The 144,179-nt window shown below is 37.9% G+C and overlaps 3 long non-coding RNA genes across 10 annotated transcripts; all 3 read left to right on the plus strand.

The window, feature by feature from the left end:
* The first annotated feature begins 1,272 nt into the window (after positions 1-1,272).
* LOC142059657 (uncharacterized) lies at positions 1,273-19,421 on the plus strand. Its single transcript, XR_012661475.1, has 3 exons — positions 1,273-1,724; positions 6,043-6,169; positions 18,046-19,421. It is a non-coding gene; the product is annotated as an uncharacterized LOC142059657 (long non-coding RNA).
* A 3-nt stretch (positions 19,422-19,424) lies between these two features.
* LOC142059656 (uncharacterized) lies at positions 19,425-87,043 on the plus strand. Of its 7 annotated transcripts, XR_012661469.1 has the most exons (14): positions 19,425-19,809; positions 21,435-21,537; positions 23,022-23,110; positions 29,036-29,121; positions 47,239-47,390; positions 47,791-47,963; positions 60,241-60,351; positions 68,213-68,295; positions 69,025-69,308; positions 79,350-79,426; positions 79,663-79,744; positions 80,873-81,013; positions 83,221-83,315; positions 85,374-87,043. It is a non-coding gene; the product is annotated as an uncharacterized LOC142059656 (long non-coding RNA). The 7 variants fall into 7 exon arrangements; XR_012661471.1 differs by lacking the exon at positions 29,036-29,121 and having other exon boundaries at positions 23,019-23,110; XR_012661468.1 differs by lacking the exon at positions 29,036-29,121.
* Positions 87,044-87,918: 875 nt separating this feature from the next.
* Positions 87,919-94,264, plus strand: LOC142059658 (uncharacterized). Of its 2 annotated transcripts, XR_012661477.1 has the most exons (4): positions 87,919-89,006; positions 90,295-90,380; positions 91,359-91,471; positions 94,094-94,264. It is a non-coding gene; the product is annotated as an uncharacterized LOC142059658 (long non-coding RNA). The 2 variants fall into 2 exon arrangements; XR_012661476.1 differs by having other exon boundaries at positions 87,919-90,380.
* The last annotated feature ends 49,915 nt before the right edge of the window (positions 94,265-144,179 follow it).

Here is a 144,179-nt window from a genome sequence, read left to right on the forward strand (position 1 = left end):
GTAACAAGATGGGTTTAAGACAACAAACGTGACTATAAATGAACTGTGACTGAACTTAAAAATTGTTGAGATCAAGGACACTAAGTCTAATTATTATATATAGGGTTTCGTGAAATTTAGGTCTGGGTTCATATATGTTCATATCTTCCTCTCCACTTTTAAACTATTTTAAAATTACATATTTGCAAATGGCCACATTGTAGAAAGTAACTGTTATGTCTAAAATTAACTTCCTTAACTTGAATCTGTAATCTTCTTTTAAATCCACCTCTAGCCATATTCTTATGCTAATATGACAACTGTAATTTGAGTATTTTATGCAGACTCTGTGTGGGATGCTTAACTAGAGTGGAAATAGTAGATGAAGCTTTATTTTTCGTGAGAAACACTGCAGTCTTCTACATTCTCCTTATCAACTTCAGCTCTACTTGGCCTTAACTTTGCAGCCGAGGCATGTGCTTATCTGGGTTGGAAAACATGACCATAACTGACTTTAACTTGACTACTTTAACTTAAATGTTTTGCCTTTTCATGGATGAATATTCATCTCTAACCTTAATGGAACAGAATAATATTTTGAGAAGCAACCATCTCAGCATGCTGTAGCCCTGGTCCGGGTAACAGGTAGGCTTCAAAGCGGCACAGGTCCAAAGGAGATCCCTGGTATTACTCATGAGCTCTCGCAGGCACCCATACTTTACAGACACTTCCATACACTACTCTAATGATCTCTTTTGCCATTTTCTGCTTCTTTTCCCTCCTGCTTTTGGTCCTAATAGAATTACTGCTTCAGAAGCACAAGTTTTGCTTGTTCTGGTAAGGGTGAAGACTTAGCATTTCAACCACAGGAGAGCACAGCTACAGATGAAATGTTTGCACAGGGAGGAAGAGAAGGGCAGGAGTTTAGGTCAAGGGGTATCCGTGTTTAATCAGGGAGTAAGCTTTCTTATCCATTATTTCATTTTTAGCTCTCCAGGCCTTCACGTCACTCGTAACATCTGGTTGGCTCCAGCAAGGAAAGACACAAGGCCAGCAGGAAATAACAAACGTCTGTTTTTATTGCTGAAAGTTAGCCTGAACTGTTGAAAACCTCTTTCCCACAGATAATCCCAGCGAGGGTACAGATAGGGAAGTATTTTATCATTGAACATTAGTGCTTAGGGAGCATTTGTCACGTAGGTCTCAAAGGAATTTCCTTTGCCCCCAGATCAGTCTTTTGGTATTGTAGGCAAACATGTCATTAAACGTGATTCAAAATTTAAGCTCCTTTAGGCCAGAGAAGGAGGAAACTTTGTTAGATTTAGTGACTAAAAACTTCCAGACAATACTTAACTTGGCAAGGTTTAGCAGAAGCACAAGTGGGCTTGTTTTAATAGTAGCGATGTGGTAGCTGTGCTTCTCTGAGCACATGAGCCGGGTGAAGCGTGATGAGATCCATGGCTAGCCAGAGCTTTGAGATGCAGGTGCACAGATGCATCTGTGGGTCTGCACATCTGCTCACACAGTGAGCTTCCCAAAGATGGCCCAAAGAGTCTTCAGCTCAAAATGAGATTTTATTAGCATTGGAACTATAAATCTTACTTGTTAAATAGAAACTCACAATTTAGAGAATGTTTTTTCACAGTATTCGAGGAGGAAGGTTCCTCTGAAGGCTTGTATCCTGCACCTGACAATCTTCAGTGCAAGACTGCTCAACACCACAGTTATAAGAATTTATCTTCAAGGTATGTTATGTCTGTGAGATACGTAGCCACAAAACCAAGTGCAATCTCAGGAGAGATTCCAATAGCAGATCTTTACCTGACTTTGTTTTTTATTAACCTTTGTCTTCTACCAGATCTTTCATTCAAACTCAAAATAAATCCAGAAGCACCTGAGGTTTTTTGACAAGTATACAGAGAATTATTGGTGGCCTAGAAATTCTAGAGTGTGTTGTTTTGTATATTCTTGGTTGGTTAAAAATGAGGGGAAGAAAAGTTTATACTTGTTTATTTGTGGCAATGTTGCTTACTACACAGCATGAATAGCTGCACCCGTTGAAAGGTAAGATTTAGCAAGTGTATTTCTGTAATTCCTTAGAATTATTTCGCAGGCAACAGAATGCACAAGTAACCTGTTATGAAAGAAAAAACAATTGATTAATTAGGTACACTTTGTGCATGCCATTTTAAAACCATAATTTGCCTCATAAGTCACCTTTAAAAGACCAGGTTAGAGGTATATTACTTTGGAAATAAAGCTGATCTTTTCAGACTTGAACGCCATAAAATCAGGTGCCTAAAGGGATCTTTAACATAGATACCTATGTTTAGGGTGGTTAGTACTCATGGATTGCATTGACATTTGAAGGATCTGAACTCTGATCAATTAAAGCACAGTTAGCACAGAAATAAAGGTAGTTTTGTCTAAATTAAAATGTCAGTTTAAGTGTTGATGTTGAAAAAGCTGCTAGTGAGGTGTCCACCTCTTTAGAAAGATGTCTTTGCAGTGGCTGGACTCAAATGTAAAGAAATACCGTGGCTGATATTGGATGGCAATTGCAAAGTGAGGAACTATGACACCTATTGGCTTTAACATGCATGAATGTATACTGTTAAGCTTATTTTACTAACGTATTTACTAGAAAAGACAATTCTTTTCATGATGTTTGCATAATAATGTCCATGGCAAGCCTGAGCCTAGTACAGCTCCTAAAATGCAGGAAAGAAAAGGATCGCTTTGACCTCTATCTGAAATCTCATTCACCTAAAAAATACCCTTATTGTGCTCTTTCATGGTGCTGTACAAATCTGGTTTTCATTGCAAGCGAAACAGCAGCCATGCATCTGGCATAAAAAAGGAAATAAAAGTATTAAGGTTGTGTCCATATGTGCAAAATATTAATGAATAGAGCAATTAGTTAACCAGTGGCTTGTCATTATTTATTAATTATTTATGACAATTACATACTGCTTGGAGTGATTTATTTCTCTTTATTTGTAAATCGTTCTGCGTGCCTGAGTGCCCAGGGAGGATGTGTGAGTATCTTGGATATATAGAGCTCTGCGCTGCGAGCTGCAGCTGCCATTTTCTCTTGCAGTTACCTGTGGCCTGAGGGACTACGGTTTTTCATCATGAGCCATTCCTCCTTGATTCGGTTGGGGAACTGGAATCGGGACAGACCTTATATTATGGGAAACGCAATTTCTACAGATACTACCCCTAAATCAAACAGTGAAGAAGCCATTCCTTTATACAAGGACTGAGCAAAGCCTTTAGCTATGTATAGTCCTAGTTGAGGTAAATACTGATGGTATGTAGTAATGGTGAAAAAAACAACCCAATAAATTCTCACACTGCTCTGAGTGAAAAGTGAGTTGAAATAACTGTTAAATCACTTCTTTTGAACACTTTGAGTCAAATCTGTAATGTTTCTCCTCTGGTATTAGCAGAATTATATGAAGGATATATTTTTTTCAAAATGTTATCCTTTTATTAAACAATACATTCTGTTCTCTTTCAGTTCTGCCTCATTCGGGGTCTACAGAGACTAGACTGGTCAGTAAGGTCTTTTTATACTTCTGATAGTAGCCACTTCCAGTAATGGAGGAAATGTTGGTGCAATCTGTTCTGCTGAGGGGCAGATGAAAGATATTGATCTCAGATAAAAGTGTAGACTCTGTTGAACTGGGAGAAGCGATGCCCACAGGCCACGCAATTGCTCCTGTCTGATTTATGTGAAAATATATGCTAGATATTCATATGCCTGGGGAGAAAAGACTTTACAGCTCATTTACACATACTCCTCTTAAATATCTCACTTCATTGCTGGAGGAGCTGTCCCAAGAAATTCTAATTGTCACCACACTACAGTGCCTTTTTTTTTAAAAAAATAAAAATTGTCCTTCATATCGAGAGGTGTGAATTTGGGGTGTCCTGTGCAGGGACAGGAGTTGGACTCGGTGGTCCCTGTGGGACCCTTCCAGCTCAGGGCACTCTGGGATTCTAAAAGGCATGGTGTATACACTGAAACGGCCTGCTGATAGTTGCAGGAATCTCCTTTCTTTCCTTCATTTTCTAATTATCAGTCCAGATCCATTGACTGAAGGGCAGAAGTTGGGGTTTTAAAACCACAGTGTACTTTGTCAGGGGCTTATTGAAGTTGTCACACGATCATTTGTGCCATGATTTGCACTTGCACTAATGCTCATAAAAACTTTTAGGGCTTGCAACTGATACCACCTGATGAGTACGACAAAATAATATATTTTTATGTATTTATTTTGTACAAATGAAACTGAAAGCACACACACATATATACACATGTATAAAATGTAAAACCAATAAATAATATACTCTTGTTTTAAAGATGAAGATAAAGCAGAGAAACCATATCCTAAGGAACATTTACTTTCTTCTGATTTGACACTGAATTAATCCTAACATCTGTGGTTTTCATTTGAAATAGAAATTACAAAAATGTCTCTTGAATCAAGAAAAAGAAAATAAGTTTATTGGTAAAGTTTAGTATAATATTTGACACTTAGACATTGGTCCTGACCTTTCTCACACAGACTGCATTTTATTTCGTGATGCACAGTGCGCTTGAAACAATAGATCTATTAATAGTAAACATATACTTTTGGACATTCATACAGGCTCAGCAAATTTTATTATTATAACTAAAGGATTAAATTGTTGTTTATCAACCCTTTACAGATTATTTCCTGGGTTTTTTTAATGTTAGGTTCGAGTTATATTTTACATTGTCTTCTTTGCTTCCCAAACCTAAGGTTGTATGAACATCAAAAAGTCAGAACCCAGACACATAGGCTTTGAAAGTAATTTTCTAACTTTCCCTCACATCTTCTATTTAAATTTCCATTTAGATACAGTTAAATCCATACAATAAAAAATTGCTTCTAAAACACTTAAAATTGGTGGTAGCTGGTATTAAAATTCTCACAAAATCCCCAAACTGTAACAAATTCCTCATTTACCTCTAGCCTGGCCAGAATAAAGAAACATGTTTTCTACTGGAGGAAAACGGGGTTTTGTTTTCATTTTTTTTCTGGAATATTTTGATTGAGATACTGTTTGGAGGCCAAATACAAATTTAATTATGCAGTTTTACTACTGAAAAACAATTAGGGCAGATTCGTGAAGCAATTACATGAATTGCCCTATGGCTTCTTTTAGATTTAGTAAATGCTTTCATTTTTTATCTACCGCTTGAGCCATAAGAAAGCAGGAGGATTTCAGTTGATCTGAAGCAGTGGTTAATTTTCAGAGTTTTTTTCTTTTAGCCTCAGTAAACTAAGCAGGGAGGGATATTAGCTACCTGTATGAACTGCTAACGCGTATTTCAAATGAAATGGATACGCAGTCATTACAAATGCCCTCGTACAAATTTCCAGGCTCTGTATGAGCCGCTTCAAATTAGGTGAATATTGGTAACATCAGTTGGTATTCTTCAGTGTTTAATATAATTTTTGTATTTGTAGCCGTTTGATGCATATTAAATTAATTTGGTCAAATGATTTGCTCAGTTTGAGGTGGTAGACAACAGCAGTAACACGAGAAAAATAAGTCTAGGTATGTTTGGCATCCTCTAATGCTGTTTCTGAAGATAGTAGCAATACTCAGGTACCAGAGAACAGGGGTGTTCCATGTCTATAGGTATGATGCCAATCTTCCTTCATCATTTTTAAGCAACAAACTGAATTATAAGAATGACAGCTGTTTTTTTTCTCTTGCACAGTGATTTCTGTTCTTCCAGAGAAAAGAAACCAACATTTCTGCAGTGAAATTATTTCAAGATATGTTACTTATATTTCATAAATGTAAAGAACAACTTGCAAAACCCACATTAAGGTTGAGAAATAAGGAAAACATTTAACATTTAATTGACGTGCGGCTCCTTTTAGATTTAGTTAAATGGTGGCCCTGTTTGTGTAAGGGGATTGGACTAGACGAGATCCAGAGGTGCCTTCCAGCCTCAACCATTCTGTGATTCTGTGACATAGTGGCTTATGAACGACTTTTGTGTTCTTCCTTCCTTAGAAATGAAAATGATCTGTGATTCCTGTTTTTGGAGCTTGTACAATGTACCAGTTCTACCCATGACGTTTAAACTGCTGGCAATCAAAATCATGAAAAAGCCAAACCTGCATGATCTTAGACTTGCAAGGTAAGATTTATTTAAGAGGGGTCATGCATGGTTTCTCTTGCTTTCCATTTGGCTGATGAGTGCTTTTGAAATGAGTATAATCTGAGTTACAGCAAAGACCACTCCAAATGATAAACAGTACTCTTTGTATCCCACTCTCCTCGGTCATACCAACAGTGGCCTTTGTGTGTAGGTAGTATATGTTTTGTCTCCTCACTTTCAGTTGAACCGTTAACAACAAACAAGGGCTTTGATGGCTCCTGGTAAAGTTCCTACAGAATAATTACGTACTGAGTTTGAAGAGAAAATGCAGCTAGCTATAATGTCCCTCGTGATATCTGAAAAGTGATGAAATAACAGATTTTACTCCAGGTTCTACCTTCTGTAAATGCAACAAAATATGGTGAGAAGTGAAATAAAAAAATAAAAGAACACTTTTTGTTTGAGATGCATGTGGAGAAAGACTGCATCTTTGATATGCGTTTACTATACACAGAGTCATTATAGGATTGTCACTGGTGGAGCAGTTATTTTCAAAACTGTGCTTGTTTAGTTAAAATTAAAAAAAATAAATTGTGGTTCAAAAATGTTTTAATTCCAGAATACCTGTTAAGTATGAGTATGGTAGCATGTCCTTTATTACACACTGAATTCTCCTTAATTGCTTTTAGTCTGTATGCAAACACAACTGAAAGACAATAAAGGGACTAACCTTTTCCGGTAAGCCTGACACACAATGATATGCAATTTCCATTTCCCACTGCACTGTTAGAATGATCAAGCTCTGTTTGTCTGAATTTAGTATTTATGATTACAAATTATCTCGTCGTAATCAAAGTCATTTGCATAAGAAAATTATCTTCCATCAAGTATGATTTTACTGCATGTGCTTTAATACTGCAACAGCCTGTTAGTATTATTTGGATAATTAAAGGGATACTGTAAACTCTAATTTCTCCTAGAATTTACCCTAAAAAACCCAAACAATAACAAAAAAAAAGTTATGAAACTTACCATAACAGCTAGATATTCTCATAAACTGAAGGGGGGAAAATCTAAGTGAATTTAAAACTAAAATAAAACTAAAAGCAGCTACTGCAGCACCAACAACATGAAAATGGTCATGAACATAAGCCAAAGTTGCTGAAGTCAATCTCAAAACTGAATCTGGTGTCTCTGGCATTTTATTGTTCAAGCTGAGAGAAAAGCAATGAATAAATACATTATACAACACTAAACTTACAGACGAAGGTTCTCCCTGAACTAAGAGGAACCCTGAAGCTAAGGTGAAGCCCGGAAGAGTGATTCTGATACTGGTAGTATCCTACAAGTGCTAGCCTGCATGCACAGCAAATGGCTTGTTTGCCCCCCGGGAAAATGGTGTGAGTATGCTTCAGCCAGCCAATATTTCTGTCCTGTAAGAGGATAAAGACTTAAGTATTTGTGGGCTGAGACGCTGACACAATGAATGATATTGGGTTCTCCTGCTGCGGCCTTTTGAACAACAGGAGAACTGGGAGGGCTGGCAGCTGGACTAACTGAGATGGGCAGATCTCTGAAATCATACTCTTGTTTGTATTGATATTCCCCCTGCACGTGCACCACATGGGGGAATGGGATTAACTAAATTCTGTGGCCCTTACACATGATTGTTTGTAAAGATGCACCAGAGTATTTTCCTGAATCAAGTCCTAATCCCTACATATTTTTTCCACTCGGTGCTCAGCTGAGAGTGGAAACTTCAGTTTATAAAGTTGGAAAATGTTTACTTTTTAGCTCAATATATTTTTAAAACCTTTAAAAAAAACTCCTGAAGAGCTAATAAAGCTTACTAGCTGGGGGGAAAAAAAAAATCATTTTATTGCTTTTTCTCCTTGGTTGTTTATTTTTGTCTTGCAGGAAGGGAGGATATCTTAATCTTATTGCTATGGTATCTGTCTGGAAATAAATTAGTCTTTGAGCTTTGCCCCTCCACCCCTGTCTTGGAAAAATCTTTAATCCTTATACAAGACCTAGTGCTATGATATATGTCAAAGAGACTTCCTATCAGGTTACTCAGACTCTTCCGGCATCAGTCATCTAAAGGAAATATAGTACAGAAAAGCTAGTGATTAACTCTTTATTACCAAGAGTGAAATTATTCCATAAAAGCATTGCTAATGTAAATGCTTATTCATATATTATTAATCATTATACCAGAATAGCATTACTCTATGAACATCTATCAAAAGTTTATTTCTGGAGTTAACATTCTTGTAACTGCTTTCGGGAGGTCTCCTGCCCAGGAGCTGGGTGAACAAGATAGCAGCAACTGCATAAACCCTGCAACTACTTTAGTCTGCTTGTGTGCTGCATGTGATGTCTGTGCTGGGGCCATGCAGAATTTGCACTGAGGTTTAGAGTCTGCAAAGCAGTTTTTAACCATAAAACAAACAACTGCTTCTAACCTGTGTTTATATGTTCCTGACTGAGATGTGCAAAAGATCGTATGTATTACCTAACTCTTTCCCAGTGTGGCGAATGGAGGAGACAGTAAACGAGAAGATGCTCAGGCTGTGTGAGTGCAGTGATTTTTGGCTCTTGAAATAAGACCTGTAACTTTATAAACTTAATTGTATTTTCTTTTCTGTATTCACAAGCTTCTTTTGACTGTTTTTTATCAAAATATCACCATGATAATGCATAGTAGGTAAATACTACTGGTGCTTTATTTTCTCAGATTAATAATGCTATATTCCATAAAGTGCTTTCTGTTGTCCGTAGTAAGAATATGGACTGCAATGTATGCAGTGATCACTGCAAGCAAATGCTTTCTGCCTGATATAAAGGGAGCTGAAAGAAACAAACGGGATAACATATGGTGGGATTTTAGACAGGTTAGTTGTGTGGTAATTGAACAGGAATTCATACAGAAACAGCCATATTTTGTGATCAATACACTTGCTTATAAAGAGCAAGTATACAAGTGTTGTCTTATTTTATTAATTGGGTAAAAGGAGAGCTGTCTCTTTCTGCGCATGTTGATGAGGTGAATTGTTAGGAACAGGGAAGAAAAGTGGTGTAATATATGACAAAGTGAGTAGCTGGTATGAAAGGGAGATGGAATATTCTATGCAAGATGTTACAATCTTCTCCTCTCATTTTATTCCTACTGTGAAAAATGCATCAGAGGTGCATACTAATACTACAGTGAATATAAATTCATGTGCTAGCTGTGTGTGATCATCTGAGCAGTGTTTTTAAGCAATTGTAAATTCTTGTCCTAAGATTTGCATCCCAGTCAGCTATGTGTATTGTAAGGAAAACCTAGCTTAATATTTCCATTTAGGTCTTCAGATTTTCTTAAAGTACAAGTAACTTACCTTAAAAAAACCTGTCAAAATCAGGTAATGACTTTGCCGAAGGTTGCGCAGATGCTTACTGGTCAAGGTGGAAGCATGGCACTGTTCAGTCATTCACACCTCAGGTATTTGTTCTTTTAAACTTCAGCTTAGGCTAAGCTTTCTAGATATGTCACTCGGTATAGAGGGAAAACCACAGAAGTGTATTTTCCTGTTTTTTTTTTGTTTTGTTTTCTTTTTTTTTTTTGTTGTTCTTTTCTCAGGTTTTTGGTGGAATGTCTATTTCTAACTTAATTAGTCAAAGTCTTGCTGGTGAATGAAGGTGTTCTAAGTTTTACCTTAGCTCTATATTTAGGATATTTAAAAATTCTAATAGTACTACCTACTTTCTAAGCTCTATGTTTTACAACACTGGGATTAAAAACTCAGGTTGCTTTAAGAGTTGCTCAGAGGCGGTTAAAGATCTGTAAGGAATCCCTGAAAGTGCATTCAGGAATGACAGAATTGTCTGAGAGTGCTCTGGGATGATGTAATTTACTCTAGTGTAATCTGGAAAGCAACATTAGACCACCCTTTGAGAAATTCCTGCTGAACTTTAGAGTACAAATTTCCCTGTTCACAGCAAAATGCGTTTCATACAGGTTTTGGTTTTACTAATGTAGGTACCTGGGAGCAGAACTTAGCCCTGAAAAGTTTTCACAGTGTTATTTGGAAGGAAATCCCCCCATGATGTGGTTGGACCAGATGACCTCCAGAGGTCCGTTCCAACATCAACTGTTCTGTGATTCTGTGTAAAGGACAAGAAGAGCAAATGTGGGATCGCAGGGGATAACAGTGGTTTTTTATTGTTCAACTGTGACTTCGATACCGTAAAGATGCACTAGCAACCATTAAGGTGTTAGCATTCACTGGCTTTGCAAAGGCTCTTCATTAAATGCAAAATGAAAAAATGACCAAAAAGAAAAAGAAACCTTTTGAAGTGCCACAAAAATGCACTTTATTGAGTGTTTAATCTGAACAATCATTCCTACATGTTTGTCATAATCTCCCTACTTCTGACTTCATTGATGATCTAATGATTCTTCAGTGGTGATTCCTCCTTATTCACGCATGCCAAATAAGTTTCTTTCAACAGTTCAGGTTTGTAGGCTTTTAAAATTTTAACTTTAATTTTCCTTTTCACTAACACTTTAATTCTCCACTGAAGTAGATTCTTTAAAAGTTTTATCTTCATTATAAAACCCAGTCATAATAAATAAAAGTATGACACTACTCTCCACTTTTGCATTCATCTACTCTCATCAGAGGTCACTACTTTGACCTTGTCATCATTTTATGATGTATGTATTTTCTAGGTTTCTTTCTGTCATTTGGTCATCGATCACTTTTTCCCCCTCTTTACAATAGATGTGCCAATACCAATTAGTCTTGAACTACTTGTTATTTTGTGACCTTTAAAAAGGCCATGTTGCATGATTTATTTGCTTCTGCTCTGTGTGTTCAGATATTGTTTTGCTCTGGTAGAATCATGGGCCTTCTCTGATTTGGTAATTCATTTCCTTTTTTCTAAACGAAAACCCATCAAGAAATATTGACATTCTCACTCCAGTGGAGACTAGTAAATGTTATCTGGAGAATTGTTCTGTTTGATTTCCTAGTTTTAATTGCTTGAGGCAATTCCTCTAGCACTCAGATTAATTATAGCAAAAGAGACTTCTAGGCACTGTAGAGTGAATGTGGTTCTGCCGTAGAGAGCAGCAGGATCTGGGAGAGAAGTGGATGGAGTGGGAGGAGGCAGGTGTCACACGATGGCAATGAGTAGGGCAACACTGTGAAGAATTTAGGGGAGGTGGAAGAGAACGAACAGAAAAGGAGGAGCTGGTGGATATCTTCATGTGGAGAAGCAGAATACTTTTTTTTTTAAAGGCAAGAGGTTTGGGGTTTTTTCCCTCTTTTTTTTTTTTCTATCTGGTTTCATGGATTTATTTTACATCTTCTGTCTATTATTTTAAAATTCCTTATTTAATAGTTTAAAGAAAGTTTTCTCTTCATTTTTTAAACAGATGAAGTAAGTCTAATATTTCAAAATTAAATTGCACTTCTTAGTTCATTTTTTTTAACAAAAGGCCAATACCTCCTCTATTGGGTAAGTACAGATATTCATGGTTTTATGTTAATCTATTTCTCCAGATTGTAATAGTCATGTTCTTTCTCTGTATAATTCAAGTAGACTTCACAGGAGAGATATTTGCCTGGAGGGGCTGGAAAAATATTAATCTAGTTTTTGCTATTGGCAACTACTGCTATTTGACCCACTGGTAAGTTCTGGCCTCTCCTTTATGCAGGATCTGGAGTCCATATTTCTGACTGACTTGCAGAAAATGAAAACTATGTACCAGCCCACCAAACAGAGTATGGCTCATAAACTCAGAGTTTTAATTTGTTTCAGACCTCATATCTTAGAATATGGTACTTTGTTTTAAGGATCACTTTCACAATTTATTTATTAAAATATTGGAATAAAATAAAATATTACATAGTAAGCAAAGTGACACAGGCCAAAGTTTGAAGCCCTGTCTCAAAGGAGAATTTAGCAATGAAAGGAAAATAATTTATTTGGGAATATAATGTTGATCAAATCCACAACAGATATTGTATATCTGTTGTATTCAACAAATGTGGAACTTGACATTGACTTTTTCAATACCAAAACACAAGACTATGATATTCATTCTAAAGAAAAAATTCTTCTGTTAAGGCTGTTTTACTTTCTGGGATTTAGACCAGCCCAAAAATATTCCAGGTTCAGTCAACTGCCTCACTGACTAACAGGCAAGTGTCGCCTAAGTAAAATGAAATGCATCCAGGCTAATTAAATCCGTGCCTTCCTGTTATGCCTATGGAGACCTGTACTTGTGGCATTACAGAGATCAAGCTATTTTGAACTGAACTAAGATCACCAGTAATTTAACATAGCCTAGCAGGCTTCTACCCAAAAAGGTGAGGATGAATAATCATAGAATCATAGACTCATAGAATCGTTTAGGTTAGAAAAGACCTTTAGGACCATCAAATCCAACTGTTAACCTAACACTGCCAAGTCCACCACTAAACCATGTCGCTAAGCACCACACCCAAATGTCTTTTAAATAACTCCAGGGATGGTGACTCAACCACTTCCCTGGGCAGCCAGGTCTAATGCTTGACAACCCTTCTGGTGAAGTAATTTTTACTAATATCCAATCTAAACTTCCTCTGCTGTGACTTGAGGCTATTTCCTCTTGTCCTATCACTTGTTACTTGGGAGAAGAGGTGAACCCCCACCTCACCACAACCTCCTTTCAGGTAGTTGTAGAGAGCAATAAGGTCTCCCCTCAGCCTCCTCTTCTCCAGACTAAACAACCTCAGTTCCCTCAGCTGCTCCTCATCAGACCTGCTCTCCACACCCTTCTCTGGACACGCTCCAGGAATTCAATTTCTTTCTTGTAGTGAGGGGCCCACAACTCAACTCATTATTTGAGGTGTGGCCTTTCCCTCCACAGCCTTTCCCTCTCCCACTAAGCAGATCACCTTATCAAAGGAGATCAGGCTGGTCAAGCAGGACCTGCCTTTCATGAACCCATGCTGGCTGAGCCTGATCCCCTCATTGTCCTGTACGTGCCACATGATGGCACTCAAGATGTTCTGCTCCATAACCTTCCCCGGCACTGGGGTCAGGCTGACAGGCCTGTAGTTTCCCAGATCCTCCTTTCTGCTCTTCTTTTAGATGGGCATCACATTTACTAACCTCCAGTCAACTGGGATCTCTCTGGTTAGCCAGGACTGCTGATAAAGGATTGAAAGTGGCTTGGTTCCTATTTCATTCCCCTGAATCCAAAACGTGAAAACCTTAAGCCAATGTTCACAAGTTAAAAAAGTATATATTAAGCCCAATCTATAAATAGTCATACCCTTCTCTTGCCTAATATCCAAATGGGAAAACTGTAGCTGCTAACTGTTGCTACCTGGCCAGGCAAGGGCGAAAGTACCCATCTCCTTCTCTTGTTCATCACTCTTAATGACCAGGCAAAATTTGCCGAGAGGAGTGAATGAGGCATTGTATAAAACCTTGGCCCAAAATAACAGAGGAAGACAGGTAAAACTATGACTCTATTACTTACATTCTGCAAAAGTTAGCGGCGTTATCATCATGTGTAGACAGGCGTTAAAAGACACTGTGGCCTTTTAACATACAGCAGGTTGCTTCAACTCAGCTGTTATATACAAGCTACTCTGCAATAATTGCTCACGTGCATATTCTTAACTTCAGACAAATATGAGGTAATGCAATGTGACCTAAAGTCACTGGCTTTAAATTAAACTGAATTACTTCACATTTGTTGTGAACTATGAGCACACACATGGACAAAATGAACTAATCGAAGAGTATAATTTAGTGAGACAGATAACTGGTCTGTGGGGCTGGCCCTTATATCTTTTTGTAAAGAAGAGAAAAGGAAAGAATGAAGCAAAACATGTGACGAATGTTTGTCACATCTAATGAACGGGAAAGTGTTAGACAAGAAAGTAATATAGGAAACTTACTGTCTCTCTGAGAAAAGAGGCTTGCACCTTGCTTTCAGATAATCTCTGACTCTGTGAGACAGTTTAGACCTCTAAGTCTGCAGTCCAGATTTCCAAGAAAGAAGAATTACAATGACAGAGTCCTAGAAAGTGTTCTGCAGAAAAAAAATACAAAGTGAGTGTAGATTAATTTTAGTTATGATAAGTACTACTTTTAATATTGGTGTTCCGTAACACTCAGAAGTACTAGTCAGAATCAAGAGCACAGTGTTGAACGTGCAGAGCACAGGATAAGTCTTTGTATCACGATGCATATGCAAGAATTTCTTGAAGGAAAATGTTGTATCATCTAAGCTATCCAGATCTAAAGAACTGCCATTTATCTCAGGAGTAACTGTCATTAAGTGTTGGTATCCAGCTTGGAAAGAAATAACTTAGACCTCTATAACAGGCATAACAGGCATTTGTAGCATGCAACAGAGTATTTTTTTTCTGTGGTAGAAATTACTTACACATGCTTACTCATTCGCAGTCTGCCAGTCCATGATATCCTGACAAGGATAACTTTGGTTTTTGCTAATAACTGGAATGAAGTTTGCAAAAGAAAATGTATTGCAGCTAAAAGAGCCTTTTCAAAATTCCTCACAGACTTTGGTTGGTTGGACCTATAAGTACATATTCATGAGAATCCACAGAAAGCTGGATGCTGCTGATGAAGAGGGATTTTTCTTCCAGCTAATAAGTTCAGTGTGAGTTATGAGCATTGTAGCTATAATGCATTTCACATTCACACAAATGATGATAAAAAGTCCTGTTCTACAGCCTTCTCCTGTGAGTGAAAGGTTTAATCCAGGGGACTACCAGAATGTTTCCTTGCATTAACAACCTTTGGTAGATGAAATAACACCTTAGCATATTTTGCCAATTAAATTACCTTTAAAAGTTTCTGGGAATCAAATTCACATTGATGCCACCTTTGGCTCCCTTGGTTGTGCCGAGCTTTTGCAAGTCATGCCACAGCAGCTGTGTCTTTGTAATTTTTCTTTAATTTACAGATTGAACAATTCCAGGAGGAAGACAAAATGAGTTAAACCACTTGCCTTTGTCTATAAGACTTTTGGGGAAGAAAATCAGAGTACCCACCTTCCCAGAGAAGACCTCTGGAGAATCAGTTTTGCAAAACATGCATGTCTTGGTAAAAGAGACTGTAAGCATTGAGTTTTTAATTGGTTATTTGGCAATGGGTAAAGAACTTAAAACTGCTAAAGGAAGGTTCTAATACAGATGTACGAAGGACGAAAATACTCTAGTAAATAGAGATTTTAAATAGTAACATTTATTGCCAGTGCCAATGCAAAAGGTTTCCATCTAAAAATAAAAGTGAAAATATGGAATATGTAGTAACCATAAGGGCTTATTTAGTATTAATTCCTTCTGTTCTTATTTCTCATGTTCACCTTCCACAGTTGTAAACCGGGTATTTTACTCTTTGCTGAACCTTCACCAGAGCTCAGTCCATGCCCGGAGCCCTCACGGCTGGACCTTTACTCGAGTTACACTTGCTGCTGGAGTCAGAGAGTCCCTATGGCTTAAGGGGGAGCTTCCTGAAAAGGAGGGGATATTGGTGCAGGGCAGGAAGATCTCCTCTTTTCTTCCTATCCATTGAAACTGGAGGCAGTTTTTTTCCACTAGAGTGCATGCCAAGATTCCCCATGATGCTCATGTCATCCAAGTCACACTTGGATCATGCTCAGGATGTCACAAATTTCTCCTAAAGTGGGCTGTGGACTGCAAAATCCTAGATATATATGCTCCTTCTTAAGACGACATAGACATCAAACAGAACGCAATTATGCTCCTGGCTTAGGAGAGTCAGCAATGTTAAACTGCCCATCCAGTCTGCAAGCTAATCTATGTCATCACCTCTTTGTCATCTCAGAAAATAATGAATGTAAGGCCTTGATACAAGGACAGGAGCCTATTTCAGCTGTGGAATTTTTTTTGTTCCAAGTTAACATTCCTCTCCCTCTCTCATTTATCTCTGACAAGTACAATGTTTAGGAGTCAAAGACTTATGCACCTTTTTCAAGAAGGTCTGATTTCTAGATCAATAGCGTCCTTCTAATATACCAATATACTCCATCCTCCACCATTAGGTTATCATGAATCAGGAGCAGGAGAATACAGTCTAAGCCCTTTGTTACCTTTGGTAATTCATCCTGCATTTTCAGGTCATTTCTTGTTTCAGTGGTTCAGTCTTTTTCATATAATTCTACAGTAAACCCTTACATTTTTGGCAATGTGCTCAGGGTCTAAAAAAAGATAGGGAGGAGAAAAAAAAATCTTACGTTTCCCAGCCCTTCAACATGAATAAACTGTTAAAACTTCCAAACTATTACTGTCACTTTAAAACTGGAAGAGTTTCCACCTTTCTAAAAACAGTGATGCAAGAAACACAGCTTTGTACTTCTACAGTGCTTGACATTTTATTGCCACAAATATTGACTCCAACATTCCCTGGACACAGCACAAAAATTCATTTTGTGAATTGTATTGACAGCCTAAGCAGGTTCTTTCTTTTTCACTTGAATAGGCTGCTCTAACTTATTAACTCAGTCTTGAGGGTTTTGAATATTTACCTCTAAGATCTAGATATATTTACAGCACAGCATATGTTTTGATATGCAAGACACATACCACGAAGGTTACCATGCAATCAAATTATTGTAAAACTTCATGGAACACCCAGAAGATAAGTAGCTACCCTCATACAACCACCCCTAGGTCATACGATGGATAGATCACCTTCAGGCAGACCCTAAAGTGACATATTTCCAAGGTGGTGGCTTTCATTTGATATGACTTTCAATCCCCAGTATGCAAGTCTGCCTCGTGACATTGAGGTAAATAGAGAGAATTTTAGAAATTTATTTCAGTTAATTTTATTTGATAAAATTGGAACTTTGGTGTAATAAAAACCATTTTGTATCACCAGACAATCCTGCGAATACACACAGCAGCGTGCCTGATTTTGATGACAAACAGAAAAGGACAAGGCAAACCTCCAGGAATATTATTTAATGAATCATAATTTGATTAAAACCACTTCTGGATACTATCTTTAACAGCTCATCTGGAATATATCTGCTTTCCCAATATGACAAGTTTTCCAAAGAATATAGCAGTGAGTTAGGTTTCATATTTGATGAGTCCAGAGAGGACCATATCTCAGCTCATTCAGATATCATATCCTAAACAGACTGAGATAAGTTTCTTTTGCCTGTGGAGTCATCCATACTTGCCTAGATAAACCAAGATGAAAATTGGCCTCCTTTTTCAAAGGCTAATTCAAGAAACTTCAGAAGTCTTCCTTTCTTTCTACTGATCCATCAACATTTTTCATAAGCCAACTGCATTTCTCTTTGAACTGTAGCTGGTTCAATCAAGTAGGATAAATCATTCAGGTTCTTTATAAGTGTAGTAACAGCCACTCTTGCTTAAAATCACTTTGGTGAACATTGCAGCTGTGGCAGTCAGGGGAGCTAATTAAAGTCTAGCCATAGTTTTCCAGTATACAGACTTAGGTCAAGTGTTTGACTTCTAATATGCCACTTACTGTGAAAATTCACGCTTTATACTTAAGTCTGCTCTGCAACAGAAATGAAGCTTTTGGTGTGTCCCTTGGCATCCTAGCCCTGTGACCCAAGAATTCCTCTGATCAAGTCTTTGAGTTTTTGCTGCAGGTCCCTAGTTAGGGTGGCCCTGGAAAGGTTCCCTGGGAAGACACCTTCTCTGCTACCACCTCTACTTCACCTCTCCAATTTATCCTGTCTCATGCTTTATGCAGGATGAACTTTTGAGTGACTGAAGTAGATATATTGTACACCAACAATACAAAGAAATGATGAATAGCAAGACCCTTTAGTTGGTTTTACTACTGAGTGGGTCTCTCAACCTTTTCCTGAGGGTGCAGTTCCCTGCTGCTCCATTTAGGCTCATCTGTCAGAAGAGGCTTGGTTCCTCCAGAACTGGGGAATGAGAAGTTGCTCAGCTGAAAGTATACGTGCTCCCTCCTCTGCCCTGAAGGCTGGGAACCGCAGGTAGCGACAGTGTGTGGCTAGTTTCCTGGCTGGCATGAACAATTGCTGCTGGCAGTTGCAAACTGTTCTCTCTTCTCTCGCCCTAAAGGACTAGGATTGCTACTACCACAGTCCTGAGCACAAGCCACAGTTTACCATGAAGTTCACACAGTTACAGAATAACAAAATAATAAACAAGTTAAGGCTCTAGAGTAACATGTCTGCTGTGAAATAGTCAGATTCCTGTAGTGTCCTTTGACTGAGTAAAGCAAAGTCAAAGAAATTGTATGCCAGCAGCTATAGTTAAGAGGCACCTTCTATTCTAGAGAATATACACTGTTAAATACGTCTATGGATCATAAAAATTAAAGAATACTGACTTTTTATTTATAACCACCTCTAAGGTAAATACCGTCTTACAGACAGTCTCATACAGTACCCAGTATATTTCCAGTCGTGTGGGAGGTTAATGTTTGTTATACAACTTTCCAAGAGTCAAAACAAGTAATTGCCTGAGCATCAGTTAATAAATAAAAGAAGTGCCAAAGGCAGCTTGAGGTGCAGGCAAGAAGTAACCAGACAAAGAGATCACAGGAAACGCTGCATGTATCTTTTCATATCTAAAAGTGTAGTACTGAAGTTCTGCCATGATAACCCAGGAAAATCTGAGAATAGAACCGGTGCAACAGATCCTCCAGACTGGAGGTTTAGTGAGTGCTGATAGTTTACAAACAAATGCTGTGTGGCGATGAGAGTTTGATTCCAAATATTCATCAGTACAAGTCAAACGGTCTATACCAAATCATCAAGATAATACTGTTACAGGACAACATCAGTAAGACCAAGACTGGAGTTTGCTGCTTTGCCTTTCAAACACTCATAGGAAAACACTAGGAGAGTTTTCAGTGATTCCAGGAAAATTTAATCTTTTTCTTTTAAGTTTCCCAGTACCAGGTTGCTAGGAAACATTTGCAGTATAACTAAAGAGGAATGAAGTATATTACAGAGGTATAAAATAGTCCAGTGTTAACTGAGTAGAGCAATAGTTTAAGAGCTATCATTCGCACCAAGAACTGAAAACTCTGCAACATTCTCAATTAATTTTAACTTTTAGTGACTTTCCTCTAGAATTTAATTTTTGTTTCCAGAGAGTCCTTGCCTGAAAAAGCTCAGTGACAGCTTATAATATTATTGTAAAAACAGACTCTATTTTCAGAGTTAAAAAGGCAATCTATATTGAAGGCTGTCATAATTTTTACTCTATAACAACACATGTTATTTATTTGGTAAAAGTAATAAATATTAATTTTCATGTTGTGTATCAAACTGAATGAGAAAGAATGCACTAGCTGAGGCAAAATAAATACATATATCATGTTACTCAAATTAAAGAAAAAGTCACTAGTTCATTAATCCTTAGATTTCTAGACCCAAATATATATTAAAGGCAAGATAAAGGTAGAGACTGATCAGTAATATTAGAAGCATATTTTTCAAAATGTATCTACACACATTTTTAGTTTTGGGTGGGACAATATATAAGATATGCACTGATTTCTAATTACCTCACTAATGCTTTGTCTTAATGTCTTCAAACTGATCCTGGAGTCCCTTGTTTGGTGGAAGGGAATTTCGCAGTGAATCTCAGATGCCATGCTTTCCTGCAAATAAAGTTAAGGTAAGGGTAAGCCATCAAATCTGTAATAAGAAATTCAGATGGAAATAATCTTTACTGAGTTCCTAGGAACACACATTCTTATGTGGTCACAACACAAAAGGAGTCTGTAGAAAATGATGAAAGGTGTTTTTCTGGGAAAAATGCAGTTTTCTCTTGACTTTAACATGACTGCAAATGCGACATCACCCATATACAACAAAGATGTTAATCTTCTTTCAGGATTTATGAGTGCGATACAATACATTCTTTAATGAGACAGAGGTAAGTAGAAGTGTTTTAATGACAGGAAGATGTTCATAGAGCTTGTTTCTATCTTTCACTTAATAGCATGTATCTACCTTCACTGAAGATTAGAAGTTGTCTGAGATAATTAATGATAATTAGCAATCTCCAGTATACAAAGGATGGAATTTACCTTCAGATTTTAAACATCTGAATTTGGGTGCCCAAGCACATGAATGAGATACCTCAGCTGCCCCAAGGGTCCCTGGACATCTTGTGAGTACAGCCAGCGAAGTCTGGAGAAATACCCCGCTCACCCTGAAGTTGAGGGATCCATCTGGCCTCTTGAGTTGTCCCAGGCCTTGTTAGCTTGCACTGGCTTTAATTTAGCTTCCCACTTTGAGTTTAATTTAGCTGTGTCACCTGTTCCCTTGGGTTCTCTGGGTGTTCTGTCTAGAGACCTTCTGCAGCTTAAATAGGACATTGGTGTTGATGTCCTGTGCTACAGCTGTCAGGCCTACGCATAGGAGATGGATATGCTAGGGTTTGGGCAACTGAAGTGGGACTTCAGATACTGTAGATTATGGTGAAAGTTTAAATACTTCGTTCCTATAAAGACATCCTCATCTAGCTCTCCGAACCTGTCAAATGAATCCCTCCTCATTTAAAAGATTATAAATGCCATCTTATTTAAATTACTTTACAGCAACAGAAATAATCACACAAAGATTGGCAAACCTACTTCAGTTAAAAATAACATAAACTAGAAGAGCAAAGTTTCCCTTCACCAGTCCTCCTCCTTTGTTTTCAACCCTATCTAAATAAAAACCTCAATGCAACCTTTTGCCACATCCATTTTTTTTCTCCTTGTTTCTATTAGATTTATTGTGTAAATAAAGCAAATAAAATTTCTCTCCATAAGACAAATCACTCCATTTATTTTCATTATTTATCCCTAATCACTCAGAAGGAAAAATACAAATATGGAAAGTCACTCTTTGTCTCTTTCAGTCATTTTTCTTTCTTTGATTAGCTAGCATGTTTGAGTTTCTCGTCTCAAGAAATCATATCATCATGCAACCATTTTCTTCTCTTAGCTCCTCTTAGCTTTTAGTTCCAGTACTTGGAACAGCTTAAGTGTGACAGATCAGATTTGGTGAATGTTAATAAACTAAAGTCAGTAAAATATCTGTCTGAATAATTTATCACAAATGTAGCACAGGTATATAGGTTCAGGTGCTATTGGAAGCTACTGGAGAAGTTAACTTGCAGCCAATGTGTAACATTTGAAAATTTTCGTATACTGGGTTTGACAGAGTTTTGAATGTTGCAATTCATACAAGATAATCAGACATTGTGGTGTTATTGTTTTGTGAGTATTCTTTCTCATTTCTTTTATTAAGATCATTTGATTTTTCTTACTTTTCTCCACATTGAGCAAACCCCTCTATGAAAACCTATAAAAGAGGAGACTACCCATCTGCTCCTGTCTACCACTACACCCTGGTACGTACATTATACTTTCTTGCATGCTATGTACTATTGTAAGAATAGCTGTCTGTATTGGGTCACACTAAAAGTATGAGTAGTCTGATGTTTTATCTCTAGTTGGTGCCAAGGAAATATAAAACTGGAGTAAACACGTAATGATGTTTCCCCATTATATTGTCTTAGCTTACAGCCACTTCCTGTTCAGGGATTTACAGAAAAGAAGTCTTGCAGCCCTTGCACTAGTACCAGTTAATATTCTGTATCTTTTGCAAAATTTAATTGACATGTTTGGCCATGGTGAAAAATGTTATCTTTAAGTAGAAACCTGAATTGGATGTGTTTTGCACCCCCACCTGTATGTCAGAAAGCTGAACATCAACTTATCTTCATAATTTCTGGTTCCTTTTTCCATTCCTCATTCTGGCAGACTGTAGTTTTGTTAAAACAGTGCTAACGCTAGCTTTTTATCATCCCAGTGAGAAGAGAAATATTTCTGAATTCTAAGTGGAAGGTGAATTCATAAGAAAACAGTATGCCCTTGTCATAAGTAAATAATATTTATCAGGTAATGTGTAGGATATGTGTTTGATTAGTCAAAGCTCTTTGCCTTCTACAAATCACACAGGTACAATTGGAGTAACCTATCTATTTTGATGCACAAGAAAGCCTATTCTAGTGTACAATTTCAGACACTTGAGAAAGTAAAGTATCAAAATTTCCAAATCCCAAGTGAAAACAGAATGGTTTTGCTCTATTATGCCTAGGCTTTTTCTTGTAGGTTTACCAGTCTGTTTCTTGTAGGATCCAGGAGAAACCTAAGATTTCTTTGCCTATCTGTCATTTAAATAAGATAAGTTAAGATGTGTTAAATTTGTAGTCACTTAGTACCAGTATTGTAGTGAAAAGGTTGTCTTTCTTTAGAGTTCAGCCAAACTAGTTCACAAAGTAATGCCTTCAGATATTTGTATCTGATTGTTCATGACATCATCTGGAAAGCAGATATGCTATATCAATATTGCTTAATATTACAACCAGCCAACAGCATCTCCTCCAAAATCTCAGTAATATTTTTTCCAGAGCAGTCAAGAATATCCCTTTTTTTTAAGCTAACAACTCAGATTTGTTTAGGAATTTGAAACGGAATCCCCAGAAGTTTATGGCACTCAAACAAATGGCAACAGACTTTTCCAGTGTTGATAATGACTTTGAGTTGGTTAGATAAAGCAGCTCCTCATATAATTTCAGTGAAGTCTTCCTGACCGTGCCGCAGGGGAGTTTAACTGCATGTGAATCAATTGCAAACAGCAAACAACACATACACTGCATTCTCAGCACTGAAGGTTGATTTATTGCCATTCTCCATAAGAATGATGCTTTCTCTGTTTAGTCTGAGAGTTAATGGTGGAGATTCTGGACTCCTTGTCAACTTGTCATTTACTAGTGATATTTCTACTAAGTCAAGAACACAAGATACCATCAGCTTTCCTTCGTCTTAGTAGGAAAGAACAACTTGCCAACCTGTCAGAAATCAAGAACAGAGAATCATCCAGAAGTCAAATCTTTGCAGGGCCTAGGAAGAGTTTGGAAGGTAAGAGAACTCAAAGTAGAGATTCAAGGTGCTCTTTAACTTGGCTGTCATCTCTATGTGAAGGGTTAAATTCCCACAGGAGGAGAACAGAGAGTGGCAAGCTGTAAGAATGTGTATTACACTGGACAGATCCAGAAAATTGCTCTGTCCTAGTAACCTCTGTGATTTGTTTCTTGTGATTTTCCAGTTCTTTTAATTTGCTTCAGAAAAGTACATTTTATGTCAATGTTTAACCTTTTTCAGCTGAAATGAAGGTTATTTCAGCCAAAGGAAATATTTAGTAGGATGATTTCTTTTATTTACTTAAACTTCGGTAGATGACTTAGCATCTGACCAGCTCATTCTTGGAGCTTTATTTTTCTTTTTTTTTCCCCCTCAGAAAAGAACTTCTCAAGGACTTGCAGAGGCTTTTAAAAAACTCAAAATATCTCTAAACTCCACTCATTCCACATCTGTATGGACTATAGCAAAACACAGATATGTCTAAAAAGCTTACCATATACAGAAAGAAAATGAGGGAAAACCTTGCTTGATATTAAAGTTGCTTTACAAGAACCTCATTTGTCAAGTTTCAAATAACGTCCCTAAGGCTTTTCAGTTCAAAAGCTAAAAATCTCACTCTGACTCTCCTGAACTTTGCAACATCTTCTTTTTGAACACACTGGAAATAGATGGCACACATAACATTCCAATCATACCTGTCTCAAACATTGTAAACTGAGAGCAGAAAAAGAAATTTTTAGCACAATCAAATGTCTTATCTTTATTATTTCCTTTCTGTCTCAAGCCATACTTTTCTGTACTTTACTTAATAGCCACATTCCAAACAAAAATTATCGATCTTTCAAATACTGGTACAAAAATGTGTTGGCCTTCTGTGAAAATACAAAATGCCAACTTGTAACAATTTCAGTAAAGCCATTGAATAGGTGCAGCAAACAAGAAACTTTGGAGTGATTGGTTTTTTGGATAGGAGCACCTTTATGACTAAATACCCTCTCCTCTGATGACCAGTGGTTAGGGACTGAGGGGCATTTCATCTGATACTGCCTGAAATCAGGAGGTACTTTCTTACCATGAAATGTAAGGTTATAGCTGTGTTAGAGGAAAATATCCTAGAGCAGGATTAAGGCAAATACTATGAAATGTCAGAAAACTTGGGAGCTATTGGATAGAAGCAGGGAAGCGGAACATGTCTAAAATCAAGCAAAGTTTAAACAAGTAACCGGGTAATTAGAAAAAGAAGATGCTATATAGACCTAGAAAAGAATATAATGGGGAGCAAGTAATAAAAATAGTATGCTACAAAGCAGTAGGGTGCGCTGACTGTGATAATTAAACAGAGGCTGAGAAGAAATTTCCAGAAATTCTCCAAACCAGAAATTCTACAGATTTCCCGTTGGGATTGTAGTAGATTGGCACTAGAGCAGATTGTTCTTATTGTATTATGATTTTGGAAAACTGTTTATGGAATCTACTGTAGTTGCAGGGCAGTCTTGAGCTGGGAGACTGGTTCCTTTACCAGCTCTTTTCTAGCAATTTATTGTCATGACTAAGGCTAGAAAAAGGAGGTCTTGAACTCTCAAGTCCCATCTCATGCCACAAGGCTGAGAAAATTAGTCTAAATCCTAATGAGTTAAATCTCATCCATTTCAAGTTAGTGGAAAAAAATTGTCTGTGATAGAGTGACTAGAAAATCTACAACCTAAGTTATGCACATGAAGCTTCAAAGGAAAGTGTCTTACGAGAAATGATACCTCTAACTTGTCCAAGATGCTGTTACACTTGAATTACTATACTTAAAACACTGCATATTATTATTGCAAAAGGTCAAATCTGTGGGTGGCAGAACACATAGTACTTATTAACTCAGTTGCTGAAATGTTATTGCAGATACTAACTAACATCAGAAATTTGACTGGTAGCATCTTCTGCATGATTTGTCTGCTTAAGGGAAGTAATTGAAAAACAGCAAAGAGCACAAAAGAGGACTGGTTGCTATTCAAGCTCTTTTGTGCCTCTGTTTTCTTGTAGGCTGGGTTATGCAGCTGGCTTGTCTTAGGAGAGAGCCATTTCTGACTGGTTTGAGCAGGTTTGGGAAATATTTAGTGGTTTTGGTTTGTTTATTTGTTTGGGTTTTTTTATAGCCGTTTAATGTATTTCAGTCATTATGTTTTCCTTTTCAGAAGTCCCTTAACACATTGCCTATTTTACAAACCTCTTAATCTTGAGCATTCGGTTCATTTGTTCTTTGAAAATGAGGCCAGCTACTCGTGTCATTCTCAATGAGTGCACATTTTAAGGCTGATGAAAGCAGATGCCTCTTTGACAGTATTCAGATTAATAGTAATGTCATGGAAGTGCTAGAAAATATGTCCTTATACAGTCTGATATCAATCGTGTCACCTAAATTCCCCAGACTTCTCTTGATACCAATATGATGTTTCCTATGGTGATGTACCATTGTGTCCAGTATTAAAAACTGTCCCTCAGTATTTTAATTTTATTTAAAAAGGAGAGAAACTTCATTGCATTTGTTGAAGAAATTGCCAGATAATTAATCACCTTGAATTTTTTCCTTCGTTTTCTGTTTTAGCCTAACACAAGGTAAAAACCACTGCAATATGTGCCTATCCCTTTCTGGTTTTTATCTAGCATACTTCCCTTTTTTTCTGTTCCTGCTAGTATACTGTACATAAATACAGGTTCAGATCTGAACCTTAGAAAACATTAGCGTTTGTTTTCTTCCAAAGGATTATTAAGCTGTTTCTGTTAGCTGCCTCATTAGAAAGAGGTCCTAGCTTTTGATGCACTTCTGATAAGACAGGAGTACTGTTAGGTTGCTTTCCATGTCTAGGACAATGACAAACATGCGGAAGGATATAACGTGCAGCTGTTGAAAACTAATAATCTGTAGTATAATTATTATTAGTTCACAAGAAACTTTGAAAGAAGAGGTAGTTTAAAATGCATATAGATTTAAACAAGATGCATTATGCTATAACTGCTAAAATACTGAAATTGTACTGCTGCCTGCAGTTGGGTGGTAGTTCTGTGGAGTTAGGAAATAAGTAATTATTATAGCAATTGGCTTGCACGAATATTGGCCATAAAGACTTACAAATTAGAATATGGAAGAGTTTTAAGATTTAACATGTTACATTACTTTCATCACATTCAGTAAAATATTATATTCTTCCATGATGTTACATCAGTATGCATAACTTCATTATCTTCATCTTCTAGACACATCTAGTGAAGTGCAATGTTTTAAATCATGCTGCCAATGAGTGATGGTTTCCTCATATCTTCCCTGATCTTTTTGCCAGATTTCACAATTACCAAGTCCCAGAGGAAATTCTTGGAAAACAGTTTAACAAAGTTTTAGGAAGGAATAAAAAGCGGATGGAAAGATATGAGAACTTTATCTGGCAAAAGTTGTGGTATGTCCATTCAAGTATATAGAACTAAGCCAGATGAGAGTAAATAGACTACAAATATTGTGTGTCTATCCACACTCAGACTAATGCTGATATTCATAGTCTAGATGATAACAAGGGATTTCTGTACTTAAAAATTCTGTTACCAAAGTGTACATACAAGAGACTAAATAATTAAAAATGAACTGTGTAATCAAACAGGCCTTCAGACTTTCTTATCATGACAAAGTCTTTATTAGGATTCCTCTATTTCATTATAAACTTCACAAATTCTCAACAAAGTCCTTTCATCTTGTGCATTTAGGAAATGTATTTTCATTTATAAGTTAAAAAAATTCTTTGAAGTTCAGATGTATATTAAGAAGCTGTAAAAAAGATCAAATTGTTGAGGCATCATTAAAGACTGCTAGGTTTGACCTGGCAGTTATCAATCATGCTGGTTAGTAAAGCAACACAGACTTTTGTGGGGCAAAACTAAATTAACAGAGGGCAGACATGGGCTTAGATTACAGAATTATCTTTAAGGAGTGTATATAACTCATAACTACATTTTAAATGGATGTATTGGGGACAACAGAGGAATGATTTGGCTTGACTGGCAATACAAGTTAACTTAATTAAGATGACAGCTGACTGCACTTTGGTCTCTGAAGCATCTCCTAAACAGTATAATGATGTCCTCTAGTTGATATTCCTTGAATAAATTATTTTATTTGGTTAGTTTTTCTCAGGCTGCAAGACAAGATGAAGCTTTATTTGAATTTTGAGAACTCTAATTTATTTGAACTTGGATGACTTCTTCTCTGTTCTAGCTGCATATACTTCCAAATCAACATGAACATGCTTATTTACCTGAAAAATCTGCCTTTCTTCTAGCTCTTCAGCTGGTCTTTCCAAACAAATGACTGTTGTTTTAGGTCGTTATGATGTGGCCTGTCTGTTGTATTCATTTCTTTGGCTGGTATCTTTACAGCTGCAGAGTGTAGTTATAGGCGGTAACATGAAAAGATACTGTTTGAACTTGCAGGGTTGTTTAGATTGTACCCTTTTCTTAAGTCAGATTTTAACTGAGCGGATATTTTTATTTCTTCCACATATCCCTAAGCAAGGTGGAAATAAAATAAAGTGAATTTATCAGAGTAGCTGAGAATTCTTGTTTATCTGCTGAAGAGGTGACGAGAACCTGGACCTATACTCAGCATCATTAGCTGTGAAGGATTCTCACAAAATTCAGTAGGAGTTTTGAGCAAACATTGACAGCAGGCTAATGTCCTTAGAGGTTATTTCTGTTTCAGACGAATCTTCCTGTTGTGCATTGCCACCTGTGCTGCCCCTTGTTTGACAAATTAAAAGAAGCATCGCAAACATTTTAATAAAAATCACAGAGTGCTGCCAATATTTTAAGGGACAAGGCAGCGCCACAGGTTTTTGAAATTCAGAGTAATGAATAACAACTTTAAAATATTTCAGTCTCTGGGCTATTGAACAGCACAATCCATCCCCCTAAAACCAAATCAATAAGTGAAAAACAAAGTAAAATAACTTTTTTAAAAACAATAACAAAACTGTAACACGTTTACTGGAGAAAGGATCAAAGAGCAAGTAATATATTTGGATGTTCACCTGTCACTTGTTATGGTACTGATAAGTACTCAAGGGGAGCAAGAATGGACAGAAAGTATCATGAACAAGACCTTGTTCAGTAGATGCTTTGTTAATAGTTTGCTAAAATAAACCACTAATCCTGACCTTTTGATATAATTGTGTTGTTAGCTGTTGTCATATTCCCATGAAGCATTGAGCGATGTTGACTAAAAGAATTCAGGCATATTTTTACTATTATTATGGTAAACATATATTAGTAGTTTAATATGTTAGCTTATAAAAAAACCTTTTAAATATGCAGGCAGACTTTTAAGCTTGCCTCATTCCCTTGCAACACTATTAGAATCTGTTTTAAGTGTACAACTGGGTCTTTTATTTTGGGAGATAAAGCCACTTAGTTTTCAACCAGATAAATCCTTTCTAAATACACTATTGACATCTGCTGCCAACTGTCATCTGCTTCATAATTAATAATTCAGATTTTAACATAGTATTATCTAAAGACAATCACTTCATTGTTTAATGTTCCTAGATGAAGTTTATGACTTCTTGACTCCCTTTTCTCATCTTCACAAAGCAACATGTTAGCTTCCAGTGACTGATGTGAATAACACTGCTGATGTGTGATGGGTGTGTACTGACTTCTCAACTGCCAAAGTTTCACCCTGTCCTGTCCTGCTTATTTTCCTTCTCTTGCTACGTACCCCTGAGCATTAGCTCAGAGGGCCTGGAGGCCAAAGTTAGGTCGTGGGTTCTTCCTCTTCCTACCTGCACGTGTCAAAATATACAGCTAGTTCCCAAATTCCCTTTTATAATCATCTCCGATGCCTTCTGCTGTCTGCCCGCCCTGAATTACCTTTGCTCTGCCTCCTTGTCCCAGAATCTCAGCGTCTCCTTGGCTCACCAGACACTTCCACACACTCTGATATGGATCTGGATATCCCTCCCAACAAACGTGATCCTTAAGTGAGTAAACAGACACCAGTTAAATCAGTTTAATTTTTAAGATGTGTGTCTTATAGTGGGTAACACTTCCTGTGTTGCTGAACTATAGTTGAAGAGCATAATTTGTATCAAACTGTAGAAAATAGAGGTAGAAAAGACCTTCAGATACGTCTTGTCTGCTGTAAAATATAATTCTTTATATGTCCTACATGTCTTGTCTTCTCTTGTTACGGGCGTATGTTTCAGGGCATACATATTTGTCTTTCCTGTAGATTCTTATCTAGTAGTTTCCTGAATTGTTAACATTCGTTTGCTTGGAATGAATGATCTTGATTTTGCTGCACTATATCCTCTCTTACCTAAACATTTTCTAAGAATTGACAGATTTACTATTTTGTGGTGACTTTCCCAAAAGTTGCAAGTTTCCCAATCTCCAGAGCAAGACAGGAAGATGCACAATCCTGTGTCCTCAGTTGGACCTAATAATATTAGTGACTGCGAACAAATAACAAAATTTTGGTGTAACTCCAATAGGAAAAACCAAAAGACTATCTGCTCTTGAATAGTACAAACCAGAGACTGGACTCATACGTCTTCTAACTGAGTGCTTTGACTATATTTTAAAATGCTTTGAGTATTTCTTCTTATATTTCATCCCATATCAAGATTGTTCAGTTCTTGTGGTGTTGTATGTATTTCTTTTGCGCTAATATAGAGGAATGCTAAATAATAGAAGATATTATCTTTTTCTAATGTATTGTTTATTTTCTGACTATCCTTAGTCGTGTTTTTCATAGGGAAGATAGAAATAAAATCAGCTGTACAGCAGTGTCAGCCAACTATCCACAATGAACGTCATTGTGTATAGCACAGAATATTGTATTAGTTAATAAATATGTGCATTATTAAAATAGTTATAACAATTGCAGCCACTGCAACTTACATTATGTAGTTTCTACTATTAATTGGAAAAAAAATGCTTTCTAATTCATCACAACTTCATTTTTGTATCTGGTTTTATTTTCACTTAGTGGTAGATCCTTCATTTAAAGAAATTTAAAAAGTAAGCCTGTGATTCTTATTTTCTTATTGTAGATATCTATCTCTTAAAAGTTAATTCAAATGAGCAACTAATTATTCATGGATTGCCAAACAGCCAATAGGTTGGCAATGATTGGCTGCTAACACAGTATTTGAGTTTGCACGACAGCCAATGATTACTGATATAAAATTTAAAGTGCTCACAAAATTTTCCTGGTGCTTTGCATTAAATTCTTTGTGCCCTTAGGAGCATGTGTTTTTGATGTAAGTGCCAGAAGCCTTCTTTGATTATTTTCAAAATAGGAACTGGAAATATTTTCCAATTAAGAAATGTGTCACAGTTTGGAATTCTTTGATTAGAGCACATCGTTTGGCAATGTAAAAGGTGGCGGCTTCTGGCTTGCAGAGGAAGACGATGTTTTGCTGTAAAAAGGTAGCTGTAGCGATGTCAGTAGATGCTGCTCATTGAAGATGAATATGCAAATTGAGAGTTCAAAAACAAAAGAAATATTGTGCCTTGGGAATATTTCCTTTGTTGTTTTCTTTCCTCTTTTCTTTTGGGGAGAGAGTTGTTAGGAGACTAGGAATATTAATTATTATGATAAGTGTATAAAAAAATTCTTTGTACCTTTATACCTTTTGTATAAAGGACATTTTCTTGAGATTATAAACTGCTGCAGTTTAATGAAAAGGATAATTATAAGTTGCATGAAATGTATATTTTTTACCTTTTTCTTTTGCTTTAAGACTATCTTTTCTTCTTATTTTTATAAACGAATCTGAAGCCCCCACTTTATAAAAGCAGTTCTGAATAATTTATGTAATGCACTGACAGAAATGAAAATGGAATTTATAACTCAGTGATATTTCCCTGCCTAATGTGCAAGAGGAGAAGAGTTATGTGATAAATTAACTGTAAAAAGGAGTGGTAACTTGCTTCATAGTGAGTAATAAGTAAATCACAATGCTTTTCAATGTAAAATGTGTTCATGAAAAGTATTAATAGGAGCACAGTTTGATTACATAGAAAATCCATGGTCATTTAGCATTTAGTTTACATTTCCAGGTAGAAAGCTGTTTTGGAGCAGAGACATTTGCTAATGCATTTGGAATGCTCTGCTTCCCACAACAGGCCTGAAGCCCCCTGCCTGGCTGGATAGCTGAAGTGGAGCCCTTAGTTAAAAAATCATTTCTTCTACTAAAAGTCTTGTATCTTTTGTGTAAGGTTGTGGGCTTTTTTTGTTTATTTTTCTCCCGTACATGTTCAAAAGCAATGATTCATTCTCCTCCAAATATAATCTACTCTAAACACTCTAAAAATATTTAAGAGTGCAGGCAATAGCCATCAGAATGGTGACTGTATCGAGTCCCAGCATTCTAGAATTGCCTAATGCAAGCTGGTGAGGTTTTCCCTGACGTGTACACTAACGAGCAAACATTTTGCTTTCAATTTTATCTCTCTGCCCACTACACACCTCTAGCTTTATCCTGTTTGTCGCACAACATTTACTAGAGATAAATATAGTGCAAGTAGACATTGCATTTGCTTTTGATGATACAGTTCAGAACCGACCTTCAATTCTGTAATCTCATTGCAGCGTGTTTCTTGGGCAGAAGTTACCAAATTGTACTAAATTATACTGAACTGTGGTGGTCTGGAGGTAGCACCAAACTAAATAAGTAAGTGCATCTTACTCTCGTGCACCTTTCTAACCAAACCTCTACCTAGACCATAAGGGCCTCCGTTTGCGGTCTGCAGAAGTTCTGCTGCATGGCTGGCACTCACATAGGACTGTGCATGACTTGCAAGATGAAAAACCACTGTTACCTACGAGGTTTCCCAACTTTTTGTAATTTTCTCTAGACACTAATTTTTTATTCATTTGTCCATGGAATTATTTTAATTCCTGAATGAAATCATGAGAGGTGCTTGGCACCATGTACATCAGGCCTGAAACTTCAAACTAAATTTTTTATTGCTACTAGAACAGAAGCTGGACCCCTCTGCACAGCTGTCTGTCTGTCTGTCGTAGTAAGGTTTTAACTAGGTTTGGACTTAGTGGGAATTAGGGCTTTTCAGCAGTTCCTGAGATTTTGTCTACTGTTTTTTGATGTTGGCTTGAGGTTTATACTAGAAAAATGCATTGGCTGCAGGTATGCAGTCACCTAAAATAATTTAACATCTACTGTTACATTTTAATAGTAGGTCACATGGTTGCTTGGAAGCCATATGTCCTTTTTCAAATACGTTCTACTTTATTGAGCTATAGGCTCTCATAGTTGTCTGGTGGACTAGGCATATTCATAGCCATGAAACATGCTAGAATTATATATGCAGGCAACATTAATGCTTATCTTTATGTGATACTAAGAAATGTAATGCTAAGTTATTATTTGAGAAATCTGTATGCTCTTTCTAGCACCAGCCTATAGCATCAGAGGAACATAAGGAAAGATACAACATAGGCAATGAAGGCTTCGAGGTATTTGTCATCTTTATAGCTTAAAATGTATAATAATAAGATGGTAAAGTTTAATTTCAGAACAGCTGCTAAGTATTAAGCTGTGATCAGAGTACACTTCCTGTTGAAAATGTGGTTCTAAGGGAGAAGTTCTACGATCTATTTGGAAGGAATTTTAACACTGCAACCTGCTTGTGGCAGGCCTTTCTTCAGACATGACAGAAAAGACCATGGGACAATTCTCATCTCTGTTTTGCTCAAACAGGTGTTTCTGCTCCTACAAGATTAAAAATCTTACGTTTTCAGTCAGGACTGTGCCTTCAGGCAAAATCCATCCTACAGAAGGATGGGGTCAAATAATGAAATCACTGTCATTAAGATCACAATTTCAGTGATAATATCTTTGAACAAAGACCGTAGGTTTTGAACCATGCTTTTTATAATTTAGTCAGTGTAGGTTTCTTGCAATCCTATTCCCACAATGGCAGCTTTTATAATTAAATGTGGCCAGCACTTTAGACTCCCACAAACCAAAAGGAAGGCTTTAACAAGCCAGTAAACCTCAAGCTGAGTAAACGATTTAACCTGGTAAAATCCACCTTTTTTTTTGAGATTAAAGAAGGCTGGAGAACACCTTCAGTACAGATATGTTTAGGATGTCTACCTTCTGAATCACTTTGAGTATTGCCTCTTAGAAATCAATTTGTGTAAAAATATGTGATATTTATGTGATCTTAAAAATTTTTCACAGCTTAGTCTATTACGTCAAATCACACATGAACTCCGTTTAAATTAAAAGGAAAAACAGACATGAAAAAGACACACACTAGCAGAGGTTAGAACACCAGAGGTCCACAACACAAGCACTCATTCAACCTTGACAGCAAGCATTAGGTAGGGCAATGGTCACAACTGGAGCTTAATAGCTAGCTAGTGAGATTTCCACTAAAGAAGAAAAAGAGAAATTCACAGGAAGAAGGGAAGGTGCTTTATTTTGAACTGATTTTCATGAGGTAAAATAGTCTGTCATTAGAAAGTGACAGGTCGTTTCATGTGCTATCTGGAATTTTTGTTCAAATCCCAAGCAAGTTTTGCAAGGTCAGGCTGCAAACTGACGTGGCGTAGGTACCACCCAAAGCAACTCTTACTATGCTCTCTGGATCCTTCCAGCCCACGATTTCCTGTTTTTAAATGTACCGTGACACTGACTTCATTACGGCAGAGAAACACACATCTCCATGAAAATAATTTTTGAATTAACTGAATCATTTGTAACCCCTTCATGTGTCAAAGTTAATCAGAAAGGTTTAATTTATTCTCAGACATAGGACTATTTGTGAAAGGCGTTGTTAGGAAATACTATTTTTCGGACCATTTGTACCTTTGCATGCTACAATCTTCTGTTATATTGCAAAAATATTTATCTCCTTTAGGTTGCCTTTATATTAAATATTGAATTTGTTAGTTAATTATAGGTATAATTAAATTCTGTGTGTTTGGTAAACCCATCCTGATGATATGATTTATGCCACATTTCTTGAATTTTTTGTATTCTCCGCTGGAAGCAGCATGAAAAACAGAAAATATGCAGCTGGTTTGTTTGAACTCCCCTCTCCTTTGACAATAAATAATGACATTACTTAAGAAGCTGCTCATGAATCCATCAAATTAGCATTATTGAGCACAAATATTATGTCTTATAAGTAATTAATTATTAACATGCTTTTTGCTGATTCAGAGATGATGAGCTTCTCTGTGAAGCCCCTGATTACATCAGGCAGTGCAATTTACTCAAAAGTATAGATGGTCTAATCATATAGATTGTCCCTGTTGGCGTATTCAAAAGTGCCTGTGGCTTAAAGGTTGGACATGCAAAGAGTTTAAAAACTGAACATAACTTTCAGAAATCAGTGACACTCTCACTGCAAATGAAAGTCTTGAGGATTTTCAAGTTTTGCTGCCAAAGTCCTCATGGCTTCTGTTTTTCTTTCTCTCAGTGAACAGATGCACCACGAAGCTGAGACATTTCTGAGTCTCTTGATGTTTATGCTCTGGATTAATTCACAGATTAGATCTTCTTCTGATTGTTCTTTCTTTGGGTCTGATACAGTAGGTATTTTCAGGGCACTGATAAGGTAAACATAAAAAGGTGGGGAAAATATCCATTGGCTTCCCCAGGAGTAAAAATGTTCATCTGGCGTGTCTGAAGGAGTGTAATTTCTTTTTTTTATCTGCTTTCAAAATCTGTACTGAACATAAGATTTCCTCCCATAGGAGGATTTTAGTGGCTCAATTTTAGCTATTCAGTAGTGAATCCATCCCAGTCATTCCTGTTTAAGTTATCCCACTTAGTAAGTTAGCCTCCTCATTTTAAGAGAGACTATTTCAGATTTCCCAAATCAATACCTTATAGTCAGACTTGTAAAGTAATTATTACTCTGTTTCTGATTATAATATACTTCAGTTATCTTATACAGCACAGGTTAATTTCAGATGGAAATAGCAAGGGATAAAGATTGAGAAAAAGATTTACTATTGCGAAATCACAAGTTGAAGTAGGTTTGGATTTGAATCTAATGTCCATAACTTTCACAGATTTTGAGGGAATTAGGTTCTAAGACATACATGAAGTGCATTACTGAAAATTTCACTACTATGTCCAGTACCAGTTTATTAGCGAAAATTTATTGAAATTCCTTACAGTATCTTCAGATGACGTAAACCATAAACCAATACAGCTATATTGTTTCAGTGGAGTTATAGTGGCCACAGACGAACTGAACAACCCTTTAAATCTTTTCAGGAAGTCTAAATTGAGGTTAGGAAAGTATTTTGGTATTTATGCAGTTACTGAATGGTTCTAGTTGTCATTTCATTTGGAAAAAAAACCACAAGAATAAAAACTGGAGCACAAATTTTATTATATTGGATTGTGCTGCAACTACAAACACTCAATAAAAAGGCAATGGATATAGTATAGCACTTTATTTCACACTTAATCTTGCAGTGCTAACAGCTTTGTGCAAAATGAAGTTCTAAATTTACATCAGGATAGAAGAATCCAAATCCTAGCACATTCAGCTAGTTTAAAAAGTCAAAAGGGGATGGAACTATGTTTTCTGCAGCATTTGCTTAGCCTGTAAAATTAATTTCTGAAGGAATCTTGAAACTCACATATTATTGTGGACAGTAATTTTGATAAACGAAAGACAGACCATTAGTAATTTATCTTCTGGCAAATTGGTGCGTACATAGGACATGCCTTGTCCTACTAGCTGCATCACCACACGCTTCCATCTCTACATGAAACCAGCACAGAATGTCTGAGATTGTGGGGCTTTTGAAGTGTATGTTGCATTTTTTTAATTCTCTTTTTTGGAGCCTTTAGGGTGCCTGGGTTATGTTTCTTACCTTCTTTTCAGCAATAGAGAAGTGAGTTCTGTAACTACTAATAAAAAGCTGTAAAAATAACACAAGAATAACCTTTGAAGATGTCTGCCACAGAATTAGATGCCAGATTCAAGATGAGTATGTTTAATACAAAAGCAGTGATAGTCAGGATTTCTGAGTCTCATTCCAATCAAGGAAGTTTGTTAAAAAAGAGGAATTCTGTTTATCTTCCAGTTAATCAGACAAGATGGTTTCCCCTCGTTTTCTCCATTCATCAGCCTCTGCTTTCTTCATGGCCAACTTGCAATGCAGTGGTGTTTAGTGCTGGTAAACAAAGTAATGAATGAAACAAATAAACCCTAGGCTGCTGATCTGCGTTATTTCAATATCCCCTCAGATAAGCCTCCTGATTCATTAACAGAGTGTTTGTTGAATTGCTAGACCTTTTAAATTCACTGCAGTGTGCTCATCTCTCTTCATTTGGAAGGAATTGTGCTTGATTTAGTTATTTCACATGGTAATGTGTGTCACTTGATAATTCTCCTTAGCTTTCATGGATTACATACTACCTTGCATTTACATTTGATTTCCTGGCACATATCAACATTTAGGAGTTTGTGGATTAAATATAAATAGAGTGTGCCCACTTGTCAGTCCAATTCCAGTGAATTAATAGCTAAGTGTGAATCACAACCGTTGTGCCCGAGGAAGGTTACAAAATACGTGTAAGACTGAAAGCAGAAATTTTCACTGTATGTGATGTTTTCACAGAGTTTTTCCCATAGGTCACCAAGCTTGTCAGATAAGTTGGACATATATGCCATCAAATTTTCAAAAGCTCATAAGCAGATTTGACTATACTCTGCAGTCCAGAAGCAGAACTTCAAGTTAACTATATATAATTCAACCAGCTCTAAATAAAATGCAAGTATGTAGTGGTATGACAACGACAGAAGGTAGCTTCATTCCAGACTGATTAAAAATCCATCTTAGATGTCATTAAAATATCTGGCTAAATAGCCTTGAGGGGAATTGGTGCCGCTGAGGATCAAAACTTGTTGGTGGTAAAGTATTAATGCGGCAGTTGTACCTTTAGTCATTCCCAGTTAGTGTAGCAACACTGTGGTTCCATAAGTAACTAATGCCTTGCAGGAAATAGATGGTTTGCTTTTTTGGTAACATTTGAAATGGTAGGGAATGGAGGAATATTTGCTGGAGCAGGAAAACAGGTGCACTACATGACATTTAGAGTATTTTCCCTTTGAAAAATGGAATTCTACTGAATATTGGTAAGTTCCTGTGGAAAAGAAAACAGTACACTCCAAACAGGACTGCTGACATCAGCATAATAACAGACCCTGAATTTCCCATGGTGCCATGGACTTGCACTGCAGAACAATCTTCACCAACTGGTTCACAGAGCTGTGCTTGCCTATGGGCTCCTTTTAATGTTAGGGAAAGATCGTGCTCACACCATGTTCAACTCAGTAGTGCCAGAGACTGTCTAGCCTGCACAGCGGTTGAGTTCTAGGATGCACTCCACAGTCTTAGAGAACTATGTAGTTCTCTTTGGCTTCTTCCCAAAAATAATTGCTCCTGGGCTTATCCTGACATGAGTTATCACTCAGACTTGTGTGGGAAATTCCTTCAGACCCCCCAGCTTAGGTGTAGCTGGCAGTCCAGTGAATCTTGTTGGGATTGTCATCTTAGTGCTCCTCATGGCATCCACATAATCTGTACAGCGCTATTCAGATTTCTGCTTCTCATGTCACATCGTTTGTGTGTCGTCTGAGTGCTACCGAGGCTCTAACACACAGGGCCAGCTGCTGCACATTGCTTCTGTGAATCTCTCTGCCAGACTGAGTTTAAAATATTAATCTACAACCTCATGATAGCCTTTCTAGGTGATAGCCACAGCTTGCGGGACTCATTTAGGACATTTTCTTCCGAAGATGCCATCTTTATAGATCTGCGAGGAAAACATCTTCATACAATTATGTCAGACAACTCAGATTCTGTTCTCCTTTGTTTGTTCACTGCTTACTAGTTGGATACCATCTCTGTTTCACAACTCATTCTTTTCTTTCTTTCTTTTTTTTTTTTTTTTAATTTAAGATGAGGCAGCGCTAGTGTACCTAGCTGAAGTATCAAGCTAGTGTACCTTGAGTGCTTATGGCACATTGTTCCAAGACTTGTGATGGACTCCAACCTCTATAGAAATATCACTGTAAATTATTAAGGGCTGGTGTTTTTGTAGGTTATGCCTTACAGCTTTGGAACAACTTTATTATCAGAAATACAGAAAGCTAAGGTTAACCCTTCAAAAGGTTATCTGAATGCACTGAAAGGAGTAACTTCAGCTTCACCCTTTCCGTCAGTGAAATTATATTTTCTTGGCAACAAAATTCTGTTCTCCCGACATGCTTTTTGCCTCAATTGCAAAACTGTTTCAGTTAATCAGTTTTATTCACACTGACTTTTTGTCATCTTGATCATTATTACAGACAAATAAGCTGATCAACAGCAAGTCTCTCCTCCTACAATATAGTCATGATCACTTTGCCTGGCAGAAAGGTAGAGTTTTAAAATAGTTCAGTAATTTAGCCTACTTTTTATACAATGAGAATGGGATAAGATGGAAATAAGTGGTATAGACTTAGTCCATACCCATCAAAGTCAATGAAAAGATGCTAGATACTATTTAAAGGCTCAAGTTCAGTCCACCAGTGAGCTGTAAACTTATCACAAAAGTTTTGGAGGCAATGGAGGACTCTTACCACACTTTGAGACCACAGATAGGTGTGGTAGCAAACATACTAAATTGGAAGGTTATCTTCAACTTGATATTTCCATCTTACTTCTCAGAGCACTTTACAATTAACAGCGCTTTTTTTCTTTTTTTTTTTAAATGAAGTGTTTTTCAAGTAAGGTCAAAACAGATGAATATGGATGTAAATGGGCCCTTTAATTACAAACATCAATATATCTTTTGCATAAAATACCTTGGAACATTTGAATGCATTATTTGGAAGTACAAGACAAATGGCTGTGCACTTAAAGTGTCACTCACAAGGTCACCACTCACAAAAGAAGTGAGTAAGAGCATGAACCGCCTGTGTGTGTGCACCAGCCGCACTCCCCTTTGCCCCAAGGAAAAATTACCCTATTGACCTGCAGGGCCCCATGGAGACAGAGGTGTTCGTTTAGACAATTACTGTATACTAGCTGATGAGCTATAAATTCTAGAGGTATTATGAAACAGAGTCAGCTTCACGGAAATTTTCCCATTTCCGTGCTGTAAAGCTCACCAGGTTGTCTCCTGCCACCATGTTTCATATACTGTTGGCAGATAATAATGGATTCGGTGCTTTTAAAACTAAATTGTCTCTCCATCACAAGAACAATATACAAACAGAGAGCAAATACAGACAGTGCAAAGGTTTCCTATCTCTTAAAACCTCCAGTAAGGTCAGTCCTTTCTGAACAGAACTCAAATATCTGTGGAGGGAAGGAGGGTAAGGAGCAGGCGGCAAGGAGACCTTCAGGATATGTCTGTCCTACAGAGCAGATGGTCAATGTAGCCATCGGTGAGTCACATCACCTCTTTCTGTCTCACTGCTAATACACATTCTAGGAAAACCAATGCAGGGCTTTTTGTTGTTTTGGTTTTTTTTAATAAATTTGCTATAAACTAGTTTTTAGAAGATATCTAAGATAAATGCAGGTACCAGGGCTACGTGCTGAACTAGAACACGGAACCCACTCTGTTTTACTTCATTTTTTCTTTGTGTGGTTTTTTTTTTTGTTTCTATTACTAATTTATCTTGGATTATTTTCCTGATACTTTTTCTTTGTTCCTATTTGCTATCCTTTCCTGCACGTTTTTAAGGGTGTACTCTATTTCTTTATTGTGTCTCTTATTTTCAGGTTCCACAAGGAAAAAATGTTCCAGTGTTAAAATTGATGTTTTAACAGTTAAAAAGGTCTTGTAACTTTATTGAACACATACACTTTCAAAAGTGTTCTAGAAAGAACTACTCCATGTCTGCAGTCTCCTGTGCTCAGTTGTGGTTCGAAAGATGTCAAAGTTGGACTTTTTCTGAGCTATTCTAAAGTCGTCCTGGACTTTGGGACATGGATCAGATATTTTCAGTAGAGTGGGCTTACCTCCTGTCAGGAATCATTAGGGAAAAAAAGGTAAAACAAACACGTAGTTACACAGGGCCAACACTATAATCAAATAAGTAGTTCTTGTAGCTTGTTTATAATTGCCCTTCTGCTTATTTTTCACAGCATCACCTGAGTCCCCGAGGCTTCTGCCAGGAATAGAGGGTCTTATTTAAGTTTAATATATTTCATATTTGAGGTTAGCTTAGAGTGCATCTTACATAATTATAAGCCAAATACTTTTATTTTGATTTTTTAAAATAATTATTTAAAGATGCTCCAGGTCACGTAGCTTGTCCTTGTGAAAATTTAGCAACTACCGAAGTGATGACTAAAATGACTGTACTTTGCATAATGCCAGCAGTCAAAAACCTTAAAAGCTAAATAATACAAAACATTAATGGCTGGTCTTTTTCATGCATCTCAGCTACTTTAGCAGATGTAATATTATTAGCTTCTTCTGTTCACAGTAAATTAGATATGCAATCAGTAGGGGTAAGAGACAGATTTACAGAATATGAAAGTGGCCTGTAAAAGAATATTCACAACAGCAATTAGTGTTGCTGAAACTTGGGACAGGCAAAGTATTTTGTAAACATAAGAACCATGGTTTATTTCTAGAAGTTAATTCAGGCAAAGTACTTTATTTCTGAATGCCAATGTTGTTTTGCATTTTGTGGGTGGAATCACGTCTGTGGCAGGTGGTTGGTGGCAGTGGCTGAAACAGGTTGTTACTAGCCAAAGGACTTTTCCTGATATTTCAAGTAGCGGGAATCTGTGTTGCATAAAGGATTTATAACTGGCAGGTTTTAGAAACAGTTGTGTGCAAACTGATAGGCAAGCCCTTATCTATGCCACGGTTCCAGCTGGCTGCTAACCATTTAAATCAGTTATGTGACTGCATGCTTTGGTGATAGTGCTTTGTGGTTTTTCTTCCCTTAGTCTGGCAGATAGATTCAGCTGGACTCCATTTTTTTGATGCTTTGGGTTTGCTAACTTAGCACCAGACTGGGTTGCTAGAGACTGCTAAGAGTGATATTTGGTCTATAAAACTTTTAATGAGATGATGGTAATGAGAATCTCTCTGAACACCCATGCTTTTTTTAGAAATCTGCAGATGCTTTACAGGTTTTTTTATTAAATCTCAAAGAATTCCTGGAATGTCTTCATATGATAGCCTTTTCCCATAAAGCAAAAAACTGAGGTCATGCCAGAAAGATAGTCTTGAATCAGGAACAGAATCTAACGCCTTCTTCTTCTCAGTCCTGCATTATAATTATTAAATCACTACCTGAAATGTAACAGAAGTTGAGAACTAGGTTCTCACTCGACATAAAAAGCAACCAGCCTCGGAAGCTATTAGGAAGGCTGAAGTCAGAGAGACCATAGTGCCTTACAGCAGCAGAGCAGATGGTTCTGACTCCTTTCTTAAAATTCTTTGTTACAGTTTACATGGATTGACTGCCTAAACTCAGTGCTATTTAAAATAAAAATAGGCAGTTGTAACACCGGGCTTTCTTTTTTTTCCTTCCTTTTATTTTAATAGCAAATTGAAGGAGCAGTATAACTGTATAATGGTGTGATAAATCAGTCAATTTACATCTGGCAGAATAGAATTAGCATTGCCATTACTTCATATTAGGGCATGGCTATGACTATGGAATTGATTTCAGAGTGAGGCTGATCCATTACTATTTTGTTAATATTGAATTTTAAATAGCATGATGAATTACTAATCAATGCAGTTAAAGAAGCAACTTAGGAAAAAAACCCTATTTACTTTTTTAATTGTGTCATTTTACTGGGCTTCCATATTAGGAAGTCCATAAAAATAATATTACAGTTACACTGTGGTCACTTGTGCAATTCAAGGAACAATCTTTGTTAGGCTAAGAGAGAAATTTTTCACTCATTTATATTCCCTACAAATTTCCACCATTTTTGGTACACTGTGGGCTTGCTCTGAAAAGATAGACCAATGTTGTTGTGCTGTTTCATATCCTAAATAAAATAATCTATTAACAAATGGAATGAAACTGATTAATTCCTTCTTTGTACAAAATACCTTTCCATTTGTTTTTCTTAGTTGTGTATACTTCTTATTCTAACCTAGAGATAGAGTTTAGGTTTATGAGTTTATCCTAAACCTGAAGAAGGTTTTAGTCAGAGGAATTTTGCTCTTTTCCTTACTTCTAACTTCTGTCTCTCCTGGTAGAAACACCATACCACAGAGATACCTCCATTGCGTCTCATCTCAGATATACATTTTATTGAACAGATAAAGCTAACGTATGCACATTCTTTGCTAGGAAATCTCTGTGATGATAGAAGTAGAGAAATATAAAATGGACTCAACCTGCCCATAGGCTGGGAACAGAGATCTCTTATCCTCTGTATAAGTTACTGGAAATCCTTCTCACAAATCTGCACTATCTAGAAGAGAAATGGAAATTCAGTAATGCAATGCTACTTCATTCTGGTGATCAGCATCTTGCCTTTATAGAAAAAGAGAACAGAAGCTAGCTCTTCTTAAAGTGTGAAGGAATTTCAATTAAAAAATGACTATTTGAAAACTATTTTCACCATATCTTTATTTTAGCTATTGTTTTCACAGCTCCTGTAATCAAAAGCCAAACACAGATGACAACGAAATGGCAGCTTGCAAAATTTCCAGAAAATTGGAACAAAATCAATTGCTAAATCAAACTGAATTCATTAAGATGTAACTTTAAGAAGTACATATAATCTTTCTCTTCACCTACAAGAGCCTCTTTAATATGGACAGGATAATAATTATTAATCATGTCTCCAATGAATCCCCACAATGAAACACTGCTCCGAAGTGAACAGAATATGTTCAGTCTCTTGGAAGAAATGTTGAATAGGGCTAAACAAGCTTTTTGCTCATGCTGTGCAGTTTCATTAATATAAGTGGGAGTCTCAAAGATGTTCACTGACAACTGTTGGAGTGCTCTCTTGGGAAACACCGGCACTCCTCAGAGAAGTGGTGTGAAAATCCTTCGCTTGGGCAATTTTCCATAACCACTGGGTTATTCCACAAGCATTCTTCTGAAATCGGTTGAGGCATTAAACACATGTGAAAACAGACATGCCACCGTCCTTTGTCAAATGTTCTTGAACTGCATCCAGCAAGCAGGCTTACCAAAATAAGGTACCGCTCACTGTGAATAAGGATGACGAGATTTGGCTTCAGTATCATGGAAATATATTTGTCATTCTGATCTGCAATGACATGGGAAAAAGTCTATTGCTGCTAAGGAGAACAGCCATTTTACTGTGAAGAACCCTGGCGTTGAAACAATTCTGTGTGTTTTCAACCATTTTGTGCAGACATTTTCCCCTCCCCCCCAATTTCACAGCAGTTTTTCCCTGAAATGTGCATTTTATTTCTAAAACACTGAGATATATAACCTAAACCAGTATTTCCCATCACTGGGAAAAAAAAAAAAAACAACAAACCCAGAAAGCATTATTTTTTCTGTTCTGAAAATCATTGCCTTTGGTACCACATTTGCAAAAATGTTTCCTACCACCACAACCCCCCCAACATGTATAAACTTCTATCAGTAGTTTTTAATTATCTGCTTCGTGTACCAAACTATTTATGGGTCTTTGAAATATTCAGGTATCAGTTTTTACTCTGTCTACATGCTGTCTTTCAGTTCCTGCCATTGCATATTTGAATAACAAATATTAGGTTCATTCAGAATTACAGCCAGTTAATTCTTAACATATAAAACTCTAGATAAATAGTTATAAATCTAAACATAAAAAATATATTTATAAAATATTCTGACCATCAGCTTAGTAGGCAGTAGGAGAACAAAGCTTCCATCCTCCTTCTTATGCTTATGTAGCTGAAATCTGGATTCATGCATTGAGGGGATCACACAGAAGAACTCGGTACCGGGGAAATTCTCATCATCACTCTTGTAAATGCACTAAGTTTTTTCTAATCTTTTAGGTACTGAAAGTGTCCTGATTCCCAGGTTTATCTCAGCAAAGAATAAGTGTCTGAATGTCCCTTTGTATGATGAGCTCCTGTTAGGCACTGCAAATGTCAGTGGATGATAACGATCCCAGAACAGGTGAGGCAACTCTTCAGCAGGGATTTGCAAGGATTTGGGATACTTAACCATGCAGTCTCTTCACAACTTGTCTCAAAAGTTGACTCTCACTTCACCTTCTCATTAGAACTAAAGTCAGGCAAAGCTCTTGGTAATGTTTATAAAGGTCAGTGCTTTGAATTTTTTTCCGTGTTATTGTAGATAATAATCTGGTTTTGGATGAAAAATCGCAAATATCTGAAAAGCAGACACAAATTTTTGGAGTTGTACTTAACTGGAAGTGAATTAATTCTATCCTGTGACACAGGCTTTCTTTCTGCTGGACACTTACCTTTCAGGTATGGTGATTTTTTCCTGCAATTAAAATGGGACAGATAAATGGACAGATAGATACGTTGTCATATATTCCCATTGCCCTGGTGTCTAACAAAGAGCCATCCGGTCCCTTTAATCAGATAACCTGAGAACAGTAGATTGACTGGCCTTTAAACCTCAAAAGATGACCAGGCAGCATTTTTAGTGAGAAAAATTATTTCTTTGTTATCAGGAAGGAGGGGACCACTGCTTGAAGAACAGTATACGAAATAATGCATTCTTGGCATGTAGAATGAAAGGCTTAATAGACACAACAAGCATTTTCTGTGACTAGAAACTGTAAAGAGAGAAACAAATGCTTGTTTAGTTTGAATTTATTCATTTGTCATTGCTTCTACCTTTCCTACATGAGCTTTAGAGGTACAAAATCTCTGTGTAACCAATTAGAACAGGACCATGCTAACAAATCTATCCCTTTGGGTTACTCTCCAGTAGAGGTTGCTTTTTTTTATTCATTACGCACTAAATTACTCCAAGAAAGTCAAGCATATATTTCAGCAAGATGAAAGCATGAAAGTGTCAGGAGAAATATTTCTTTAAGATTTTAGTTAGAGCGTTAGAAATTCTGCTCTCCTAGCCGCTCGAAGTCATGCTTGGTGCTATGCTTTTTGCTTGCTGTGATTTTCACTACAGCAAATCCTGACTTTCAGCATCACAAGGATTAGGCTATTAAAAGTGTTCTTTCGTAGCAGATTCAGGAGTTATACAGCCTGGGATTTCAGGTCACGCTAATTCTGATACACCTTTGTCGTTCAGGAGAAGAGGCGAGTGAATTCTGCATTGTTTCCTCACAACATTTTAGTCTGTGCTCTCTGCTCAAGTTTTAACTAGCACATGTTTGGGAAGGAAAGGGACAATAACGTTGGACTTGCTGTTCGCAGAAATTGGTAGTTTGCCTTTTTCTGTCTCTTTTTGCAACAGTTGTAGACCGCAAACCGAGGCCATGCAGCTCTCTAATAATGTGTCATGGAGGAATTGACTACAGATATGTGCACAGATATGTGCTAAAGAGTGCATTTGAAGTTCACTTTTGTTATGAAACATGGAGCGGGAGATCTCCTGAGGCAAGAGATTTTATTAACCTTTCCTTCTTGAGGCTGAAGGGGCAGATATGCAGGATTAGCCTGTTTCAGTGGTATTTTGGGACTTGCATTGTTATTTCTGTACCTGAAGTGCAAGAGGATACAAAAATGGGGGATATTGGTAGGATAATATTCAGGATTTCTAACATTCTTCTGAGGAACATAAAGTAACTTTAGAAATCCTTCCTTGCAAAGTAGAGAAAATATATATAGAAAATGGGCCATTCATTTGTTGACCATGTACTCTGAAAAACATACTTAAATGAAGCAAGCAGAGGCTTACAGATAGGGACACTATTTATCTATTGCAGTTTGAGGAAATAATTCTTTCCTTTGCTAAGTATTCTTTACGCTGGTAGAGGTGTGCTGTGTTACTGAACTGCAGTGAATTATACCACCAATTTTGTAAACTGTAGCCTCTGGCAAATGAAAAACTTAGTATGCGTTGTACCACTCAAAGTTTTCTCCAATGGTTGATGTAGTATTTCAGATTAGTCTCCAGTAAAATAAAGTAACACCCTTTTGTTCAGAAAGTCATCTAACCAGGGAGCTTATGATCTTTATCAGCAAATTATTTGCATTTTTTTTGCTACAGCATCAGAGAGGGGAAAGAGAGACAGAGAATGAAACAACAACAACAAAGAAGTGTAGAGCTGTTTGGCAGAGGTTCTAAAGCGAAGCCTGAAGTGTATTTATGGTTATAATTTTGCACAGATCACTTGGTGCTCTAACACCGTGCTGCTGATCACAACATAAATCACACTTTAATTTTAACCTTTGCAATTCATCAATAGTTTCAATATCAAATATAATTCAGCACTGACACTATTGGTTTACAGGTAAGTGGAATAAGAATGGAGGAGACTTAGTAATGGATTAGTTGGCCTGTCAACAGAGGCAGAAAGATTCATGTTGTCTTCTCTATGTTTCTATCACATGCACAAAGCTATAAATAATGGCAACAGCTAATCAGACACAAGAAAGATATATGCTGTCATTGAAAATCAGTTATTTGTACCATCTAAGCTTTAAAAATTTAGCCACTAAAAGGGAATCCATTTACTAAAAGAGCATTTTGCTGCTTGTTCAACATAGCTCTATATATATTTAAGGGATTTTCTTTTAAACATACAAAATTATTTTCTTTGGTCATGGTATAATGGTCCTGTTTCTGAATAAATGCTCACGCAACGCTGGCGAATGAGCAGCGTTTTTAGGAAAAGAAAATCCTACTTGGCCAAACAATTTTTTTTTGCTTTGAACATGTAAGGCCAGAATTTGACTTATTTTTCTGCTAAATGTTAAAATAAAAGATTTGTCTGTTGCCAGGTTTCTTAGTCTAAACCTGTTCACTCTGATACTAGAAATTTGGAAAATGTCTAACTTCTAAGAGTTTCAAGTTTGCAACAGCCCCCTGAATGCTGTCCTTCACTCTTAACCCAGCAATTCAATGGGATGAACAAACAACTAAATCTGCGTTGTGGTGGTGGTGGAACAGTGGCCTGCAGAGGCTGATTAACTCTGTCTTTGCAGATATTCAAAATGTTACTGGATGTGATGAGAAGTAGCCTGATTTAACTTGAAAGTTATCCCTACTTTGAGTGAGGGAGTGGATCAGATGACCTGCAGAGGTCCCTTCCTACCTAAGTTCTTCTGTGATTCTATGTGGCACCCTGTAGCTCCTGGTAAGATGTTTCATATTATCTCCTACATTTTTCTTCCTCTCCTTTTACCCTAAACTTGTTTTTTTGATCATATCCAGCAGAGGCACAAATGCCCTTGAAGGCTTTACTTGGGTTGAAAAGCCCTAAATACTCAAAGTTTTATTCTTCTTTGTCCTTATTCATTCTGTTGACTGAATTATTTCTATCATACTAAATCTTTGTGTGGACCTACTAATTCAATGATAATAATATTAATCTCCCTTGTGCTAAACTTTATACCCAGAATATTGACACATACATTCTATTAAGTTTATGGTTTGTGGAATAATGTCAATATACTGGAATGAAAAACACAATGACAAATCGTTCTGTGTCTATGTGTCTGTAAGCAAGCTTTCTTCCCTCTCCTTCCTCTTCCCAGGGATTATAGGGGTTCCTGGGTAAATGCTAAAACTGTTCAGTAACACACTGACACACATCCTTCAAAACAGTTTAGGACCTTTAAGAGAAATAGTTGGAAAGCTGCCAGTGCTGGGCATGGGATACTTGTCTGCACTTGTGAGATTACAGAGCGTTAGCGCTATGAAATGCACGGTGAGTTAGAATTTGCTTCTAATCAAAGTTATGCAAACACTGAAAATGTTTCTTTGTTTTACATGATTCATATAGATTGTGTATTACCTCCAGGGAAATACTAAGAAAACTTTTACTCTGTAGGAGTTGTGGGTTTGGGGGTTTTTTTGGGTTGGTTTTTCTTTTGGGGGGGAGGGGTGCAGGTGTTTGGTTTGTTTGTTTTTTTTTTTACTATACTTCAACATATATTTAATTGCTGGACTAGAACTGGTATATAAGACATCAACATTGCCTTTTAAGAAAATCAGTCCTCTTAAAAATGCTTAGGTGTGTATGCAGTACATTATAACACTAACATTATATATTGACTGAAGAAAGTGAGAGGACTCCTCTAAAGACTTCCTACTCTTGTAGGAGGACAACACATACAATTTACGATATACCATGAATTTTCATTTAACCAAAACACTACTCCTTCCTCCCTCCCTCCCTCCCTCCCTTTCTTCCTCCCTCCCTTCCTTCCTCCCTCCCTTCCTTCCTCCTTACTCCCTTCCTTCCTCCTTACCCCCTTACTCCCTTCCTTCCCTCGCTTCCTGAAATCCTATAGAAAATAAAGTAAAATTAACCCTGACCCAGATCTCCATAAATATTGCAAAAATATCAAGTAAAAGCAGAGTGTCCTAAGGAATGTTTATATGGAATGTTTTGGGGGCTGAGCTTAGAGTAGTAAAAAGGACATGGGATCAACATGGCCATTGCATTTTCCAAAATACATTGGCTTGTGTCACAGCATGGAATTAAACTTAGATGTTTGCCATTTTTTCTCCTGAATAAGTTTGTCTGAGGAGTACTGTGTGATATCTCTGGTGAAAAGTGATGTTTAATTTTGAAGGCAAAGTATGTTACGGTATCATTGACTACTACTATAATAGGTTAGTAATGTGGAACAAAAAGAATTAGTAGGACTAAACCTCTTCATTTCATTTATAATGATCTACTATCAAATATTCTGTTCTCATTCAAGGATTTAAATGCAAAAATAAAAAATCTGCAGCAGTGATGGATAGAATGGTACTTCAACCACAGGTTTTTCACATGCACAGACCGTACCCTATGGATTCTGTTGACCTCTGTAGGAGAGGTGAAGTCACAGGTACAGATCAGAGTCCTCCTGAAGAAGAAACGGTGATAGGGCAGAGTGCTTGGACATGTAGAGAGGACTGCCTCCTTGTCTTTATGGCAGACCAGTGTAACTGAAATGGACTTTCAGAAAGGACCTAAGCTGTGATTTTTAACTTTCAGTCCTCTCTGAATAAATTACTGCTTATGATAGGCTTCATTACTTTCTCAAAAGCTGGCCATAATCAGAAGTAGGTAAAGAAGGAGTGCTTTTTATCATTTCTTTGGAGAAACACTGCATACTCACCTTGCAAAACAGTAATTGTACATCACTTTTCTCTGACATGTTATAGAAGAAAGAAAAGACATTAGTGAGTAAGGTAAAGAGACTCATCTTGTTGAAACATTGCATTCAATGTTAGAGAAGACCGTGCTTTATGCTCAGTAAAGCAGTTTAGTCCGTGACTGGTATACGGGAGTTGGACAATGGAAATTTGAGTGCAGAATCTCCAGCAATACTTTGCGTAGGCGGTTTAGACCGTAGGTAATCAAGGACTGTCTCTGCCATATTCCCTAGTTGAGTATCACAGTGCTTAATGCGATAGATCTTGGATAGGACCTAACAGTAAAATACAAATAATAATACATCTCAGTACCAGAACTTTTAATGTACCGTATTCTCTTAAGTAAAAAGAGAGCAAAAATATCCCCAGAACATATTCTGAATATTCCTGGATTGGTATAGGTACTGCAGTGTGAGAAGTCTGCAGAGCTGGGACAGCTGTCGGCTGTATTGTAAGGTGTTTTGGTTTTTTTAAATATCTTCACTAAAGGAGGGAAAAATGCTGATTCTTCTGGAATGACTCCAGTGCCAGCCACTTCATACTGTTCAGTAGCAAGATTACCAACTCCTACAGCTCTCTCTTTTTAAAAAGTCACTGAAATAATTTCTTCTACAAAAGACCAGACCATAAATACCAGTGTGTTAGATAAAGCCAATGCATCATTTCCCCTGTCATGTCCTACAGCATACGCAGGTTTGGTTTGAAACAGTTTAGATGGCAATTTCAGACTCTCACCTCTAAAGCAGAGGTGTAGATCTTGTCAAGGCATTGAAAAGAATGAGTAACAAGTTGCTGAATGTACAAGAAAAGGATGGTTTATATTTGTTGCCTCTGTTCTATTACTTCCCCTTGACTTGCAATTGTAGTTTTTTTAATTGCTTCTCTTTGTTCTTTGAATCACCATTGTTGCCTGGAACTGTAATATTTTTGTGCCATTTTGAGATCAGCCCTCAAGAGCACAGCATTAATTTTTCCTTTCCTAGCCACGGGCCATGCTTTTACCATTTACCGGTCCTGTCGTGGTGCGTGTCTCTCCATAAGTCCCACGCTAAAGAAGTGTCATTGCACCTGAGTAGTGACAACAGATAATAACCTATAATAAGGAAAATATTGATAGCTGTCATTATTCTTTAGCTTGTTTTTGTTACCGATTGTTTTTGAAAGAATACTCTGTTAAATGCAAGTCTGTTTCCCGATTCCTGACCATGTTATCAGCAATTACTACCCTAGCCTATAGAACATTTAATCACTTCTGAAAGGTGGGAGATTAATGAGAGGTATTTTGATATTCTCTTCATTTATTGCAGAACAAACAGCATGATGTGCAAGGGTGAATGAAGGGAGGAAACAGAAGCTGTTTTCTTTTTTCTTGAGCCGCTTGCTAAATCTATGACTCCCTGAAAAGAAACTTCAGCAGAGTCAATGACAGTTGAGACCCTGACAGATTCAAATAAGTCACAGGCCTCATGTGCATCGACGTACTTCTTGGAAACCAGCTTCTAAATAAGGGCCAGCTCCAACCGTTTTAATGAGTTCCCGCTGAAAAGCACCCCAAAGTTCAGTGCCTGCAGAAAGCCACGGTGGTCCCGTAGCAGTGTGCCAGTAGCCTACACTGCACGGCGTGTGTTGGTGCATATTAATGGCTCACACAGAAGTATTAACGCAATCGCTTTCACCTGCTCTGTACGAAATATATTTGTGTTGGGTTTTGAATCAATACACTTGTGTTCAAAGCCCTGCTTGGGCTATGGAAGAATGGGTTTTAACTGTTCCAAGTAACCAATTTTATTTATAAGGCTCTGGCTGTTAAAAGCCTGTTTGAGACAATCCAGCTACTCATTTTATACACTTGTATTGTGAATATTTAATTTCCTTTAGAGAAGGAGAGGCTTTGTTGCAGATTTGCTTGAAGATGGACGGGCTATTCATACAAACAGAATAAGCAGCTCAGAGCCCTAAGGCTGAGAAGTCACTTTTAATCCCTGTCTGAAACTAAGCCGAAGCCCTCTGGCCCATTGATTTGCAGGAGGCTTCAGTAACGTTGCCAGCTTTACCTTGTTTCGGTACTCATAATCACAGTGGTACCATGTGCATCCTAGGACTGATGCTTTTACAAAGCTGTGCAGAGCAAGAGAACTTATTTCTCTTGCAGAAGGTGATGGTTCTTTAGCAGCCCTTATATCAATGCCATCATAGCAGGGACCCTTTTTCAGGCCCTTTAAAACTAGTAAAACTTCTTTCTCTAGTTTTCTTTCTAGGCTTTCTCTGCCAGCCATCTTCGGTTTTCTGTCTTCCCAGGTCTTTCCATAGCAGACAATCACTGCCATTAAGACAAAGTACTCTCTTCCCCCAGATGGTAGAGCTTGTAAAGAGAAAAAAAAAAGAAGAAAGAGGAAAAAAAGAATGGTCTGCTTCTCTGCAAAGGGCACCTGTCTTTTACAGAGGATAAAATGTGGCCAGATGAGCTTAGCAACATTATTAATCAATCTGCAGAGACATCTTTCTTATTTTTTCCCTCTGTAGGAAAAATCTTCAGAAGCAAACAATCCAGGCAGAGGAAGGCATAAAACCTCTGCAGCCTCAGACAGGGAGGGTTACTTCTCCTCCTTGTTAAGTTAGCCTTACTGTCTCCAGTAGGAACATTTTTAGGGAAATTATATACCTTCTGTTTAAATTTATAGCAAAATGTAAGCTTTGAGAGCTTGTGGGTTCTTGTTGTTTAACAGAAGTTGCTTATTTCTTTGAAATAAGCATTATAATAATAATCACATTTAATTGGCTGTTGCTTCTGCCCAGATTCTTGATTGAAGAGCATCACCTTTATTGCAAGTTTCAACAAATGGCAGTGTTTTCCGTGCAAAAAGACCCAGGCAAGTATCTGTTCTCATAATTCATTCTTTGCAGAGATGTACTTAGCTATTGGGAATTGTAGAGAAGTGCATATCAGTATATCAAAGCATTTTACAAACTCCATAAGTAGAGAACTAACGCTTTGTTGATGCTTATTTTAGACTGACAGAAAAACTGAGTGATTCACCCAGATTCCCATGGCAAAGACTGCCCTTCCTCTCCTGTACCGTCACTGTTTGGCTCCTATACACATGTCCTCAGATGGCGTATATCTGTACAGTTCTTCAGTATGAAAAGAAAATGCTTTCACTACTGTGGGATTTTTCACTTTCTTTGTACTGCATTAATGGAAACTCCCACTGCCGCCAGGGGATTAAGATAGATGGATGCAGGATGCTGTGGCAGAGCCAACCCTGTATGGAGACAGATGCAGGGTTTTATATCTAAAAGCCCCATCCAAAGGTAGTTAAAATACCTGAATAAACAGAATGAAAATTCAGAGATCAAAATAAAAATAAAATGTCCTGAAATTTACTTCAGAAATGGAAAACGCTGGGGGGGGAAAACCTTCATTTTGAAACACAACAAAACTAAGTAGACTCATCCAGAGAGAAGGCGACTCTCCCATAAGAGGTTAAGTTGTCCACGATCATATTTTCTGCATCTGTGAAATAGAAAATATGTCATTTAAAGAAAGGTAATGCCACTTACTTCAAAAGAAAATACAGCACAGTCAGTAAGTAACAAATAAGTAATTTGAAACTATTGAGTAAGGTGGTAAAGAAAGAAACATTTGCACACTGCAGAGATGGTTAATTTCTACTATGACTGCTACTGAAATGTCCCCGTGATGCTGCTAAAAAAATTTAAAATGTTTTCTTTTTTATTTCCATATTGTTTGGAAATTTTCCCAATACCATCATAGACTCTTTATTCCCTGTTTGTAGTTCTTTTGTCTGTATCAGAGTTGAAAGTGAAGCTGACAGTTAATAACTGTATGGGAAGGGTCTTGTTGACGTGATTATCATGGAGAGCAATGAATAATAAAGTGAATATCTGAATGTGTTAATTTCTTTCTTCTCTCACCTGTCGCGCTTATCAGTATAAGCAGCTCTTTCACAGTGGTTTCTGAAAGTCTGATTTTAATGTAATCTATAGATGGGCAGTGAGGGAGCAATAGCTTATTTTCAAACTATGTAAGAGGGAAGATAGGATCCAACTTTTATACATTTTCATCTAAACCTATTTTTATTTCTTAAAATTTCTCCTCCCTTCATAAGGCTGCTAGAGAATGAAAATGGCCAGGAAAAATCTCTGTGTTTCTCATGGCTCTGCTGCCGTCAGAAACCCTTGAGTGGTCCCTACCTGTCGTCCTCTTTGTCACTACTCTTGGTAAACAGAGAGCAGAGACTTCCACAAAAAATAAAAGCAGAATCAATAGAAAGTTTATCTGATTTTCAGTCAGATGCCTGCCACTGGGCATGCATTCATTGTCTACCTGTCCTTCCTTCTGATCGGTTAAATTAATGGTTCAGAAGCTGAACTAAAGAAAAACCAAACAAGTTTTGTACTGGAAAAGCTAACATGAGGCATATTGCTGGCAAAGGGTGGAAAAAGGGAGGGTGTATAGAAAGATCTGGAGGGTTCAGAACATTGGATTAAGTCCAGGGATTTGTGGCTGAAAGTGGATAAATGCAAAGCATTTCTCTCAAGGGGCAGAAAAAAAATAATAACAAGCAGAAATAAAATACAGGAGAGCAGGACAGAGAGCAGCAATGCAGAAAAGGTTCTGAGGGAGACAGCAGGTAACAAATTAAATATAAGTGAAATGTGAGGCTATTAGGGGAAAATGCCACAGCTATTTTGGAGTGCATTCCTCATGAGGAGAGAAAAGTGATAATGCACATTCCCACAGCCTTACTGTGATTATAACTAGACTATTGTGTTCACTGGGGGAGAACCACAATGAATTAATGGTGCTGATAAACTGGAGGTGTCCAAGCAAGAGGTACCTGTACACTTTCTCTGTTAACAGGGTCCTTGGAAGTCACTGTGGTTTACCAGTGATCTATGATGGCCAGAAGAGATTTAAAAGGATGCTGTGATGCCAGGGAGAATTTTGAGAGGGAAGATTCATTTAGCATCTGGACAGGTCTATGATAAAGGCCTTTTGCATTGCTGTGTTGTGGCAGTAATTGACTCTTAAATTTGAGATGCTATGGAACAACTGTCCTCCTTGCTGATGAAGAAGTATGTGACTAAAAGAATCATCAGAAATCCAAGAAGGAGCTGAATATCAGTGCAAACGGGGGATATTTTCTGCCCTGGCCCAAATTTTCTGTCCTCCTCCACAATTCACACAATTTCACGGCACCATTGTCATGTCCAGTGAAAGGAAGTTTGTGTTAATCAGGAATCTAAAAGAAATATTTCATTTTTAGCATGAATTCTGTCCTGCTTTGCTAGTACACATGGAAGATTTCAAGTTAGGGAAATGGAAGAGAATTTTAGGACTTTCTGTAACTCCTTGGTTTCCATCAGAGATGATTCAGTCTGTCAGACAGATCCGCTCTGTAAAATCTGCACTATTTCATGACACCTCAGGTTATTTCCTAGTATAATTAATATTTTCATCTCAAAGACTTTTAAAAGATCTCGTAAATAGTTGATGGATATCAACAAAGTGTTAACTGATGCAGAGACCAAGTAATGGGTTACGCAGGTTAACAAGTAACATACAATCCCTGGCTTAAACTATTCTGTAAAATGCTGGAGTACTTGCTGTTGTATTCTCTAGCAAATGTGTTAAAAATATTCTCGCCGTCAATTAATCACTTAGACAAAGGAATCTCAAATCCTCTAAAATATCTTAGTTTAAAATCAAACTAATGTCAAAACTGTTTACATTTTCCCTTTACCTTTCCCTGTTCTTTGAGACTTGCTCCTTTCCCTTTGCTTTTTAATCTATGCCTCTTCTCTCATCAATATTATTCCAAAAACTCAAAGTGCAAGAGTTGGGGGAAAAACAGTATCTAAGAAAAAAGATCATTCTATCAGTAAAAGGTGAAGGGTTCTAAATCTTTCAGTCATAGTGGAAGTGACCTTCTAGGCAAGCTACAATCATTTTTTTAAATTAGAAGTCATAATTTTAAAAGACATTACACTGATAGGATCAGTTAGTGACTCCAGTTAATTCAGATATCTCAATATATTTCTGGTTTCAGGTTTATAATTATACTGGAATATGCAACAATTCAGTTGCATGATAGATTATATTTATTTGATATAAATTCAATATTCTTGAATAGCATTCATTTTTTATAGTCCTTTGAAAAGGAAAAGGGTGATAAAGTCCACAATACCCTGCTTTTATTTTAGCCTCCTTAGTTCTTAGACCTTGAGGCAAAATATTTTTAAAATTACCTTGTAGATACTTTCTAGAATCCTCTCACACATTTGTTTTCCATTTGAATCATACTTTTATTACCATGAAATAAATACATTCATATTATGCATATAACTACAATTTCCTTTGAAGTATTTCTTACAGGCTAAAAGGCTTTGATAGGGGATGTCTAAATTTTTACAGATTTTCACTAGAGCTACATTGTAATATTGTCATATTATTTTCTTGTACTGTTGTGGATTTTTTTGGGGGGGGGGGAGAAGGTTTGTTTAATAAACATTAATTCTTGGTGATTGAGTTTGGGACATAAGTGAGACAACACTTTTTGTCAGAGCAGTCAATTCATCATTCTTCCTTCCAAAAAGCAGTAATATAATAAATTATTAAAACAGATTGTGTGCATCTGTAACTACGTGCACCTGGGAGAGGGAAGAAAGCTTTTTAAATCTTTGCTATTCTTCTGACCAATGCCTAATTTCAGTGTTCATCCACTTGCCCTTGAAGACACAGTCCATCGGCCCTTTGAATTATTTGCTAGCAATTGTTCCTGCTCTGGAAGCCCTAGACACTATCCAAATGTGAAATGGGGGGCCTTATCCCCCAGAAGCGTACAACAGAGTGCAGCTGTGGTGCTGTCATTGCTGTGAGAACAAGATAAGGACAGCAATATCCAAGCAGGTGTGTTCAGATCAGACTGCAAAATCTCCTGCTAAAGTAGGATAGTTTTGCCTGAACTGAACTCCAGATTGCTACCACCACCATCTAGGTAGCTTAAAGGAGACCTGAATAGCTCTAAATTATACTGCAGTAGTCTTTCCACTGGTATTTTGTTATCTTTTTCTCCAGGATTTCTACTGGTTTTGATAGGCATTAAATCAGCTTCTTGCTGTTTCTCCCTTTGTATGCTGACCCTTTAAAGATGTTGAGTCAGGATCAGCAGGCTGGTCCTGATGGAGCGTTACACCCCACTGGCTCCATCTTCATCCTTCACTTAATGTCTTCCCAATAGTTTATGTCTCAAACATTTCCTCTTAGACACCCAATTTTAAATAAAAATAAATAATACGCTCTAAGCTGTCCCTTTTGGAAGGAATTTCTTATTAATATTTGTTCATATTCAGGAGACGTTTGCTTCATAAAATTAGTTGACATTTAAAATTCAATCAATTATAATCTCACCTCAAATTTTGTGCTAGCAGAGTCAAGCACAAGCAGTGTACAATAGCTAAATCATAAAACAATTAGGAATAATAGCTCCTTTAGGTAATGATACTGTTAAATATAATTAAGATTTGCATTAATTGTTTCAGATGTTTCTGACTGACAACTATTTCAAGTCAGATTTCGACACGTTTTCAGCTCAAATCTTGCATGTTAGGAATAGGTTGTTTAACATACAAAGAACAGTTCTCTACATGTTTTATCCATGTGATTCACTTACTTGGTTCTTTTGCGCTTTTTTGTGGAAGAAATAATCTGACTGACTATACTGGGAAAGACCTGGCATAATGTGAAGTACTTAATAATAGAAGACTGTGAAATGAAGGAAAGTGAAAAAGAAGTCAATACCTTATTGTTAAATATTGAAAATGGGCATGTTTTGTGAATAGGCAGGGTCCTGTTATGGAGTAGTGTGTATATCTAAACCAGCAGTGACAGAAACTTTGCTTGATCAAAGCTGGGATTTCTTTCATTTTTTTTCAATAGCCAGTACACACAAAGCAACCAGGTTATACCATTAAATGCTCTACCTTTTAAAAGTAGTAGTTGTACCTTGAAAATATCTTGAAAGCTGAAATGTTAGTTGAATTAGTCAAAGAACTAAGAGAAGAATATAAGAACATTAAATTGAATAAGTCTTGTAGTTAAAGGTTTTGTAAACATCTTTACTTTGTAGGTTGTTATGACCTCCATAGAAAGTATTACCACCTGAGTGAAGGCAATATATATGTTACAGGAAAGAATATATTTCTTTTTTCAAAACAAGTATCTTCCTTCTGCAAAAATATTTTCATTTTTTCCCCAAATGTCAATACATTTTTTTGACTTGGGGATATTTTTTTTTAATTCGTCTTTGAATTACAAATTAAATGCAATTTTTATACTTTTGGGGTTTTGCCCCCCTCCCCCAGCAAATCTCAGTTTTACCACTTTGCCAGAAGAGTTAATCTTTTTTTCTTCTTGTGTTAGTTCTTTACCTTCTATGCTTCTTTCAGAGCTGATCAAATTGAATTTGAGTAGAATAACCAAGCTCGTTCACAATTTGAACTCACCATATTTATGGCATGATTAAGCAAAAGAAAAAAAAGACAACAAACAAAAAACCAAAGAAAAAACTGCCCGAAATAGCTTAGCAGCCCCATTGCCTTACACTGTGGGTACATTTTGGGAGCGCTGAATGTAATCTTGGTGAGATTGTAAAGGCCTCCTGGAGCAATAGGATAATACTGGGTAAATGTCTATGTCTTGATAATGTTTTACAACAGATTGCACTATAATTTTAAAAGAATTGCCTGTCACTATCACGGTCTCTAATGTCAAGTCTCTCGGAAGACCCCTTGTAGTCAGCTTTCTGGTTTGTCATACCACCTTCTAACGTGGCATTATTGCTGAAGGAGTCATCACATTATAAGATAATGAGGTGCCGTTCTCATCAAGTTAAACTATCTTGCATCAACATCTCTGGGACATGATGAAGGCCGTTTAAAGGTTCTTACTGTGACCTTGGAAGAACTGTCTTGTGCTTCTGCATATCCAAATTTCTGCGGACATTCGGAAACGTTTCAGAGGACAATTTTAACAACTGCTTACATATATTACTGCGACAGACTAGGCAGAACTGTAAAGATGTATTATCTTCTCAGGTTCTATCACAGCAGGTGTCACCTGTAGGAAAGCACTTCAAAAATAAAATTGCATAATGAAGGAAAGGTGGGGGTGGGGGAGGAGAAAGTTTGCATAATTACACCAGGTGAGAACAATCAGCTAATCTTGGTGATAAGCAGAATTTGGATTTAAGCCAAACTGTGGCCCAGAAACAGCCTTAGTGGGCTGGTAGGTCATGTCTTCTATCAGTAGAGGAGAGGTGAGTATAACCTGCATTTTTCTGATGTCCCTTTGCGGCCCTGCCCCAGGCTGGGAGCCAGGGAGGACGATGACCTGCTCCAGCTGCAGTGAGATGCAGTCTGAGCGGTGACTGGAAAAACTGCTTCTGATTTCTGAGGCTCCCTTCTCTCTCATCATCAGTATGCGACCCATGGAGAAATCTGTAAGAGTAACCCTGTGACTGAATAAGAGATATGGGAGTTGAAGGTTTCTTTTAAAAGGGAAAGTTGTGTTACAAATCTGTAAAATAACCATAGGGAGAAATGACCATTCTCCAGCCTTTCCTCTTGAAACGGTTTGACTAGCTGATGTTCCTTGTTTTTCTCAGCTCTGAGGTGCATATTAGTAAATACAAAGCTATTTAAAATATACATATGTCTCTGAATAGACCTTGAACATGAAAAAGAATCCTATCTTTTCTACAAGCCCTTCCCTGTAATAAATCATATGTAGGCCCCAGGCTGGCACTAAAAATATGTGTGAGGTGTTAGACACATCTTGTCCAATTTTTGTTAAAAATTAGAGACAAAATCTACCTGGGCAGAGCATCCATTGGGCCACAGTTTAGACAGACTTTTAAAAGTTTTGCTGGAAGCAGGCTTTAACGAAACACAAGCGTCAACCTTAAGTACTGTTGTCACGTATCTTTAACTTGGACTTTTTGCTATATATAATCATCCTAAATCCCATGTAGCTATATTTCTTCTATGATTTGATAAGCAGGCTAACATTAAGGTAGAAGTGTTATTTATACTATGAGTTGAGCTCAGTATATTGCTAGCCATTTGAAAGAAAGGTAGCCCCCAAAAAATAAAAAGGTGATATTATGGAAAATACAAGCACAGTACATTATGATAGCCGTTGAAAAGAAAATCCAGGGAACAGGTGAAATTGTTCATAGTGTATATTATCAAGAAACAAATCTCATGCACTTTGAGTACGGCTATTACCACTTGCACGAAATAGGTGATGAAGTGAAATACGAAGAACCATAGACCCATCAGCCTCCTGCCTACAGCACATAACGTCTTGCTTTCACCAAAGCAAATGGTACAGCGTATTAATGGCATTTAGCTATCCAAAGGAACTGGTGGACTTTCAGTCAGGTTCTCCAGTCACTTTTATGTGAGGAGTGAAATACTGTTTTCAAAAGTTTGAAAGAGACATATCTTAGCAATCCCTGGAAATAGCTTCTCTGCTAAGCTGCGCTGTGATTTATACGAGTTAGTATCAGTCTGGCTTCACTATGAAATTAAGTATTACTAGTCCCGAAGTATTTGGGTAACTTTTATTCTTAATTTTCTTTTGATAGGTGTAGCAAGTACGTTTAAAAGTGGAACAGTCATTCAAATTTTTCACAGAAAGTACAATTATAGATTTTTCTCTCCTTTAGTCCCTAGTACTCTTTTTTTTCTTGTAATAAAAGCTGACTACTTCCTTTCTCCATCAAACATGCTGTATATCTGCCTTTCAGATCAATTGTGCCATGCTTCTTTAGACAAGTGTGTAGAAAATAACCAGCTGCAGTCCTGCTTTTCCACTCATGAGTATTTCAAGAATCTTGTAAAAGGAAAACTTGTAACAGGTACGTGTTTAATAACAACCTATAGTAAGATTTATTATGTCCAGATGTGTATGGCCTTTGGGGTTTTGCTGGGGCTTTCTGTTGGTTTTGTTGTGGTGGTGGTGTGCTGGCTTTTTGGGGGGGTGGGAGGGTGAGCTGAGTTATTTTGGTGGGAGGGGTGGATCCAGTGAACAAACAACTGACGGCACCCTTGAGAACTAATGAATTCTCTAGACGGATAAAATGCTGCATTTTTTTTTCTTAATAGTCTAATCATGTACAAATCCACCACTATATATTTCTCGGAGCAGGGAAAAATAACCGAAATTGTACCTCTGTACCTTATTGCAGAGATTTAGTGCTGCGTTGTGAGATTGTGTTCAACAACAGGATTTGAGTTACAAGCTGGAATGCTTTAAAAGTGTGAAAGACGAATTTTGTGTTAGTGGAAGATGCATCAGGATGTTTTATCATTAGCTCGCCTCTGACTCTCATTGGCATATCCATAACTACTTTGACTATATAAGAAAGCCACAGTAAAATTACATGTTTGGCATTGAGATAATCTGATACAAAACAATTGGGAATGTGCTTCGAATATTTCATAGTACGATTGTTTTAATGTTAATAACATTAAACAAATTGTACGATGCCATATCAAGGCAAATTATGACATCTGACATTCTGAGATATTCCAGTTTTCCAAAGCCTTACTTATAGGAGTCGGCAGAAAACTTTTCATAAGTCCTTTCAGGAATGCTTCTTTTGCTTAGAAGAACAGCCATCAAGTTCAGTTTATAGCTTTCATTTATAATTCAAATAGTGGATACAGTTCAAGGGTTTTTCTTGTAGGTTTTCATGTAAAATTTTCAAAGCCAGCTGTCGTTATTAACAGTTTGTTGTTTGTTTTTTTTTAAATTAAACTTTGTGCATAAACCACAAAAGTTGGAGAAGAATAACCTCTAGCGAAACGTAACCAAAAGCGAGATTTTAAACCTGTTACTAAATTGATGATAACTTGTAGGGCTCCAATAAAGTGCAAGAAGTCAGTGAGTTTTCCCTCTTGGTCCAAGGTAGGATCAGCATTCCTGACATATTTCTGATGAACGTTTATTGAATCTAAGTCCTAAATACTGCCACTGGGGTCTCTGCACACTTCAGAGGAGAGGCTGACTCCTCAAATACCTCACTTACCTGCGGTGCAACAAACAGCTGTTATGATTGTCCTAGCAGTGACCTCATCTTCACAAACCTCTTATTAATTCAAAGAGCTGATGTTTCTGAGTTATACAAGATACTCATAAATGTAGGTTGCATTGCAATACTCCAAAATAGAAGCTTCAAAATGTATTTTCTGCCCGTCAGCATTATATACTCGAGTAAAGAAGGAAACCCATGCTGAATGTCTGATTTGACTAGACATAAGTCTGGTGACTTTTGCATCTGAAGGTAGAAAGTCTTTCCATCTTTATTTGTGAACTCTTCCCCAAGGGTAAAGACTATCCCAGCTAAAATGATTAGCTATTTCTGGAATAATAAGTCTGAGAATTCTGTAGCTCATTGGAAAACATTTTGTGAACAGAAAATATTATCTTTATGAAAAAAAAATCACTTCCCTTCCTATCACTTCCTATATGTTTGTTTCACCCCACACCAAACAAAAAAAAAGCAGGAGAGTAGCATTGATAAGTTGCTGTGAAACTTGAAATGAATAACCTAGAGATGGATTAAGACTCCTCATAAAGAGTGCTTCATCTTCTGTACTCTATCTCAAGATGCAGCTGGGAAAGAAATGTTCTCTTTGAAGCCTTTGTGAAAATGGCAGGTTTCAAATAATCTGTAATTACCTAAAATGTCATGATCTAACACATGTGTGTTCTACACTTTTCAAAGCAAAGGGCAGACATCTCCACCCAAGGTTTAGTCAAGAAAGGAATGCTATCTGCAAGATATGCTTTAATTATAGTCCTCTGTTATGAGAAAGTTTTCCATTAGAAGGATTTAATTTCTGATACTTTTAGCAGTATCGTCAGCGTAGAGGACACACTTTTTTTTATAAAAAGGAGTTTATTACCAGCAATGAGTTAGCAAATACAAAGGTTTCTGCCACTGATAACAAAGAAAACTCATCTGATATCACTCATTTGTCTGTAAATACTACAGAATAACGTATTTCTTTACAGACAGCAAAGCACAGCTTAATTTTTACTAGAATAACGGACATTTGCAGTTTGGGGTTTTTTTGCTTTGGTTTTTTTTTGTTTATTTTTGTTTTTTGAAACTCCCCATGTACAAAGACTCTTCTGAACCTGTTACATTAAATACATTAAATTACTATCTCACAGCCTTCATATAGGAACAAATTAAAATAACCATGAATAATGCACCTGATTATTTAAATTAGTAAAGCTTCTAACAGTCACCTACCAAAGTGTGCTAGAAAGGACTAGAAGAAAAAAGGGGGGAGAAAAAATTCTCCAGTAAAGGGGGGATCCAACAGCTTGCACAGATACCTATGAAAATTAAAGTTAAGGCGAACTTGTGGCTCAAGTTCAAATAGGATATAGTTTTGCGTTATTCACCAAATAGTCATTAGTACCACAGTATTTGCATTCATTTTTGCAATCCTGCAAGATTTGCAAAATATATTACTTAAAAATGACTGAAAGGTGATATTTTTCATCTATCTGAAATCCAATAGGAGCTTTTCATATAGCAGAGCGACTAGCATCCATCAGGGCCGTAGGTGCAGAGCTAACTTGGTGGTTATCTAATGAATCATTGCTAATATTTTCTTCAAGGGTTTGGTAGCCTTGGAAAGTTTCATTGCAGAAATTGTTCTTTCTGTGAGATACAGGTAACGAATAATTGTATGTCAGGTTCGTATCTAGCTTGCTCATAATCCATGACTATTTGGACACTGAGGAAGCATACAATTTGTAACAATATATCAGCTCTGTTTCTGCGAACAAGTGTATATTAAGCTCACATTCTGTATTTGCTCAATTTGCTTGGCTTCAGACTGGAGTAGGGAACCTGTTATAAAACACCTGTAATAGCCGTCTGGTAAATAGCATAATTTGTTACATAGCAGATAGAGGGAAAAGGGAGGTTTATGGTGGAGAGCTATATCAATAAGTGCTTTGGTTTCAATCACAAGTGCATTGCTTTTTTTATTTCTTCACATAAGGTGATAATGAAGAATGATGACCTCATGTCTAGACCTAAGCTTTTAACTTTGTTGCAGCTCTGGGGGCTTTAATGTTTTTCAAAAAGCAATCAATCAAGTGCCAAAAACTGTCTGGCTAATTACCTCTGAGACTTTCTAAAACTCTCCTTTCTTTCCTCATAGAAATGTAGTATTTATAAATGGCTTTGCTGAAGCACAAACTAGGTTATGGCCTATTCTCCTCTCCACCTTTCTTTGCTTCTGCTCTATACTTATAGAAGTGCTAATGTTGTGAATCTCAGCATTTGACAGTCTTTCTATCAGAGACTACCATCACTGTTTCCTCCTGAATATTTCTGGAAAAACATATTTATCTCATGATATAAGACTAATAAGAATATCCAAGTTGTGAGTATCTTGGGGGGGAACCTAAGAAAGTGTAACTGATGAACACTGAGTCTCCCAAAGACCTGATGTCACCCAGGATCCAGTGAGATGAATAGCAACAATGATGTGACTCAATCTGAGATTTCTTTGGATTATCTATTAGAAGTCAGAGGTATTTCAAAAAGAACATATAATCAAGGTGGGGGGGAGAAGCTGAAAGGGACCTCTGGAGGTCTCGCAGTTCAACCTGCTCCTTCAAGTAGGGCAAACTTCAGTGGTAGATCAGAGAGCTCAGGGCTTTCTTTGGGCAACCTATTCCAGTGCTCAGTCACTGTCACAGTGAAGGGTTCTCTTCTTTATTTTTTCCTATCTACCTGCTCAATAACTATCTGCGATTGAGGTAGCATGGACTTTCTGTGCAAAGATCTTGGTAAGAGGCCAAATACGAGATGCTGTTTTACATCTTTGTTCTGGTCCGGGTACTTGAATGTATTGTTTTTTTTTTCTAGTACCTTCAAGCACTTTTGCATCCCATAGAAAGGATATTTACAAATGTCTTGACCAAAATGAAAATGCATAATGAAAAAATTAGTTATAAATATATGGCGTTAAGCTTCATTCAGCTCATTTGGGAGCTAGTATCTTTTCTATAAACAACATTACCTTTAGTGGAACAGCTATGTGACAAGCCTCAAATTTCAGTTTTGAGGTGGTGGTCACACTTGCAAAGTCTGACCAGTAGCTCCAGTTATGAGAAACTGTTTCACTAGAAGGGGATCATGGGCCAAGAGAGAGCACTTTTAAAAAGCTTTCATTTCATAGAAAGAGTCTACCAAGGCAGAAACAAAACTAAGATCAAAGTATACAAGATAAGGCTCTGCAGGAAACCCCATCATTCTGTCAGACTAGCTGGACAGCAGGCAAGGAGACGCAAGCATGTGGAACTGAGCTAAGTGTACAAGACAGCATCATATATTAAAGGAGTTGAAGTAGAATTTCTGTATTACTGATAAGAGAAACTCTCTCCAAAATGTAATGAAATCATTCTGGACTCAAAACCCTCACTCAAAAAGCAAAAATGCAGTATATAAGCCAAAAAAAGGCTCCAGTTATTAGAGTTATTGTGAATATTTGTGTCGTGAATGAAGAATGCTTGGAAACTAAGAAAAACAATCCAGTCTCTGAAAGGGAACCATCTAGTGACACAAATACTTCAGAAGGTGCTAAGTGTCTCACTAGATATAAAAATGTGATGGCACTATGTGTGTCACGAGTAGAAGATGCAGCAGGTAGAAGGAAAGACAATGTGCCAAACAGAAAGCTGACTGCGACTGACTTGCTCGAGGCCTCCCGAACTGCAGTCGTCTCCATCAGAATTAATTTTTTTCTGTTCCATACTTAGAAAGAAACTGTGTATGTGGAACAAATAGATAGTCACATAATATCAGAGAGTAATGGCGTATATTCATCTTAACCCACTAATATAACCACCCTCTATAGCCACATAACAAAAGCATGGGTAAGGCAATGAACATGTAAACATTTATAACATGCATATAGAAAGTCTTTATATAAATCATTAATGTGATACAAGGTAAAAGACAGTCTCCATAGGAGATTGTGTGACATCTGAGAACATAAAGAATTTCTGGTTGCTCCATGACAAAACCCAGTATTCCAAACCTGTTGGTAGTTTAATTCTCTTCTAACAGAAAAATATTTTGAAATGTCAGGATATTTTAAAGAACTGCTCTAGGAAGCAACACCTAAATTTTTATACAGAGCTAAGCTGTTTCTTCCTGTTTGAGTTTTAAATATTCATCTGTTTGTCAAACTACTGGGCTGCACAACAGCATCTACTTTTTTTTTTTAACCATAAGGATATTTACGGCACTAGGCTCTTAGAGCTGAATTTTTGTGTAATCCTGCAAAGACTGAACATTAAAGAGGTCATAAGATAATTTAGATTGGAAGGGACCCGAGGAGTTAGTCCAAACTCTTAGAATAATTAGTGTACACATTTTCTTCTCAGTCTAAATATTAGTGGGAAAATTCAGATAGTTCTGCTTTATCTTCTTTCCAAACTCAACATTGTACTACACGAACAGCTCTGAAATAACAACAGTGAGCAGTGAAAAAACCCTGAGCTTTCCTTTGTGTTAATACATTTAATATCCGCAATACTTTTTGTGACAGTGAAACTTAAAATGATAAAAAGTTTGAAGTTTAACATTAATTTAAATACAATGAAGTAAATGCACAGTATGTAATCATATGAGCTAGTTTTTTCCAGGTAAACTGAAGTGTAACTCCAATGTTCTTAGAACATCAACAAAATCAGGAAATGATTGCAACTGGCATTTATAATAAGCACTAGTTATGGTTGATGTATGAGATAATTATAATCCTTTGCAGGAAAATCTAATAAATCCCAGAACAGTTACTCTGTAAAATCTATTTTTATGGAAATTAGGGTATGAATATTGCATCTATTATAGCAAGTGGGTTATACAGGCAATTCTGACAGCCTCAATCAAAAGCAGTGTCCACTCCTGAAAGGTAATTGTTTCTGAAGTTTTGCACACACAAAATAACAGGTGTTCCATTTTCTGAAATTATCTAATATTAAAATATGAAAATCTTCATAATTTGCACAGCTTGATGAACTTCTGCAAGAGACATGCACCTCTTTTGACACAGAGGTTAAGACACTGAATAAATTGAGGTGGATGTGGTTTAGTATTTTGGTAATCTATAATGTACCAAGAGTTCTAGTTTGGGTTAAACTTCTGATACATGTAGCATCCCAAGACTAACCAAGGCTTTGGATGGATAAGGTTGTATTGGATATGGGTTATAATGAGCAACGCCCTAATTTTAGTTCTACAGTTAAATTGAAAAATCCCAGTTCTTGTTTTTATGAGAGGCTAGTACACTGGAGTTACTTCTGCTTTACACAGCCCAAGGATGGAAAGCTCCTTCTCAATCTTAAATTACAATTCTTTAACTTTTATGAATATGAAACGCAAAAGAAAGAATATCCCCTAGAGAGCTGACAGATGATTGTGAGAATAACCTGTCATACCTAATCTTGGTTTTAAAGTGTTTCTTGAATGCTTCAGGTCCTTTTTGCCTGGGAATGCTTTTCAAGTTTTCACCTCCAAAAGATGATAGAAAGCTATTAATATGACCCTATGCTTGTCTGAGTTCCCCAAGGACAAGCCTTCAGTATTGGATATCTAAGATAGGCATCTATAATCTATTTTGCATCAACTAGGGCTGCATTTGCACACTTGCAAGAGTTACAGCCAGTAGGTAACTTGATGCAGATGCCTAATTTTAAGTACTGTAGCAAACAGTTCTGGAAAACATCAGCATTCTCAAAAAGCCACATGGACATGTGCTTAACCTTGGACATAAGCTTCCTCTGAAAGCCATACAACTAGTGAGTTGCTCACACACATCATCAGTTAAAGCTGATTTAGAAACTTCTAAGGTCATGTGAATTAGATAAATCTCAGTCTTGAGAACTGTCAACAATCTGCCATTTTATCTACTAGTACGTCAGTCATAATTTCTATCACCAATATGTCACAACTTCTTAAAGTAAAGATGAGTAGAAAATACCCTGCAAGAAAGAATACTGGTGGACAGAACAAATTCTTTGTCAATCTGCTTGCTATTGTATTAGTATATATGCCACGAAAAACAAGCTTTGCCTACGCTTTCAGCTAATATTTCTGGTTGATCCCAGCCACAGTTTAAGCTCAGCTTCCAACATGTTTTCTTCCTTTTTAAAAATTTTTCAATTCAGCTATCTCACCCAAAAAGTTTTATTCACACAGTTGACTCGGGTGTCCTAGTCTCCCTAACGTGGTAGCAACATATTTGTCCTATCCAATAAAGAAGCAGAATCGTAAAACATAATGTGAAAGTTTATTAAATCTTTTCATAAGATCCCCAGGTTTTGAGTCAGAGAAGCTGACATGCTCTCTTCACGCAAGTCTTGAAGGTATTAATTCCCTTTGAGTCAATTCTCTAAGCCTTTTGTTAGAGTTCCTCTTTGGTACCTGCTTCTTTGAGGAAAGCCATTTCCCTACAGAATAAGAAATTTCCAAATGATAAGGGATATGATTCTTTGAGGAGCCAAGTGACTACCACATAAAAAGAAGATAATGGGATATATTTTATCTGGATTGAGATGTATCTGCCAAGCACATCTCAGAGGACTTGTCTGTTAAGAATAGTTTAGAATAGATTGTTTACACTATTAAATATCAGCAGAAACTCTACTTTTGCATTGATTTCCTCCGTCTGTATTCTCAGCTGGGAAAGTACAAAAAGATTTTAGAAAAAAGAAAATATTATGGAGTGCTGTAGCAACTGGAGGAAAAATCAAGCTTGGATTGGTAAGAGTATTGAATTCTTTGCTGTTCTATTTCTATACTCTCCTGGTCTTTTTCCTACCCAGTGTTATAATTATAGGGAAGGATTAGGATTTAGATACAAAGCCTGTTGCTGCTACTGGGAATTCTTTTCTCAACAAGGTTGAAACCCAGCCCATGAACACAGCTTTATTCAAGAAGGGAAGTAAAAACCCAGACTGTGTTTGGGTTTGGGGTGGGGCTTTTTATTTCTTTGTTTTGGATTTGTTTGTGGCATTGTTTATTTTGGATAATAGCATAGATTCTCAATTCCTCAAAAATTTGAGCATCTATTAAGTTGACAGATCAATCAAATTAGGCACATGCTTAACCTCTTAGTAAACTGATGCCTTAGTTGATAGTAGGAATTCCTAAGGGCCTGTGAGAAGAAATTAAAGGTGGAGCATTCCAAAGAGTAATATCCTGGTATTATCGTAATGTCTACATAGAAAATATTGATGAGAACCTGGTAAAAAAACCTGGGTTTCTTACATTTTAATTTCTTCATTAGATTTTTAATTTATTCCAATTCAAAGGGTTTAACTCTTTGTTTCTTCAAGAATGTTTTGAAAAGTTCATAGAACCACTACAGGATTAAAACAGTTTGGTGGGTGCTATAGCATACATTCTCTCAAAGACATTTTTTTAGCATGAATAACTTTTAAAACTTAATCACCTAGCCAGCACACATTCCTAATTGATCTCTCCCTCTAGGACTGCTATGTTTTCTTGACCTTTTAATAACGGATAGTTTTAGAGAAAAGATTGTTCAGAGAGCTTCTTAAAAGTCAAAAGAAGATCTGAGGTATGTTTGCAAGAGCTGAAGAAGACATACCTAAAGCAAGTTGTAGCTTCGTGAAGTTTGGATTTCCTTGTTCTTCCCACACGTTGCCGGAACTCCTCCAAGGACAGAAGCTGGTGATTAGAAGGGGCTGAATTGTTGTGCGTATGAGGAAGCTCATCTGGGAGACATCGGTCACCTGCTGCTCCCTCTATATGTGAGTGTGGTTATTTAGTTTAAATACTTCTAAAGAGGAAATAAAGTCTGTGCCTATTTCAAGTTCACCTATCTATGGCTGCTAAAGATACTTGCCGGAACAAGTAGACGGCAAAGTCTTTTGCCTGCCCTGTCCCTTGTACTAAACCCTTTCACACTTTTAAGTTTCAGATCTTTTCTTCGTGAGTTTGTAAATTAAGGTTGTTTTTTCTTCAACTACTTATTTTAGTTTTCTTTAATTAGCTTTATTCTCACACTCTGCATGTGTATTCTATACACATAGTGTATAGAATTCTATAGAATTCATATATATTCGTATAGAATTCATGTGTATTCTATACACATAGATAGTACCTAGGTTTAACTCTAAATTTACACTGTGCTGGTAATGATTTTTTAATATAAATTATTTAAGTCTTAGAAATGACTTGAGCAAAGTTGCTGTTGCTTCTGCCAGCAGTGACGTGACCCCACGAGTGGATAACATCTGTACTGCTTTCTTTATTCTTGCTTAAGTACCCAAGGACAGCTGTCTCTTCTAGCAGCCAGTCATGCATGTAATTGTAGTTCCAACCGGTTGAAGCCTCTCATTTAAGGGTTTGTAGTATTGACAAGTTTGTGTCCTGCTGTGTCGCAGGCAGAGGTTGTCCAGCTTTCTGAGAAACACGAAATCCCATATTATTATTTGAGCTTTATACTGATATGACACTACCATCTTCAGTAGCGTTATCTTAATGTGAAAGTGGACTGATATGATGAAAATCTAGGCTGTTTTCAACTAGGAAAAGGTTTTCTGATGAGCTCAGCGATAACTATGCTGCTTCACTTTGGAAAGTTTGATTCATCCCTTCTATATGTTACATCTGCTTTCTATGTTGCAGAAAGAGCAATTTGTTAATAATTGCACTTGTTTTTTCCTGGCGTACGTTTGGGTAAGTTCACGTGCCAGAAAAACTGAATGAAATCTTTGTAACAAATGTAAAAAACTTTCCAAGGTGCGTATTCTCTATGATAGCAAATACCATTTTTTATAGTTCAAGGCTGTGCATGTGTTGTAGAAGCCCAGTACTTTTGAAGTGAAGGCCTGCTTACCAGACCTTCCTCAGGTCTCTGTTGTCCCAGACCTACCACTCCTGACTGAACTCTGACAACTGATAAAAGCTGAGGGAACAAGCCTATGCTATCAACTCAGTAAGCGACACTTTGTACTATGCCAAAGATAATATTCTGAAGTCTGGTGAGAAGTTGTACGAATGAAGCAGTGAAGTGTCCCCAAAGCAATTTATTGATTTGTCTCCTACTGAAATACACTACAAACCCCAAAAGATGTTATGAGTAGTTTTAGCCAGTGATTATAATAGAAAGGTGTTCCTTGGTTTCAGATGGTTTTGATCACGCAGAGGAAGGATTGCATTAAAATATAGAGAATATTTAAAAAGAAGCCTGAAGAGAACAGTAAAGATCAGTCAGTTCCTATGGCAAAACTATTCCTTGAACTGTATAAGCATCCTGAAGATGCTGAATAATAGAAAATGTTAGCTGGTATAATAAAAATAAGGATTTTCTGGAGAGGCACAGTATATCATTTTGCAGACTGTTTTTTTTTTAATTTCTTTTTTTATGTTATAAACTAAAATTAGTTTTACCTGTAGCATAGAATAAAATGTGCAAGGACGGAGAGAGGTCCATTCTACCTTGTTTGACAGTAGTTCTTACTGCACAGCTTCCTGTTGTAATCTTCAGTCTTAACTCCTTAAGCTTCCTATGACCAGTGTCAGTGCATCCACTCTGAACAGTCAACTTGAAGAAATCCTATTTTCATAATGCTTATATTCAATCTTGAAAATGTATCCTGGAGAGTGAATGGAGAAACTATAGTCCAGAAAAGGTGATAAATCTAAAACAATATTGTAAGTATTTGATGACCTCAGGAAGTCATTGCTTAAAGGACTATGTTGGTCAAGAGAAAAACTGATGAGTGTAACGTTCTAGAGAAACTGAAATGGAAGAGGGAGGTTCACAGTATGTGGAAAAAGGGACTGGCCATTTGGGAGGAATATGTGAATGCTGTCAGGGTACGCAGAGATGCAACGAGGAAGGCCAAGGCCTGCTTGGAATTAAATCTGGCAATGCATGTCAAAGATAACAAGAAGGGCTTCTTTAAATACATCAGCAGTAAAAGGAAGACTGGCGATACAGTGGGCCCACTGCTGAACAAGGAAGGGGCCCTGGCGATGCAGGATGCAGAGAAGGCGGAGTTAATGAATGCCTTCTTTGCTTCAGTCTTTACTGCTAAGGCTGGCCCTCAGGCATCTCAGCCCCGAGAGAAGAGAGGACAAATCTGGAGAAAGGAAGAGTTTCCATCAGTTGAGGAGGATTGGGTCAGAGATCACCTATGCAAACTGGATCCTCGCAAATGCATGGGCCCCTATGGGATGCACCCGTGAGTGCTGAGGGAGCTGGAGGATGTTCTTGCTGAGCCACTCTCCATCATCTTTGAAAGGTTGTGGAGGACAGGAGAGGTGCCCGAGGACTGCAGGACAGAAAATGTCACTCCAATCTTCAAAAAGGGCAAGAAGGAGGGCTTGGGGAACTATAGGCCAGATGACCTCACCGCCGTCCCTGGAAAGGTGATGGAGCAGGTCATCCTGGAGGTCATCTCCAGGCATGTAGAGGACAAGAAGGTTATCAGAAACAGTCAACATGGATTCAGCAAGGGAAGATCATGCCTGACCAACCTGCCAGCCTTCTATGATGGCATGACTGGCTGGGTCAATGAAGGGAGAGCAGTGGATGTTGTCTATCTTGACTTCAGTAAGGCATTTGACACTGTCTCCCATAGTATCCTCACAGGCAAGCTAAGGAAGTGTGGGTTGGATGAGTGGACAGTGAGGTGGACAGAGAACTGGCTCAACAGCAGAGCTCAGAGGGTCGTGATCAATGGGGCAGAGTCTGTTAATTATGTGGTTACTCTTGGAAGACTGTGGTTTTGTTTGTTTAACTGTGATATTAGTACAATTTTGCGCAAGCTGGAGGTCAACTGTTATTCAGTTTGAACTAGAAGACAGGATATTAGAGTAAATTAACTGAAAGAAACTAAAGATATGAGAAGTCTTTCAAGAGGATGAAAAAGGAAACCAAAATAAATTTTGCAAGTCTAGAGATAATGGTAAATTGTTAATAATGAGCAGGGCCAATTTATTTCAACAACAACTAATGTGGGGTGGGAAAGAGGTTCAAAACCTTCCATATCCACTGCCGAACTGGAAGGAATAACAATTACATTATTTGTTTCGGTTGGCTTGCCTGACAACTCAGTCACCATCTTGGGATTGAAATCCATTCGTTTGACTAGTCTGAGCCAGAAGCAGCATTCAGAAGTTCACAGTAACAACAAGCCCCAGTTTTACAATCAAGAAAATCTAAGTATCATGGGAGAAAGGCAAAAGTTACCCATGGCGGTATAGAAAGGATGACTGAAGCCATTCTGAACTGTCAAACAGGCAAGCAAAAAGACACTTAAGAGACAGTAAATTCAGCTGCTTTGAAAATCACCACAAAGTCAAGGGAAATCTAAATGAAAGTGAAAGCTCAATAAGTAAGCATATAGCTACTGTTAGAAATGATTTGTGGGTAACACTGAATACAGAAACATAGGCTTACATTTCTAGCAAAGGGATACATTGTCTTTATGGCTTGTAGAAATGCAGCAGTTAGTATGCTTAGCTACTAGAGAAGATGTTATTTATCTACAGTTTTACTTAATTCTGAAAATTTATTGAAAATGCTAACAAACACTTGACTGTAGGTTTTTTCCATTGTTTTCCTGACTGTGCAAACACTGGACTTGTGCATTGAGCAAGCTTCCACTGCTGTGTGGCAACTCGGTGCCGTCCAGCGAACACATTCTGAATACATCTGCTGAGCCATAAGCAGAACATACAAGGTATGTTACATTATTCTTCTCTTGGCTTTACACATACTAAACACAAAACCACATTTAACTGCACTTTAAAGAAATGGTACTGCAATGAAATTTAATTGACGTCTTAAAATTACATTCTGCCAAACCAGGAAACAGCTGCATGTGCACTTGCACTTCTTCCATGTATTTCCTATGAAGATTTCATGTTGCTGTGCCACTAGCTATACACAATGAATTTATTCTGTGTTTGAAATACATTCACAATGCTGTAGTCATTTATTTTGACAACATGGTCATCACAAAGCAACAGGGCGTGTAAATTCTTTTCTACAAGGGCATTTGGGATTGAATGTTTGACTTCTCCTCTGAAAATGAAACTGAATAAAACACCCAAAAGGTGACAGTTTTATCGGCTTATGTGGAGAAGGAGTTCTTGGAGTGCTGAGAACTTCATAAGAACTTTTAATATTCTTGCTTTGATGTCACCAAAAGTATGAGCCCTTTGGAAACTGATGAATACATTAAGTCAATAAACATACTTCATTATTAAACTGATATACCCTTGCTCAAATGCATTAAATATGCAGATCTTTTCATGTCTGAAAGCCAACAGGAAATACTATTCCATTTTTGTATCTCCACAAGTCATTCTCACTGAATTGCAGAACACTTCAAAATGATTTAGAGAAAACAGTAATCTACTAGCTACTGAAAAGTTAGTTGTCTAACTATCCAAAAGCTTTTCAGGTTCCTGGAGGAGTTTAATAACTGCAAACTATCCTGACAATGCCAAAAATAAGGGAAAGTAGGGATAACATTAGCCCTAGTCTGGCCCACTATTTGGCTCATCAGGCCATTAAACTGGAGCACAACACTTCTGTCTCCAGAATGCAGTTCATTGGTGTACGTAATCACCTGCGATGGGGCTGTGTTGAGGTGTGATTCAAATTCAGACCCATGGCGCAGAGTAATATTCTAGTCTCTTAGGGATATACATTGTCTTTGGGGGATTTGTGCTACTGAGGAAAGAATGGGAGACCCCCATCCAAAAACCTGACTGCTCAGGTCCCAGGTGGTATGTAGTTTGTCCATTAAATTCCCACAGAAATTCTTCTATTCTTGCATGACTGCTTTCAGCCCCATTCAGTCTGCAAAGTTTCTGATAGTTCATATCTTAAAGAGGTAGATTCATCAATTATTTTGCTTGAAAAAACCCTGTTAACTTGAGGGGGGCCCTTCAAAAATGAAGTTTAACAACTTCACAAGCTTTAAAAGCCAATTTTTTCCAAACCCATGTGTATAAAAGGCCTTAGGCATTAAAGAAATGGCAGTGGTTACACCAAAGCAGGTTTGTGTTTTCTTGTACATCAAATAACATAGCTAATTATTTAATTTTAAAAGTACTTTCTTTTGATGATATTTTTTCAGAACAAAAGCTTTCTTAAGTATAATAATTTGTATACATAATACATCTTATGAGGAATGGCAGATCACAAAGTGAGGGAGGCAACTTAAGATTCATCAACTCATCATGCAGGAACAGAGAGTGGGAGATGCTGAGATATGAAACAGAATGGGAAATTATGCCAGAAGAACAGTGGCCTATATTTTGCTCTTTACAACACATAATTACTTTGTAGTACATCTGTATATTGTGTGGTGTCCATTTTGATAGTCTTCCCTCTTTAAAGGCATGAAATTTCATCTTCCTTCCATTGAAGTCTAGGGCAAAACTCCTGCTAGTTCAGTGGGGGCAGAACAGAGCCCATGCTTCCTTCTTCCCAGTGGAAAACACACTGGGATTATTTGACATATCTGCAGTTCAAAGGCATTGTTCAGAAGGTAGACTATTCACATTTTGTCAAGTGAAAAGTTTTTGAGATAGTTCAGTTATGAATTATATAACTGAGGAAACTGTCTATGTGTATTGGGTTTGCATGGCAAGGTTTTCTAGTGGGTGGGGACTACAGGGGTGGCTTCCACGAGAAGCTGCCAGAAGCTTCCCCTATGTCTGACTGAGCCAATGCCAGCCAGCTCCAAGATGGACCTGCTGCTGGCCAAGGATGAGCCCAGCAGCGATGGCGGTAGCACCTCTGGGGTAACATAAGAAGGGGGGAAAAACGTGCAACTGCAGCCAGGGAAGAGAGGATTGAGAAGATGCAAGAGGAACAACCCTGAAGACATCAAGGCCAGTGAAGAAGGAGGGGAGGAGGTGCTCCAGGTGCTGGAGCAGAGATTCCCCTGCAGCCCCTGGGGAAGACCATGGTGAGGCAGGCTGTGCCCCTGCAGCCCGTGGAGGTTAACAGGGGAGCAGATACCCACCTGCAGCCCCTGGAGGTTAGTGGTGGAGCAGATACCCACCTGCAGCCCCTGGAGGTTAGTGGTGGAGCAGATACCCACCTGCAGCCCCTGGAGGTTAGTGGCGGAGCAGATACCCACCTCCAGCCCGTGGAGGTTAGTGGCGGAGCAGATACCCACCTGCAGCCCGTGGAGGTTAGTGGTGGAGCAGATACCCACCTGCAGCCCCTGGAGGTTAGTGGCGGAGCAGATACCCACCTGCAGCCTGTGGAGGACTCCACACCAGAGCAGGTGGGTGCCCGAAGGAGGCTGTGACCCTGTGGGAAGCCCATACTGGAGCAGGCTCCTGGCAGGACCTGTGACCCTGTGGAGAGAGGAGCCCACGCTGGAGCAGGTTTGCTGGCAGGACCTGTGGCCCTGTGGGGGACCCGCGCTGGAGCAGCCTGTTCCTGGCGGGCCGCACCCCGGGGAAGGGACCCACGCTGGGGCAGTTTGTGAAGAACTGCAGCCCATGCAAAGGGCCCACGTTGGAGCAGCTCATGGAGGCCTGTCTCCTGTGGGAGGGACCCCACGCTGGAGCAGGGGAAGAGTGTGAGGAGTCCTTCTCCTGAGAAGGACGGAGTAGCAGAGACAAGGTGTGATGAACTGACCCCAGCCCCCATTCCCCATCCCCCTGTGCTGCTGGAGGGGAGAGGGTGGAGAAAATCAGGAGTGAAGTTGAGCCTGAGGGGAAGGGAGGGGTGTGGGGAAGGGGTTTTAAGATAGGTTTTAATACTCATTACCAGTTGCATCAGAGTAGGGTAATGAATTAAGCTGATTTCCCCAGGCTGAGTCTGTTTTGCCCACACTGGTAAGCGCTGAGTGATCTCTCCCCATCCTTATCTGGACGCACAAGCCTTTTCTGTCCCCTGCCCAGCTGAGGAGGGGAGTGATAGAGCAGCTTTGGTGGGCACCTGACATCCAGCCAGGGTCAACCCACCACACAATGGAAAGCTTTTCTGAAGATGGCCATATGTTTGTGTCTCTGTATGAATTTATTTTTAGCTCTCCTTTCTCTTCTGCTCTGACTGACCACTGGTCTGGTAGAGATTTGCAGCAAGTTTCATGGCACAAAAAAGGAAATACTATGTCCTCTCAAATTTACATGTGGGTATCAAGGAAATTCTTATAGAATTTTCAACTGTGTCACTAAGTTCTTGTGTGAAGTTTTGTGGAAATCTGTGCTTTGGTTTTTGTCTTTAAAAACCTGACTTCCTCCATTTGATTATTTAAATTCAAATATCTGTGTGTATAATATCTTTCCTCTTAAATTTCTATACATCACAAACAATCAGAGTTGGGCTGTGAGGAGAACAGTAATTTGATTAGGTGTTATTGATTTAGGTACAACTCGTGTCATACATCATCATACTGGGAAAGAAAAAAGATGGAATTTCACCTAAAGTTAACAGCTTCATTAATTTTGTATATATTACTCTTATCCACTTCATTTTTTTTCTTCAGAAGTTTCATTTATGTATAATCTTTATCATTGATCAAATTCCTAACATCATAGGTCATAACATACACTTTAATGTGTAGATATGAACTGTCTGTCTTCCTTCAAACATCCTGTCTATGACCTTTTATGATTCAGCATCATTAAAATATATTTTAAGGTTACAGAGTAAATAATTTGTGAAGATAAAAAATAACTGCTTTCAGTACTCTTGCCTTTAGTAAAAAAAATCTATTTTAGTAGTAGCAGTGTTGATCAAATTCACTTAAAACAATAGGCCAGATGCTTGAAGGATCCTAATGCTGTTCTCACAGAAACTACTCAAATATTGCAAGTAATAATTGACTAATGAAACTTTAAGTTCTACTCTTCTGAAAGGTCATTACGAGAGACGTAATACACAGGTAACAGGCAGAAACAGTTGCCATATCCCATCTTGACTCCTGAGGGAGTCAGTATATGGGGTTCTAGAAACAACATACTCTTTAGTGTGCATGACCACAGGACATAAATTCACAAAATGAGTAGGAAAAATTCCCATGTCGGTGCCACCAAAGTAAAGACGGAATATCTCAGCTGACTGCAGAGGAACGGCTCTGAAGTGACAGGCCGGCAATGAAGAAGAGATTTTGGTTGGGTGACGGGAGTCTCTTTGGCATACTGAAGCACGTGGAGAGAAAATGCATCCAACAGAGTAAGGTGAAGAGGTTCTGGTCCTCACTTCCACCAGCTGGTCCAGCCATTGAAGGGTCAGGATCATCACCCCCAAAAGAGATTCCAGTAGGACCAGCATACTGTAAAACTGATTATAACAAAAAGTGATACATGTATATACAGCATGAAATTTTGGCTGTATTTAAGTTAATGGAGTTTAGCTATTGTCTTCCATGAGAGAAGATAGTAAGTGCTTTGTTTTCATGGTATCTACATACCTCTTATTCTGTCAGGATAGTATGAGGATAGAAAACTGGAAATTTCATTCTGTGAGTGGAACTGAACAACCTGAACAGTGTGACCACTCTGCATCCCAGCAGGGCAAACCGCACACTGTCTTTAGAGAAAAGGGATGTCATGAGCAGATCTCAAACTGCTCTGGGGATTTTTCCCTCTCCTCTGACCCACTTAGAAACATAAGCACACTTCAGCTGAGATAAAAATTATTTTCTTTTGAGTGTGTTTATAAACGCTAAGCAGAAAACTGCCTTCAAGGTGTCAAGGGTTGCAAATTATGCAGGGACCACAGTTAGCTTATAGTGATGTAGAGGATTCCCCCTTAGGGCTGACGACTGTCCTGTCTCCTGACCAGATTCCAGGGTAAGTCTTAAAGTTAGAGCTAGAAAAAGGCAAGTCCCAGTTCATTTTAAATCTGGTCAGATGATAAAGGCAAAGAGTGCTCATTGCAGTGGGAAGGAGAGCCTCCGTCGTACAGAGTGGACCTCAGCATCCTTGTTGTGGTGCACTGTCAGGCTGGGCAAGAACCAGCAAGGAAGCAGAGTATAAAACAATCTCTGGCTCCGGGAAGTAAGAATCTGTCGAGAGCAGAGAAGCCTATGGACATTTTGTAGGAATGGCTGCCTGAAAGCTAAGCGCCTTAACTTGCAACAGTGCCTGTGGCCTTAGGCATGCGGTTATTTTTAGTGTAGATAGTGAATAAAAGTGTTATTGCAAATGGTGATTATGTAGTCTGAAGTACATGTGGATCTTATTGTGTTCCTGCACTCTATCTCTGCTCACCAATACATATGACTAACCACTGCAGCCATAATAATAATTGGGGAAAAAAAAACCCAAACCCAAAACTACAACACAACCTCTAAATGGAAAAATAGTGTATATTATTTTTTTATTTATATCTCTTAAACACTGGTGGGAATGATTGGGAGTAAATGAAGACAGAATATCACCCACAGTCTCTGTAGGAGATTGCTTCCCACACTGACATGTGTGCTTGGGTATTCAGAAGAAATTATATGCACTGAAAATACAACTCATTGTGTCAAAAGAACCTGGTAATTTTGAATTAAAAAAAAATTGTTAAAAGCCAAGTTATGCCCTAGACCAGTAAGCACAGTTTCTGTTGGCATCATAGTCATCCCTAGTAGCAGGAACCTACAGTATTCTGTTCCAGAGCTGATGTTTTGCTAATGATTTTTTATTAAAATTATATTTGCAAAGAACTGCATATTTTACAACATGCAGTCTACCTAGGACTCTTACCAACTTCCTGTGTTCTACTTGTCCTAAGACTTGAAATTTTTTTTGACATTTTCAAACATTTTACCTGGCTGTTTTCTTTAAGACTTGTTTTTTTCCCATCCAAGTTTTGACATGGGGTGACACACATGGCAAGGAGTGGGAACAGTGGTGCTGATCACGATGAAGGATCTCAGCAGCACTGGTAAGAAATTCTTTTCTTTCATTTTTTCACCTCTTTCTATTACGTATGTGCAATTTTTACCTACTGACCTTTATCTCAGTCTTTGTACGCTTCAATAAAACAAAGACTTTCAGCTTCCTGAGTTTTGGGCGATGACTAGGCAAATCATCTTAAATCCCTGCCGAGTTGTTTGGGGCTGGAAGATGTGTGCTGCACATAATGTCCCTTAGCACTTTCAATCTCCTCTTTTATGGCAGGTGGGAAGGAGGGAAAAAAATCAAGTGAATGTGACAGTAAAGAGTGGAGAGGTGCAGAACTGTAATGCTCAAGAGGAGACTGGTAAGACTGGGCTTTTCTGACCCAGGTAGCTGGTACCATGCTTTGGATTTCCATCCAAGAGAGAAAACAGGTTTGAATAAGGAAAGAAGGAAGGTTAACGTATTTGCAGAAGTGAAAGACTACCATGTTGTAACAGACCACCGTAGAGGCTAATTCATGCTGCTGTAAATTATCAGTGATATGTGAAGTTGTCGGTCACCAATGACTTCTGGGCTCGTTGGCTTTCCTCAATCTCTAGATGAATGTTGTTTATATAGAATTGCCATTAGGAGGCATATGTGAGATCTGTTCCTCATACAGGTCTCATCAGCTGAATATGTGGTTGTTGTCAGAAGTCTTAGAGCAAGATAATAACTTTTAAAAAAAAAAAAAAAAAGGTGGTGATATTAATTATGCCACCTCTGGTTTGCATTCCAGTATCAGAGCCCACTGTCCATCTGTGTTCCATGAGCTTTGACACAGCAAGAATAACTGAAAACATTTTAAACAGTGGTAGGTGGATTCTTATGCAGAAGTAAAAAAAGAAAATGGTTTCTAACTCCCTCCTTCAAAATTGAACACCTTTCAGTTTTTCATTTAATATCAAAGGCCTAAATTCTTTTATGAAACATCACATTTTGCCAGATATATCTTAGTTTAACAAGGGTAGAAGGAAAAATCGTGCTTCCAGTAGGGTTTGATTTAAGAGAAAAGGGATTTTTTTTTCATTTTTAATTCAGATCTGTTGCTTTATTCCTTTTATTCCTTTTTCCTGCTAAGCTTTATCTCATTAAAGAAATTAAAGACCTACCTTTCTTTTTATTATGATAAAGGAATAGAATATCTGGACAGTCAGATTATGGATAAAAATATTTGCTGATCTAAAGTTGTATGATTCAGATCAAGTATTAGGGTTTTGGTTTTTTTTAATTTACTTCTTTTATGGCACCTATGTAGTCATAAAATTATATAAAGTTTACTTATAAGCAGTAATCTAAATTTTGAAGTTTCATTTTGGATGAAAATCTACAAATGTAGAAATTTCAGGAATAATCTTATGACAGTGACTCGTGGAAGGCGGAAAGATATGAATGAGAAATACCAGCCTGCTCCTGCGGGGCTGATAACTTTTGTCTGGGTCCATCGCAGCGTAACACTTTCCACAAAAGATTTCCTATGGTCAGAAAATCTATACAGAAGCAGCAGCGGATGAGAAGGGAAGATATGGAAATCCAAGGCTGCCTTTGCCTCTGATGGACACTCTGCAACCTGTAGTGGCTATTTTCCCAGGTGCATTGGGTAATCTAATACACCCCCCGCCCAGCAACCGCAGAGCTGTGCTTCTGCAAACCCTTGGTGACACATTACTTCCCATTGTCTTTTGCTCACTTAGGTTTTTTTGAAGACAACCGCTTGGGTTCATAAATGGCCTGATATTTGGTTTTTTTCCCCCAGCTGTCTTTATATGTGGGGTGCATTTGCTCTGATTAACTGATTTCATTTTAAATGAAGAAAAATTAAGAACTAGTGAACTTCAGCATACTGACAGACAGTGTGAAAGACTAAACCAGATGAGGGAAGAGTAGATATAAATTCAGACCAGTAGACACACATTCTCTTGATTATTAATAAAAGACCTTGTTTTTCTAACTGAGCATCTGGCTTCTCCAAAGAAAAGTGTCAGAAGAAGAAAACGATGGCGGGGAGTGTGTGTGGTCCTTGTCACTTAACCACACAGAGCAGGTGCTCAGGCACTGTCATATTATTCTTGGTTTTTCACTCCTACCAGCAGATTTTGTCAGGTGGTTTGTTGTGTATATTTGGGGTATTTCCCACAGTTCTTCATCTTCTCCTCATGGCTAGAAGCATGTTTCTAGTGTGAACAGCTTGTAAGAAAAAAAGAGCAGCCTAAGAGATCTTTAAAAAGTCAATGGGTCTTTGAGATAACAGCCTGAGTGTCAGCAGTGCCTGCTCGTGACAGAGATTTTAATAGAGGAAAGGGGAAAAGGCCACTACGCTTTTGTGACAGGTGTCAAACATATCAATGATGGCTAAAGAGCAAATCTGTTGTCTGATAACAGGAATGAGCAAGGCTTAGCAGATTACCACAATATCTTTATTTCCTGTATCTTTATGGCAGTTTTATTTCCACAATGCAGGGATGGATGTAACTCTGAAGGAGAAAAAAAGAGAAGCCAAGCCAATTCCCCTTTGCAGCTGAAAGCTAATCAACAGGCAGTCAGCAACAGCAGCAGCATTTGTAAATATGAATCATGTGTTGGTGTGACACTGGGTTAAATTTATTGTAATGGAGTTAGAGAGATTTTACTGAACAGGATTTTTAAAATGTAATTGCATGACAGAAAGAAAATTTAATCGTGAGAAGCAGCAGCTCAAGAACCCTTTGCAGTTTCCAGCAGAGAGAAACTAGATAGAAGGGACTGTCAATCTGATCTTTATTACGGTAAGGATTTATAACAGAACTAGCACTCCTGAGTGTTTCCTTAAATTAGCCAGATTTTCCAAAGCATTCAGTGCCTGGCTAAAATAAAAGTAGCTTCTGCAAAGAACTTTGAAATGAAGTGTTGAAATGTCTTTTCAACAACAAAAAGATGTTTTAATGCACCATTCCCTTTGTCCCCCACCACAAATATGGTGCGTGTGTCCAACGGAGAAATAGACCCGGCCCTTCCTTTATTTACAAGAGAAATCCAGCTTTGAACAACATAACTCTGTTTGCATTTTCAGTATTATGTGGCCTAGACATCTTTAGTACATAATGAAGAAGATAAATCTATTTTGTGTGGGTGCCATCTATCAGATTTTGAGAGGTGCTGTTGCCATGAGCCGGATTACCTGGTACTGCTTGGCTCCTGTGACCTGAACAGGCAAAAGAGCGCCCCGTTATTTTCCTTTAATTACTCAATTAAGTCTGTGGGCTCTTTGCACCATCAGGGCAGCAGACCGAAGCCAGAGTGTAAAGGCAGCCCTGTATGTTGACGTTATAAAGTATGCAATACCTTTTCTTATCCAGTTTTACTTAAGCCCTATTTAGACAATTCTGTTTGCTGTTCAGATGTATTTGAAAGCAACAAAAGCAAGGGTTTTTTTCAGTTCCTTTCTTCCCAAACATGATAATCTTGTTTACATAGGCACCATTTGAATTCACAGATAAACCTTGAAAGAAGATTCATAAGACTGTGCGTGTGTTGCAGGTTTCAATGACGCCAAGCTGTAATAATAAAATTTGGAATAACATTAAATGTAGAATGAATGCTGGTATTCTAATGCAAATTTGAAGTTGATTAGCATTACTAGTTTTAATAATATTAATAGCAACAATGTCGGATGAAATAAAGTGATATTGTCTCTGTTTTATGCAAAAGTTCCTTTTTTATTTTTCGATAGTGATTTTGTATAAATTCAGAATCCCTTCAGATTACCCCATAGCAGAACATACAACCAGATCCTTTCTTTATTCTTGCATTATTTTTCAGTACAATTTCTGAGAGGACTGGCTTGAGAAAGTGTAACAGAACTACATAAATGCCTACACAGAAAAGATTGTGCATAAAAGCTGTATAAATTAAAGGTAAAAATTTTATAATGAATCTCATTCTTGCTTTTTCTTAAACTTCTTGTTTGAAGTAAATGTTTCAGAGGACTAAGAAGCAAGATGCACAATTTGTCTATGTTTCTGGTAGATTCAGTACCAGCTTTTAAGAAGCAACATTTTAAATACAACTTGAAAACATCTGCAGTTTTATCACTATTTATCACTTTTATCGATTTTATCATTATGCACCAAACATTTTAAGAATGAACTTGATTTCAAGTTCTGACATATGAAAATAGTCAATGACTGACATGACTGCCTTAATGCATTCATTGTAAAATAAACATTCTAGGTCACTTAAAGTTTTATCACATTTAGGAAGAAACTCATCAAGGCATGAAGCAGCAGAAAAAGTCTGGGCTTCACCCTTTAGCTCTGACTAAAAAACTGTTTTAACTAGATTACTAATAATTATGAGTCATGACATAAGCCTAAGAGTTTAATGTCACTATTTAATCACATGTGGATTTTATCCACTAAACAACATTATGACTCAGTTTATCACTGTATCGTTATTTATCCTGCAAGGATAAGGTTAACCTAAAAGAGCAATGAAATACAATAGATAAGTTCAGACCATTTATGCTTTTTTGGTGTCTTCCAGCTGCCACTGAAATTGCGCTTTTTAATAACAAAAGTCCTTTACTTCAAAGACAAGACTTGTCTAAGTTCAAACTACAGTCAATATTAGCCTAAATGGATAAAGCTGCATAAATGCAGGTTAGTTAAGTATTTTAAATTAAATATATTTGGAAAAAAGACTGGAAAATGGTGAGGACAATAATCGGATTTGTATTTGTAGAAATGAAAAAAGGCAAAAAGCATTAAACAGCATATATGTAAAGCACATGAAGTAATTAGCTTAGCCAGGAGAATGAGAGATGATAGGTAGTGGAGTACCTAGTAAGCAACCCATTGAGACAAAGCTATATTAATTCAAATTTCTAAGTATCTAGATTGCTTTCTTAAGCAGAATGGAAAATTAATTAAAAAATGAAAACAGTCATGACATTTAACTCTATTCAAAATGAAAATAAGGTGAATGAATCAGACATTCTAGAAAAAAAAGAAAATGAAAAACTTCGATACTAAACAGGCAAAAATTAAGTACAGAATTAATGTTTTTCAGCCTCTTGAGTATTTCCAGAGTGATACCTCTCATCAGAGGTCCACATTTTGTAGCTTGTCTCGGTCTCTAGCTAATGGTTTAATCACAGAAAAACCATCTTTCTCTTTTGTTACTTTACTCTTCATTTACTGATCATCTTCAACAAGGCAGGGTTGTGAAAAAATTATCATAGAACTATAAATTTGAACATTCTGGGGAAAATTTTCAGAGTGGGAATGGTACATTTGTCTTTGAAATTAAAATTCTCCCTTCACGATAGGCCCATAAGCCCTTTTGTCTTCATTTTAACAGGGTCTCTGATTTGCTTTCTTCTGCTGTCTTAAAATACTTCATGTACTTAATGTAGTCTGTCTAAATATAGAGTCTTTTAGATAAAAGGCTGCCAGAGATACTGAAGAATGTATGGCAGGCTGTTGTTTCATATATAATCAGAGTTTTATATACTTTTATTCTTTAATATATATATGTAATTAATTATATTATAAAATATATACTTGTTATAAAATATTAAGCTTACAGTATATCCACTATTGTATTATATTTACTATGATGTAAAATTGTAACATAATATGCATATAACATAGTATATAATACTAAACATATTATGGTATTGGACTCTCTACATGAACAGTTCCTGTGTCCAGAATTATCGTTACAGTGCTCCATCCCATATTCTGGGGAGACATGGGAGTCTTTTAATCTAATATAGACCATGTTGAAGCCAAAGAAGGTGAGACATGATCCTCACTGTACCTATGGAAGTATCTATTTCCTTTCATCTCCTGATAATTAACATGGGCAAATGGCCTATAGACACAGTTTAAGGCACATCAGGCTGCCCTCAGCTGTTTTCCTTCTGAGGACTGGTCTGAATAGAATTCAACCACACTGAACTCTCTTTCTAGGAATGAACTGTCCCAGGTGTACCTGCTGCAGCACGGACTTACCCACAGCCACAGATGCTTCGAGGTGTACCTTCTCCAGCATGGAATTATCCTTGGGCCGCCATCCCTCCAGAGGCATACCTGCTGCGGCACAGACGTAACCACGGCCACAGGTGCTTTGCGATGTACCTGCTCTGCATGGACATATGTATGGTCCCAGATGCTCTGGGGTGTCCCACTCCCACGTGGACTCATCCCCAGGTCACAGTCCCTTTGACTCAAGGTCAGCGATGCCCTGACCATCTGCCAGCCCAGGTGCACGGCTGTTGGTGTTACCAAAATGTTCCCAGGCGCAGCAGAGTCAGACGATCAGCAGTGCAGCCTTACAGCAGCAAAAGCAAAAAGCAGCCACTGACGATCACTAGGCTCTAACATACAGTCAGGCAGGCAAGTCCCATGGCAAGCACAGGAGCCTGACCATTAATAGCTGAACAGCAATAACAGCTATAAATGCGATCTGGCACATTCCAACCAAACCTGTTGTTATCTCGAACCTTTTGAGCCCCACATTGGGCACCAAAAGGACTGTTGTCAGCAACTCAGCCCCACCCAGCTGCTCGCTCACTCCCCCCTCAGTGGGATGGGGGAGAGAATCAGAAGAGTAAAAGTGAGAAAACTCATGGGTTGAGATAAAGGCAGTTTAATAGGTAGAGCAAAAGCTGTGTGCACAAGCAAAGCAAAACAGGGAATTCATTAACTCCTTCCCATGGGCAGGCAGGCGTTCAGCCATCCCCAGGACAGCAGTAACGGTGACTTGGGAAGACAAATACCATCATTTGGAACGTCCCCCCCTTCCTCCTCCTTCCCCCAGCTCTATGTGCTGTGCATGACACCCTGGGGTCAGTTTGGCCTTATCTCTGTGCAAGCCCTGCTCAACAGGAACTAAAACATCCCTGTGTGATCAACATTGTTTCCAGCACAAATCCAAAACAGAGCCCCATACCAGCTGCTGGGAAGCAAATTAACTCTGTCCCAGCCAAAACCAGCACACTGGGTTTGGAGCACTTTAATTCTAGGAAGAAGACAAAAACTGTCTGAAGAACCATATTGCCTGAGAAGGCTGTTATAAGTACCTTAAAAAATTCTAGAGTAGGAAAACCAAGATTAGTCACATTCTCAAGTATATACTTTGTGAGAGGCTGGTGGGAAACACTAACGGTCTAACCCTGCTCCATTGTCCACTCTCACAACTATTCTTATAAGTCAACACATTACAGTGAGTAGGACTCTTCCGTATGAGCAAAGAAATATGTAAAGTGAGTAAGTAGGACAGAAAAGGCCCTTAGTGGCTTTGCTAAGAAACTTATTGAAAAAAGTAGTTAGTGAGTAGTGTGCCAGACCCCGAGCTCAAAGGTCTGGAAATACTCTCGTCACGCAGACTAAAAAAAGAATCCTGCATTTTTCACGAAACCTTAATTTATTTATAACTAAGCACAAGACTAAACTCCCTTTCCCCAAGTCTGCTTCACTGTTCAGTCATAGGTAGGTATAGAAACAGAAATTATAGGGGTAACTATTGAAACGTACCATTTAATTACTTATTAAGATACTTTATATGTTTGTAGTTAATATTGTTGTTTTAGAAGAAATAACCTACAGAAATGGACTAATGTTGCCATATGTTCTTAATGAAGCAGGTAGTGGGAATAAAAATAGTTTGGAAAAACCATACATAAGATTGCTTTTTGTTCAGAAGTTACAAATGAATGAACAGGAGCAGATACCGAAAAGATGTTTCACAGATATGTATTTTGAGGACTTTGAGTTCAATCAGTGCGGGTGACTGCAAGTTTTGAGGTTTTTGAGGTTTTTTTTCCGTTGGACCTTGGACTAGCTCTTGATCCCAAGTCATGCCTATGAATAATCAGGGAGGAAAATGGCTCCCATCATACAAGTCACATTAGCTTAGTTTTCCTCTGGGAATAAGGAAAGCAACGATTTAAGCCTTAGTGGAAATGGCTGGGCATTACACTGTTTTTTTCAGAAAGCTGCTTCTACAGTGCATTAACCCCAGCCGAGCCACCTGAAAAAACTGAGAATGGGACCTACTAGAGAGTGTTCCTTCTCTACATATTTTGTGAGCTCTCTAGTGCTCCTCAGTGCTTTCTAGATTAAAAACCAGGAGACATATATACTGGCATGCTGCGTATCAATAATAAATTGAGGGTATTTACTTCACTGTGACATGTATTTTTGTTGGATAAACTACATATGAGATGTGTGGTCAGAAACTCTCCTTGATGTCCCGCCTAAAACAGTGACACTGCACCTGATAGAAATCCTTACCTGGTAGAAAATAGTACCAGAAAAGGAGTTTTCTTCAAAATACCCTGAATACTCTTCCCTGAGGTTGTCCACATATTTAGCAACTACTCCAACCCTCCAGAAGTTTTTGTTCAGAAGGATTTCTTTTTCAGAACTTAAAAGCACAAGAATAGAGTCTATTTGTCTGAAAATAAGCCTTGTTTCCTTAGAGGCATAGTTGGATTTCCTAAAGAGATATTAACTCCCATTTGGTTTAATATTGATAGGTAGTTTTCTAGGAATTCAATATCTTGTTGACTGTTCAAAGATTGAGAGGAAAAAAAAAGGTAACATAGTACATCTTTTTGATCACAGGGAAACCTTCTGGGGAAGTCTGGGAAATTAAAAGCCATTGATACTATTTCTCTGTGATTAATAGGTCAGCGAAGAGCTGCAGTTTTGAGCTGCATTTCTGACCATTCAGGTAACCTTTTTCATTGAAGATGTACATTTAGCCACAGGCCGACGTTTTACTGAACATTTTCTGATGTTAGCCCGTAGACAAGCAGTTTATTTTTAAGTGACTCTGAGCAACTGCACTTTAATGACAGTGACAGCTAATTCTGATCTCATTTTTGCAATTGCATTTGCATTTACGTTTGCATTTGCAAGGAAATGCAATTGCATTCCTTCCAGTAACATGCCAGCAAATATATATGACTGTGGCACTTGCAAACAATCCACAATGAATAATTCACTCGGTGAGTTCAGAGTCTGTTTCACAACATGGAATCATCATAAGTAGATTATAATTTCCTTGAATGTATTCATGATTAGACTGAACTTTGGTGAGTTGTTTTCCATTGTGGATTAACTGTCAGCAATTAACTGCATGCCTGATCCTTGATATTTAGCATTTGAGGTGTGTTAATTTTTGGTGATAGGCTTTTATTGAATGCTTCTTTTTCTGCATGTCTCCAAAGGGATCAGTTGGAAGACAGCATAGAGAAAAGTTTATTAAACAAATATGGGACTTTGTGGATAAGGAAGATGTTTTTTTTCAGAAGAAAATATTTCCCTCTTAACTAGAGCAGAACCAGACATCTGTTATGCAAAATAAAGAAGGTTGTTTTCTATTTGAAAGAAGGGAACATTGACCGAGCACGGAGGAGCCACCAGGGCAAATATAGAAACCTGCCGGGAACTGCAGACATGCACAGAACAGTACGCTTTTGCTGGACAGACTTAATCTCTGGCAACAAAAGATGGTGGTATCTTACTTCTGCTTATGCAAAACATTTTAAACATGACATAAATTAACAGAAATAACTGAAATCTCTGCAAACTAAGGTAAGCAGCACTTCTATACCCATTTTTGTCTTGTCAAAGCCAGTACTGCCTCCAAGTTAATGAGAATGAACTCAATCCTCACAGTAACATTTCCATGACTATTTTAGAAAAGCAATAGTAAGGTTCTGCTGTGACAATATTTACTTTATACTAGTGTGTTTATGCTTAAATCATACATCTTCCTTTACATCTCCTTCTATGGTCAAGCTTTCTTCAGTCCTAACAGAAATAGTTATTGGAGTCATTATATTATGTTTTATTTGAGGTACTAACATTTTAAAATTGTATGCCAAAATACTTTGGTCTTATCTTTCACTCGGATTCAGCTGCATTCTCTTCAACCTATGTCCAGCTGAATTCTATCCTGATAACACAGCTTATGTTTATCAGACACTGTGAAATAAATGTTGCCTTTTAAAAGGCGTGCTGCTGTTGTCTACATCATTTCTTTTCAGTCGCTGAAGATCACATGTATTTTTTTCCTTCGCTGTGAATCACTTTATCTGAGTCGACTCTGTCATTACTTTCCTTGTGTGTGAAAAAGTCAGTAAAACTGCGGAAATATTTCAGAAACAGAAACACTGGGGAACACGAGTCCCAGTTTCTGAGGTGCCAGCTCCGTTGCAGGCCAGTCGTGATCTCTGTCGTGATCTGCTCCGTAATTTTGCTGCGTGGGTGGTGTGACTTTTTTCCCTGCGTGTTCCCTGACTCACAGAGCATTTGATAAAGTGCGGGGAGAAAGGAGAGAAGCGAGGGCGCAGACTGGCCATTAAAGCTGTACTTGTACTGCAGTGAAATGCAAGTTCTTCTGTAAGAAATGCGTCCTGAGCAAAGCAGGAGGGTTAAGACCCAGCCATCCACAAAGCCCCATGCACATACACCGGACTGTGAGAGTCTTTTTGTGATAAATGTGTTGTGGGCAGCAGCAGCCAGCAGCGCTGGGGAGCCCAGAGGCAGAATGCTGTGTTTAACGTCCTCTGGTGGATATATCAACTCTTTTCTTAGCTCTTTCTTACCTCATTTAAACAATTTCTATTATGGTTTATCATAGTCCAATAGCAGCATAACGGTGGGATAATGTGGAACGGAGCGCTACCAGTATAATTTGTTTGCCTGAGGAAACTTCGAACTCCTAGAAAATAATATAATATTGTAATATAATAATAATATTTAAGGATGTATAATAATGTATAATAATACATGATTCTGTATAAAAATTGTATAAGTATTATTTATAAATCTACTTTAAAAATATGTACTTAAAGTATTATTGCATATCTACAAATAGGAAGAAAATACAGAGGCATTTCATTAAAACTAAAAAGGCAAAAGTCTGTAAGGGTGAATCTCTATAATCCTGATTCAAGAAAAAAGGTAGGATGGAATATTTATAAATTCTTTACGGACTCTAGATAACGGAGTTATTCTGCACAGAATTAGACCCAAATGGAAAAAGGTGAAATGAAACAGAAGACATTTTACTTGAATGTATGTCTGTCAAAATTCTTCCTCAAATGATTGATGAAAAATGGCTAAGCTTCTGAGTTAATCAATGCTGTAACAAAAAACAGTGTGTCGGGCACAATTTAATTTTTTATAGTACTTGATGGCTTTGCTTTAATTGCAAATTTATTACCAAAATAAACCTGAAAGGTAGATGAACTGGAAATAATCCACATATAGCAAACTAGAGGTTACGACTAAAGTACATCTAATGCACTTCTCTCTTTCTTGGGTATGTACAATACCCATTGAAGCAATAACAATCATAGAAGAAAAATATAATCCATAAATACCTTCAGATTGTATTAGCATTATGCGGTGGATCAAACATATTCTTGAAGTAAATTAATTTTCTTTGATGGAGTTACATCATAGAGAAGTTCGGTTCAGTGTATTTAATTTCCACTGCGCGTATTGAACAGGGGAAGGGTGTTTAAGCTCATAATTGGCACACCAATGTATGGAAGAGAAGTAAATATGCTATTAATTAGGAGCTAAATATTGACACATAGCAAGATTAAATTATAGCAAAACACTAAATGTAACTTGCTTAATGCATTATTAAGTATCCAAATATTGTGTATATGGAATTGTAATTATATGCTTGGATTCTGAACTGATTATATGGCAAGAAAAAATAAGATTTTTCCAAATACTTGGGTCTGGCTTGTCTTCACCCCGACAAAAGTCAGTGACAAAAATAGAATTAACCACTGTTGTGTTTTGTCCCACCTATTACAACTTGTCACAAGGAACAGTCACGTTGCTTCCATCAGGGTACGAGCTACTATACAAAGCTGTCACATTAACAAAATCCTCAATTTACTTTTGCGTTGTACTTCATTACAGGAGAAAGCTGTGTCACTGAGCCTCATCCAGTATGGATTTAGCGTTTGTCTTTTGATTGCTTTGTGTCAGGCATGCAATGTGAAATTCTTGGTAACAACACCACAACAGGTTTGGTAAGAGTAACTTTTCATAGCACTTATAGATGTTCCTCAAAATGTTAGCACGGGAGAAGAAACCTCTGGGAAAGGTAGAAAGGCAGGTTGTAATTTTTCACACAAGATTCAGACCTTTGCAAGAAGTGACATTAGAATTTGCAGCACCATAAGGACTTCAGAAATGCTCGAAAGCATTTGTAGCAGAGAAAACGGAAAGGAATATGAATTATTAGTGCGTGTCATTGGTAATCCTATTTCACATCATGGTTACAGAACTTTTCCGACTTCAGAGACAGCAATCCTAACAGAATATACTGATTTCGATCCTTATCTCAGTTTGATAAGATTCATTAAAAGCTGAAAAATTAGCAGGCTGGTTGCCTTAGAACCAAGACATATAAATAAGTTAATACCTGTGGATACAAGTGGGAGGAAGAACAGTTTTTAAATGAAAACACTTTAATATACAGAAAAAGTGTTACATAGTTTTTGACATGTGGCTTGTTTTTTGTGGGTTTGTGGGGGTTTTTTGTTGTTTTTTTGGGTCCGGCCCCGTTCCCACCCCCACCCCGGGAAATACTATTGAGATATTTTAAATGATTTTTTTTTTACAGGAGATAAAAGGTCTCTCGTAATTTGGCACTTGTTCAGGGTATATTTTATTACAGTAGCTGAAAAGTTATGCCATTAGGGCATAAATATGTATAGGTTGTTAGTATAATCACATTAACAGCTTAAGTTCTGCCCATGTAGCTGAAGGAACAAAAACCCTTGTGATTTAAATATGTTTTAATAGTGATAACTGTTATACTGGATATCAAAGTAATACCATGTTAAAACCTATATATATGCTATTATCATAGACACAGGTCTATGTAAATATCTGTCTTGAAATATGTTTTAATAACTACTTTAAAATACTTCCACTTACAGATGATGATTATGCATGTAAAATAAATAAGATGAAAATAATTAGGATAAATAAAATAACTTACACAACGAGGGTAGACATAAGATTATGGCTGGTCCATTAAAGTCTATGAATATCTGCCCATTGACTTCAATTAGCTTTGAATTAGGCACTTAAGCAGCAGGAAGCAAATGGAATATTCTATTTGATTATCCTGGTCAATGAGCAATGAATGCATAAAAATAACTGTCCACAGACCCCAACGGAACAGGCTTCGCTAAACTAAGCTAAAGAACAGCAACTTTTCACAATGTTATTCTTACTTATTTTTTTTTTGCCCAAAGCATTCTGGGTATTTCAGAGGTAAGGAAGAGCTAACTTCTATGTCTATGATGAATTTAGGTGCAGTTTTAAGGTGGCAGAAGGGCAGGGGTCCACAAGGCACATTAATATTATTGAAAACTTATTTCAAGGGGATTTTTTTTTATGGTTTCAAATAATTTTTCACTATAAAGCCCAGAAGACGTGCTATATGCCACAAACACAACCAGCAGCCAGAGCTGAAGAACAAGGAAGACATAGTGGCTTTAAGCAAACCCTGCATGGAGTCACCACCACCTTCTGCAGTGGTTAACAGAAGTGGTGGGTGACCACAGTGCTGCAGGTGAGAGGAGGCCCAAACAGAAACCAGCACAAATAATGTTTAATGGGCTGAGACAGTCAGTGTTTGGGTAATAAATGTATCAATTTACCAAATTTACTAAAAGTAGGTCAGTGGTTAATTGGGGAATTCATAGGCCTGCCAAGTCCTGCAGCCCTGCCATGAATCTCGCCAGTGCCAACCACAGCCGAAGTGGTATCTCATACAGTTTCCTTGATCAGCCACTTTGCTGTGTTCAGGGTCAATGGCTGATGCCAAGAGGTTAATTCACCCAGAGGCCTCCCTGCTGTTGCCTCTAGCATCAGTGGTCGGCTGCCCCAGAACAGCCGTCTCAATAAATCAGGAGTTTTCAGGCTGACAGAGAGGATCTTCCTCTGTCCTCTGGGCTTCATTATTTCTTCTCAGGCTAATTCTTTGTTTATTTCATTGCCTCTTACCCTCTTCTGAAGTGGTTTGGTATTTATCCCTAACTTTAACAAGCAATTTGGACATCTCTGGATCTGAAAAATATGGCCAATTACTTTGTGCCAATTGCTGTAGGTCTCTAGCAGGAGGAAAAATAATTACTACAAGCAAACCATATTTTTTAGCCTTTCTTAATCCAAAGTTGATCCAAACCATACAGTTCTGGTAACGGTTTAGAGATATATGGTTTGATGCCAGCTGGAAGGAGCAATATTGGAGGACTTCTCTGTTTTACACTTCTGAATATATCAGAAATGGCAAGCATTCCCAAGGAACATTTAAAATTAAGTAAAATAGAAAAGAACTTTGGTTATCATTCACAAAAAAGAAAAATCAGTGTTATATCTAATTTCACCAAAGGGAAAGTGTACAAAACAATAATTGAAATGCAAAAGAAACATGCTTACTAAAACTGAATATATTGTACAGTATTTTGGCACAATTGCAAGGACAAATGAGACACGACCTCTTGCTACATTTAAAGTATTAATTACAGAACATTGAGAACTGGAAACTTTTAGATTATGCCTTAAAGACTGTAGTATAGGAAATTACGACATAGTAAGTTTGGGAGTTTATTATTATTTCTTTTTTATTCTTATAGTAAAAGGTACCTTGAAAAAAATGAATACAGAGCCAGATGTCTGCTGAGGTAGAGGAGCTAAAACACTCTTCAAAAGCTTAGAACTACAAAACTAGCAGTCTACCTCTGGGAGACAATGCCAAAGAAAACAAATACAATTAGATGCTTTTGACCATCAGTCTTACAAATTATATAGGTAAGCACTCCCTACCCCTACTGATACCCATAATCAAGAACACTTGAGCAAGGGGAGCAAAAAGGAGTTGTTATGAGCTGTGATTAACCTGAGCATTAACAGCTGGGATTCTCCAGCTACAGAGGTTGGAGGGGTTTTGAATCTTGCTGGTTTCAGCTCTGACGGCTTGAGCAACTATGCAGAGTAAGAGAGACTCTAAGCAGAGAATGTGTAGTTGAAAAAGTCTAATGTCAACTCAGAAACACAGGCCATCAGGCTGAAGAACAGTGACTAACATCCAGACCTGAACTAACACCTGTGGAATTTGAGGAATGATGGGCCAGATGGGTTAAAATATCATTGATGTATTTTACAATAACAATTTACATATTGATTAAAACCCATAATTTAGATTGCCTCAGGTTTGCTCTGAGCTGTTATACCGATACCTGGCAGCCTCTTAACTGTGGATGGAGGAAAATTACTTGTACTGTCAATAGCTGTTTACCTATATTAAAATAATTAGCAATCAGAGTGTACTCCACTGCCTTGCACACAGGGAGTCTAATTAACTTTCTCCTTTGAATTTATACATCTACTAACAAATAAATGGAAAGCCATCCCATGCCCTCCATCGTGGGAATGTGTCTGTTTTTATTTTGGAAAGGCAAATACCAGTTCAAACATGGACATGCATTATGTCAGAGGTTTGTCATTGTATCTTTCCAGCCCATCATACCATTATGCTCTGTTATTCAACACAGGGCATTATTCAACATGTTACAGAGTGATGCACTGCAGTGACAAAGTGTTAATCTCCATTAAAAATGTAAAAGACATACAGCTATTTTCATCTGGGGAAGCTGCTGCTGATTCATCTGTGGCCCTTCCCAGCTGAGGCGAAGCGGCAGCCATATCTCTCAAGCTATTACAAATTACTGGAGAACCATCCTTCAGTTCAACTTCCAGCAGCAGAAGCTGGAAAGTAAAATTGCTTTATAAAAAGATGAAGTCCAGTGCTCTTTTTTTGCTACTTAATATATTACTAAAATGGAATAGCATGACTTTCCTATTATTTGCAGATGATTGTCAGAGATTTAAGTACATTGGGTATCATTACGATAGCGGACATTATTTTACTCTGAAAATACATCAACATGCTACATCTTTCTGCAGTGCAAGGCTTCCAACTGACTCTGTAGCAGTTTCTGCTCATCTTCTTGGGGGTTTGGGGAATCTAATGGCCTCCTGCAGAGAGCAGAGCCAGGGTTACAAATGGGCATTGAACGCCGAGAATAAGAAAATACCACATTGGCAATACTTCTTTGGAAAATATAGAAGAAAGAGGTGCCCCTAATAATATAATTTCAACCACTCTTTTTTTTTTGAATGGCTGTAGAGACTGGACAGGGCCTGTTAACGACGTTGCATAGCGCTGCAAAGGCATCGCAGGCTGGTAGGCTTGGGAGAGTTGCAAAGAAATGTTGGTTTCATCTGCTCCCTAATGTGTTGCTTGCATTGTCTGGCACATTTTCCCTCACATGGTTACTGAAACTTTTCTGATGGCATTGAATTCCTACTCATAACCCTTAACAATTGTGCTTTTCACTGAGAAATTTAATCCACTCTTTATATGTTAATCTTAATAATGGCAACGTAAATAAAAAGGAAATAGGGAAGAGGATAATTAGAGAAAGCTCAAGGAGGATGGTCTAGGCCCTATGGCTAGACTGATAGAGTGACATTTACATGTCTTATTTGTTTCTAAGAAAGGTGCAATTTAACTTCAGAAATGCAGACTCTTCTTGTGCTTTTACATTGGACACGGCACGTTAAACGTGATGACCACAGACAGATCACAAGATCCATGCAAAGTTGGGAACTGTAGGGTAAGGCAAAAAATGTAGTGGCTAAACCCCAATGGAACAGGTAACCCGAAGGGACTTAGTCCACGAGGCAATACTCATTCCCTGACACAAAAAAATACAAGACCATGAATAAATACAGAGAAAGGGAGGGTAAATATCAAGCCTGGAAACAAAAAACCTCATAGAAAATAAAAATGGAAAAGCTTTTATTATCCTAATTGGGAGAGCTTATGAGAAATTATGTAAAACATTACCATGAACAATGTCTGAAAACCATATAAATTGGTAAAATTGTGTGATGGGTGACACCAATTATATTTAAGAGATACCATTTTCTTAATCAGAAATAGAAGAAACAAAGCAAAACAGTGCATTTATGTTACAGATCTGAGCTCTCAGACATTCTCATGCAGTTATAAATAGGCTGTTTAAATAGGGTAGTTTGTGGGACATGTAATTCCAGCTGACATGAGGAATTGCTGAAAAGCGAGAGGAAACCTGTCTGTGTGCTGCTTGTTAGAGTAACAGCTTGTGACTGCACTCAGAAACAATTCACCTAAAGACCCTGTCTCCTTCTGTTACAAGGAGCACAACAATGGATTTTTGACTCTGATGAGGAGTGCCATAGGTGATTACGAATAATAGTAAGCAAATATTAATTCACTGTCACAAGAAACTTAAGTGTAAGAATGAGTATGAAACGATACCTAAATTAGATGAAGCACGGTAAATACTTTTTCAAACACTAATTTAAGAAGTATGCAAAAAGAAATAAACAAAAAACCCACCCAGAGCATTCTAATTTATAAACCTTGTTCTTTAAAACCATAGAAATCCTGTATTTTACCTTACGCTTGTGCGAAGATAAAGATCATATTCTGGGCTGTGCCAACACTGAACTGAGCAAATACTCCATGACTCCATTAGCACAATGACAAGCCAGGCTAATAATTAGCCTTGGCATAATCCTAGTATGGCCACATGACTTTTGGTTGTCTTGATGCACGGGTCAAGTCCTGTGAGAACACACCATACATCTAAATACAACATGTAAACACTCCCAGAGACACAGAGCACTTTGTACCATTGTTTAAAAGATTAGTGAAGGTGTAACATCCGTCAGCATCTACAGCTCATATAGGTAGGTGGATATCTATTTTTTACACCCCTTTATTGAGAAGAAATGCATGTCATTATGGATTTATAGATCTCCTAAATTTTGTCTGTGTTTACATACTGCCTAGCAATGCAGCTTGCAGGTGCTGCTGTAACATACAAATTGAATAAATAGGAGAATAATGGTATTAAGAATCAAGGACTTTTACTTTCGACTCATATTTTAATTGTAGTTGTTCTTCTATGCAAATGTTACTGTTGGGAAGAGAGTTATGGGAAAGCCCAGAAATATCCATGCTATTAATTTTAACTCTATATGCATTCCCAGCCATGAAAGTAATAAACAAATGCATTCTATTCGTAAACTAATAAATATATATGTTCTCATACATAAATTTTTAAAACTTTCAGAAAAGTGCAGAATTTGCTGTTATTTAGAAAGACTTAGGAGAAAACACAGGAGTTTTGCCTCAGAGGCAGGGAAAGCTAAGACTGTAAACGAGGACTGACGCCCTGGCACTTGACAAGCCGGCTGGTAGATCCTCTCTGGGGTCAGCTGTGGGACCAGGTGTGCTTCTCACTGGGGAGGCTATAAAAGTGGGTTGTGGGACACCAGTCAAGGGCTTTTGTGGAGCTGATCAAGCAGCTGCCCTGAAGTAAAGCTGAGGGATGAGGGTAAGAAAATGTTGCTGAGGAGGGCTGTTGGGGGCTGGCGTACCGTGTGGATGTAGCGGTTAGAGCATCCTCTCCTTTGAGGGGTTATAACAGGTGGTTAAAGGGAAGAAAGTTTTATGTGGAGAGACAGGGCTACAAGGGAAGGCACAGATTATTCTTATGGCTCTGAAAGGCTACTAGGGAATGAGAATACAGTTTTGCCTCTGTCTTCAAGACTTCTCTTTTGTATATTTCATAATTTTTTCATATCTATGACAAAGACTGCTTCAAACTTCTGCTTGCTTTCTCTGGGGCAGTTATCGGTAGTCTGTATAGCTAAGCTGATCCCTCTACGTTACTTTACCACACCACTAATTTTCAAGGAAACAAAACACAGGAACTGACATCAAGTTTTCAATAATTTAAAGCTGACCTTATGAGGAGTAGAGATCTTTTTTAGATAAATTCAGCTGTATTATTTGGCTGAGTAATGAGCGGGCAGAGTTACGAGTGGGTATAACTTATCAGAGTTTAACCAGCACTTGATACATCCCATGAAAATTTACTGGAACATATAACCTAAATTAGCACAGGGTTAACCTGTCTCTTGAAGAGAGGCTGCAGGCTGTATTGGACCCTGTTGTGCTGGGAGATGTCCCATGAGGCGTGGCAGGTTTGAATTCAAACTTGTGCATTTTATGACTCATCTGGGAGTGGGAGTAAATGTCAGCTTGTTGAATTTCTAGCCTGATATTAAACTAGAGAACTCCTGCCCAAAACCAGGGACTTAATATAAGAGAGCCAAGGAGATCAGATACATGGGAAGAAAACGCAAAAGGACACCTTTTTTATATAAATCATTTACAACATGTTCTGAATGGGTGGTAGAAACCTGAGGAACAGTAGTGCAGAGAGTGTGGCTCAGAGAAACCTAATCTGCTACGTAGTTTAAAAACATGATCCCAATACTACCCCCAAAGCCCTGTTTACAAAGGACATCACAGCAGTGAGAAGAACATTTTTCTCTTTAGAGCACCAGCCTCAGCTGCAACTCGATCTAGTGGTATTTTCTAGGTGTAACAAGATAAAAAAGGAGTTGTTCTGAGGGTATCCAGAGAAGGCAGATTTCAGAAAAAAAGAGGGTGTGAATAATTTCTTGGAAAATGCAAAAAGAGATAAGTTGCTTCCTGTGCTTTTCTTTGTATACAAGTCTACAGAAGGGGCTGAAATCCAGATTTCTGGCACTGACTGTGCACAGCCATTGCCTGGTTATATACCACATCCCTCTGGTCATTGAACAGAAGAAATGTTATGTTTGTGCTTCTCTGACTATATTAATTGCCAAGGACCCATGTGATCACGTATAGGAAATGTTTGGAGGAGTAAAGGAATAGATTATATGGGTCTTTCCCAACTATGCACTTTTTTTTTCCAGCTGCTGAAATCAACTTTTATTTCCCTTATGGAGAAGGCCCCTCCTGACTGTAATGACAGCAAGAGAACTAGAGGAATCTTATAAAAACACTTGGAAAGTTGCTTGCTGATTCATGTGACAACAATTGGTGTCTGAAATGGAGCTAATTAATATTCTCATTATGATAATCACATTCAACATTTCCCTTTATTTTTCCAGGCTCTTTCCTTAGCTATCTGTCTCTGAGATAAGAAAATTATTATCAGTGTATCAGCCCAGATACATTTCAGGGGAAGAATGGCAAGAATTAATTCTGGTCTATCTGAGGAGAGTACAATTAAGAAGCCTTCATGACGAGACTAAGTCTCCAGACTATTGAATCAGATATCCTCAATTCAGATTGCTCTGAACCTAATATTCCATTCGCTTTCCAAAATGCACTTAGAAATAATCACCGCTGTAAAGGCGGGGGGGGAAGCCACCTCTAAATGGTCTGAGACAAAGCAGTCATTTCACAATAATAAAAGCTTGTTTACAAAGTTAAAGGTAAAATATTTTTTTGCCTTTTTAAAATGTTAATTTTATTGGTACAGTGATACTGTACAGTGACGTCTTATTTTAAGATTGGTATCTTTTGGACGTTCTCTTTGACCCCTCATTTTTCACACTTATTTTCTCTGCTGGTTGGACATATGATCAACACACTGATAGCTCTGAAAGAATAATTATAATAGATGATACTGCCTGATCTTTTTTTTTTAACTGGAAACTCATTTGGGTCACATTATCCAAGCTTTGACACATTGATGGCTTGTCATGTGTTTTGTAAAGAATTCAGGGGGAAGGAAGAAAAAAGAAAAAACAACTTCAGATTTGATTAATGCTTTCCACAAATACAAATTAATATAACTCTGACTTCCAACTTGTCTTTGGTTCTCTAGAACACAATGAATTTTGTGTTCCCTGTCCTCTGGAGGTCATGACTGTAGCTAATGAATACAGGGAATTAAAACACCCCTCGGGGGCGGGGAGGGGGGGGGTGGTGAGGAAACAACCTACCAACCAAAATACTCCCAGCCAGAATTTTCACCTATGTCAAAGAATGGGAGTGCAACATCAAAGGACATAGTCATATCTTAGTGTCCTTTCCTTTCCTAGTCACTTCTTAACTTACCTTTGGAAAAAAATGGTCATCAAATAATTCCATCTGTGGTGCTTGGAGTGGTCTCTAGGATTTTTCAAGCACAAGTCTTCATTTCTGGAGCCAAGCTTAATAGATAACTTTAAACCTGGTGGTTTAGTAGGCTTGAAATTAGCCTGGAAGCAACAGGAAGACAGTCAAGCCACAGCAGATGAGTATTTATTTACGCATTGCGTGGATTCGCTTGAAGTCTAATCCTCTGAACTGAAGATAGAGGATTTCAGTAAGGCCTGTCAGATGAGGTTTTGCTGGCATGAGATACCACTAGAGATGTCTGAAAATCTGCTGAATAAAGTCCCAAACCTGATATGTACTAAAAGAAAAACAAAACAAAACCCCCACGCGTTTGCCTTAATAGACTCCACTGAGAACTCATCACTGCGCCACAGCCTTTCCCTTCTGCAAGTAGCAGCCAACTTTATGGTTCGCATTTCTTGCACTGTTTCATAGTTTATGTCCGCTTGTTTAGCTTCAAGTTCCAGATCCAGGCGACGCCCAAAATGCAACTAGCAGCTAACAGGCTCTACTGGGCTTCCTCAGCTGATTTCACTAAGAAACTGAAATATTTTCCTAGCTTTCAAGCAACAAAGCAGTAAATGCACTCATTTTCTGGTGAAATTGTGAGCTCCAAAACAGGGAGGAAAAAAGGAGGAATCCACATGGCAAAAAGCTAATGCAAATCTCTCTTGTGTGCTGTCCACACTTTAGAGGCAGAATTAAAGTAATGTTACTATTACAAGACTGTCAGTCTAACTTCATCTTTAAGATTAGATTCTGCTTTCAGTTAATCTATTTACCTGTTATAACCTTCAAGTTCATACCAGAATTTAAAATGTTTCAAGGCATGAATAACCTTTTCTGCAACTGACAAGCTATAGGAAAAAAAAATGCTAGAATGGTATTTTAATGTAGCCTAGCACGGAAGTTATGTCTATGATCAAATATGCCCAGATAAAGTTTACTTTCATCTCCCAACCTGAAGTCCTAGTCTTTGGATTATTTTACCTGAACAAGAAGTTACCTCTTCAATTATGTAATCAAAGGACTTCTCCTTAAATAATGGGAAGCAGAGACCTTTTGAGGATGCTAGATTGCATGATAAAAGTTTTTTTTTCTACCATTTAATGAAATTGGTCACTGATTTGCAGTTCAAAGAAGAAAATACATGAACCTGGTCCTCACTCAAGAGGAATGGAAGAAAGATATATTGCCAGACTGAACAGTTTTTTAATGGCATGAACTTTTCATTTTTTTATATTTTTTTTCTGTGGTGTTTTTAGTTAAATGTTTCCATGAAGCAAACTTCAGGAAATTTTTTTACCTTTATAGATTAAATCCAGCACTAATTTTAGCCTAATTTTGGCACTAATCTTAGCAACTAACATATTTAAAAACATTAAGATAGTGTGCCAACATTTAAATCATTATATAAATGTATTAACTCGGACTGGCAAGAAAAAGGGGCAGAGTGGCTGAACAAGCTCACATAGCCTGTTAAGTCTAAATACAAATCTCACACTTTATTTGTGGGTAAATGCTGTTTAAGGCAAATGTATCATCCAAAGTGAATTTCCCTAGGGTATGACCCAATGATTATATCATTAAGGATCTCACTAACTATCTGGGTTTGCTCCTGTTGCTGAGACAGCTCCTGGCTGGATTAACCACCCATCTAGATCTGCTTCGTTGTCTAGTAGTGGTGGGAAAACCGCCAGGATGCTCAGTGGTAAGCAAGTATTGAATGGGGAATAGAAGTGCTACATGTACACTCAACTTAATTCACAAGGAATAGAATAGAAAGGATAGAAAAAGAAAATAGGACAAATTTGCTGGAGATGTTTCTGTACTATTGAGTCATAGCCTTTTACTCTGAACATGACTTTCATTCTTTCAATTTATTGAGAATGCACATTGGGCTAAAGAGTTATTTATATCCTTAATAAAAATAATTCCTTTTCTCTCTTTTTATTCTGTGGCTTATTTATCTGCTGTCTAATAATTCATCAAAGCTGGAAACTACCAGTGTTGATGGTAAGACTTATTGTTGTGACGCCTATTTTTAATTAAATGTTCTCGAAGAAATTTTAAATCTAATCCTTCTGGGCCTATATCAGGGAAAACACCCTATACTATTTCTTTTTCCTTCCTCTCATATATATATACCTTATCCCTGAGGGTGACTTGAATATACTTTTATTTAGTTTTGTCAGACTTGTCCATAGCTGACCACTCTGACTACAGTGTTTGATTCTGGAGAAAGTTAACTTTAATTACTTGGAATAGCAATATTTCCAGTATAACTTATAGAAGCTGGTAGTAGCTTTGGGCCGTAACAGGTGAATATAGGAAGAGACATGTGGTGACTAATAGGAAAAATTAAAAAAATATTTTTAATGTGACTTTTTTTCTTTGTGGGTTGGCTTCCCCAGGTATTTGTGTGATCAAGCTGTCCTGTGAGAAATGCTTATGATAAGACTGAGTTGGTTCAAAAAGCCTGGTTACAACTAAGCATTTGTGAAACTTTCATGGTTTACAGTCTAGCTGTGAAACTTACTAAATACAGAAAGAGTCAACCCATAATGAATTTTTAAGCTCATAAGAACAGAACAAAATATATTTTAACACTTAGTGCATAATTTACCACAGCAAGGGGGGCAGGTCCTAAGATCCCTAGCTATGCAACTAACACAAGTGGAAAAAATCTGCCTCCATTCTTCATATCTCGGTGCATGCACTTGTACGACCATGGGAAAAAGAAAATTAAATTCAAATTCTGTAACCCCCCAATAAATCTTACATTAGTCTGGTGGGACCTGTGACTCTGAGACCTCAGTGAGCCAGAAGAAAAAGCTTTAGCATTTTCCATCACTTCCTAACCCACTTATCTTCCAGCGTTCTCTGAGTGTTTCAGAGCCTTTGAGACAACATCAACAACTTCTCCTATTTTGGAGAATGATATTCATCCAATCAAGGAAGAGAAATTACATGAATGCAATTATGTGATTAATCACAGCTGACCAGCAAAGATCCCATGCAGGTCCAGAGTGCTGAACATGGATGCTCAACAAGCAAAACACATTGGAGGGAGCAACTATTGCATAAGCCCATGTAACGAATTTAGAGGACTCGAGATCTGCTCATTAATAATTCATGAACTGAAGATGAAGCTAACTTTGACAAATTATTATTTTTCCATTTCTGATAATAAGCATTTTCATTTCAGGTTTCATGAGATTTTTATCCCTGAACTGCAATAAAGTATTTCTGTACTAAGAAATTTCGGGGAATTAATTCATTCATAATGCAGAGAGAGGGAAGAAATTACTTGCCTTGGAATTCGAAAAATAATTTCTGATTTCTTTTAGTAGATAATTCCTCAAAATCACCTCTCCATGTCAGTGTATCTCTGTGTGGAAATTAAATCAATTTGTTACATTGTTACAAATACATGATTATGGTGTTAGTGAAAAGAAACATCCTAGACTTTTGCACATCAAAAAATTCCTTTTAAATATATTTTATTTCAGTCTTGTCTTCTACACTGCTTGGAGTTCATAGAGCAAGGCTGAGATCTCCATTCCTACTCACTGCAACTGGTTAAATTAAGTACTGCTGCTCTTTTTGACCTTAACAATTTACCAGTATTTGAAGTCTGTCAGGATTGATCTCTGCTGAAAATATGTTTGCTTAGAAATTGATAGCATGTTAATGATGTAACAGTCCTTATATAAAAATTCGTTTTCAGAAATTCCTATTTCCTGAGCCTAATAGGAGCCAGAATACTCCGGGTCTGCTGAGCCATGGATGGTGGTGCTCAACCGTCCTGTCACCCGAGGTTGCATCGTAATTACTTTTCTACTTTCCATATCTTTCTCCTGATGCCCTTTTCCATGTGTCCTTGTTCCACAGTGCTCTCCCCAAGCCGAGGCCCTTTATGGTGAGTAGAGAAGAGCGTGCCCATTGTAACGCAGCCTAGTCATGGAAGTCAACATCGCTCTTGCTGCCCACATGCAATTTAATAGATTCCTGCCCCTTCTTTCTTCTGTGAACTCTACCTACCGCATGTTCTTCTTTTCAAATCCCAAGGTGTATTTTTTCCTGTTGCTTTTATCATGGAGATAAGCTTCCTTTCTCTCCTTTCCCCACTCCCATCCTCCCACCCAAAACCCAAAAGGGAGTATCGGCTCCACCTGGCTATCTGTAACTTGAGAGGAACGTTAGACAAAACCAGCCTGTGAGGTGTATCCTTTCAACAATGGACTTCTTCGTGCTGTCACAGGAAAGATTACAGAGCAATGATTTGTGTAAAGAAAGAAATACCTTCCACGGTGCTGCTTATGAGTGTCTTAAAACAAAAGCTATACACTTGAGGGCAATGAATAGTTGTTTTCATCTCACTTTTGTTTTATGCTGTTCTTTGATCTAACATGAAAATCATTACAATTTATGAGATAAGGCAGCAGACAAGACCCTGGGGAGTTCTTTGTTATGTAATGCTACATCCGATTCATTATTTTGTGACTCTTTTCCTCAAATAGCTTTCTGAAAGATCAAGTTAGTCAAAGCTACCGTGGGTTTTTAGCTTTGCTAAAATCTACCGTATTACATGCTCAGTGAATTTCCACGGCTTTTGTTCGAGTCACTGACAGCACCTGTCATTTGCCTTTTTATGTCTTGAAAGCTGCTGGTGGCAGCATAATCAAAGATGCTGAGTAAAAATATATATCCCAGAGCAGTGGCCCATAAAAGAAGGCTACTTATATTTTAGCTTAGACTGTATGTGTCATATCCTGTAGTTTTGTGCTTTTTTTTCCTTGTATGTATCAACACTTTATTGAACAATTGGGTATCTGGGCAAGTTAGTAACAAAGAAGTGCTGTTAAGGAACTAAAACTTTATCTTTTCTTTTTATATGGAAGGAGGGGGAAAAAATGTTTGCTTCACCAATTGAGTATTATAGCCAAAACAAATGAGTCAACGCTCTGTTTCAAGATGTTAGCAAAATGCTAACGTTTAAGGGCTTATTACTTAGATCTAAGTTCTCAATAGTTATAAAAGTGCCAAGATTAAGAGCCCTGCGCTTCCACTACAGCATAAAATTGCAGCTCTCCCATCTACTTACATTTTCATCTAGGAAAACAAGTTTTGCGGCTCTGCCCCATAAAGAAAAATATGTAGCAGCATTTTTTACTTTTCAAAGGAAAAAGCTTGATATTTCATTCCTAAGCTTTTATTCTACTATATAGTTTGTCTTTGTATAATGAAAGAATCACAGAATAGAGACTTCTTTAAATGATAAGAGGCTTCTATTTCTTTCACTCTTGCCTCAGCCATGGCAAAGTTGGCCAGTACAGTGTTCACAGCACGTACCCAGCAAAAGGTGGGACAGGCAGGGTGGTCCTCTCCAGCCCTTCTGTCCTGCAGCTGTGTGGAACGACAAGGCAGAGGAAACTTGTGCCTTATGCCCACCCTAAAAGGGAAACGCTCATTCCTTCAGAGGGCAGAGAATAACACTATCTTCAAGATTTCCTAAAGAGTTACACTCTCCGTAGGGCTGAAAGTACCATATTTTGTGGTAGAAAATGTAGCTGAGGAGGGTCTACAGGCTGGTATGGAGTAAGCCTTGCTGATATGTACGGGGAGCACATTGCACATCTGGGGGAAGCACTGGAGGAAGGTTATAAAGTTCTGTAGAGTAATTTTATTCTGTAAAGTATGGAGCTGGGCCATACCTACTGGTTACCTTCTAAAAGAAAGATGAAAAAGTGCCTTTGAAGGGGAAATATTAATTTAATTCAATGGAAATGCTGTGAAGCTGATGATTTGTCACATTCTGAGTGGTCATGAGCAGGAAATGCTATATTTGTTAAAGCCAAAAAAAGCGTGTATTTTCTGTAGTAACACTACTAATTTACCTGTCATACATGGATTGTATCATGAAATAATTTAGACTTCTTTCAGTTGAAAGTGTGTAATACACTTAAGAAATGAATCTTTGATAATATAATAGCCTTGTGTACTGCAGCCAAGATGATGCAGTTTTCTGTGCATCTTCTGTGAACAGCAACTCTATTAATTAAATATGTCATGTACTCTAAGGCTATGAATGTTTTTTTCACTCTGTTGTCACTAGATCTTTGGACAGATATGTTCGTTGTGTTTTGATAATCAAAGTAGATTTTTATGACCAGATTTTGCCAGCAGATTTATTCCATTCCATTCAAATGATTATTTTTATTCTTATGACTGGCCAGATGTAATTGAGAAGCACATGCTAAACCTCTCCAGAATTCAGTAGGAGCAGTTTCCTCTTCTGTGGCTCCATAACTCACCCAATCAAATTCTATAATAGGGATATAATTTTGTTGTGTTCTCCTTTGAGACTTGAAATGTATTACAGGCAATTTTTTAATCACATATTACAAGCTTTTTTAATTCAGCTGCATTAGAAGGTGTGAACGGAGGACAGCCCTGATCCTCAGGACATCAGAAGCAGCAGCTACTACCTCCTAGCAGCAGTAACATCACAGGCTTTGAGTCTATAAACTACTATGTGCGTTTCAAACCCAATCTGGATTTCCACATACTGAGGTACGGTATGTTTTCCTTGTGGGCTTATTTGCTTGGTTGTTTCAGGGATGAGGGAAAAGAGGCGGGGGAGGTTATCCAGGGAATTCCTACACTCTGACATTTGGGAAACATTGTACTTCAGGGATGCAGAGTATAATCTTCATGGGGTCCAAAGCAGTATTTTCCAGGATATTCCAAGTGTTTTGATCCATGGGAGAACATGTAACTGTTCACAGGACATTAATAATTTGCATTATTTTTCCTATAGGTTTTGAGATGCTTAAAAATTACTTTTTTAAAGCCTGTCTCATCAAAGTCTAGCATACTGTGTTGGGGGGAAAATCTCTGCACATCTCAATGACGTTCTCAGAGATGTTAATTTTTGCCTTTTTTGTAGCAGTTAGAGTTTGTGAATCTTTTGCAACATTCATAAGGGACTATAGAATATTTCTAGGAAAAAAAAAAAGGAAAAGTAGGTTAGACTTGAAAGTTGTTCAATATTCACAGGGCTCTGAAAGATGCAAACACCTGCATATTTCTAAACCAGCAGGAGAAATAAGGTTTTGTCCCGTTTAAAAGAACTAGTTGGAAAATAACTTAGGTTACACTAAATCTAAGAAAAAATATGGGTAAGAATAAAAACACGTTAAAAAAAACTAGTCTCTTGATAAAAACAAAGGCAACAAGAAGATTATTCATAATCTTCTTAGACTTTTACTTTTTCTTAGTTAGTGTTAGTTTTTAATGATTGTATTTTCTGTAAAAAGGTGCATGTAGAAATCTTCTCGATAGGATAAGCTATGCTTATAAGGACCGTTTCTAGGTTTTTATTGTTGTTGGGTTTGTTTTCTGTAGGATAGAGAGAGGAAAAAAAATTTTAAAAAATTAACATAGTTCTGCTCAAGTTTTTCTGAGCCTTACTGTTCTTATTTCATGGCAAATGCTTTCAAAGACAAACAGTGGGATCACAGCATTGGTTAGGATTATCAGAAGAGCTTAAAGTTAGCCTAATTCTTTTTTTGACATAGTGAAAGGTTTATCAGTGGTGACGTTAGGAAAACTTATTGTAGGAGGGTTGAGAGATTTTGAAAAATGCAACTCATGGCATGTTATTTAATGAACACATTATTTTCTGTGCCATATTCAAGTAATTTACCTCATCCCATGACAGGAATATTTAATTTGAAAATAAAATCGTATGACAACTTTTTTAATTTATTGGTTTAGCAATTGCAATCAGGATGGTGTTGAGGGAAAACCAAAGAGAAGGAAATGCCAAATGTGGATTTTTTTATTCAACAGTCTGGAATACTGTTGAACTGGAGGTCCTCATTCAAATATGCAATGAAAGCATGCTAGAGGGTTTTTTTTCCTTCCCCTAAAAGTGCACGTGGCTCCCATACATGGCTCTACTGAGGTGCACAAGTTTTCTGACATACAATTCTGAGGAATGCAAGAAACACAAATTTGCCCTGAGATAGTTCTTATGTCTTCAGAACAGTGAATAATTGATGAAAGACCTATGCTCAACTCACAAGGGGAGTACAGTTGTCTGAAGGGTGGAAGCTTAGGTTTGAAACACTGGTCACATAAATGCAGAAAGAGAAATAAATTAATATAAGCTCTCTGAGTCCCCCTGTGAAGGGAAGGATAGCCTGCAGGAAACAGAAGCTGTCAGCCAGCCCACACTGAAGAGCGGTCCTGCCCTAGTGCAAGGCATGAGACTGATGTGAAGGTCTGGGTTAGGGACGGTAACGTGCTGCAAAGGCATCTTTTGTATGATGAGGGTTTCTCTGGTCATCCTTTGTAACTTGCAAATATTGCAAAACTTATTTAGTGACTAAACATTCCCTGAGATTACAGACTTCTTATTTAATCAAGTAATGCTCAAGTCAAAATGAACCCTACAGTAGGTCTTAGGACCCTATGATTGTCTTTTTGCCACTGCTTAATTTAGAAATAGCAGTGCTGTGTTCCAGGTTCATTTTATTCTTCTTTTATTCTGTTGCAGTGCTGAAGACAAATCAGCCCTACTGAAGCAAGTGTGGTTTATATACACAGGATTGTACACCAAGCCTGAGAGGGAGAAAACAAAATTTCATCCCTAAAACTGCCAATACGAGGACCATGGCTCAAGGAGAGGGTCACTCAGATTGCTAGCAGTGGATGACAGCCCATGGTAGTAGTTTCTTTTCAAGCAGAATAGAAAAGGGCAAATTATATCCCCTTGCAATGAGAGACCACAGTTATTTCTACTGTTTGGTGAAGGTTCTACCTATTGATCAATAATGCCAGGTGGCTACACCAAGTAGCAAGTACTCTGCTTTATAGAGTAATCCTTTCCTGGGTACCAGCCATCAGTAAGACCATTTTGGATGTGTCACCTTCCACCACATGCTCTCTTAGGGAGAAAAAAAAATTCTTTAAAACATAATGCTTAAAAAAATGAGTTCTTCACTTCTTAATTTGGCAGTTTGCAAAACATGGCATTTGTGAGAATCTGGCACAACAATTGTCAGAGCATCTATATCAATACAAGAATGGAAAACAAACTCCCTGGCAGCAGCATGCACAGCTGTGTGTGCCCACTCCCTCCTGCTTCTTCCTACCATGTAGTGCTTTTTTTAGTCTAAACTGTTTGTGTGATTAGAGGGGGGATGTGAGATTAGAAATGTCTTATAAAAAAAGGCAAGACCTTTAAATGCAGTTAATGCTTCTGCAAAATAATTCTTCACAAACTTGGCAGTTGCTTTTTAAAAAAAAAAAATCAGCAACCTGCCATCTGGAAATAACATACAATAACGTGGTACATAAACATGGGTAGAATGGCTAATACCAGTTAAAGCATCTCTTCTGTGCTTCTTGTCAGCCTCTGCTTGGTTGCAGCTGGGATAACGTGCAGAACCTGCACGCCATTTTTTTAACTTGTGGACAGATTGCCATGAAACATAACGTGTGTTCTAGGTAACAGAGAGGCTCTGCCTATTAGGGTAGGGATAGAGATAATTTTTTTTAATAGCACACTTTAGGAAGCTCAGACCCACCTGCTGGGAGCAGGGGCAAATTCAGACAAGCATCAGTAGGTGCAGAGGACAGCCTGTAGCAGAGCTGAATCCTCCTTGTCCTGCTAATGGGAGACAAAGCATTCCCAGCAGGGACAGACTCAAGACATAGAGCAAAATTTCATCCGCTCTGTCCTAGGTAGTGGCATGGACATGCTTTTCAGCTAGCGCCGTCTCATTGTAGTGCTCTGTGTGAAGGACAAAGGAATGAAATTTTTAAAAAGGATCATTTCTGCATGATAAGTTGTTATGCCTTGATCTTTTTACAGAATAACTCCAAGGAGGCTAAACAAGCCCCTGGGGCAAATCCAGTCAGCCTCTGTCTGCAATCAGCCGTGATGGAAAGCAGAGGGAGGGCAGGGGATAGTATGGCTTTTCCTTACAAGCAAAGCTAGAAACAAAAAATTCACCGTCAGTAATTCAAAATTCCTACTTGGTAGACTATAGTTTTGCCTTTGTTAATTTTATGCTTTAAAAATGATTCTTCCTCTTGCTCCCCTTTCTTTTTCCTTTCTTTACCTAATCTGAGGCTCCTGCCTGTGTCTTTAATGATCCTATCTTTTAAAAGACATCAGGAACTTTTTAAATGTTCATCAGGGCATAAAGCTGCCTGACTTTAGGCTTTGGACTGGATTGATTCTTCTCCTGGGTTTGGCCCAAGCTTTCTGTTGGTCTTCTGCTATGCTGTCACCAGCAAGCGTTCACGTCCTGCCTTTATTTTTTAAAATCAGCTATTAAAAGAGAGATGAGCTGTAGCGGGGCTGCCCATTGTAATCCTTGGAATGCAGAAGAACCAGAGCTTTGCTTGGTCCGTTCACTTGGATGGCCATCAAATAACAGAGCAAGCAGTTAGCATCTTGGTCTGGATTTGAGTTACAGACCCTTAGGTAGGAGCAGCAGATTGAAGAATCCTGTAGAAAAGCAGAAAATGCCTTCCAGGGCCTGAGCAGCAAGCGACAGGAGAGCAGCCAGGCCAAAGGCATCTGCAAATGGCACCAGGTGATTGCTCAAGCACGAGCTGCATTTTGCTTTGACCACTTCCACGTGGCGTGGGGGCTGCTCACAGCCTGGCCCTCCCAGAGGGAGTTTAATGCCACCCAGCCCTGTTCTCAGGTTTTGTTTTCTATATTAAATGAGTGTCTGGAGAAGAACAATAGATATTGCGAATGTACCCCTTGCACATTAATCTCCTTTTATCGTTCTTGCAAACTGCAGTCAGTTTGCTTCAGGGAGTCTCAACTACAGAATGAAAAGTTTTTATTCAGCTTAACAATTTACCCATTTGCAGAGTGGGCTCACCTGGGCTTCTAAGAATATCGTTACTGTGTTGCAGGTCTTTAAAAGTGAGAATAAATGAAAAGCAGCACAACTGAAATAAGATTAGGTTGCTTATGGCTGCACAAACAGTTTATATGCATTCCAATGATAATTATAATGTTTCTTTTAATGTCATTTATTTGCATATCTTTTGGTGTGTTATACAGCTTGCAAATTCTTAGCAGGCATTTGGAAACTATTATACATTATTACTTCCTTAAAATCATAACACTTAAATCAGGTCACCCAGCTGTTTAGCATCTGATAACAAGATTAGAGGGATTGATTGTACTCTCTGTAAGACTGCAAATACCTATTAATCTAGCAGACTTTGGAAGTTAATCAAAATGATATTTTTCTTCTGAGAATGATATAAACAGTTGAAAATACATTCATAATTTGCAACGGGTATTTTAGGCTCTAAGGTACATTATTCTTTTTGAATACTAATCTTTTTAGCTCTTACTGTAATTATAACTTTGCATAGTAGATAGCTAATACTCCAAGTTTCTGCTATTTAGTATGTTGGAACTGTCCATGTTTTCATTAATTCCATCAATCAAACTTAACTCTCCTCCATGTCTAAGAAGTAATTATAATTATTTTTATGACCATATATATGCTAATGAAAGAACTATTTCATGACATTTTAATTAATTCTCAAAATGCTTATGGACTCAAAGCTGACATTGTCTCAGAATGACTAGTGTGAAGAAAAAAGTCAAATTACAAAGTTATGGCTAATTGGAATAAAACAGGCAAAATTGGCAAACAATCAGAACCATCTTATTCTAGTAAGTCAGCTTCAGATTCTCCTTTGTGTAATTATAGACATAAATGGTTTTGCTTTCAAGGTAGCTTAAATCTACATTAAAACTCTTTGACACCCAGATACTTACAAATCTTCATTTTTCTACGTCTTTTCTCTCCTTATTCATTTGCCTGTTTCTTAAATTTGTTGGTATATTCCGGCTCCCCTCCTGTGCCCTCACTGTAAGGAAACAAGTGAGGAAGCTCTGAAAATGGCAAAGCACTTTTATGTAAATAGAACCAACATGTATTCAGCGTTACAACTGTGAGTCTTCAAAGGTGTCTTAAGCCATTTCAATGCCCAGGGCAGAAAGTGCCAAAGTAATTTAGGAGCACGCTGGAAGTCAATAAAACATGTGTTTGAAAATCAATTGGATATTTTTGAAAACAAAATGAGTGGGACGAAAGCTTCCAGATTTTTGATTCAGCTTTAAAGTCCTGCTCTGTTTCATTCCTGAAAATCTCAGCCACAGGCATACATTAAAATAATTGTTGTTTGATATTTTAGAATTGTAACTGACCATCTGGTAACATGGGAGTCATTTATGGTGATGTTATACGAGGTGATTTATTGAGGAATTGAGCTTTTGGAGAACTACAGAGAGGTGTTAGGGGAAGATACATCATGATATTTGCAGATCAGTGGCCAGATAGAAATGCCTAAGCAGAAATCAGTGAATAGTCTGTTGCTTCTGTCATTTTTTTAATTGACCTTGCAAAGGGACTGGCTCTGAACCACCCTGCGAAGCACCTTGAAACCTCCACATCCTTCCCTTTGATCACACCATGTGACAGCAATGGACCTGGTGACTTGAGCTGGTCCTTTGACTCAGCTTCATTGCAAACTCTTCAGATCTTTTTCCACCTAGGGCTGACCTCCCATTTTCTGCTCTGAATTCCTGCAGTCTGCCTCGGACACATCAGTATCTAAGGCAGCTGAGAAATTTCTGCTGTAAGCCCAGGAAAACTTCAGAGAGTACAGGGACTTGACAAATATTTGCTTTATAATGGCAAAAAAGGTTGAATGTTAAAGATATGAAATATGTGCCAGTATTGTCAGAAGCAGTTTTAAAGTGAAGAATCTTGCAGAGCTAAATGCCATTTCTTTTTCTGCTCATCATTAGCAATTCCTTTGTCAGCATATGTTGTGTTCACTGGCCCTCTCCTGTCAAAATGGCATTAAGGGCAAATGCATGAGTTCAGCCATTTCTGGAGCACTGTAGTTCTTGCTCACATGCATGAAAAACATCTAAAAAATACTGCAAAGCATTATGGTTTGGAGGAGGCTGGGAGACGTTCGTAACCATATGCAGAGTTTTGCAGATGCTTATTCCCACGGGGCAGTCAGCAGGGTCAGATTCTAGCCTTGAATTGGTGGCACATGTGGTGGACCCTGCTGGGGATGTAGACTTTGACTGTGCTGGGGTTGAGTCCCAAATGTGCAAGTCTCATTCCTTCCTGCACGAGTGTCAGCATATTCAAGCAGCTTTGTCTCATCACCCCTTTGAGCACTGGTGACCCCTTCTGCAATTGCTTTGACAGAAACAAAATCTTGTTCCAACTGTCTCAAAGCCAGTGAGTGCCAGGCCAAAGGAGATACAGTGGCTGCTTTATAGGATGAAATGTCTTTATATCTCTAGGAGCCTCAGATTTGATGTGCTGCTTTGGTTTCCTCCTGTGTGTGATATGAAGTTTACATGAGCTATTTTTGGTGTCACCTCAGTACAAGAAATATCAAGAGCTTTGCTTGTTTTTGTCTGAGGATATGACAGGCAGAAGTGCTGCAGGTTGGAGCATATCTTGGTTGCTTATGTCTTTCTCTTTTCTGCTTAAATTCATTCCTGCTTCCTTCCCCCCCCCCCACCTCCCCCAGTTTTTAGCCACAACCAGCCGTTGAGCTTTTTCAATGTGCAGCTTCTTGAGTCAAAGAAAGGATATGAGCATCTCTTCGGAAATGCTGTCCACTTGCTTGAAGAGTGAAATGAGTTTCATAGCTGTGGATCTTGATCTTTTTTCTCTTTTTTTTTTGTCAGAAATTATTTGTAACCTAATGAAATTCCTATAGGCATAGTTATTTTAGAAGACCTAAAGTCAGTGCCCAGATATATACCATTGCACCATACCCTAGATCTTTGTATGAGGTATTCAGTGTATGTTGCTTTAGCTAAATTCTGAAAAAAGTAACCGCACAAATAAATAAAAATGTCAATGGAAGTCTTTATATTCTATGCACCAGAGCTTATGGTTTTGAATATAGTCGCTATAAAGTGTCTAGGCAATCATGAGATATATTTAATTTTTGTGCTTTTTATGTAATACTTGAGTTTTCTCAAATTCTGTCCAAAAGTGGTTGAGAAACTCAGCTGGAAAGCAATTGGTTTTGAAGCAGATATGTTAAAGAAGGAGCAGCAGATGTGAACTTTTTCTTTGTAGGCACATGGCTTTGGGAGGCATTGTGGACTTTCAAATTAGACCCTAGAAGAATGTCCAGTGCCTTTGTAAGTCAACATCACCATAGGACCTGGGTGAAGACCTCTTGCACAAATACCTCCGCTCTCCTGCTGAGGTTGTGAACGCAGAACAAATTGAACCTGATGGCATAAGCCTTCCAAAACAACAGGTGGAGGGGGCTGGAGGTCTCTCACGGTGTATGGATCACCCAGGAGTTTGCCTTGGTGGCCCCACAGAGAAAAGCAGTGTCAGCAGGATAGTTCAGCTATGTTGCCCCTAACCAAACTATCTTAAATGGTAATGTCAATAATAATCTCATTCTGTTTTGTACAGTGGCTGTTTTTTAATTTAGTACTAAAACTTTTTGCTTTCCAAGGAAAATCAATCCTGTGAAATTGAATATTTTTTAATCAGCAGGTATAAACACTTTTTTCTCTAGTTCTTAATAGCAGCTGCTTTTATTAAAAAGAACCAGAAAAAAAATAAATCTTACTTTTTTTTGTTGACTGATACTTGAGGGTTTTTATCACGGCAGTAGAGAATCAGCAGCAGTTTTTCAGGTGAACATTTTGCGTGGGTCTACCTTTCATCACACAGTTTGTGTTTAAGCAGAAGACAAATTTCCTGTGCTTTGATCCAGAGCTGTGACAAAACTGCTCAGCACTATGAGCTTCCACATCAGACATAAAGGTCAAGACACGTACTATGCAAGTATGGGAAGGGGAAGTTGGTCGAAAAGAAGCAGCCTGAGAAGCAGGCTTTGCTCTATGTCTGCTATGGAGATAACGGATCCACAGCTATTGCACCTCCTCCTACAACCTGCATCTTGTCCACCTTCGTGTCCTACCTTCCCTCTCCGGGGCAGTGGCACTGTGACTCTGGCAACGCAGGCCAGACGTCAGAACAATTTTGAGATCATTTAAAAAATGACTGGTCATATACAACAGTTGGGTATAAATAGTCTCCCAACCAGCCTGTGTTTCTTTTTAAACAATACTAATCTAAAATATGTTATATTTAAAATGCATTCATTTCTGGAAAATCTGTGGTATTAAAAATGTAAATGAACGTTTTAATGGATGGAAACAAATTACTTCTAATGTACTATATGAAATTCTGCTTCCTGAAAAAAGAATTGCATATAGATGTGATTGAGTCTTTGAAGAAAGACGGTGATATACAGATAGATGATATTTAATGGCTTTGAATGGAAGATAAGTTTACACCTTGGAGAATTATGTAAATTTCTGTCTAAATTTCATACTGCTCTGTAGTATACAAAGCAGTATAAGTAAAACCACTTTGAAAACCTATTAGAAAATACAAAGGTTAAGCAGGTACAATAAATAATATTAATGTGATAGGAGAGTAACTGATGCTGAAACTTCAGGGTTATGTGCACGGTATTATAATTAAATTTCTGAGAATTGCAATGCAGGTGGCAAATGCTGTCATTGGACTCAGCATGCTACAGAAAGCTGCTAAGATTCATAAACACACACAAGTGTTTATAATTAGAAAAATCTGCCCATCTAAAACTAATTGTGTGTTCAAAACTTTAGGCAGTATGTGTGTAAGTAAATCAGTATTTTTTGTCATATTTTGATTCCTCAGGCTGTTAAATGGTAAAACCAAAGTGTTGCTCTAGGGGGTGCCTCAGAGCTTAACTTTCCTTGAACCAGCCCTTGCTGTACTGTGTTAAACTGGAGATGGGGTTTTAAACGTGAGTTCCACGTGCTGGTGGAAGTGCTTGTAGGTATATGTATCTATCTGTAGGTCCCTTCTCCACCCACCCCGTCCTGGTGTTGCAAAACCCATGTGTTTACAACAGCAATCCCATGCAAGAGATTAAGTTAAATTAATAGTTGTTTCTAGTGCTGATTTTTAGGGTGGAATGAAGTTTCTTTTGGTTTCATTCCTGTGACCTGACCCTGCAGTCCCAATGAAGAAGCGACATTTATGTTTGATCTTGTGCCAGACCTCGTTATTAAAATGCTTTTCTTTCTGCTCAAAAAATATTTTTCATGACTATGTTTTCTAGATAGCTTCTTCTGTGTTGTTTTCCTCTTTTTGATAAAGGAGAAACTTTGTCACTGAAATTATTTCAAGAGGGAGGGACTGTTTATATTCAGTAGGCAAGCTTTTTAAAAATAGCTTTTCTTAGCTGCTTATAAATCTTTATCATCAGTAAACTCCAGCAACCAAGTAAGAACAGTTAAAACAGTTCAAGAAAAAAATTGGCTTTCCAGCAACCTCAGTAACTTTAAAGATCTGGTAAAAGACCAAACAAATAGACATAATTATCATAAAAAAGCTATTACATAGCTCACCCCATCTGAATTGTTTATGGAATAAAAAAAGTACTTAAAACCATCAGAGGTTTCCTTTGCTTTCAGCTACTATCTTTTCCCACTGAGCTCACCGCAGTCATTAAGACCCCGAGAAGGCCTCGGATAATGAAATCCATGCTTCCCTCTTACTAGAGGAAAGTGTCTTAATTCATTAATTTACTGTCTCTGCTTCAGTACGTGATGACACCAATACGTGAGTGCACGTGTCTGAGTTGTAGGTGTACACCTGTCCGTCTCGAGCTATTCCTCATCTTCATGCTTGAGTCTCTTAAAGTCTGTGATAATAAAAGTTATAAAGTTTGGACTTTATATGGGAATAACACAGTCTCTGGCACCTTCCAGTTTTCAACATAAAAAATAATCCTAGGTAAAAAACCCAAACAGTTTGTGAATTTTTAGAATTTGGTAATGTCTATTCTGTTTTATTTTAGGTTCACCTGCTTCAGAGGACCAACCTAGATCTGGATTTTTCAGCTGGACGTGGCAATCTGGGTTAAAGGAGGCATCACAGTTATGAGGGTCACTGGTGCTTAAAGACCTCTTCGCACAGGGACAAAGTCATTGGGCTGTAGGTCTGTGCTAGCCTCCGGGTCCGACCCTATCGCTAGCGGGGCAAGCAAGGTACGTGTACACCCGCTGCAAAGGGCTCGGCTTGTCCACTAGCAAGTGTTACTGGGACCCGTTTCTTTCAATTCAGCGGTCTACTTCTTGCGGTAAGGCTTTGCTGTTGTAACCTGTGCCGCAGTGTGGAGCGTAGTTAAGGCTTTTCCCCTAACTGTGCCCTGTAAATCTTTCTGTGCTACTGTTAAGGAGCAAAACGTCTCCTAAAATACCTACTTGTACACCAATACGTGCTTCCACCCAACTTCCCCTTCTCCAGTACTTACATGTTAAGTATGTAACAAACTGTACTCGTAGGAGAGAGGTGACTTACTATGACTAGATGTTTATTTAATTTTTAATGGTTTTGGCAAATGTTTTAAAGTTTGTTTTATTTTTGAGTTTTGGGTGGTTTGTTTTTTTATAGAAACCTTTGGCAAGCGTCTAAAACAAAGGACTTTGTACTTGATCTTTATTCATGCTGCATGTATGCTGTCACAGACAGATGCTTTCACACGGTTTTAAGGACAGGTTTCTTTCTGCTAGAGTGATTGATTTGTCCTATAAATCAGTTCCCACATAAAATTCACAAGGAACAAGTGATAGGTCATGAAGCAATGAACCAATGTTGAGAATTTTCTTCTTTGCTTGTATTTCTCCCTCTCTAATTCCAGTTTTAACTGTTCTCATGCCCCCCTCTAAAGACTGTACTCAATTTTAGTCTCTAAGTGTGCTTGGACTAGGGGTGATTGAGCCTAATAAAGCAAAGGGGGAATAAAGACCAGGCAATCTTTGTATGCTTGAAGGGCCTGGTGCTTTTTACTGTCCCTGGGTGGAACCCTGGTATAAATAAAAGTACTCTGTCTATCCTGGCTGAAGCCTTTATGAAGAGTTTATTGTGAAGGAAACCCTAGGAAGATACACTAAGGAAGTAACATTTGCAGCTACTAAATTTAGGAACAAAAATCAACAATTGCTGCATTGCATCAGTGAATTAAAGACAGAGTAGTCAAGAAAAATATGAACTGCTCCTCTAAGAAGGAATATATGGCATGTGTATTAGTTTAATGTACATAAAAAGATGTAAGTAAATATAACACATGATTGTCAGGTTTTTAACACAACTAGATGGGCTCGGTTAGCTGGGATCACACACACCCGCCCAAGGACACTGACACCTACTTTATCAAAGACGTTGTAGAAGATTACAGCCGTGAGGAAGCTGTAACTTCCTCTGCACAGTTTTGTAAGAGGGAATGAATGAAGCATGGAATCTTGGAGAGTTGAGGCATAGAAGCCTTCATTTCGACAATGATGTAAAGTAATGGTTGTAAAACACAGAGAAATTATTTTTTCACATAAGAAAATGGAAACTGCTTTTGATATTCTGGTAAAAAACACATTATCTCCTTGGTGGGGCTAAATGTTCCTTTTTCTTAATGATATATTTGTTATAAGTGACTTTGAAATTTGCCATAAACAACTGTAATTTGATAGCCTGAGGCGGGGGCACCTAACATGCTGTGAAACTGAGGACTGGGCTGTTGTCTCACACAGGTGAGAGGCATTGCCAGATTTCCACCTTCCAGTACCCAGCTACCTGCTGCTTTTGTTGCTACTGATGATGATGATGATGATGATGATGCAGGGATGATGGGTTTTGATGGTCTGTCTTCTTTTTCTCTGTCCTTGTTCCCTTGTGTCTTTCCTGTCCTGGGAAGCATTGCATCCTTTTCTTCTACTTAAGTCTAAGAAGCGCAGCAGAATGGGGAAAGGGTATCTGGAGGAGGAGGCAGCTCTGCAGAGGAATGAGGGTGTTGGATTATTATTAGCAAAAGACCTGCAGAGAGAACTCCTATCAGAGGATGATCAGAGAGATTATGAACAGACATGGCATGACAAATCAGTAGAAGGTTGAGAGCAATGAATCAAAAGATCTTTTATATCTCATCAGGATGTTGCCATCTCTCAGGCACATACAAGTGGATTTTCCCTTTTTTGGTCTTGCCAAAAGGCTGGTTGGGAACAGGTTTCCGTTTGCACCAGGCAGTGTACAAATGGATAATCACTCAGTTGAAGAATTTGCAGTATAAATAGACAAGATAATACCTGATGGTTTCCAGATCACAGGGGCAGAAGATATTACTGCCATGGTTTGAGGGATTGCAGTTTGTTAAAGTCTTTGGGTGAAGTGAGCAGGGTCTTGGCTAGACAGAAGGAAAAAGGGCACAAATAGTGCAACAGGGTGAGAGAAGAGGGAGAAAAGGTGTTAGATAAGGTAAGGATGTACTTTCTTGCTTCTGGTAGAACGGCTTTTAGAATAAGTATGAGGGGAAATAGGGAGCTGAGACAGATATGGAACTGGTTGGCAGCAGTAGCCATAGCTGCCTGGAAGAAAAGGAGATATATTTTACTGAAACTTAGTGAAAACAGAAGAGAAACAAACAGTAACATTGGAAAATTAACATTTTGCTTTCGTTGATATTTGTGAATCTACCCACATTAACACATTTTATCATTATGTCCTTGTCTCACATGTGAGTTTCTTTGCCTTGACAAGCACAATTTAAGATTTTTCCTTGTTTATTTGTTTTAAAGGGTTTCAGCTGTAAGACCAAATGCTACTTGAATTCAAACCTTAGGTGACTGTTATTGTTTTGGCTCTCACAGTGTGGAGCTGAAAAGAACTGGGAGGGTGAAGTGCTGCAGATTGAGATGGGAAGCGTCTACTACGGCAGATTTCCAGCCTCTCTGAATTGATTACAAAGGATATGGTTATGTTGTTTGATTAAGTACAGGAAGGCGATATTAACTTTTAATTTTTCTTCTGTGATTCCCTCAAATAATAATACCATGTGTTGTACTGTTATGTAGCATACACTTGTATACGTATGCTGTAAATACAGGGAACAGACGCTGTTGAACAGGTAGAACAATGGAAGAGGTTGAATGAAGAAACAGGCACAGGAAAGTTAGGAATTAAGCTGGGCTGCTTACATCAGGTTTGGTTCTAGGAGAATTAGCATGGCATAGCCATCAAGTACGAGATCACTGAAGACCTCTTAAATGCAGGCATTCTAGACAAGACTAAAACTGTTATTTTTTTCTCTCCTTCTTCTTTAAAAGAAGAAACAAAAGGACCTCATTTTGGAGCAACATTTTATCTTGTGGTCTGAAATACTTTGCTCTCTTAGTCTTCAAGGTTGTTCTCAGCTCATAATAATTTATTTGGGCTCAAGCTGGAATTTAGTGGTGGACTTGGTCTATATGAAATGAGAATTCTGTGTTAGCTGAGATTTATGGGCATTTGTATTTATTTTTGGGTTTGTTTCTAACTTGTATCAGATATACTTGAAGTGCTGGGTCAGCAAACTTCTAATTGTCTCACAGAGCCAAATAATTAGCTTATAATAACAATCATCCTTTGCAGACCAGTGAAGGAATAGGAAAAAAAGAACGGACTTGAGAGGTTTGAACTGGTGTAAATATCAAATCAAAACAAAGTCCAGAAGTCCCCTAAAACATGAACTGTACTCCTGAATTTTGGGCAAACGTCCTAGAAGCTAAGAGCACCATAAGTCACTAGTAAGTGAGTTATGCTCATGTGCTGAGCTGAGCATCTAGCCATCTTTTTGCCTCAGAGGTATTCATAGTTTGCATAGTGTCTGACAGCAACTTGCCTTTCTTCAAGATGTGGAGAAAAGAGGGTTACTCATTATGGAACAGACATAAAGGCAGTAACGATTAGTGAAAATGATTGATAAACGGTGTAGGGAATGGGAACAAATTTGAGACACAAAAAGGCAGAAACAAATGTTTAAATTTAGAGTTCTGTCCTCAAAAAGTCCCTGCTTGTCAAACATGTGGAAATAAATTATGAAAACCTTGGCGTTTGATATTTCACAACGACAGCTATGACATTCATGAGACGTATGCTGCTAAGCCATTGCCCATGGCAGGTTTATACGGCGTGTACAGCTTCTTCAGGAAGTGGGCAGCACACTCAGATGTGTTTGAGACTACAGAATACACTGACAGTCCCACCTGTTTTCTAGGGCAGTCTGAAATCTTGGCTGGTCACACCAGGTAGCACAGAGGTACCCTTTTTGTAACGCACATGGTCCGAGTGCCAGTTTTGTGTTACTCGGGTACATCTGGACAAAATAGTTCTGGGTACCTGAACGTGTATCTCAGAAGGTTAACAGTTTGAGGGCAACAATTTACGCAGGGCACTCAGAAATTGGATCCATCTCACTTGGTATTGGTGACAAAAGTCCTGTGATTTCTGTGGAAAGACATTTCACTCACACGCTCCTGGTACGTTATCATTTCCTTCAATGCTTGAGCTGAGTTTTCAGAAAAGGCATAAAATATTGCATTTTTCTCCTTAAAGCTTCCATTTTCATAATTACTATAAAAATAATCTGAAGACAAGTTCGCTCCTGGTGGACTCACACCCCAACTCATCATGCTAATAATTTTCATTCCTTATTTCCTGTATTTCTTTGTCTGTCTACAGCTGCCTGTTATTTTTCACGTAGACTGAAAGCTTGCTTTGTTCGATTTGTACAGCTCAGTCGCCTCATGCAGACAGAAGTAGGGAATACAATAATAAAAATATTCCTTTAATAAGATTAACAGTTATATATATGTGTATGATTTCTCATTAAGACCTTTGAATTTGGAAATAACTGATGAGCTAAAATAGTATAATCCCTTATTGTAGGGATTTTTTTTCCTCATTATTTTATAGAAGAAAATAACTAAAAGGTCAGAAAAATTTCAAATGTCCTAAGATGATACTAGAAGGATCCTGTATTTATTTTTTTGAGTTATAATATTTAAATGTCAAACATCCCCAGGAGAAACAAATTATTCATTGTAATTAGAAAATGTAATTTTTTTAAAAAATCACTTATTGGTGACAAAGCATCATATTCAGTGAGAATGTTTCTTCTTTTGTACAATAGCTGTGTACTTTGAGATAATATTCTAATTAACCTAATTGCAGCTACTGTATTGAACTGTAGGTTGAGATCCAAAGTGTCATGGCAACTAGCAGAAAAGCTCTGCAAGCCTCTGCTTTCTCAGTATAGTCTCAAAAATAGCTCTTTATTACAGGAAATAAGGAGGTAAATCTTCTTAACAAGATAAAGCTTGAACCAAGAAAGAATTTTCCCCTTTGCACTTGATGGTAAAGCATAAATTAAGCATCTCTGCTTCAATTTAATTAGCATAAGCCATCATAATAATGTACCCCATAAGTGTTTGCTTTTCCCATCTAGAGCAAACCTCCTGTGCTCAGGAGATTTACTGTAAATCATTGAATATTAATTTTTTGGATTTTATTGAAGAACATTTTACACAGTCAGCTTAGGAGAGAGAACAATCATTTTCTGTCCCTTGCAGGAAAGATCTTATTTAATACTATGATATTAACTAAAAGGAACTCCATGAAATGCTGCTCCAGTTTTATGATCTTGCCAAACTCTGGAGACTGCTGGAAGTGCGAATTTCAGAAAATAGAAAGTGTATATTTTAAATATGTCTGACTCGAAAGCCTGACAGCATTATGTCTCTCTGTTCACTGCAACTCATGTAATCTTTCATTTCATTAACAATTGTAATGCTAATTAGAAAATCGCTTCTCAGTTTGATTCATAGAAATATATGATTCCTCACAGGCTGAGTAATGATTGCAAAACTGCCATAAATTCAGAAGAGAGCTTTGCATGAATAAAGATCATAGGACAAGTCTAATAAATTATATAAGTGTAAAACATAATGGATTGGAGTCTACTTACATACTCGTCCTCTGGTAAGATCATCAAACAAAGAGGTTTTTACGGTATGTGCTATTTCCCATAAATTAGCAATCTTGTCTAATATATACAGCTTTTCCTCCACATCTGTTTTTCTTTTTTCCTGAGAAGTAAAGTTCATGTATATTGGATTTCATTTCAACCGACTACTTACGTCTGCGCTTTCTGGAGATCTCAAAATAATGTTCCATCAAATTATAATTTCATGAGCTCTTTATACTCTCTGTCATTAACCAACTGATTTTGGAAACAAATATTTACAAGTTCCATTTGGTTTTCATATGCTTGACTGGGAAATGGGACAGCTGGGAGCAGCCTGCTGCCAGGACTGTTCGTGCTGTCCAGGAATGGTTCCCTTCTCCCCACTATGGCCCTGATGGCACACAGGGCTTGACCTTAACTAATTACTGGAATTTTCCGCTTCCAAACATCACTTTCCCATCTATCTCGCTTTCCAATGTATCTGACATTCTTTTCAGAGAAAAATGTGTCCTTAACCCATGAGTTTGTGTTGACTAGCTGGAAAACATAGACCTGAAAAAGAAATGCCAAAAACCTAGAATCTTTTCTTCCCTCCCCCTAAAATCCATTGCAAATAACAGTTTATGAGAAAAGGAAACAATAGTCCATAGTTAACACTAATACTGGCTTCCTGGGAAACACCAGATAGGATAAAACTTAAGTGAATTGTTCCTTGAATTCTGGAAAGATCAGTAGGTCCATCCATAAACAGAAGGAGGTAATGCCTGTTTTTGTGGTGGAGCTTGGTAAAGTAAGGGCTAAATATTTATCCTGGTGTTCCAACGGTTATTCACAAACTAAATATTTGCAATGCTTGTAGTCATGAACACTTAGATTTGCAAATTAAAGCTGGTCAGGAGGTAAATCCAGCTAAAATACAAATGCAGAAGTGGTGACCAAAGCAACACACTGTCTGGGCAACTGCACTTAATTTCTGTTGTGAGACTTCAGGCAGTTAAAGCAAATCCCAAACTTAAAAGCCACTACCGCTCTCTGATAGTTGGAAAACTTTTATGAGGTCTGATATAAATCTTAATGACTCCTCCATGAAGGATATTAATTTCAGTCTCCAAAGCTCTCTTATTTTGGTTTAAATTAAACCAGTAAGTATTTCTAAACTTTGTTTTGTTTTGTTTTGTTTTTCACCTAAGCATAAATGTTTTTTCTAAACAGTTTTAAGTACTTAAAAGAATACATAATTTTATACCTCCTAAACCCTTTTCTGTAAGGAAAAGAACATGAGAGGTCTACAGAGATTGAGGATTCAATTTAAAAGTAATCAAGCACTCATTTTCCCATGAATCTTTAGACCAGTGCCTTGCCAGAAGTCAAACCTGAATCTGACAAATTCCAGGCTTATTTTGCTTCAGTCAAGGACCATAATTTTCTCCGGTCTGTGCTCCTGCATAGGATTTTTGTTTTTCATGTTCTGACTGCCTGGTATAGTCTAGAAACACGTTTGCTGCAACTGATCTGAGCATGAGCAGAAACAAAAAATCTCAGGTTCAAGAGCAGACGGATAACTGATCACACCCCGGAACTTCTCATTCTTCATCACTCTGCAGCCCTCAGAATCAAAAATGAATTCAGGGAGAGGGAGTCATATAAACAGCATTTTATATCTAGCAAAAGGCTGTAGAGTTCTGAAACTAAGTTGTATTGCAAAGTGGATTTTGCAATTTGTCAAATACAATGTTCTTAAGCTATATTCAGCTTGTTCCAGTTTACAACGGGAAGTTTTCCTTCTTTTTATCCTAAGACACAGTTTTAAGTAGCAACAAATTGCATAATGTAACTGGATGAAATTTGAAATTTATTTATTTTTTTAATGCAATTAAAACTTTTTTATTTTTTAAATCCCCACCTTCTTTGCCAATGGGGGTTATTAGATCTTCAGTTTCTGTGGTGTTCCTACATGTGCTGAAGAATTGCATTTTCTCCAGCTGCCGGGAGCTCTTTTCTTCCTAACAAACGTCAAGAGCTGTTTTGCTAATTCTTCTCCTACATGTCATCCTTCCTCATTTATTCTTCCAATGACAATGACATCTTTTCCAGAGACACTTCCCCCCAAGCAGTCTCCTTATTTATTTCTTCCTCTGTCTTGCCCTGAGGAACATGAGAAGCATGAGGACAGTGCAGAGGGTTTCTCACATTTGCTTAGATTTGTTTAATCTGCTTGGAACAGTTGTGCAGGTCTGGCTAAAGCAGGTGTAAATCTCTCTGGTTTTATTTTTTCTTTAAATAACACTATTTTTCTTAAACATACATGTAAGGCTATGATTGAATAATATTTTTTTTTTTTGTGGCTACAGGGTTCTTTATGACTTTCCAGTATGACCTCTAAATAGCGCAGCCAAAAGTTCCACCACCCTGCCCATCGCGCTGTTGAGCTACACCTGATCTCTCACGGAAGTGCCAGATGTTGACTTAGAGCATTCAAGCGATGAAAACCCTTTAACATCCCAAACAAATTAATAACTAACAAAGGCTGCGGTTGAGACTGCATACCTTTAAATTCCCTTCTCCCAAAATGTTTTCAGCTTCTTGCAGGGTTTTGTAGAAATATTGGCTTTTTTTACATTTTTTTCACAAAGTTTGTGTTGAGGTGAACACCTGTTCTCTTCTAAATTTCTTCCTGTAATAATTCCTACTGTTATGAGAGTTTCTGCTGCTGATGTTTTTAATATTTTTTTATTCTTACCTTCTCTTTCAGGAGGAAATACGCTTGTTCTCTGGCCTGCTGCTCTCTTGCTCCCTCACCTTTCTTTAAATAAACATTTGCTTATCACTTCTTCTTTCATTGGTGTCTGAGGAGGCTGTTATAAGAGGAATACATACTCTAAATGCCAGAAAATAAAAACTAATGCACACTCAATTTTCTTCAAAGATCATGAAGGATCCAATGAAAGTTGATGGGAGGTGGATGTATAATATCTATGTTGACAATCCTGGCCACGGGCACTATTATTGTCTATTGAGATACAGTAACATGAGTCAGACTCTCCGCCACATGGGAAGATTTATTCTGCTGACCCAAACACCACAGTTAAAAAAGCAACCGGCGAAAGGAAAAACAGAAAAAAGGATCTCAAATCTTATCTTAATATATGAGCTCAGAGACAACACAGGCTCTGAAGATATGATTTGTATGAGATGAGAAATAACTCAGGTTAACGAAACATCAAAAAAGGAAGAAGGTATGGACTTCACAATATTCAAATAGATGATACTTTTAAAAGAAATAAAATGTATTTAGTACAAGGAAACGATATGAATACAGTTAGGAGGAGACGGCAGTTGGAAGAACAGAAAGAATGGCAAAAGGAAACTACGAGGAAAAATGAGAATAAATAGCTAGTTGTACTCTACACTGATATGCACAGATTTATCATATGTTCTTATCTCCTCCATTAGTACTAGAAAGACTTCCAAATCCCCAGAAATGTAATTAAATCATTCTTCATTTAAAATGTTACCTTTTAAAATACCTTCTAGAAAGATGTTGTTTTGCCTATGCATTTAAATCAGTTTGCAATATTGTTGGAAGGAGTTTTGTGCCATTAAGTTTTTTAATATTTCACAAGCAAAATTATTTTTTAGGGAGGTGTTTGCCACCGTGTCATGAAATCAAAGATCATACAGGTAACAAAGTAATTCTTTAAAGCCTTGGCATGTGTTTCGTATGCTAAGCGATGCTTCAGTCTGAACGCGCCGGGGAGGACTCCATTGCAACAGTGCCACTAACTGCCTCAGAGTGCCTCCATGGAGTTTTTGTTTAACTTCATCAGGTAAACATGAGGACTGAGCTGTTTGATATCAGCTTCACGGCACCTCTTCCTTTAAGTTGCTGCCTCAAGAAGTCTTACGGTGATAGAATGCCTTGGAGATGCACATTATCTAACCTTGTTCCTCTGGAGCATTAATTTCTATTTCTCACAGAGGTGCTGAACAGGTGGTTTTTTCCCCCCATAAAATAAATAGTGTGTTATGAAAAAGTATTTTCACACTGCATGGAAAAATAGCTTAATGTTGTAAAGTGCTACCACAAGGACTGGGAAGACTTTGCAAAGTCTATCTCACATGTGAAAATATAAAGAAAATCTGACTGATGAGTATTACAGATCAACTTTAGAAAGGGAATTCATGATGCTTCTGCTTACAGAGCAAGTTGTCCTAAACAGCGATCCAAGATTCAAAACCTCTTCCCTAGTGTTGCATCGTAACTGCACAAAAATCCACATGTTTTCTATTTGTTTGAAAAACATTTTCCATGGTGGCTGTGAAAAATATACTTTTCTAGTTATAATGGGTTTGCATTTCTTACATGCAGCTAGTTTTATTTCTCCTACTCAAGGAAGCACAACCTGTTTCACTTCTAAGAGTCTATCCGCTTGCATGCATCGAACAAAAACTTAAAAGATCAGCATTTTCATCATTCTCCCCAAGATAGTGCTTGAGTCCTGTCTAACCAGTCAAGAACATAGATTTCAAAGTCAAGGACCCTTCAAGGACATCCAGAAACTAAGTTTAAGTGATTAAAAAAGTTTACTTACTTTCCCAGCTGACTCACAATCACTGTAATTCAAAGACAGTCATTCCGTAAAAGTTCAGCAATAAAAGATTTCCTCTTCGGGACCCTGAAATGTTTTGTTCTGGTGCATTCCAGAAAAGACTCTGTGGAAATCTGAGATTGTTCTTAAGAAAAAAGAAAAAATCCAACCACAAAATCACACATACACACAGAAAAACAAGCCACTCTTTTTTTTTTTATTTTTTAGTAAAATAAATAAATCCATTTTTCTTTTATAGGTATGTTGAAAACAGTCAGCTACCTCTATTCAGCAAGACAATTCAACCAGATTTTGGATTTTGCATCTGTTTCGCTTAGCTATCTACTTAACAGTGTTTAACAATTGACATCTATTTGAGAAAAAAGAAAAGGCTTGAAATTGGGGTGGTCTGTAAGTACGTCAGCAGAGTGGTCAAGGACATTATTATAACAGGGTTTAAAATGTGCCTTTATCATTATAGGAATTTCCCCAAAACAGCATTTTGGGAGGAAACTTCAAGCGGCTGCTGCAATTTTCCAGCAACAGGTGAATTACCCTGTCCCTCAGATTCAGGATGGAGGGCTGCATTATGCAGGCTTGTCAACCTGCAGGTTTTGTGAGTGCAATTCTAATGTCACATTTACAAAATAAAGTCAACACAATCTTTCCATTTTGAGGTAAGGAGAGAGATTTTAGTGCCTTTTAAACAACTGGGGAAGGTGAGAAACAGCAGCAATCATAAGAATATGAAGTGCTGAAATATACAATTAGAAGAGATGTCTAAAAACTTAATTGAACAATGACATGCTGTCACCAACAGCTTAAATGCAATCCCATAATGACATTTGCTATAAACCATGTCAAAATGAAAAATAGTTGTAAGCTGACGTGCGGAGTGTCTGAGATTTCTGTGCTGCTGCTGGATATTCCTACAGAAGAAAAACAACTGACAGGAACATAAACTTCAGCAGCGATTACCCTGTAATTAAATGGAAGCAATAAAGGATCAAGGTAACAAAACGTGGAACAGGACCTATGAAATATGAACAAAGGTGGACTCTAATTCTGCTGAAAGAGTCCAAGATTTAGGCATAACTGTAACAGTCAGCTGGTTGCCTCTGGTGCCAGATTTGTGTGCCTCCTGTAAAACAAAGCAGTCAATGCCTGTTTCCCCCATGTTTTCCGCCTTACTCTGTCACATCACAGAGAGGTTTATAGCTCCTTGGTAATTGTGAAGGACCTTGGTAGTGCTTTTCCTTCCATAACACAATGGATCTCGCAATCCCCACTGTACTTCCCTGAACTTTCTCTGTCACTGGCAATAGATACGTGCTTTTCCCCTGGCTGTCAGACTCCAGACTAATTTTCAGTTTAATAGACTGCACATTATTTCAGGAGAACACGCTCCGGTTTATTTTAGTGCAGTCAACACAGTCAACCAAGTGCTGAGTTCTCTAGCTCAGGAGCCCAGAACAAAAAGAATTTCTTCTCTCCCACACCTTTTGTCTTGCATGGGTTTTATTTCAAGCAAATCTGACTAGACATATAAAAAAATGTAATGATGAAACCCAAATTACAATCCATCAAATGTTTCAAGGTTTGAACATGAGCTATTGAATGTTTTCTATGGTTTATTAATAGATAATAGTAAATGGAATTTGTTAAAAAACTTCAAGTAACATTCTTAGAGAAAAATTAGCATTTCTTTCATCAAACACATTTTCTATTATTTACCAGCTTGTAGAGTTAATTTTAATAAGCTGAAAGCAAGTAATACTAACAGTAAATAATTCACCCTAAATTATGTATTGAATGCAGCAGACCCTTACTAATCCACATTTTGCTAATCCTCACACTTTATAACTCACAGAGTCTCTCCCTTCACCTCCCGTCCCTTTGCAAAGATTTAATATCATAATGTTTCAGTGACTTCTCAGACTGTTGGAATCTCATTATTTATACAGCATAAGTAATTAAACTAGACCCTCTTTTTAAAATTAAATGAGCCATGTATTTCTGAACTAGTTACCTTAGTTATAAATTGTGCCAAAAGCTGATCGTCTCTTACATGCAATTAAAGTGTTCACTGACCTCTTGCACAGAGGCTTCAAAATTAGGAAAGTCACCCAGGCAAAGACAGACTGTATGGGATGCAATATGGACAGCTTAGCTGTCAGCAGTACGGTGCTCATACTTTTCCCCGCCCTGTTTTCTTGGAAGCCAAAAGTCACTGTTTTTGAAGAATACGTGTCCAGGTGTTTCTGATGCTCACTCTGTCACTCACCATCACACACACACTGGGACTGTTCTCCCATGCTCACACCCTGTGAGTGCTATTCGTGGAAACCTCCAATTTATTACTAAGCAAATGCTTTTCCCCTTGCTCGTCGTTGCTAGCCCATCACTGAGCAGAGGGTAGCACCGAGGCTGATGTGGAGATCCGTTCCAAGTAGCTGTACGGGGCTTGCATGGGCCGGGAGATATAAAACCCTTTTCAAGGGCTGACTGTTACGAAGGCATCTTAGAAAGATGGGTCTCCCTGTGATTATTGGTGTTTTAGGTAATTTGCTAAAACAATACTTTTAATTCATCAATATCATCATTCCCATGCATGTTTTTAAAAGATTAAAATGATGAGGATACAATGTAATGAAGTCCTTTGGCCAAAAGGGCAGTATGCATGGCAATATACGAGCAGGGTGTTTTGTTATGCAGGGAAAGTTTGATAATTTAGATGCATGACTTGTTTTAAACCTCATGGAGTGATATTTGTTCTGAGTTACCTGAATAAATCTCTGTTTAATCCCTTGGTGATGACAGTCAGAATTTCTCAACTCTAAGCTTTATGCGTTAACACTTAGCATTTGGAGATCCTGATTAGCAGCATAGACAGTTGGAGGGGCAGAACCAAACCCCAGACAAGGCTTGTAGAAAGCTGTTTGTAGCACAGACAGCTAAATAAATAAAACATGTTTCCTTCGCCACTCTTAGTGCAGCCACTTGGGCTGGGCATTTGGTGCCAAAAAATGCTTATAAAATAAAAATATCCATCCTAAAGGTGTTTAATGTCTCACAGCCAACACTCATCAGTATACAGAATTGGGCATTAGCTGTGAATATTGAAAGTACGAATATGCTTTACTTGTGCAGACAAAACTCCAAATGAATTCAGTTTGGGTTATGTGCATGCAATTACAATGTCTTCGTCTCTTTATGTATGTGTTAGCTGAAAACAAATGAGATTTGTTTGATGTTTCACATTGTACCATGGATAAAAGATCTGTAGCAAATAGCAAACCTACTGCTTTGATCCTGTGTTGAAACACAGGAATGTAGACTAAGGTCTCAATACAATTCTCAGACACAAGAAGACATTTCTGATCATAGAACTTGCTGAAGGAAGGGTATATGTCTCAGGGTTTTAATTAAAAAAAAAAAGACTGAGAAGATCCTTTTTTTTTTGTCTTAAGTAATTACTTTCTTGCACCATGATCAGCAGCTCACATTCTGCTGTCAAGAAAGCAGCCAGAAAGACAACCACACAAAACTCAAACTCAGAATAACATAGCACAGTGGCTGCTCCATGTAGAAGCTAGGGGAAAAAAACCCTCTCCTGTCCTCTGTTGCAGGGGATATATTGCAATTAATCATATAAACACGGCTACATTTTAAATTCAACAAAACAAAAATATAGATTGAGGTTTTATTAACCATTTGGATGGAATTCTTGGTCTCTACAGTAATAACTGCATGCCTTAGAAAGCAGAGACTGTAGCAAAAATCAGTTTATAAAAAGAGTAGAAACTGTAGCAAAGCAGAAGAGTTTAGATAAGGAAGAAAACCCAAACAAACACAAAAAACCTCTTACTATATTTTTTTTAAAGGAAACAGGAGTAAGTTTGAGAGTGCTTAAATTGTCACTTATTGAGAACTGGGAAAAACACATGCTAAAGAGCAAAAATGGTATCAAAGATTGCTAGACTATACTATAGTTTTAGAAGTAATATCTGAGTTAAATGTATAAAGCAATTAGAGAACGAATGTTTTGTTACCTTCAATTTTCTTCAGTACTCGTATAAGATACCAAAGTACACCCAAGATAGAAAAACCTAATTATTGTGCGATATCAGTGGTAACTTTCTCCATCAGAGAGCTAATTGCTTTAGCCATCTTTGCCTTCTGGATAGTCAAATTAAGCCCAAGAAATATGTCACCAAAATAGATATTTTTGAATTTAAAGATCCCTAGCAAAGGGGAGGAAGTTTTAAAGAGATTAACAACAGACTTTGTATCAATCTTTAAGTTTAAAGGAGACTGTTAGTTGTAAGGGCTGGAAATTTGACCTCTATGGAGGTGTGTCATGAATAGCTTGTATCAAGATTTCAGTTTCTCTTATTTTAGCTTCTCTTTTTCTTCCTCCATTCCTAAAAATGTATACTTCATGTTACCTGAAGAAGCAAGAAGTATCAATACAATGAAACAATAATATTTTTTCTTGGCTGGACTACTTATCTATGTGAAAATATGACATTTTAACTATTAGAATAATTATATTCAGGACAATATAATACAAATGAAGATTACAGTTATTCAAAAGTTTATTTCAAGACTAATGGCAGAAGAAAGTGTTTATACATGAGCATCACATAATGCTCAACCAAATGCTGAATTTTCTTCAGGAAGGTCTTGGACGGTGGTTGCAAATCTATGCTAAAATGTGCAAAACCTTCACTTGACTCAGATGGGATTTGAGGAAGCTCTTCGCCTTCCCTTCTCCTTTTGTACTCTTGTGCACCTTCGGTTTTCTGAAAAGGGCTTCACTATGTTATTCTCTACCTCAGCATATGGCCAATGAGCAGGAAGAAAGAAGAGGGCGAGAATGTTAGGCTCTGATTGTCTTTTAAAATGAGCATAATTATTTTTATACCAATATTGCCTTCGTAGTCTCATATCCAGCTGTCCCATAAGACTAAGAAATAAATTCACATGAGAAAATGCTTCCTGATCTATCATGAAAAAGAGTCACAGAGTACAGAACTATGGAGAACAATATGAACAATATAGACAAGAAAATACATGAGCACATGGCAGCACTTTAGGCTCTTCAACACACCAATTTTGCCTTTCCTAGAGAACTTCTGTGCAGTGTTTCAACGGGTCATTCTCCCAAGGAATGGGCCAAATCATCAGGCAGTGTGAATAAGCACAAATGCCAATTTTGCTGAAATGAAAATACAACATATGCCATATGCAAAGACTACTTTAGGATTGAGTGTGTAAACAGCAGAAACATTTGTTCAGGCTTCTCTAAGAATACTCTATAAAGCAAAGGATCAACTTATTCTTTATGGCAGAAGTTACTCAGCTGTTCCATCAGTCATTCGTAACCACATCTTTTTCAATTATTTGGTCACTGAAAACACATAAATATTTTCTCTTTGCACGATCATCCCAGTTCCTGTTTATTCCTTCTTATTATTTATTTTCAAAAAAACCTGCAAATCTCTAATTAAAAAAGTCAAAATGCATGATTAATTACAAATCATGAGTATTTTGAAAGCAGGAAAGAAAATAAACAACTCTGCTAAAGTGAACAGATGGGATTACATACTAAATTGCCATCATTATCATTTTAAGTCCTATAATTAGTTATTAGAATAACAATACATATCTAATATTAATATGAGATAATGCAAGTGTTAAGATAGGGACAGAAGAAGAAAAGACACTTGGAAGGGTTGTAGTTAAGGGTAATTGAAGTCTGAATTCCTGCCCATATCTGGATTTGACTTGCAGGACTCTTGTGTAGGCAAATTCTGATTTTGTGGACATAATTCTGATTTACCAGTTTTTAAAGCAGAAACTGGCCTCAGTGATGTCTCGATATTACAGCGCCCTGTATTAAGGAGAGGGTCTGCTACTTCCACAGTTACCTTTCATACAGCCTTAAAAGCATTACTAATAGTAACATATTCTGTGCTTGATCTAAATTCCATTGAAACCAACAGAAGAGTTATGAGGTTTATTTGCTTATTTTGCTTTAATTTACTGAAGTTAATGACAATGAATCATCTGTATCTTATTACATATGACAACTGTTAACTGCTGCATGCCATTTTCCACACCCTTGTGCTGGCAAGGCTGTAAAGATCCACTAATGTCAGATCTCTGAACAGGATCCTGCCACCAAAACCAGTCCTAACTCATCAGTGCATCTAGTGCTACCAGAAAATAGGTGTACAGCAATCCCTAAGCGAAAGTCTGAATGAATCAAAGCCTTCTAATGCCGCTGACCCTGTATAATTTCAGATACCTTGTGTTTTCTGCCTAGCAACACATGAATTTCTGGTTTATTTGATGTCTAAACCTGGCTTTATGGTGGGATTTGGGCTCTAAAAACTTGCCACATATATAGAGAAAAGGATTTTTAGAATGATGTGTATAATGAAAACTGATATAACTGGTTCTGAATAAGGCTATAAGCAAGTGGAACAGCCTTTAATTATTGAAAAGGACACAGATCTTAAGTCCCAGTAAGTGCAATGCAGGTGAGGGTGTTCGAATGATAAATAAAAGCTGTATGCGAGGTAAACCAGTGCTTTTCCACAGTTCTAATAGGTTGTGGTTTATATGGGTGTAAGATCTTGTGCCACATGCATGCTACATAGGACTCTGCGAGTTTAAGTGAAACCAGGAAATTATGATGCGTTATCAGGTTACATGAAGCAAAAACTAAGCCTGAACAATAAACTTCGATATAATTAATAGAAAACTAAAGTCAGTAGTAAGATGTGTTATTTTTTTCTCTTAATGGTGAACTGTTTTGCTTGGATTAAAGAACCAGAAAATTTAACGGAAACAGTTATATGGTTAGTTCCATTTAATGGCTGTTATACAGTCAAATATACATTAAGAAGAAAAATGTTAATTGCTGATGTGCAGAATATACCGTATGGGTTACATTTAATTGCAAAAAGATATCATTTTGAATGACTCTTATTTTCCTATCTTCTTAAAATGAATCTACCAACAAAATAATACACAGCTCAAATTTCTAATTCAGGGAGGCATTAAGCATATGCTTAACTTTGACCAAATGCATAAAGCTATTAAATACTAGGACCATAAAGAAGTGCTTAAAGTTAAATGGGTGCTCAGGTTATTATTCACACTGAGTTGTCTTCTTGAATCTCACTCCCCTACCAGCATTATCACTCTCTTTAGCAGCCGGTCCCATTGAGATCAGTGGTACCGATTGCCAAAAAAACCACCCCAAACCAGCAAAAAACATGTTATTGACCATGAAAAGGAGGCAGAACCTGATTCTGATCTGTACATGTGGGTATGTTATTGCACTGAACTACTTTTTTTAGCCACTGTTACATGTGAGCAGATAAAAACAGGGGTTAGCTATCTATTTACTGTGCCTGGTCGTTAAAGGCAGGCAGGTAGCTAGCTGAATATTTGTGCTTATAATAATTGTGGATGCAAATTAGAAGCTGCCTTTAAAGATCAGTACTACTCTTAAAAATCAGAACTACTGACTTTAAAATTCAGGACTAATGTTTCTGGGGACTCCAAGAAACTAGTAAGCCTGGGCAGGAAGCTGAGGTAACACGGTCCAAAGTAAAATGGTTTTTTTGTTTTGGTTTGGTTTTTTTTTCACAAGAGTAAGCACAAGGGAAAGCCAACCTTAAAAGAATACTTTTCAGCCTTAAAAACTTCTCTACTGACATGGGTCGGGGAGAACACTAACAAATCTAAATTTCATACAGAAATAGAGGTTCTAGCTAAGTAGGTTGCCCTTCTTTGTCTTCAAAACCAAACCATACTACAGCTACACAACTTCCTAACACCGAAGCCCCCTCTGTAAAAATACGTGCCCTCCCTCCCCTACAAAATAAGAGTATTGCTTGGATTTCACAGTTTTCGTGTTCTCTGTAGTTGTTTCAGTGATTGCTTCAGTCTGTACTTGGAGAATAGGTAAACAGTCCAAAAGATGAAAAGGAGTAGTATAAATGTAAAATGCTATCTTAAATTTTGCATTACATACATCACCCTACTTGGATTTATTGCTAACTACTTAAGTACATAACCACAAAATCTCCAACGCCGTATTAAAAGTCAGTAGAGATGTGATTACCCTGATTCTTTCCTCTCTCTAGAGCTCAACCCTCTTTGCCAGCTGGCCAGCCCTCCCTTCCTCCTTGTTTTTCCAATGAACAAAGTGTTTAAATACCCCAAACCAAACAAACCGAAGAGGCATTGACATAAAAATGACAAACGCTCAGGATCATAGCAAGAGCGATGCGAAGCAACAGCTGTCCTGCTCAGCCTGGCTCTCCCGTGTCCATCTGCAACCTCAACCATCTGCAGAGGGGAAAGAAACTGCAGAAGAACAAAACTGCAGAAACAAGGGCTGCGCTGCTGTGTTTGCAAAGGAGAAACGCCCTGATTTTCCAGCACAAAAAACCTGAGGCTTTGAGTGTCATCACCCACAGAGAGGAGAGGTATTTCCCTTTCAGACCACTCTCATGCCATAGGGTATCTTCTGTAAATTATAGAGTCAGCAAACTTCTAGAAAGGGCTGAGCCGCCTCACCCTCGGTCACACGCCATGCACTAATCTAACCCAAGGATTTCCAAAATCAATTAAAAGATTCTATAGGGTGAAAGTCCTTTAAAACAAGTTTTCTTGAAGAGAAAAAGAACTCTTCATCTGAAACCTTCAGCAAATTGGACAAGTTCTGAGATTGAACTATTAGGTGAAGGCATGCAAATAATATTCCCCTGTCATTCGCGTTTCCAAACTCTTATGAAATCTGTCCCCACGGCTGAAACCTGTTATAATATACGACTTTTTTTCAAGTATAAATATTTGCTTGGAGTCCAGGAAAATCTGCATAATCGAGCTCAGGATAATTTGCTTGGATGCCTGGCAAGCCAGCATGAATTCAAGTCTCTTCCCCATTTTGGAAAGGGCTTTTGGAAAGATTAGGAAAAACATATTTTGCCTCAAATGAATCTTAGTACGGATTGCCTAGTTATCTGGAAATATACCTACCACTTGAACCCTCCTGTGAAGTATTCGGTACTATTCATTTTCACTGAAGTCTTTACTATAGCAGACATTCAAGTTTTTAACAACATTGACTTTAACTGGAATTTATTGGCCATTCTTCCCCTACACAAACACTTTTTAATTTAAAAGAACATGTTTCTTTCAGTTAGGTTTCAGCCCAACTGCTTTTACTTAGTGAAAACCCCTTGAAATGCAGTTGTACTACTCACTTAAGGAGAAGTTATTGATGTGAGTAATGGCAGTAGGTCTAAGTCCATAATCCTAAATAAAAGGTTAACTCTTGCAACAAATTATAGAGTGGCTCTTTGGCTAGTTTTGCTTTCCTAAAGCAATTTCCAGAGATATATTTATTTTGAATATGCATTAGTCCCCAAGATATAACTTTTCTTTTATTGGAAGTTTTATTTAAATAAGAGTGAGACGTGAATACTTGGAAGAAGGCACATGTTTCTGAGACATTTCTCTTGCAGGTTGTAGATGATTCACAGGGAAGAAATTTTTTGATGTCTTGCCAGAATACAAAATGCTACGTCCTTACATGGTGCAAATGAAAGGAGTTCTATTTTCTTCAGTACCCATTTATAGCAGCTATCTGGCTTATATTTGCTTTTGTAGATATCTTTCACCCAACTGTCTTCATTTTGAACAGTCTTTGGTCAAAGAACAAAAACAGCAACTGCAATACCTGACACTGGACAGAGAAAACTTTGGAATTACAGAAATGTGCGTAGGGAAAAAGTCTGATGATGTTTGACCTAAGCACATGAGTGAGGCCTTTGTATAAAAGGACCACAATGTGAATACTTGAGCGATGGCCTTAGACCGTAAACTGTTTTTCTTCAGTGAAGTTTACTTTTAAACACTGTTTTTGGGAGTCAGATTATTTGTTAGCTTGTGTTGTAACACTTTTGTAATACACTTTTTATGTGATCCAGGTGTTACAATCATGATTTAAATATTATCACACTTATTATTAAAATATACTATCATTTGTTACCTGGTAAAGTAATGTTAACTCATGAATAAAGTATCCTGGCGAGCTATGGAAATAAGATACCACTAAAATGATAACAAATTCCTATGCAATAAGAGCTTAAAAAGTAGTACTAAATTGGAGCATGTTATTAAGCATATATTTTATTCCTTGCAGACAGCATTAAATGTTTATTTCCCAGCTAAAACATAAGGCAAATAAGTATTCCAATTACAGATGAAAGGGAAGGCATGCATCCCTTCGAATCTCTACAGCAGCGGTTTTCCAATGCTTATAATAAACAAATGGTTTTTATCTCAAGGAATGGAAGATTAAATCTGATATATAACTGTGAAATAAATAATACAAGCATCTTATGGCTGCTTACAGGATAAGGTCTTAACTGTTGTCTGGATAGGATTATTAACAAATTGTTTTTTCGACTATCAGCGGCTAAGAAGAGAAGATTATACATTCAAACTGTAAAACTGTAATTTAGCATTATTTTTTTTTCTGTCTTGCATTTGTCATAAAACTTCAGCAAGTACAATGGTGTGTATCTCTATTTTCACTTCAGTCTTAAAGGAAGATATGTTCAAATGTACCTGGGTACGTATGTATCTTCCACACATCTTTTTAATGTATTCTTTTCAATGTATTCTTTTCAGTGGTAAGAAGTGTACGGAGTATTCAGCCTTAACAGCATGTACTTCTTCCAGAAATGATTCTGTTGAGATTAGGTTCCTCCGTCTCCATGTTTATCTACATATTTTCCTATAGAGCATTTTCTTTTTTCCCCTTTGTGATATTTTGTCTAAAAGTAATTGCTGAATTTTCTCATCAGAAATGTGTGTGGCCCTCCAGAAGATCTTTCTGCAGTACACCGATGCCATTGCCAGTCTTATCTGTACCTGAAATGGTCTGGTTTACTTCTTTGTCACTGGACATCTTGTTTTACAGCCTGGATTTCTCTTTTTAAACAAGTTCTCAGATACAGAATGAAGACAAGATCCTCCAGTTGCAGATGGCAACAAAAGCCTAAAATTTTTTTCCATCCTGAGAACAAATAATAAAATTAGAATTTGCCTAGGTGTCATGGTTCAGCCTCAGCTGGCAACTGAACACCCGGCAGCCGCTCGCTCACACACACCCCCCACCCCTGTGGGACGGGGAAGAGAATCGGACGAGCAAAAGAACTTGCGGGTTGAGATAAGCACAGTTTAATGATTACAATAAAATGATAATACTAGTACCAATGATTATGATAATAATGACAATAGTGTTAATATAATAAAATGGAAAAGGAAGGGAAAGGGAAAAAGGGAAAAAAAAACACGGAAACACAACCGATATGACTGCTCACCAGCCGCCGACCGACGCTGCCCCTCCCCGAGCCGCGATTGCTGCCTCCCGCCCCCGGCCAGCCCCTCCCAGGTAACACACTGGGCATGTCGTTACATGATATGGAATATCCCTTTGGTCAGTTTGAATCCGCTCTCTTAGCTGTGCCCCCTCCCCTCCCGGCTCCTTGTGCACCCGGCAGAGCATGGGAGGCTAGACATGTCCTTGACTAGTACAAGCACTGCCCAGCAACAGCCTAAACATCTGTGTGTTATCTCAACAGGGTTTTTTTTCCCATGCTAATTTCAAAGCACAGCACTATACCAGCTAGAGTGAAGAAAATTAACTCTATCCCAGCTAAAACCATGACAGTATCCACCCCTTATTCCGTATCATTTACATCATGCTCAGGTCCCATACTATTCAGTACAAATTCAATAATCCCTACCCATCTTCTCATCCTTTAACAGTATATACAGATTTTCATTTATCATTCCCCTAGTCTATGGACCACCCCTGTAAAATGCCTGTGAAACGTCCATTGAGTTCATTTAGTCCATGACTTTGGGTTTCATCTCTTGTAAGAGTCCTTCAGAGAGGCAGTGTGTGTGGGGTCAGATTGTTGCATGTCAGTCCTTGTTCCATCACCGCTGCACTGGTAGTTCTTGTTCTCTCACTGCTGCACTTTGCTCGGTTCCATTGAAAGTTCATTTGCTATTATTATTAATTGGGAGATTCCCACCATGATAACATTCCATTGATATGGCATATAGCAACCATAGTAGTGATGACATACAACATCATATAGCAATTAACAATATATTATTCAGTTCATTGGCTGTTTTCACCCAAAATTAAATCCCCCTGAGGTACACACCGGACTCCTCCATCCTCCCGCATCACCCACCAAGTACACCCAGGTCCTCGAGCAAACGCAATCCCACGAGTGGGTTTGCCTCTGCCTGAAGCAGGAATAACCCAGACTGTCTTGCCCAGCATATTTTTTATGTGCACTACAGGGACTCCATCCCCTTCCACAGTACGTAAGGATTCTGATTGGGCAGGGCCAGCTCACCTGGCACATCCCCTCGTGTTGACTAACCACGTGGCTTTTGCTAAATGTGTATCCCAGTGTTTAAATGTCCCACCCCCCCTTGCTCTCAGCGTCATCTTTAATAGTCCATTGTATCTTTCGATTTTCCCAGAGGCTGGTGCGTGATAGGGGATGTGATACACCCACTCAATGCCGTGCTCTTCGGCCCAGGTGTCTATGAGGTTATTTTGGAAATGAGTCCCATTCTCTGACTCAGTTCTCTCTGGGGTGCCATGTCACCACAGCACTTGTTTCTCAAGACCCAGGATAGCGTTCCGGGCAGTGGCGTGGGGGACAGGATATGTTTCCAGCCAGCCCATGGTTGCTTCTACCATTGTAAGCACACGGCGCTTGCCTTGGCGGGTCTGTGGGAGTGTGATATAGTCAATTTGCCAGGCCTCCCCATATTTATATTTCAGCCATCGTCCCCCACACCACAGAGGCTTTACCCACTTCGCTTGCTTGATTGCAGCGCATGTGTCACATTCGTGGATAACCTGTGCAATAATATCCATGGTCAAGTCCACCCCTCGATCACGAGCCCACCTGTATGTTGCATCTCTCCCTTGATGGCCTGAGGTGTCATGGGCCCACCGAGCTAGAAGTAGTTCACCCTTATGCTGCCAGTCCAGATCCACCTCAGCCACTTCAATCTTGGCAGCCTGATCCACCTGCTGGTTGTTCCGATGTTCTTCAGTGGCCCGACTCTTGGGGACGCGAGCATCCACATGCCGTACCTTTACAACCAGGTTCTCTACCCGGGCAGCAATATCTTGCCACAATGTGGCAGCCCAGATGGGTTTGCCTCTGCGCTGCCAGTTGCTTTGCTTCCAGTGCTGCAGCCAGCCCCACAAGGCATTTGCCACCATCCAGGAGTCAGTATAGAGATAGAGCACTGGCCACTTTTCCCGTTCAGCGATGTCTAAGGCCAGCTGGATGGCCTTTACCTCTGCAAACTGGCTCGATTCACCTTCTCCTTCAGCAGTTTCTGCTACTTGTCGTGTAGGACTCCATACAGCAGCCTTCCATCTCCAAGGCAGCTACACCAAAAGCCCACTTGTAACCTTTTGGGTCCTTGAAATACCCTCTCCTGGGTTTTTTTGGTTTTTTTTTTTTTGAGATATTCATCCCACTGCTAAAATAAAGCCGTATTTATTAATGGTAGTTTGTTAGATATGGATTCAGACCTGCAGGTTAACATTCAAAGATCAGAACAATGCTTATTTCTACTTATTTCTACAGCTTTGATTTTTAAAATTAGACTAGTACTGTGAGTGAGAACTCAATCGTCAGGAGTGCACAAGAGAAAAACTCAGTCATTCTCAGTTATTTCTATACCTCTTGATTTCTTTAAATAAAGTATAAAAATTTGGCACTGCATGCATTCATGTTTCTATATTTAGTGCTGGAAAGGGTAAAAGAGAAAAAAAGAAAAAAATATCACGGGAGCGAGCAGTGGGCTGTTTCACTCCCAACTCAGTGGCTGTTTATGTAGAAAGATTAATACAGGAGATGTTTCACCATTTCTGCCAAGTGTGCTATTGGCGTTGGCTTGTCTGCAGCCCAGTAACTCACCTTCTAAGTTCTTCAGAAAGACTGAAAGAACCAGTACTGTTTGCTGGTTTAAAACAAAACCAAAAACCAACACAAGCCTTCTTGTATCTTTTGAGCTGTGTTTCCTGCCTATGTCCTAATACCAGCATTAGCATTATGATAGGCTATTTATGCTTATAGGCATATAAGCCTAGATAATATGTACCTGGAGATAAATTTGGCTGTGTATTGCATAATGCTGTAAGAATTACAATATGGAGGCTGAGGAATAATTGAAGATAAGATCCTCAGCGGTGAAATACCTTGTGATTCTGCAGGTGCACAGAGTATAATAATATGGTCTGGAGACGAATTTACAGTATGGGAAATTAGACAGCACCTGATTTTTGGCTGCATACCTGTGCGTAGTAAATAATTGTGAATGCTGAACTATTGGGTATGCTTTATGAATATATAAATATGCATTAGCATTTGGTATGCAGGAAGGGTATGTGTCAATGGAAGGAGGCTTACTCAGAGATGGGCTATGAATATGCAGCAGCTGAACTTTACTCCTTTACTGAAGTTTGTAGTTCAGCATTTTTATTTTTATTTTTACATTTGTTGTTGTGAACAAGCAGCTGGCTACAGTGTCGGCAGTTACCTTCAAAGCCTCTTGTCCTAGATTTCATAGCAGGGCACAGATGAGGCTGGATCTTTCCCTGCTTAGCAGACCAGGGCTCAGAGATTTAGATGTCTCATGGTGCTGCATGTGTGACATGCTGTGCACCATGCGCCTTCGTTAGTGGCCTGCAGCTCCTCTCTATGACAAAATTTACTGTGTGGGAAGCATTTTATAGTCCCTTCTTTTTGCTGTCCCTGCTGGCACAGCTGCCTGTACTCCTTTACCCTGCATCATGCAGCAGGGGTCATAAATATTTCATTCTACACAAAATAACCACTTGTTACTGCCGTCTATATAAAAAGCATGGTTATATTACACGGTCATACAAAGATAAGCAGAAGTAAAACAAATTAGGAAAGGAGACGTGCTCTGAGACATCCATAACTAGGGATTTACTTTGGGGATTTCCTTTCAGTGATTTTTTCAGGGGCTGGAGGCGCAGTTGTCGGGAGCCTGACAGCATCCATCCACTTCTGGAGCAGGGATGGGGACTCTGCCATCGACTGTGATGGAAACAGACGGGGGCTTTGCTTTACAGTTGTTCCTGGATAAGTCACAGATTCCAGTGGAGACTCCCAGTATTTCCGCTTTAATTCTCAGCTGTGAGTGAATAAGAAAACTGGAGTCTGAATGGCAGAAACTGATGGAAGAGAAAGGTTATGATTTACAGGGTACTAATTGTTCAAGGATTCCTGAAGCCCTGTTCTTACACTACCTCAGGAGAGAATTTCTACTCAAGGAGATACAAATCACGCAATCTTCACATCCGTTTCCTATCAGTAAGGGCAAGAAATCTTCATTTTCCTTGTCTTTGGTGTGACACCACCACTTAATCTCTCTCCTGCTAGCCAAGGAAAGACCTGCATTTCTAACGTCCCAACAAAATCAGCGTTTATTTTTTTAAAAATCCACTTGAAGGCAGTATTTAAATGCTAAGCAGACACCTAATAGCACACAACCAACATTATTTTATGTTCTCGACATTACTTTTAACTGGTGTGCACATCATTAGAGAAGGTGATACGATATAAATATTCCAATTATTTGGTAAGCGGTTGAGAGAAACAAAAGTATGAATTAAGTTGTACCAAGAGCTTTCTGTGCATTCTGAGTAATAGAAATACACAAAACACTTATGTTTTCTTCAAGATGACTTTTAACGCAGTGTCAATCAGAATTATCGGGTTTAAGTAGGTAAAGTTTTTGTCACGGTTTTCATGTTGGATGGTCAAATAAGCCCTTTACAATCAAATAATAAATAAATAAATGAATAAAATATGAATAAAAAATGTTCGAATAAATATTTCTTTGCCAGGCAACAGTCATATCTGTAGTAGATGTCCCATTTTGCCTCACTGTCACATATGCAGGTGTCTTACAAGAGCCAATGAAAATGAAATACAAAAAGGAGGTTTATTC

Source organism: Phalacrocorax aristotelis, chromosome 7, assembly GCF_949628215.1.
Source record: "Phalacrocorax aristotelis chromosome 7, bGulAri2.1, whole genome shotgun sequence".
NCBI lineage: Eukaryota > Metazoa > Chordata > Aves > Suliformes > Phalacrocoracidae > Phalacrocorax > Phalacrocorax aristotelis.